General features: G+C 43.5%; 2 protein-coding genes across 2 annotated transcripts; one reads left to right on the forward strand and one right to left on the reverse strand.

Moving 5' to 3' along the window:
- The first annotated feature begins 832 nt into the window (after positions 1-832).
- On the forward strand, positions 833-99,905 carry MYO1D (myosin ID). The gene is made up of 22 exons (XM_088470686.1): positions 833-1,671; positions 51,972-52,180; positions 52,373-52,466; positions 53,532-53,697; positions 55,542-55,595; positions 59,468-59,563; positions 60,976-61,092; positions 61,585-61,788; positions 61,911-62,056; positions 63,571-63,685; positions 63,776-63,946; positions 69,063-69,133; positions 69,359-69,433; positions 71,451-71,583; positions 72,223-72,389; positions 79,211-79,418; positions 79,509-79,732; positions 79,817-79,961; positions 81,070-81,174; positions 83,563-83,676; positions 90,576-90,733; positions 99,493-99,905. Exons 1-22 carry the CDS (start codon positions 1,577-1,579, stop codon positions 99,647-99,649), a joined length of 3,024 nt encoding a protein of 1,007 aa, XP_088326812.1. The 5' UTR covers positions 833-1,576; the 3' UTR covers positions 99,650-99,905.
- Positions 99,906-100,192: 287 nt separating this feature from the next.
- On the reverse strand, positions 100,193-119,391 carry CDK5R1 (cyclin dependent kinase 5 regulatory subunit 1). Its single transcript, XM_088470687.1, has 2 exons — positions 118,940-119,391; positions 100,193-106,899 (listed from the first exon to the last, which is right to left on the reverse strand). The coding sequence occupies exon 2, from the start codon at positions 106,793-106,795 to the stop codon at positions 105,920-105,922; it is 876 nt and encodes a 291-aa protein (XP_088326813.1). The 5' UTR covers positions 106,796-106,899; positions 118,940-119,391; the 3' UTR covers positions 100,193-105,919.
- Positions 119,392-128,011: the final 8,620 nt, after the last annotated feature.

A 128,011-nucleotide genomic window follows, 5' to 3' on the forward strand; every position in this document is an offset into this window, starting at 1 on the left:
AATTCTGTGTATGTCCTATTTTATTTGGTCCTTTGGAACAAAGTATGTTGGATATATATATATATATATATATATATATATATTATTAAGACTGTTTCTTGGTTTATGTGCAGTAAATAATATATGATTTTAATATATATATTTCTGATGTTCATGTGTATGCTGGCTATAATTATAATGCGCACCCATTGTACATGATAGTTTCCTGCATATAGTATATTTTGCTACTAGTGTGGGAGTTAGGGGCATTTCATCATCAATAATGTAAATTTCTCACTTTATAATCGAGCCTGATAGTGCAGGGATTCTTTCCCCTTAACATAAATCCGACAGTTTAACAGAAAAATCTACAGACAATATGCTGCAGCTTCAATTCTGCTGTAAAACATGCAAATGCTGCCTGGGACTTGTAGTTCCACAGCAGAGGGAAAGCCACGTGGTGCTTATGCATGCTCTGCGCTTACCACTACGCCAGATGGTTTGAAAGACGCAAGTTTTCTGCACTCCTATGTAAAGAGTTGTGTCGCACACACCCGCTACTCTCTGGGGTGTGTTACATATACATATTAGTCAGACTGACAGCAAATGATTTGTCACCAATCCTGTCTCACCGCGGACAGCCCTCACCTGCTATTATGTCATTACATCCATCCACTATGCTAGGTTCCCATGCACGCCCTGTGTCACTGTGTCCCTCCTACTCACCCACTTTCCTGAGTGTCCTCCATAGTTCACTCCGCCTTTCCTCCTTCCCTCATTTCCCTCTCTTACCTACCCCCAGATCTCTCTGAATGGCCCCTGTCATATTCCCCGCCCCTCTGCCTCACCTTTCCTCTCTGTTACCCTCCCTCGCCTCCCAACGTCTCTTTACCTCTCCCTCCTCTGTCTCCCCTCCTCCCTCCTTCCCCCTCACCTCTCCAACACTCTTCCTGCTGCTGTCTGTATGGATGGACAGAAGTGTGAACCTTACACAGGGAAGGCTCATACACAAGAGACTGCTTTCCCCTATGAAACCTGACAGCGAGAATCAGTAAAATAGAGTCTCCCTCTTCTGAGAGATTTTCCTTGCACAGAGAGACTGAACCAGGCATCATCCTGCCTGAGGCATTGCTCCATAATGGGATCTCACATCTTGCACTGATACTTGTATGAAGGAGGTAACCCAGCTGGTACTATACACTAGACTTCCTGTGATCCTATGAACCCTTCCTTGTATGATTAATGAGAGATTCCTTCCTGCAGAAGTTCCTTTGAGTATCATTTTCCAGAGACTTTCATCAGTTGTAAGAAGTACACTTCTCGTAAGAGGAGACCTCTGGATCCCATAGGCATTGTGCTCTAAAAAATCACACACCTGGGAATGACCGAGTACCTGGAATCCACGAGAGAGCCACATACAGTCTGGGTGTGACAGAGACAGTCACTGTTCCTGCAGGCAGGGTGTAACTGTCATTCGTTGTGTAATTCAGCTGTCTGTTGTGTAGTTGTGCACTGACTGTGTATGCAGGTGTAACTTCCACAACTGAGTAGAAATCTGAATTGGTTGTGGCGTCACTAAGATCTCGGTGCCTCCATCATGGCAGTACAAGAGGGGTTGCAGTTTGGCAAAGCGGACTTTGTTCTTATGGACTCTGTCACATTACCAGAATTTATGGACAATCTGAAACTCAGGTAAGTGCCTGACACACTGTCTAAAGGTGCATACACACAAGGCGATTAAAGCGGACGACTGAACAATAACGATATCGTTATCGTTCAGTCGTCCACTTTATCGTCCATTTTTAACATCAGAACGATAACGACGACGCGCGTTCCCGCGGGTCGTTCGGCATTATCGTTCATCGAGTAAACATGCAGGCCTGCACGTTGGGGATGGGGGAGAGAGCCTGATGCTTAATGATATCGTTCAGCGGGTGTGCTCAATGTCATCAACGACATTGAGCACAGCCTGCCGGGGACACACTAGACGATATCGCTCAGGGAGCATATCGTCTAGTGTGTACGCTCCTTAACACTCAACAGCTCTCCTCTCTGTCACCTTCCTTCCTTCACACTGACACCTTCAGCCTGCCACTTCCATGAGTACAAATTTGTGTTCTATACCTTTCCTTATATCTGTTGTTGTCTTCAGCACATTGGGCTTTTATATTTATATGTGTGATCTGTTCTATGTTACTTTGTAATACACCTTCAGTATGGACTCACATAAACACCTGCAACACCTCGTTTCTGGGCTATCACACTGTTATCCCTAGTGGGAAGAAAATGCGTAGAACTAGTTTTTGAGTTTGGGTACCTAATCAGCCAGCGCCTTGCATGACTCTTGTGATAGGTTGGGTAAGTATGCTAAACCTCCCCCCCTTCTCCCCCTAACCCCTTCCCCCATTTTGGTGCTTAAATCTAACCCTCCCCCCTTAGTGCCTAACCCTGACCTCCAAGTGGTGCCTAAACCAAACCTCCCCCCGCGGCTAACAGCTAAGGTGCCCCACTATACTTACGATCGGGATGGCAGCTGTCTAGATTCCGGCGTCTGTACCTAAACTGGTGTTGGGATTTCAACGCTTATGGTTAGTCCCGGGTCGGGATTCCGACGCCGGGATTTCAACAGCCGGCATCCCGTCCGCTGGCAAACTGACTACATTCCATTTGTGATACCACAGGTGTATTAAGCATCCCACCTATTTGATGTTTGTTTGGGAACCCGTGTTAGTACTTGTTAATTATATAGACTCCACTTGATGATCCCCCACCTTATATGCCAGACAGGATTCAGAGTCTCATTCAGACCCGCTCGCGAGCGCAGGACGCTCGCAAGCGTGTCGATGGTACCCAAATGCGCGTGCGCACGACGGAGGGAGCTCCATCGTGTGCATGCGCGAGACCCGGCGAGCGACGGGGTAGCCGTCGCTCGGGGTCTCGCACCAAAGGAGGCGTGCTGTCGATGGTGAGTGACAGCACGCCCCCTTTGGTGGGCGTGCCGGGGGCGTGGCTGCCAGATGGAGGCGTTCCCATGGGAACGCCTACCGTCTGGGTCCGGCCCCACTGACATCACTAGTGATGTCAGTGGGAGTGATTTTGGCTCTGATAGAGCCAAAATCACTCCAGGGCTTGCGGCAGCGAGACCCTATCGCAGGGTCTCGTCGCAAGCCCGATGGTCGCGATGGTCTTGACCATCGAGACCATCATCATGGACGCTCGCTATAGCTGTGGGTGGTAACCCACAGCTATGCGAGCGTCCAAGAGGCTGCTCCAAGTTGAGGTAGGAGGGCCCTGATTCAGAGCGAGCGCTCTGGTCAGAGCGTCCGGCTCTGAATCAGGCCCTCAGTTCCCTCCAGCAGGATTGGCATAACCAAAATGATAGGAGAGTGGCATAATTGACTGTACTGCACAGGAGGACGTCCATTTATGATTCTCCCCATCTTGTAAATGGCTTCAGGTTGGACACTTAGGACCTGATTGAGTCACACACAGCAGTGTCTTTGGTGGCTTCCCATGTGGGGGCTTATGCAGATGTTGCTACAAACTCCTTCCCTTGTGTACACCTGTGTTGCCGAAAGTGCAAGGACTGAGACGCCCAAATTTAGCATCCGTACATGCTGTAATACCAATTGGTATGTCTGCTGAACGCCCCCATCGGTCACATCATCGAAACTTGCACAAACACTATGGCAAGTGCTGTTTCTTTGTCTGACCATGGCCTCCTATGCCTGTTTCTGTGAACACATTGATATGCCAGCGACACTCCCATAACACGCCCATTGAACAGACCATTTTTGAGTGCACTACCAGCCACCTCCCAGTCACCGCCCAATAACGCCAGTCAGTCTGTATAATGCATGTGCCGTATGGGGTTTTCAGACATTTTCGCACATGCCAGTTGTAAAAAATTGCCTGCTATGTGAACATCAGCATTGGTGAGACTCTGAATCTGGTTCTTAGCCCAGTTTTTAACCACTGAGTTTTTAGCAGTCCACACAGTAACTTGTATAATTGTTACTGTGTTGCTCCATAACTGTACACTACTTGGATTCCGTCTCTGTTTACTTTATTCCTGAATCTAGATTGGTGGCATCAAATCAGCCTATAATGCTGGGTACAAACTGCGCAATATATCGTTCGTATGGCCGACAAGCGATATATCGTATAGCACAGCAGATGCATCTGCCTGAGTGTACGAGTGACCGACTAACTGACACGTTCTTCTGGCAGCAGGAACCAGCGACAATTACATCGCAGCTGGGCTGGCAAATTTAAATGCCCACCAGTTGTGATGTCGGGTCAGACATATCGAATGGCCAATTGGGAAGCGTGATTGCTTACCAAATGGGTCACTGGGACGGTCGGCCGGTTGTTGTGTCAGTCAGGTGAGAACCTGCATAGTGTTTCTACCTAGACATCTGTGATTTGTCAGACAGCTTTGCCTATAGTTTTCCATTTATTATTTATTTATTTTTTTTGTATTTGTTTTGCTTTTTTGCAGAATTTAATCAGTGGCCACTGACCTGTACAGAGGTGTCCTCATACATCTAACCTCAATATGCCATGTGGTTCGAGATGCCTGGCGCGAATGAGTTGCCATGTTATGTGTGACTCCGCTAGCGCCGGGCGTATTTTTCACCCCAAAAAAGTGGCTTAGTCACAATGCGATGTACTAGGATGCACCAGAAGACTCTAGGGTTATGACATGCTTTCTGTATTTAACAAACAGCGGTAATCTAAGATTACCGCTGTTTGTCACTGCATCGTTGTCGCCATCTTTAGAGAACGGTCCCCATTGATGGCAATGGGGAACCGGCGCTGCTCTTCCGGCTTCAGCGAAGCCTTCCAGGCACTACCGGGTCCCCGTGTCACTTGCGCAGATGGACCATTGCGGATGCGCATTACACAAGACCCCGTCGTTGCCAGCAGCCCAGCGGAGGACCTCGCCAACGAGGAGGACTTCGCTGGACGGGTAAGTATTGATAAATACTAGTTTCATTTTAGTTTGTATTACAGTGATACTAAACGAAAAATGCCGCTGGTATTTATGTTCGTTTATAAATGGGGCCCTGAGTCTGTAAGTGAAGCACGACAGAACTTGGCATGGAAAAAAGCCACAGCCGCTGCATCGTAGCCCTTCATATTCAGAGACTCAGGCGCACACAGATATACAAGTGTTGCATATGAAATTAATCAGCGCACTCTCCTGGTGCTTCCAAGTCACATCACAGTTCTTTCCTATGATCTCTTATTCTATGCAAATGTGGCTTATAGCTTTATAATCCTGATTTATCTGTACTCACTATGCTGTTCTCAGTGGCGGATCCAAAGGGGGGCGATTGCCCCCGGTAACACACAGCCACTGTGTGCACAGTACTGGCAGCCTCCTTCAGCTATGGATTAAGTGATTTGCTCAGAGTTAGGTTACCTAATGCAGTGCATGCAGATCGGAGGAGCACGGGGAAATGCCGCACCATGCTGCAAAGAGGTTTTCTGTTTTGTTTTTGTGGGCATGGACACACCTCCCGTTATTAGGCCACACCCCTTCGCCTTGTCCCGAGCTGGCTTCCCACGGCCCTGGTATCAGGAACAAGTAAGTTGCTGAGGCATGTCTGTGTGGAAGGAGGGGCTGAGATAGATAGCCCAAGCGAGTGAGCCTCCCAGTGATTGGTGGAATACGGCATGCTGTCATTAAGGATATATATATTTATTTATTTACAGTGCCTTGCAAAAATATTCACCCCCCTTTGCATTTTTCTTGTATTGTTGCCTCGCAACCTGGAATTAAAATGGAATGTTTGAAGGTGTGTATCATTTCATTTACAGAACATGCCTGCAACTATGAAGTTGTTTTTTTTTATATTGTGAATCAAACAACATGTAGGACAACATAACAGAAGCTTCAGCATGCATAACTATTCACCCCCCTAAAGTCAGTACTTTGTCGAGCCACATTTTGCTGCAATTACAGCTGCAAGTCGCTTTGGATAACTCTCGATGAGCTTGCCACTTCTTGCCCCTGGGAGTTTTGCCCATTCCTCAAGGCAAAACTGCTCCAGCTCCTTCATGTTGGATGGTTTACGCTTGTGAACAGCAATTTTCAAGTCTGACCACAGATTCTCAATTGGATTGGGACTGGGCTTTGCCTAGGCCATTCCAACACATTTAAATGTTTCCCCTTAAACCACTTGAGTGTTGCTTTATCAGTAAGCTTCGGGTCATTGTCCTGCTGGAAGGTGAACCTCCGTCCCAGTCTCAAATCACAGGCAGACTGAAACAGGTTTTGCTCAAGAATATCCCTGTATTTAGCACCATCCATCTTTCCCTCGACTCAAATGGGTTTCCCAGTCCCTGCTGCTGACAAAACATCCCCACAGCATGATGCTGCCACCACCATATTTCACTGTAGGCAGTGGCGTATCTATAATGGGTTCAGTGTGTGCGGAGCACACGGGCCCCGCACCGCACACCCTGCATCCATATTCATTTAAACTCACCTGTCTGATGTCGGGTGTCTGTGCTGCTCAGAACACCGGAAAATGTCCGCCGCGGCCATTTTCCAGGTGTTCTGCGCATGCGCAGTAGACTCCGGGCACACTCTAGTGCCCGGAGTCTACTAATACTCCGGTGGCTGGCCAGCTGCCGGCCATTGGGGAGAGAGGAGGGGGCCCCGCACAGGGTGTGCACACGGGCCCCCTCCTCTCTTAAGGCACCCCTGAATGTGTGGATGGTGTTCTTGGGGTGATGGGATGTGTTGGGTTTGCGCCAGGCATAGCGTTTTCCTTGGTGGTCGAAAAGTTAAATTTTAGTCTTATCTGACCAGAGCACCTTCCTCCATACATTTGGGGAGTCGCCCACATGCCTTTTGGCAAACTCAAATCGTGTCTTCTTATTTTTATCACTAAGTAATGGCTTTTTTCTGCGCACTCTTCCATAAAGCCCAGCTCTATGGAGTGTATGGCTTATTGTGGTCACATGCACAGATACACCAGTCTTTGCTGTGGAACTCGGCAGCTCATTCAGGGTTACCTTTGGTCTCTGTGCTGCCACCCTGATTAATGCCCTCCTTGCCCGGTCTGTGAGTTTTGGTGGGCGGCCTTCTCTTGACAGGTTTGTTGTGGTACCATGTTCTTTCCATTTGATGATGATGGATTTGATGGTGCTCCGGGGGATCATTAAAGATTTGGATATTTTTTTTATATAACCAACCCAGAATTGTACTTCTCAACAAACTTGTCCCTGACTTGTTTGGCGAGTTCCTTGGTCTTCATGGTGTGATGCCTCTTGCTTAGTGGTGTTGCAGCCTCTGGGGCCTTTCAGAAAAGGTGTGTTTATACTGACAGATCATGTGACACTTAGATTTCACACAGGTGGACTTCACTAATTATGTGACTTCTGAAGGTAATTGGTTGCACCAGAACTTTTCAGGGGCTTCATAGCAAAGGGGGTGATTACATATGTACATGCCAATTTTCTGAATTTTATTTATAAAGATTCTTTTTTATATATATTTTTCTCATTTCACTTCACCAAATTAGACTACTTTGTGCAGATCCATCACATAAAATTCAGATTAAAAAAATAAATAAATTACAGGCTGTAATGTAACAAAAAAGGTAAAATGGCAAGGGGGGGGTAAATACTTTTGCAAGGCACTGTGTGTGTATGTATGTGTGTGTATAATATATATATATATATATTTCTCATACATGTATGTGTGTGTGTGTGTGTATATATATATATATATATATATAAATATATATAAAGTAGGTGTGTATGTAGTGTATATATACACCCCCCCTGCCTAAAGAAAGAGTCTAGATCTGCCCCTGGCTCTTCTCCAAATTTCTCTGGTGCAATAAAATACAAAGAATTACCATGAACAAGTTAGGAATCCCCCCCCGCAAAAGATGGTGGCATGGAAGTGCCCAACTTGTAGGCCATTTCTCATTCAGTATTTTTTAGATATAATGCCGACTGGTTCTTAGCTCGCGCGGTTTACAGAAGCTATTATATAGACAAGGCATTGTTTACCCCATATTCTCTGTGCGACCTTCTCCGTATGCCTAAAGCGCATCTCCCACCTCATTTATTTTTTAACCCCTTATTTCATGATCCTTATTTAACCTGGATCTCTATAAATCAAATATTACATAGAAACTAGAGATTCTCTGTTTATATTCCATTTTCTGGTAACCCTTCCTTTACACCTGCTTTTGATAACCCAATGTTTTCATCATGGAGTGTTAATGGCACCAGATTTCTATAGAACTATTTAATTTCGGTAGACCCTTCTAAATTGTGGAATCTCATTTTTCACAGTTGGTCACAAGAGAATACTGCCTTCCCTCCCCCAGGTGAGCTCTTCCTATAATTTGATTTGACCATGAAGTTCTTGCAACCTGCAAAACTTCAGGAGGTCCACTTTAAGGTATTAAATAGGTCCTATATATCCCAATACCAACGTAGACATATGGCTATCAATTAATTAGGTTGCTGTTCCAAATGTCGTCATGCAGCGGCTTCCTTTTTTCACCATTTCTGGGATTGTACCAAAATTTTACAGTTTTGGAACAAATTAGTTTCCTTTCTGAATCATTTATATTCATTGCAACTTACTCCTGATCAATTTGCTCTTTTATGTCTACATAATACGCCAGAGGTTCCCAAACGCGGTCCTCCGGGCTCCCCAATAGTCCAGGTTTTGGAGCTATCCATGGTTGAGCACAGGTGATTTAATTAGTACCTCAGTCAATTTGATTTAACCACCTTTGCTCAGCCATGGATATCTCTAAAACTTGAACTGTTGGGGAGCCTTGAGGACCGCATTTGGGAACCTCTGTAATACGCATTGGGACCTAGGGCCTCACCACAAAACTATTCTCCCACCACTCACTGTCATTCTTACTGTGGCCAAGAAATACATCCTCCTTCAATGGTCTAGAAAATCTCTACCATTCCTTTCAATGGTTAAACAAACACCATTGGAGCTACTGTATTTTGAAAGAAGGGCAAAGCTGCATGACATAGAAAAAGGGGTCAAAGTGGGGTCCTTTTATTGCCCAATTAGACACGCACACTCAATCAATCACATATACTGTACTTTGTTTATTTGAGTATACAGAGTTGTACTTATTACATCAAATTTCCATTTCGGCCTGATTTTATGCCACTAGTCTTCTACATCACCATATTTTGGGAAATTAAAAAAAAGTTTATTTCCCCAGACCCCTTTAGTCCTTCATGGTTTTTACCTGATTGTGTGTCCTTTTCTTAATATTTAATATTAGCCATTTGTTTATTTCCCCTCTTCTTCTATTCCCTTTTTCACATATCAAATTTCTGATTATAATATAGGTGGGATTATAGTCACCACAGCAGCCCAATTACATGTGAGCAGTATATGCTCAGTTACTCATTATATGCTCAGCTACTCATAGCACTGATAGAATTCATGTTTGGCTACTTCATTAATGTTATTGGCAATCTGTTCATAATTCAATGCCTGTTTATGTTGTATTGACGACACTTGTTTATATATATATATATATATATATATATATATATATATATATATATATATATATATATATATGGGAGAGAGAGGTATCTATATCTTTTTCTTCAATTCATTTGCTGTTCATTCTTGGCTCTTATATAAATACAATAAAACAGTTCTTTTAAAAAAAATGAATAAAAAAAGCTGCATTCTCTGGCTAAATAAAGACTCAAAAAACATGCCCGGCGCTAGCAGAGTCGCATCATACCTGGCGCGTCAAGAGGGGCTGTTTGGCACGACTGCAGCAAGAATGTATGAGGACACATCTGTAATCTTGTATTTATCTATATCATACATTTTGTGTTCACGCAGTTTTATATGCCAATTTTCTATCTAATTCCATCAGTTCTGCTGTAACACAACACAGTAAATATGTGCCATATTTTCAGGGACATTAAACTTTCCCCAATTCTGTTTTTCTTTTTAGTAGTTATCTGCAGAACTCCCTCCTCATTCTGTTAGACCACTCCATCCTCCTCCCTCTGCTCTGTCTTGGCACCAAGTCATAGGTGTACGCCAAGTGGCATTTCCTTGTGATTTAATGTCTGGGAGCTCAGGAAGAGGATAGGAAATGACGATGCCAGAAACAAACCTCATATTGTCACTGCAAAGCGTTCATTCTATTTTGTTTATTTTTGCACATTTAAAAGTGGAGTCGCTGCAAGACCCAAACTACAGTGTGGATCTTTTAAGTTTACTTAGTAAACTAGGCTAATTTGAAATAAGGTTGACTAATGTCAATGACATGTACAAGCGATCTGTCTCCAAAGTCCAAAGTGTAATGGCAGTGACATACTCACTCCATGCAATCGAGACTAGAACAAAGGAGGCACTTCAATGATCTTGTACATTGAATAAGCTGTAATTGTTTTGAAAACATCAGAAAATACTTAAGTTAGCAAAGTTCTTACATTTAGATATTGATGAAGGTCTCTAACCACTGAGGGCCTGAAACAGAGGTGGATGCAGTGTCTATGTTTGCGCAGTTGAGCGATTATTTGCTACTGCGCATGCATGAACAGTCAGAGAAACCGCTATGGAGCATGTACCATTGAGTGTACACAGAGATCGCTGTTGCTTGTAATAGTGTAATAGAGATGCCAGCGTACAGTCATGGGCGTTCCTGGGAGGCGTCTTGAAGTAAACAAAAAAAGGCCGTCTTTTGGGCGTGCTATGGGAGTCTCAACAGTGTGTCAGTGAACGCAACTGCGTTCTCAAACACAGTCGCAGCCACAAACTGCATGATTACAAAAAGTTCAGAAGGTGACACTGTGCCAGGCATAGGGCATCGTATGTGCACAATGGTCATCATTATGGTGCGCCAATGGTGGTACAGAATGGGAAGGCTGAGACTAGCTTTTCTCAAAGAAATCACAGCTGCGCATGCACTAGTGTCCACCTCTGATTCAGGCCCTTATTCTGCCCATTGTTCCTGCAATATGGAGATCTGTATTAAAAAAATCCCTTAAATTACCCAACATATGCATCAATTGTTGCAAACATTCTAAAACCATGTAGTCTACCCCAACTGGTCTTTTTTTCCCCATAAATTTCATCATCCAAGTTTGATCATTTTATAGGCCCATTACATTGTCTCACTTTGTTAGAGTGGGTACAGGGATGGAAGACCTACTGGCGGAGATGCACTAAACCTTGGAGAGGGATAAAGTACCACCCAATCAGTTCCTAACTGTCATTTTTCAAACAGCCTGTAAACTCAGGAGCTGATTGGTTGGTACTTTATCACTATCCAAGACTTAGTGCATCTCCCACTGATGTCTAGATAGACAGTCAATATGTCAACATGCAAATGGTCGACAGTTACAACTTCAGCATGGACCTAGGTCGACAGGTTCAAAAGGTTGGAATGATCAAAGTATAAAAGGTCAACATGGTTTTTTCGTGATTTTTAGGGTTAGGCACTAGAATTGGAGTTTAAAAAAAAAAGTAAACCAGTTCTATGTTGACAATTTGACCCTGTCGACCTTTTGACCCTGTCAACCTATTGCCTGTCGACTATTTTGTGTTGATCTATTGACTGTCTATCTAAATAATGTAGATCTTTCAATTCACACCCATTAGAGTGAGTGATCAAAGTTGAGCACAGTTTTTACTGTTCAGACTTTATAATCTTAACTTGGTTTTTTTTTTTTTTTTAGATTGTTCTGTTTGTGCAAAATGTAAAACTGTAGGATTTTTCATGAACTGGATTATTACATGTGTGGTATCATTAGATTTAGTTCTCTGGTGGAGTAATTGTGTTTGCACTTTTTAAATTGTTTGTGTTTTCTTGTGTTAAGCTGCAGTGCACCACATATGGATTTGGATGAAGAAAATGGGCAACCATTGCACCATGTGTACGTGCCTTTCTCACAGGCCAATAATGAATTTTACAGGGTAGCATATTGCTCAGTCCATGCTTTCCACCTGTGTATATGTCATGTCATTGACTGAGACAGAAATGAAGAGGAGTGCAAAGCGACCGTGTGTACACCGTAATCTGGTCACTTGACACAGTGGGCGTGATTCAGAGAAGTACGCTATTCTGATGTTTACACGGTTGAGCGATAATCGGCTATCTGCATGTGTCTGAGTCGCACGATGCATGCGTCACGGTACATTACCGTAGTGGCTCGCAGTGACTACTCAGTGTGATTGACCGGGCGCATTTGTGGGAGGTAACGTGGAGTGGCGGCAAAGAACGCAGTCATGTCATGACCATTTTCGGGGAGTGTCACATACCCTGACATGTGCATGGCTTCTGCAAGAGGGCCCCCACAAGAGAAAAAAAACATACATATAGGCTACCACATGAGGAAAAACATACATATAGGCTACCACATGAGAAAAAAACATACATATAGGCTACCACATGAGAAAAAAACATACATATAGGCTACCACATGAGGAAAAACATACATATAGGCTACCACATGAGGAAAAAACATACATATAGGCTACCACATGAGGAAAAAACATACATATAGGCTACCACATGAGGAAAAACATACATATAGGCTACCACATGAGAAAAAAACATACATATAGGCTACCACATGAGAAAAAAACATACATATAGGCTACCACATGAGAAAAAAAAACATACATATAGGCTTGAAAAAAAATCATATAAAAAATGTTAATATCAATGTCAATCGCACTTACGGTCAGCCTGATGATGTGAGCTTTTGGTGGGCTGCTGTGGTGTCCTCCATGTGGCTGTTTGGCATTGGTGGCTAGTGCAGACTCAGCGGGAAGCAGTGACAACAGTCCTCTCCTTGAATGTAGTGCACTCGCTGCCACAGTGCTGCCTCTGCCTTTCTCTACTCCAGAAAATGCCAAGCTTTTGACAGTGAGTCAGGCTGTCACTGTGTACGCGAGCGTGCGGCTGAAGCTTGTGCCTGCCCCCTTAGTCCTGTCCGCCTCTGAACAGCCGCAGCGGCAGGCTGTCAGACATAGAGGCAGGCATAGGCACAGGCAATAAGCGCCGCGGATCAGCCAGTGCCGCCGGCGGGTAGGGAGCGGCAATGGCGCGTAACTCCCGCTAACCCCGGCCTCTGTGCCCTGAGCTGCTGCTGCACTACGGGAGGAGAGGGGCGGGGCTGGGACTGTGTATTACGGGGGGCGATCGCCCTTATCGCGCCCCCCCCCTGGATCCGCCAGTGTCCAAAGGTTTTATTTATTGTGTGGTTTATAGACTGCAAACATTGCAAATGTTAAATTGCGACCCTAAGCACACAGCAAAGATATCAAAGGGGTGGCTTCAGGACAACTCTGTGAATGTCCTTGAGTGGCTCAGACTTGAATCCGATTGAACATCTTTGGAGAGATCTGAAAATGGCTGTGCACTGACGCTTCCCATCCAACCTGATGGTGAGAGGTGCTGCAAAGAGGAATGGGCAAAACTGCCCAAAGATAGGTGTGCCAAGCTTGTGGCATCATATTCAAAAAGACTTGAGGCTGTAATTGCTGCCAAAGGTGCATCAACAAAGTATTGAGCAAAGGCTGTGAATACTTGTGTACATGTGATTTCTTAGGGATTTTTATTTTTATTTTTATTACATTTGCAAAAATCTCAAAATAACTTTTTGCACGTTGTTATTATGGGGTATTGTGTGTAGAATTTTGAGGACAAAAATTAATTTTCCATTTTGGAATAAGGCTGTAACATAACAAAATGTGGAAAAACTGAAGTGCTGTGAATACTTTCTGGATGCATTGTACTGTATATAAATATATATTATATTACATTATTGTGTGTGTGTGTGTATATATATATATATATATATATATATATATATATATATATACACACACACACACACACACACACACACACACACACACACACACACACACACATATATATATATATATATATATATATATATATATATATATATATATATATGTGTGTGTGTGTATGTGTGTATATATATATATATATATATATATATATATATGCAACTGTTGTAACCGCAGAAAACTGCCAAGACATAGAGGGGAAGACTGGAATAATGTAGTGAAGAGGGAATTTAATTGCACCTGCGGCTCCCATCTAACGTGGCAGGCAAAATTCAATTGTTGGTGCCGCTGGCTGCAAGTGCCGCAGGTGCCCATTATTTATGCTTGTATCCTCCTAAGGTGGTGAGCTGAAATCCGCTCAAATTTGGGCTTCTGGGTGCCCAAACTGCCATTTTTAGTCAGGATTGCAGCTGCAATGGCATAAGCGTGCATCTCTGAAGCAGGCCCAGTGTTATGTATATGTATTGCCATATTGCTTTCAGAACAAAATATATAATCACCAAAAATGTTTATAAAAAAATGTAATCACCAACAAGTCATCTTTTGCTCCAACGTTTCAATCTCCAAACCAGAGATTTTCCTCAGGGACCATGGGGAAAATCTCTGGTTTGGAGATTGAAACGTTGGAGCAATTAAAGATGACCTGTTGGTGATTCAATTTTTTGCAAGTCCTGCAAGTGCCGCCTATTCTTCTGCCTGATATACGGAGAAAAACTGCTTCTGCCGGGGGAGGGCACCCAGGCAAGTACCTGTACATTACTAAAGTGGAGTGTCGGTCGACACAAAGTATATATATATATATTTATATTATATTATATTATTCAAAGCAGACCAGCATTCAGATTTCCCAATAGCAAGTAATGAATGCTCCGGTGCCTTCCAATGTAGGGTAATACAAATGTCAGTAGGGGCGGCACTCAACGGTCTTTACAGCAACAAAAAAACACTGCAGATACAGCGTAGTTGGTCTGACGTTTCAGATAGTTTATCTTTCTTCTGAGACCAAATTATATATACAGTTCTGTGCAAAAGTTCTGTTGTGACCACCCTTTGCATTCAAAACAGAATCAATTCTTCCACACTTGCACACAGTTTTTGAAGGAACTCGGCAGGGAGGTTGTCCCAAACATCTTGGAGAACTAACCACAGATCTTCTGTGGATCTAGGCTTACTCAAATCCTTCTGTCTCTTCATATAATCAGACAGACTCAATGATGTTGAGATCAGGGCTCTGTGGGGGCCATATCATCACTTCCAGGACTCCTTGTTTTCTTTAAGCTGAAGATAGTTCTTAATGACATTGGTTGTATGTTTGGGGTCATTTTCCTGCTGCAGAATAAATTTGGAGCCAATAGGAGCTGATGGTATTGCAGGATAGATAAGCACATGCCTGTATTTCTCAGCATTGAGGGCACCATTAATCCTGACCAAATCCCCAACTCCATTTGCTGAAATGCAGCCCCAAACTTGCAAGGAACATACACCATGCTTCACTGTCGCCTGCAGACAATCATTATTGTACCGCTCTCCAGCCCTTCGGCGAACATACTGGCTTCTGTTACAGCCAAATATTTCACATTTTGACTCATCAGTCCAGAGCACCTGCTGTCATTTTTCTGGACCCCAGTTTATTTGTTTTCGTGCATAGTTGAGTTGCTTGGCTTTGTTTCCACAACAAAGGTTTGGCTTTTTGGTTGCAATTCTTCCACGAAGACCACTTCTGGCCAAATTTCTCTGAACAGTGGATGGGTATACCTGGGTCCCAATGGTTTCTGCCAGTTCTGAGCTGATGGCACTGCCAGACATCTTCCGATTTCAAAGGGAAGTAAGCATGATGTCTCTTCCATCTGATGCACTGTTTCCTTGGCTGACCACTGCATCTACGGTCCTCAACGTTGACCATTTCTTTGTCTCTTCTTCAAAAGAGCTTGAACAGCACATCTTGGAACCCCAGTCTGCTTTAAAATCTGGGAGAGACCTTGCTGATGCAGTATAACTACCTTGAGTCCTGTTGATGTGATCTGTCTTGCCATGGTGTATGACATGTGACATGAAACGACCTTCCATAAAGTCACTTCTGTAGCAGAGTTTGGCTGTTCCTGACCCAGTTTTAAGCCTCATACACAGCTGTTTCTTTTTCAGTTAATGACTGCAGGAGCTGCACTCTAGTCTTTATTTATAACTCCATGTAAAGCCCAATACTGAGAATAAAAAGTAGATTTATATAGAAAGCATGTCAATAAAAATCCTGTTGTCCAGGAGCCAATTGCAGTCACATATTAAAGTGCATTAAAGTGCATTATTGCTGTGTTTACTCATCCCAGCTGCTTGTGTTGCTCTCTGGCACCAGGTATAAACAGCAATCAACCTTGGTAAATGGACAGCCCATTTACCAAGGTTGATTGCTGTTTATACCTGTGCCAGAGAGCGACACAAGCAGCTTGGATGAGTAAACACAGCAATAATGCACTTTAATGCACTTTAATATGTGACTGCAATTGGCTCCTGGACAACAGGATTTTTATTGACATGCTTTCTATATAAATCTACTTTTTATTCTCAGTATTATTTGGTGTGCTGTCTCTTCCTGTCCTGGATATCAATGTGTTAATACTTTATGATCAAGCACCCAGCTTTATATATATTTTTGAATTGAGGGTGCAATGCTCCTTTTTCGTGTGTGTATTGAATATCACCTGTCACTTTAAATGGGGGCTGCGTACGCAAAACAACAATTGAATTCCCCCCTAAGTGCTGCCTCCTGCACTTGCTTCTCATAAGTAATCTGAAAATAAAAAGATAAGCACCGCTGATATATAACTTAACCAAAATGTGTACATGGGTAGGACGTCGATATTCATGTACTGCACACAAGTAGACCATGCGCAGTTCATTTTTCCTTATCGCATGCCTAAAACTAATGCGATGTTATCACATTTCAGAGTTATTTTATATTTCTTATTCCTGACGAAATATAGTTGATATATGTGACGATGAACTTGACCAAAATAAGTCAAATTTTACACGATGTTTGACAGAATGCTTTTGTTTATTTACCTAATTTTTTTGTTACATCTGCCCCATTGTGTTGAATCGGACTCTCTCTGTGTAAGTCTTTATCTTCAGAAAGTCAAAAAAACTATAGAAAATGCAAAAACACCACAAAACTCTATCGCCTTTGCTTAATTGTAAATACAAAAACTATACATTAATTAAGGAGGGTAAAATATGTATATTCAAAACAGAAGCATGGACTTAAGACCGCAAATTCTAAAATACTAGTTGACTTATACAAAAATTTAAAAGTTTCAGGACTTTGCCAGAACTGAAGTTAAATGAGATAAAGATGTCATCATTGGGGGAAATAATTTTCCGCTGCACAGAATATTTCCTGCCTGTAATCCCAATAAGTCACTGGTCAACTACTTCCTGTGCTAAAAATACTGAGGGCCTGATTCAGACCCGCGAGCGAGCGCTATGCACTCACAAGCGGGTCGATGGTGGCCCAGTGCGCATGCTCACGACGGAGCCGGCTCCATCGTGCGCATGCGCGAGACCCGGATAGCGACGGGCAAACCGTCGCTCCGGGTCTCGTACCAAAGGGGGCGTGCTGTCGATGTTGAGTGACAGCACGCCCCCTTTGGTGGGCGGGCCCAGGGCGTGGCTGCCCAGACGGAGGCGTTCCCATGGGAACGCCTACCGTCTGGTGCCGGCCCCACTGACATCACAAGTAATGTCAGTGGGAGAGCTTTCGGTTCTGTTTGAGCTGAAAGCTCTCTGGGGCTTGCGGCAATGAGACCCTACCACAAGGGTCTCATCGCAAGCCCGATGGTCGCGATGGTCTTGCATCATCAGAGTGCACTTATCCTAGCTCTATTCTAGGTACAAAAGAGAAGTCTGAAAGAAAATGTACAGTATTGACGCCTCTGGTCAACTCTGCATAGTCCACAACTCTGTCAACACCCCCTCACTGAATATAGCCTATGTGGGAACGCCCTGTTACAGTCCAGATGCATCTGCAATGCCTACACCTCTGCATCATCCATATTTTCCGTATGTATGCTTGGTTCTGGAGTAGGCGCAGTCCCAAAAAAGGGTGTACGTTCAACTGTGCATCAGTCACCTTGTGTGTAAAGTTGTATTAACATATCAAAGCAAGAATATATTCATGGCCTTTGTTTATACATGAGATAAATGATTATTTTTTTTCTGTCCTCTAAGTTCTATCCCTGTGTTAGATGACCGGGGGCATCACCATCATGATTTCACTAGAACAGGAGAGGGAAATTACAACCAGAAGGCCGTATGCAGCCGGCTATGTGGCCTGTGAAAGGATTGCTAACAGTTTATTTTTGTAATGTACAAATCTGTAGACTACAGTCTGACTGGATCTCAGAGACTGCAGCTTTGCATGCTTGTTAAGTTTGTTGCCAGACAGGATCGGTAGAGTGAGCAGCGACAGAGAAGGAGGGATAGCAGTAGCACAGTGGAATGTACGGCTAATTTTTGGGTACAGTAACAGACTTGTGTGTAATGTGCTATATATATATATATATATATATATATATAATATTACAATGGTTATTGCTAGTTGCTGCTCTCTGTCTTGTTATTAATTTATTTATTACCAGTTATTTATATAGTGCGCACATATACTAGCTTTTCTCCTCTCATCCACTCTGAGGCTACTACACTTGTAGTAACATTGGACTGCTCACATCAATGCTATTTTTAAACACAGGGTAAAGCCAGCAAAGGCTAATATTTATTTGTACAGGTAGGATTTTCCTGTTACGACAGAGAAATGTAAAGGTGTTCTATATTATATAGCTAATGCCGGCAATAAAGAAAATACCACTCTCTGTAACTATTCAATTTCACCACCTCAGTTACTCTATCCTTGGTGTCCCCACTGTCTTTATACAGTATTGATACCAAGGGGTAGATTTACTAAAGCTTCTAAAACAGACAACTGATGATGTTGTCCATAGCAACTGATCAGTTTCTACAATTTCCTAGAGTGCAATAGAGAAATGATAGCTAGACTCTGACTGGTTGCTACGGGTAACACCACCACTTTTCATTTTTTTTAAGCTTTAGTAAATATACACCCAAATGTGTATGCAGGTTTTACTTAACAGAACAATTCTAGTCTCATTATTGTGCAGCATTGCACCCAATGAGTAAAATAATATAGCTGGTTCCAACCAATCAGCTCCTAACTGTCACTTTACAGGATGTTTGAAAAATTACAGTTAGGAGCTGATTGATTTGGTACGTTCTCTCTCCAAAGCTTGATACATCTCTCACCCATATTTTCAGGATATTTGTAATCTATAAGTGAAATATTTTGTATGCAGTTCTTGACCAATTACTAAAACTTTTTAAGTGCCTCTCCAGTTGAAATAATTGTCCACCCATGCTCTAGAAGACACTGTGACATGCTGAATACATTGATTGCAGATGATATGCAAACATAGAAGGTAAAAACAAAGGGCCTGATTCAGCTGTGCAATGCTGAACGCAGATTCCCGATGGTTAGGAATATGCACGGGGCCCCTCGCCTGTGCATGTGTAAGTATGCGTGATTGCACGCAGTCCAGCAGCAGACTGTCAGTGATTGACAGCCTGCAGCCATTTCTGGGCTGGAAGGGGGCGGAGAAGGCCTCCATTTCCCAAAATGGAGGCGTGTTGCTGCCATTGAGGGGCAGGGAAGAGGCCAGGATCTCCGTAGGCTGATGGAGATTTCCTGGCCTCTTTCCCTCATCTGCGACGGCCGGCTTACGTGAACCCATGGTCAGTCAGTCGGCCAACGATAATCAAGATGATCTGATGCTGTGTCCAAGGACGCAGCTTGGATTATTAATGCATTAACATAATAGCAAGGATGGAATTGCAAAGCTGCTTGTGTGCGGCTTTGCAAGTTCGTCCTATGCTGAATCACCCCTAAAGTTATCTGTAGCATGCACTACTGCTAACGGGTCATTTATTGACAAGTCTGAGGATATCTTTTATTCACTTCAAACATTGAAAGAATTGTGGTTTAAGCCATAAGTAAATGCTTACGGACACTTGCTGTGAATGCGGGGCCGCCATTTAACGAGGAAATGCTACATGTTGAATTTCTTCAAAAGGCAAAATTCTAGTTTAATAATAATAATAAATAGTTGGAGCCCCTATCTGATTTCCTTGCTGCTCCCCAGTAGTCTAGAACAGTTATTTGTTATACGGTGCACATAATAACCGCTGGAAAGAAAAAGTGGCAGATAGCATACTACCTTTATTACTGATCGATATTCTGTGTCATGGATCATGGGCACTAGTAGAACAAAATCATAAGTACTTCCTGTAGACTTATTAATGTGTAACTACACACACATTGTTGCATCTACAAGATGGGATCAGTAACATTTCTTATGCTGGGCATACACGGCCAGATAAAATGCCTGTCAGACCGACAGATATTTTATCTGGCCGGCTGCCAGCCGCAGATGTCGCCGGCATACACTGTGAGATTTCTCTCACAGTGTATTCAGCAGACATCTGCGCTCCGCCCCCGGGGGAGGAGACATTCCCCTGTTCCTTCCATAGGAAGGAACACAGGAAATGTCTGTCCGTGGGCCGCTGCTGGGCATACACTGCCCGAAGCGGCCGACAGTTTAACGGGAAATATCGCATCGGACGGGCATGCTGGACAATCCGGCATGCCCGACCGAGCAATATTTAACCCTCGGTCACCCCCCCACACGCGATACTATTTTCGGGGCGATCCACCGATATCAGGCGGATCGCCCCGATAATTGTAGCGTGTATGGCCAGCATTAGTTAGGAAGATTGCTCTGGTAGTATACAGGAGCACTAAAGTTTTACAGGTTTATTGTGATGCACTGGATATAAAATTTTGTTATTATCCTGAATGGTAATAAGAGCATTTTGTTCCTGGGGTAAGCGTCACGTTTGAGAGTCTGGATGAGCTTGCTTAACCACTTTACGGGCTAATATTTTTTTCCAAAAACTGCACAGAATTTTGTTTATGATTTAACTGGGACAAGAACACAGTGTACCATAACAATAGCAATATTTATCATATACAGTGCATGAACTTGAACTTTAAACATTTAAAACAAAAAAACTTTTATACTATTTAACAATCCCTAATTTGCAGTCCTGTATCGTTATTAATCGATATAGGATCACCATATTCAAAAGGACACACAGGATCAGGAATAATATTAACATCGACTTTCACAAATATATATTTAAGGGCTGCTGGATTTACCTTACCCTGATGGATGTTCCTCTTTGCAGCTGCCGGGTGGGAATGCAACTTGGCTGTCCAATCAGCAGTGATCGGTTGCACGGCAGACACTGGGGGAGGATCCAAGGAGACAGAGGGGCCAGGAGGTCTCTCTGAGATTGGCCACAGATGGAAGATTATCTTGAAGCAGCCGCCCAGTGGGTGTTTCTGACTGGTCGCATCAGGTGCAACTATTCAAGGGTGAAGCACAGCCTGGCATGGTTGCATCTGATGCGTCCAAACCTCCCATATCTAAATCTCTCTGCACACTTTTTACATCTGCCCACCCCGTGGGGTTTGGCACACAGGGAAGAGCTCTGTGTTTTACACCCAGAGCATTTAAATTATAAGGCATTTTCACCATGCGGTAAACCATCGCAATCGGTTAACGTACGCTCACCCATAGATTCCATGCAAAGTGCTGGAATCTATGTGTTTCCCTGCGCATTAAAATGCAGAATCGCTATTTTAATGCAGATTTTTCCTTGTTGCCCCTGAGGCTGCGAGGAAAAAATCCACCCTCTGGGGCTTAGTGCATGGGGTTCCCGCAGCTATTTGAGTCGGGTTGCGCATTCAGTTAACTGCAGGGGTAAACCCCATGCCTTAGGTGTCTAAAATCCAGCTACAACATCTAAAGTTAAACTATGTACTATAGCTGTTTAATTAAGATGCAGCATAGTACCAGCTGCACTCTGTATCTGCTAGTTGTTTTTATGATGTGTATTTAAAACTTTCTGATAGTGAAGTGTATTTTGTAACCATTGTATGTTCTTTCATCCCTAATCTTAAATTATGTATACATAGATTTATGTACTTTTACTACATAGAGCATGACTTCATTCCATTCACTCAACTCATGAACATATGACACGCATGTAACAACTTACTACAGCCGTGGCCAAAAGTTTTGAGAATGGCACAAGTATTGGTTTTCACAAAGTTTGCTGCTTCAGTATTTTTAGAACTTTTTGTCAGATGTTACTATGGTATACTGAAGTAAAATTACAAGCATTTCATAAGTGTCAAAGGTTTTTATTGACCATTACATTAAGTTTATGCATAGAGTCAATATTTGCAGTGTTGACCCTTCTTTTTCAAGACTTCTGCAATTCGCCCTGGCATGCTGTCAATCAACTTCTGGGCCACATACTGACTGATGGCCGCCCATTCTTGCCTAATCAATGCTTGGAGTTTGTCAGAATTTGTGGGTTTTTGTTTGTCCACCCGCCTCTTGAGGATTGACAACAAGTTCTCAATGGGATTAAGGTCTGGGGAGTTTCCTGGCCATGGACTCAAAATTTCGATGTTTTGTTCCCCAGAGCCACTTAGTTATCACTTTTGCCTTATGGCAAGGTGCTCCATCATGCTGGAAAAGGCATTGTTCGTCACCAGGGATCACTCACCATTTTGCCAAAGAACACAGTCATGAATAAAGAATGGTACCAAAACATCCTCCAAGAACAACTTCTCCCAACCATCCAAGAACAGTTTGGTGACGAACAATGCCTTTTCCAGCATGCTGGAGCACCTTGCCATAAGGCAAAAGTGATACCTAAGTGGCTCTGGGGAACAAAACATCGAAAATTTTAGTCCATGGCCAGGAAACTCACAAGACCTTAATCCCATTGAGAACCTGTGGTCAATCCTCAAGAGGTGGGTGGACAAACAAAAACCCACAAATTCTGACAAACTCCAAGCATTGATTAGGCAAGAATGGGCGGCCATCAGTCAGTATGTGGCCCAGAAGTTGATTGACAGCATGCCAGTGCGAATTGCAGAGGTCTTGAAAAAGAAGGGTCTACACTGCAAATATTGACTCTTTGCATAAACTTAATGTAATTGTCAAAAAGAGCCTTTGACACTTATGAAATGCTTGTAATTTTACTTCAGTATACCATAGTAACATCTGACAAATAGGTCTAAAAACACTGAAGCAGCAAATTTTGTGAAAACCAATACTTGTGTCATTCTAAAAACTTTTGGCCATGGCTGTATATAAAAGAAAGGTCCAACCAGTTTGTTATACTTACTTATGTTTGGTTCAGTTTGTCCATTACACAGTCCACTATTTAAAGAGTGTCATGGAAACATGAGTGCAATCCTTTTTTTTTTTTTCTTTTACCCTTTGATGAATCCTGACCCTCCAACACGACCCCTTTCAACAGGTACAAAGCGCTCTGCTCAAGAATTAACCACTTAATTTATTATTGCAGTTACCTGTAGCAAAATATTACATCGATGAAAACTCTGTAGTTGTGTTTTGTGTTTTTTAAGTATCAACTATTTCACCAGCGGTGACTGCACTATGCAATTAAGTGGAAAGGTCACAGGGACACATTGGGGAACATTGCCCTGAGCTTTGCAGCTGCTCTTGACTCTCTATAGAGACCCAGGGGACTACCTGTTGTTTTCATTTGAATCCCATGCAACTCTGGAAAGTTTGCAGGAACGGTTAGGAGTTAGTTAATGGATTGCAGCAATGGCAGAGCAGCGCCACTTACTACTACAGGTACTGTACAAGTAGAATGCAAGCGTTCTTACTCCTCTTATCTGACATCCACATAGAGGCAATCCCACCACCCTTCTATTGTGTATTCCGATACGGCATGGGCCTAGCAGTGAGTTTTAGAATGTGTAGATTATATTGTTTGGGGAGGTGGTTTTGGTTGTTGGGTCTTGCATACATTTGGTAACAACTCATTATAGGATTCTGGATTTTTCAGTGATGCTCTAGTTACTCCTGTTTTGGCTTTAACAGTTTGCTGACTTCTTGGACTTTATTGGTTTGGGAACGTCATACGTTTACTTGTGGGAAAGGGTTTGCCTAGTGTACCCCTCCCTCTGAGATACTGAACAACATAGGCTGGGCCATATGCTTAAATTATGTAGCTATTGTTCTGGTGCGACAGTCCTCATGCTTATGGTTTGGTTAGCAAGAGGTGAGATGCATACATGGGCCCTGATTCAGAGCCGCTCGTAAGCGGCCGCTCGTTCGTTCTGACCGATGTTCGCACTTCTGCGCATGCGTACTGATTTTAATACGCATGCGCGAACCAGTCAGTGCGGCCAAAAATCGTTTGTTCGCTATATAGCGAATGCCTGCTATTTTGAGTGACAGAAGGAGGCGTATGTGGGTGGTAACAGGGGAAGGTGCTTGAAAACGGGGGTGTGGAATTCGAACGCAGCCGTGCTTAAAGGTCAAAACGGGCATTTTAAGGGAGTGCATAATTAATACAGCAGCGTCATTGACCACGTCACTTGGTTTTTTTTTACTCAGAACTGCTCGCAAAATAGCGGTTGAAAAAACCAGCCACAAGAATAGCGAGCAGTTCATACGCTGTTCGATGTACTCGATTAATCTAATAAATAGCGGATATGACGTATGGTGCAAGCGGCAAGGGGGCGTATTTTTCAAAATTACAACCGCAAGTTTTGCTCGCTCGTTCAGACTTAGAGGCGTGAAAAGACCGCAATTAGCGAACGGTTCATTTGAATAGCCACCCCTTGTTTTAGAACGAACGACCGCAAATAGCGAGCGGCTCTGAATGAGGGCCATGGTCTGTAGTTGTAGAGAAAAGCATTGATGACTATTACCGTAAATAAATCCTTAATCTTCACCGCCTCTGTGTGATTGTCCACCATCAAATGATATTCATGTTTTGTTTGTACATGTCCTTCTGCAACTCTTACTAAATAAATATGTACATAGCTTTATATCTCCAATTTCCTTATGTGCTTTTCAGCCATGTATTTGTATTTTTAGGCAGAGCTTTCATTATTTATTTCACTAGTATACAACGCACGGCTCAGTTCTTCACATTGGAAGAAATGCTAAACAGAGAGCAGCTTTGTGTCTCCTTATTCCAGCGGCTAATCAATATATAACCATATATGATAATATAAAGATATGTCTGAAAAGGCCAGGAGGAAACTAGAAAGAAAAAGCAATGCATTCGGTAATGGTGTGTAGCAAGGCATCATGTACAATGTAATATAGTCATCTGAAGGCAGAATGCCATTGTACTAGCCCAGGGGTATTCAACTGTTATTTTGAGTGGTCCACTCTGAAAAGTTAGGGACATTTGGGGGGGGCCGAACATTCCGTTTTAGTATAAGAAAACATATCCCAGCATGCCCTTACAATAGGATTTTGAAGCACCAATAGATGAATCATATTAGGTGGCACAGAGGTAGTGTTCACACCAGCCTGAAATAGGAGGTAAATATCCTGTAATTGCTGTTATTTAGCGAACATTTTACCCTAAATGTTGTTATAACCAGGTTAGGGACAAACACCATTTGCCACAGCACCTAAACATGCAATACTGACATAACTGTTAAGCCTCTTTATCCAAAACAACTGTGTATACTGTATACATGCGTGTGTATGTACGTACGTACGTACGTACGTTTGTGCGTATATATGTGTGTGTGTGTGTGTGTATATATGTGGATATATATATATATGTGTGTGTGTATGTATATATATATATATATGTGTGTGTGTATATATATATATATATAGTATATATCCTAAAACTGTGCCCCATCTACATCTCCAAAATTTATTTAGGGGTTTATTTATTAATGACCATTTTATTTTATGCTGTTATCTTTTTTTTATTTTTTTATTCATTCCCCATGAGGGGTTCCGGGAGGCTTCCTTATTTCCCCTGACAGGGAAACAGACAAGACGTTGTTATGTAATGACATCCCTGCCCTACGTGCACATTTTTGTAGGGGTGGCCATCAGTGTGGTTACTATCGAGGACAATATAGCAAGTGGCCATTGATGGTTACCAACTATGCAATGGATAAGCATCGATGGTTTCACCAACCGATGGTCATCCCTTTTCTACGACTGACTTGCCTGTGGGCCAATCAGCACCTGGGGGCGGTGCTTCGCGGTGTCAGGGTCGGGTCTATGCTCAGTGTCCCGGCACTGTTTTAAAAAAACAAACAAAAAAAAAACAACTTTTGGTTATGCTGTGCCATCGATGGAGAGAAACCATCTGGTTCACCCCCATCCATGGTAACAGCATTCGACATTGGCCATAAACCATCGATGATTGTTAATTATCGATGGCCATCCCTACATTCTTGTCAGGTTGCAAAATAGCTGTGTGCAAGGAAGAAAACAAACATAGCAGAAAGAAACAAAAAAAAGGACTTAAATATCGGACACAGCATCCATGCCGGATTGCAGCAGTTGCGTGCCACCAGTGGAATAGAAATTTAGTAGCAAGTACAAAAAACTTACAAGCAGCAAATTGGGCACATTATCTTTCTAGCCAGGTCTTTGACATCATTTGTTCAGGGTCTGTGTTAGATATCAGTTCAAGTTAATGGGGGATGGATACAGAAGGAAATATTTTTATGTTTTTTTTTACTGTGCCCAAAGTCCAACCCCTTCACAATTCATCTGGTGTGCACCTTCTCTCCATTACTTGTTTATTACTGTAGTAAAAGGATTACAGCACTGTTCCTATATGGCATTAACCCTTTCAGCAGTATTATTAACTGCTGACAGAAGTAGCTTTGGGATAAAGGCAAAATTGTGTAGTGCTGCAGTTATTGGAGCTGTGTTCTATGAATTTGCATGTTTACACAGATAGGATGACAATACCTCTTGACAACTAATACAAAGAAGTATATGAAGCTTTTGTGAGCAGAGGCCCTGATTCAGAGCCGGACGCTCTGATAGAGCGCTCGCTCTGAATCAGGACCGTCCCTGCTCCTATAGCAAGCGGCCAAAATGATGGTCGCAATGGTCAAGACCATCGCGACCATTGGGCTTGCGACGAGACCCTGCAGTAGGGTCTCGCTGCCGCAAGCCCAGGAGTGCTTTTGGCTCTATCAGAGCCAAAAGCACTCCCACTGACATCACTAGTGATGTCAGTGGGGCCGGCCCCAGACGGTAGGCATTCCCATGGGAACGCCTCCGGCACGCCCACCAAAGGGGGCGTGCTGTCAGTCACCATCGACAGCACGCCCCCTTTGGTGCTTGGCCGTCGTTATTCGGGTCTCGCGCATGCGCATGACGGAGCCACCTCCGTCATATGCATGCGCACTTGGGCAACATCGACCCGCTTGCGAGCCCCCCTGATTGCACATGATCCCATTAAATTCTATAGTGGAGACTACTCACCTGATGTTCATGCAGGGAATACAATTATGGCACTATGCTCTGGAGGATGATCATCTTTACACAAAGCAATTAGAAATCACTTGTATAGCAAGATAGAAACTTTTCAACTTGGACAACTTCCGCCATACCTAAGAAGAGCCAACCAGGACTGTGGAGTCAGACAAAGTTGGATGGAGTATGTAACATAAGTTACAGAAGGAATGATCTCTGTTATAAGATTGATATTTTGAGATTACGCTACTAATTATCACTGTGCAACTTTGTCTTAAACTGTATTGATTTCTTATATGCTTAAGCAAACTTTTAAATTATAATGCAAATCATCATTGACTGACACCAACAAATAGAGCAAGTAAAATGGCACCCAAACACTAGTGACGGACGCTGCGTTCCGGAGATGCAGGGTTGGATCGGTGAAATCCAACATGTTGGATTTCACTGATCTGCCAAGTCACAATCAAAATATGATCGTGATTTGCAAATCGGAGAAATTTTAACATGTATAATTTCACCAATCCTCCCACAGATCGCGGGACATCGATGGCCACCGGTCGGCATTTCTGACCAGCAGATCGGCAATTCCGATCCCATCACAGGATCCGGCAATCCATCGGCTAGTGTATGGGAACCTTTAGATGTTAAAAGTGTTGCTAAAAGATGGCAATAAGGCAGGTCCATATTTACTGTTGATTCTCAGTTTACACATAGTGAGTGAATACACACTCCATTAATATTTTTGCATACCATGTGTTCACGCCCTTCCATCCACAACCCCTCTGCACCTATGATTATTTTTTTTTTTTATTGAAAAACAATGTTGCCTCTAGGCCTGTGCTGTCCTCATCTTGTGTCTGGTTTGCCAATATAATAAATAAAACCTTGCTGTTATCCTACAGAAGAGATTATAAAAACATTTGTATCTTTATTATGATGCCTATAGCGCACTGACAGTTTGTCCTGTACCTTGAATTGCTCAGTTATACTCATAGCTTCCCATGTAATGAAGGATAATTATGATATCCGCAGTGAGAAGTGCAAGGAGTTTGGACTGGCATCTTCCACTTCAAAGACCATCAGCTTGCTTCTGTGCAGTCATTGTTTGTATATAGAACAGTGTCTGGTATTGTGACCGCACACTTTGCCTGCAATTAGCTGAATACTAAAATAGACAGGGGTAACTATGCCCCAGGATGGGTGTGCCTGAGTAACTCTCTCTTCAGACTGGAAAATAACACATTACAGGTCTCGAACAAAGACCAGATGGTTCAGCATTTACTATCGAAAGTTTATCAAAACAAACTAGGACTGTGATCAGTACCAGCAGCTCCGAATTCCTATAAATAACCATTTTTTGTGATCCTGTTCCAAAACATTTCCATATTCCTGCTTGTCTAGCTCTGCCTGTCTTTTATTTTTCCTGTTAACTCTATGGCCTTCTCTAGTTAAAGGTGAACTAAGAAATTCATGTAGCAACTAGAGATCTGTATTAGAGCTAGGTTTATCAGAGCTACCTAGGATCTAGGGATATTACGTTGCTGTTTCATCATTAGAGAATAGAGACCAGTGTTGAAGCTAGGCTTAGCACATAAGGCTACACCCTAATGCTGGCCATACACTAGCGCGATTTCGGGCTGATTGCCCGATTTGCGACGCGTCATACGATGAATCGTGTCGAAATCCTGATGCATGCTCCCGCCACTCTTAAAACGTATTGTATGATCAGATGTGCAGCCCATCGTCTCTATCGTAATCGTAGGCAGATCGTATGTGTTTGAAAAGCACCAAATCGTGCCGTCGGGACTTCCGGGGAGTTCAAGGGAAAATGTACGATGAATCGCATCGTACTACATCGTACTAGTGTATGGCCAGCATATAAGGCTCAGGGATGTTTATTTGCTGGTGTTTTATTACTGCATAGAGACCAATGTTGGGGCTACTGCTAGCAGAAGAGGTAGCTGCCTAGGGTTCAGGCATGTACTGTATGTGTGAGCGAAGATTGTTATACATCTTTACCTTGATGATGGAAAAAACTAGTCCTGTTGTGTATATAGTCAGTGCGGGAGCTCATTATTAAGTTGTTGGCGTGCAAAGAAGGCCCTTTAATGATAAAGCATTATGTAAATGGAATGCTATTTTTAGATTCGTTAATAACAACGTATACAGTTGGGTATATAACTGCTTGGATATGTTTAATACAAGTGATAAATGTATAATATTATGCTGTCTCTATAAACGCTATGCCGGAAGTTTATACAAAACATTCACAGCTGTATTTGGAAAGTAAAACCACCTATTTGTTACTTTTCTCCTTTTGTGAACGAAGCTGAGAACCACATATAACACTGGATTGGTTCTCTTCAAACACCTTGAAAAGTAACATCTCCAGAACTTGGGAGAGGCTGTCATTACAATGGAGTTTGAAAATTAAGATACATTTTCCCCATGTAATAGCTCATTGAGATATAATAGTGCACATCACCTACAGACAGTGCAGGTGGGTATTTTGTAAGCTGAACCAATAGTTAACGTGTCCATTCACTACAGGAGTATTTTAGTTCACCAAATATGTCTATCATGCACTCTTTCATCTATGTCGGGTAATTTTAAGGTGGGAGGTCCTGCTGGTTACACCCCTATACAATCATCGGGCCGTTCATCCAATATCGAGAGAACGGCAATTGGATTGTATAGGTGTGTACCCTGTGCCGATGCAGGAGGGTTAGCCGATAAACGGTTTTTAAAGCCCCTGCAACGGTGGGGATCGGGAGGTAGCATCTTATGTACAGTTTAAGATTCGTCGGTTCGACCTCCCAATCCCATAGAAGCTTGTACACAATGGGGAAGATGTATGAAGCCCAGAAACGGTATCAGCGCACGTTATGTGCGCTGATACCGCTTCTCTCCGATGTATGATCGGGGGTCTGGGCGGTAAATGACAGGGGCGCTATGCGCCCATGTCATTATCGGCGCTGCTATCTACAAGATAGCAGCGCCAATAGCCTGGGCTATGTATGAACGGTCAGATCATCTGACCGTTCGGCCGGCTGTAGCTGTCATTATCGACAGCTACAGCCTGGCGTTAGCCTATCCCCACAGCAGGGACAGCGCTGTCCCTGCTGCTGCCGGCTCCAGGGCTCCACGCGGGGATCTCGCGATCCTTGTGAGATCCCGCGCATGCTCAGACCACCCACAGCTGTAGCGAGCGGCCAAAATGATGGTCGCGATGGTCAAGACCATCGGGCTTGCGACGAGACCCTGCGGTAGGGTCTCGCTGCCGCAAGCCCAGGAGTGCTTTTGGCTCTATCAGAGCCAAAAGCACTCCCACTGACATCACTAGTGATGTCAGTGGGGCCGGACCCAGACGGTAGGCGTTTCCATGGGTACGCCTCGGTCTGGAAAGCCACGCCCCCGGCACGCCCACCAAAGGGGGCGTGCTGTCAATCAACATCGACAGCACGCCTCCTTTGGTGCGAGATCCCCCCTTTGGTGCGAGATGCTTGGCCGTCGTTATTCGGGTCTCGCGCATGCACACGACGGAGGCGCCTCTGTCGTGCGCATGCGCACTTGGGCACCATCGACCCGCTTGCGAGCGCTCAGCGCTCGAGAGCGGGTCAGAATCAGGCCCAGACTGCACAGCTGATTGGGACAGTTTACCCGATCAGCCTGCAATCGTAAAAGTGTGTACTCAGCCTAGACAGGACATTTATTTTAGAATTTTATTGGGCCCCTACAAGCCTTAATTCGGCCCTGTTGCTAACTACCATGTTCATTAATTTTTGTGGTGGTTTTATCCTGGGGATTTTGATGAAACTACCATAAAACTGTTGCATTTGGCCAATCAGAAAGTGGTCACAAATACATAAACTGACAACGCCTGAAGATTCTGCGTACAGATATTGCCCACCAGTTACAATAGACATATGTAACAATAAGAACATTGGTTTTGAACCCTAAAACACGTACATCAACAACGCTTGAAAATCCTGCCTACAGTTATTACCCACCAGTTATAATAATCTTATTCAATAAACTAAATACTATTATAAGAAAAACATGTACACGATTAGAGAATACATCATATATTGTACTTATAAATTAGCACACATCTTTATACCATAGAGCGCTTACTCCATCCCCCTATTTTTTCTTTCTGAATACTTGAAAATGAGGCTGGAACACCTCATAGAGTAAGCAGCTAGTGGTATATTTAAAAGGTATCCTGAGAGCTCATACCGTCTACCATAAAATAGTGCAGATTGCAGAGTCCATACATGAACTTTGTTTATGAATAGTCTGTTTATGTATTAATAACTAGTCCTTCAGGCCTGTACCTTCTGTGAACTATGTTCCAGATCAAAAGTGCAATGATCCTTTTATGAAGCTATTTAAAGTGTACCTGTTGCTTACAGTGGAAGCCGCCATTTTATGGGCCAAATGTATGTTGGTAGGTTTGCAGCCTGTCAAATCGCTAGCATCTAGTGACATGACTGGGAGATATTTCACCTTCATCCACTAGGGGACACTGGAGTCTCAGGGTCTCATTCAGACCCGCTCGCGAGCGCTGTACGCTCGCAAGCGGGTCGATGTTACCCAAATACGCATGCACACGACGGAGGCGCCTCCGTCGTGCGCATGCGCGAGACCCGGCTAGCGATGGGGAAGCCGTCGCTCGGGGTCTCGCACCAAAGGGGGCGTGCTGTCGATGGTGATTGACAGCACGCCCCCTTTGGTGGGCGTGCCGGGGGCATGGCTGCCCAGACGGAGGCGTTCCCATGGGAACGCCTACAGTCTGGGTCCGGCCCCACTGACATCACTAGTGATGTCAGTGGGAGTGTTTTTGGCTCTGATAGAGCCAAAAGCACTCCGTGCTTGCGGCAGACGAGACCCTACCACAAGGGTCTCGTCGCAAGCCCGATGGTCGCGATGGTCTTGACCATCGCGACCATCTTTTTGGCCGCTCGCATAAGCTATGGGTGGTCACCCACAGCTATGCGAGCGGCCAGGAGGCCGCTCCAATTTTAGGTAGGCCGGCCCTGATTCAGAGCGAGGGCTCTGGTCAGAGCATCTGGCTCTGAATCAGGCCCTCAGTACAGTGGGGTATAGATGTGGGATAACCGGGAGCTGGCACTTTAATAAATCTGAATAGTAGCTAGCTCCTCCCCCTCTATAGCCCCATACAGATCAGTCTTTTGTGCCAAGGGAGCTGGTCACATACAAAGAGCTCTCTGCTAAAAATCAAGGATCCTCGATCAGCAAGAGGATCAGACAGGCAGCTCACTGCTCCTGCCTGTCTGCTTCGTTGGAGCTGCCGGGGAGACCTCACCGCCGCTGCTTGTGGCGTGCGCTGGGGTCTTCAGCTACAGAGACCACTGTCTCTGCGGGGTACCCAGACGCGATGCGTGCGGCGCTCATCGTGGTCCTCCATTATCTCAGACTGCCGCCAGCAGTATTTGGCAGCAAGAAGGTTAGTGACTCCTGGCACCCTGAGTAGCAGGGTGGCCAGGAGAAAATGACAGACGGGCATTAAAAAGCAGAAACTGTTACAGCACTGAAAGGCGCCTGAACGGAGGGGGCGGAGCCTAACACACAGTTCTGCTCCTGCCTCCCAGCTGCCCCAGCGCTCCCAGAAGGAGGCGGGTGGCCATTTTAGAAGCACAGGCTGCTGAACAATGCAGAAGGGAGACCTGTCTGCCCAGATTGTGACTGCACAGTAAGGTTAGACTTGTGAAGAGCAGGTTAGACTGTATTTACAGCACATTATATTGTGTTACACAGCACTGGTCTCTGCATCAGCGCTGGTTGGGCTGGGTTAATAGCATAATCTCCTTAATCTCTTCTTTCTAAACAGTTTCTCTGTATGTGTTTGTGTGTATCACTACCTATTCTGTGTGTGTGTGTGTGTGTGTGTGTGTGTGTGTGTGTGTGTGTGTGTGTGTGTGTGTGTGTGTGTGTGTGTGTGTGTGTGTGTGTGTGTGTGTGTGTGTGTGTGTGTGTGTGTGTGTGTGTGTGTGAACAGTAAATTGGTAACATGTCTTCAAAGGGGTCTAAGGTTGCACAAAAAGCTTTCTCCTGTAAGAATTGTGCAGAGAAGTTTACAGAGGGACTGCCATCCAGTTCCCTGTTGTGTGAGAAGTGTGTTTCAGAAACAGACTGCAGCATCCTCACAACACCCTATTTGGGCTGATCAAATTACATCAGTCATGTCTCAAATGTCTGCAGAGCTGGAAGCTTCTCGCAGGGAGAGAGAGGTTGAAAGATCTCAGAGGTCTGCCTTCTCTGAACCAGACTGGGCGCGGTCTTTAGCCAGGTCTGTAGAAGGGCTCACAAGGGTTATGTCAGCCCAGGTCTCGGGGCATCGTCCTCTAGTGTCCCTGCTAGGAGGCTAATACCGAATCCCCTTATGTGGGATGATCCGGAAGAGGACGACATACCTGATACAGAGGAAGGGGAGGTAGAGGATACTATAGAGGAACAGGAGCCAGAGGAAGCGGAGCCTGTATCTCAGGGTGTAGAGGTGCTTATTGCAGCTATATGCCAGGTGTTACATGTTGAGGACATGGACCTTGTGGAAGTTAGGCCGTCTATCTTTAATAAGAAACAAAGACTAGCAGCTTCCTTTCCAGTGTCTGAGGAATTGGACGAGATCCTTACCTCAGCATGGAAACACCCAGATAAAAAGTTTCAGATCTCACATAAACTTTTATCCTACTATCCCTTTCCTGCAGAGAGCAGGAAATTATGCGAAACACCTCCTTCAGTCGCCCCTTCAGTGTCCCGTCTGTCTAAAAAGATGGTGCACCCTGTTCCAGGAGCAGTTTCTTTAAAGGAGTCTTCTGACAGGAAGTTAGAAACTACCTTGAAGTGTATGTACACTGTAGCGGGGGTGTCCCTTCGACCCACATTAGTCAGCTGTTTGGTCAACAAGGCAGTGGAAGCATGGGCTACGCAGCTTGCTGAGGGCCTTAAGACTGGTGTTCTGGCGGAGGATCTGGTTCCTCTAACGGAACAGAGGGCCTAATTCAGACCCGCTCGCGAGCGATGAGCGCTTGCACGCGGGTCGATGTTGGCCAAGTGCGCATGTGCACGACGGAGGCGGCTCCAGGGCTTGCAGCAACGAGACCCTACCGCAAGGGTCTCGTTGCAAGCCCGATGGTCGCGATGGTCAAGATGGTCACCATCATTTTGGCCGCTCGCTATAGCTGTGGGTGGTCACCCACAGCTATGCGAGCGGCCAGGAGGCCGCTCTTAAATTCAGTGGGACGGCCCTGATTCAGAGCGAGCGCTCTGTCAGAGCGTCCGGCTCTGAATCAGGGCCAGATTGCAGAGTCTGCTTCTTTTCTTGGAGAGGCTTCAATAGATATTTGTAGTCTTTCCTCTAGATCCTCGGCTTTGGCTGTCTCAGCCTGCAGAACCCTGTGGCTGAGACAATGGCAGGCGAATGCGGAATCTAAGAGAGCCGTGGAAGGGCTTCCATTCACAGGGGAAGCTCTGTTTGGAAGGGAATTGGATAAGTGGATATCTCAAGCCACAGGTGGTAAGTCCACTTGTCTCCCATCTGTTGCTCCTCCTCCTAGGAAACACTTTGCTGGACCGTCCTTTCGTATCCCAGGGAGATTCAGTGGTCGTGGCAGAGGAGCTCCCACGATCTCCCGTGGTTCCAGAGGCAGGGGTAGAGCCACTGCATCCTCCTCCCAGGGTTCTCAGCGCTCTCCCACCCAGGATGAAAGCTCTGTGACGTCCCCACTGTACTGAGACTCCAGTGTTCCCTAGTGGATGAAGGAGAAAACAGGATTTTGGTACTTACCGTTAAATCCTTTTCTCCGATTCCACAGGGGACACTGGACGTCCACCCGACACTGTTCCACCTGCATTGGTTATTGTTCTTCCTGGTTTGGACAGTCATTTTTTTCTTCAAGGTCTGCTTGATTTGTTTGCATATTTGCTTGTTTGTTCATGTATGTTCTAGCTTCTCTTCTCCTCTATTATTCTGTTTTCCAGCTCTCCTCGGGCACAGTTTAAGACTGACCTGTAGAGGTGTATAGAGGGGAAGGAGCTAGCTACTATTCAGATTTATTAAAGTGCCAGCTCCCAGTTATCCCACATCTATACCCCATTGTACTGAGACTCCAGTGTCCCCTGTGGAATCTGAGCAAGGGATTTCACGGTAAGTACCAAAATCCTGTTTACTAATTCCTAAATTAGTTGGCTGAATATTTGTTCATCCCACAGAATATGTGCCTCCATTGTCTGTAGGTGGCAGTTGCCATGTAGTAATAATATAATCCATCATATTGTTTTGAATTATACTGATCACACTAGATGTTTCCATGGCAACAATTACACTTTTAACTGGCTTGAATAGTTAACCCTTGTGGCTGCTTTTGTGAAGGAGTTAAAAACTTACTGCCAAAATTCTGTACTGGAATTCTAGTCTCTTATGTTTTTTCCCCCCTCTGGAATAAGCCAACTTCACCACAAAAATGTCACTTCTAACTAAAAACACATTGCAGGATCAGACAGACCGGGTGGAGCTGTGCACGTGGATTTACATAAATAGATTTACACTTCTATAAAACCATGAAGAGTCTGGGATTGCTATTTATTATTTGAACTTTTTCACTTCCAGGTCATTTATTAATTGTATGTTAGAGGAATGAGGACATGCTGTTTATCTCTTAATGATCGACAGTGTTGCTCTATGCTGTTGTACGTAGATCATTTTATATTTATAATTTATTTTGGATGGTTTTTGTATAGGGCCATAACAAGGATTGTGCAACTCTGCCTCTCCGCAATCCATGATGCTATGGCACTTTTTGAGGTGTTATAACAACACTTTGGTATCATGTTCCCTGTATGTGAGTGGAGTGCTTTTTACGATAACACCCATTCAATGTTGCGTGCACCTGCCACTGGTACACTGGCACAGCATTGAAGGGGTGCCCATAGGCGGGGCACACCTCACTACTGTTGTGGAATCAGGACAAAACTCATGATCCAATTTCAGTCCCTTAAAATCTGGACATTTGGGTGATGTGGTCATTAAATGTAACGAAACGTGTATTTAAATTTACATGGTCTGACAAATTGGGCGTAATTTAGAGTTAGAAGCAGTGCCAGCTGTAGGATGCAAATGTACACGTTATGAGCATGTAATGGTTAGGTATCTTACACTACATTTAAGTTGAAAAAACATTTGGTTACTATTGCATGACAAGTTTGTCAGTGTATTTTGCACAGTACACTATTGCTTTAGAATAAATGCTGCAACAAGTTTCTATGCAATTTTGTATAAAGACACTGTTACGTATGTTACATGTCATGTCCTACCTGACAAAAGTAAGGATTTTGACCACTAGAGGGTCTGAACTGTCTGAAGGGTGTGTGTTTCCCTCGATATGTGACTTCACCTGTGGGTGTAATGCTCCACTGATTGCACTGTGTTTTGGGATTTCTATAGCTGTTCACATGTAACAATGGAGAGCACATTTTTGGGATTATTTTAAATTATTCTGAATTTTCAGGAAGCTGGTGAAACCTTCCTTATTGGCTCATTGACAGCAATGCAAGGTGTATTGCGCATGTGTACAGATTAATTTATTATATAAGGTATTACTGTCCCTTCTTTCAAACTTGGATGTTTCCCAATTGAGCACATGCTGTGATGTGTGAGATTGTGCATCTTTAGTGCCCTCTCCCATCCTCGACTCTACTAGTACTTCTGCAGTGTGGGTTGATATTGTCTGGACAGCACCAAACAAGAACAGCTAGAGGTTTCATTATTTGTAAGAGGGGTGTTCTCAGGTGATCACACATGATCAGCAGAGACTAACTTCTCAGGGGTTACATAATATGGGGACTCCCCTTTTTCAGACAAGGGCACTACTGACTTTTGATGCCAGTGGGGGGGAGATAGAGCACTTTTATTTCTCTCTGCTCTATTTGATGACTTGTAAAAATGTATGTTGTGTCTTACTTGGGAGGGGCTCAGCCTCCTCAAGTTCAAGGAATGATTACATCCTGAAGCCCCACACCGTCCTATGACCAAGTGACGGCAACGATTAGGGGTGGACTTTAATACCCCTTTCAAACATAAGCAAAATCCTGTGATTTTGCCGGGGCGTGGCGAAACCAACTACCCAGGTTCGACTTATGTCTGAAAGGGTCAAACCTGGGTTGACAGTCCCAGGTCTGTGCTCCTTCAATCTACCAGGGTTATTCCCGAGACTTGCAACCCGGGGTCAGTGCGTCGGATCTTGTCTGAAAGGTGCAATCTGGCTTTTTAGACCCGGGTCGCACCTAGAATGAGCTGATTGGCTGTTTGAGGCTGCCTGATGGAAACGGGGCTTCCTCACTACAATAGTTGTCACAGCCTCAGCCAATCAAAGGGTGAGGCCGCCAGAGAGAGGGAGAGAAAAAGAAAGTGCAGCCCTGAACTAGCAGCACTTCTCTCCCAGGCCAGTGACTCCCAGACCGCTCTTCTTCTCACCTGTATGGTGCTGCCCTGGGCACCTCTCCTCCCCAGCACCGTCTCACAGGCACCGCTCACATTGGGTGCTGAGCTGTGTACCGAGGTCTGGTAGCTTGAGAAGGAGTGTGTGATTGCTATATGTGTGTGTATGAGCAGTGTTTGCTGTATGTGTATATGATCAGTGATTGCTTTGTGTGTGTGTATGAGTGTGACATGAGAGCAGCCTGGCAACCCTGGCTTGTAAAATGCTTGGCAAATACACAGCTCCGCAGTGTGGTGTGAAAGGGGTTTTAGAGCTGAGACCCGGGTTACACCCATATTGAAAAAGCCATGTATTTGCCAGGGCGCAGTGGCGTCATGATGGGGGTGCGGGCTGGACCCGGGTGTCAAAATGCCGGCTCCTCTGCAGCGACAGGAGCCGGGATAGTGTGACATTCTCCTGCAGCACCCGGCTCCTCTCATAGAAGAGGAGCTGACAGCTCAGTCTCCAGGGGCAGCTCAGCATCACCCCGAAGGTGAAGTCATTGGGTTCCCCCGCGAGACCACGCCTCTTTACTTTAGGTCACGCTCCCTTTTTGGGAGCACATTCGGTGCGCAGGTTTAATCATAGTGCGCACCAGGTGTCATCAGACATTGGGTGTTGGATGCATTTCCACTACTGTTCAAACCCATGCAGTGCTTAGGGCGAGTCCAACTCGTCCTTAGCAGCGAAGAGGTTAGCTGTCGGAAGAACATCGCATAACACCACCATTCCCATGGATCGTGATGTTTTCAAATTTATTAAGCGCCAAAAAGGATTTAGGGGCATATGCATCAAAGCTTGATGTTGGATAAAATTATGAGATATATATCACCAATCAATCAGCTCCAAACTATTAATTTCTTAAAACAGCCTGCAAAATGTAAGTTAGAAGCTGATTGGTTGGTGATATATATCTCACAATAGTATCTCACATCAAGCTTTGATGCATATGCCCCTTAATCTCAGAGCTTCTATATCTAATGCCATCAGGTACTTTTACAGAAACTGCACAGGGGAGAATAATCTTTTATGATTTTTTCCCCTTTGTGTTTCCATATTTAAGGTAACTATACTTTATTTGAATAGAAAGGATCTTATCCCCCTTCCTTTACATTTCTGGTAATGCATTTTAATTCAATTAGCGTTGCAAGACAATCGAGAGTGAAGATGTAAATGTGCTGGTTAATGTCAGACGTTGGATAAAGACATTAAGTGGTGGATAATACTGACATTATCTTGGTTCAATGTAATTTTATAATACAAATCATTCATTTGACATATGTAACAAATCTCCCCAGAAATCCCATTAGTTTATCCCAGTTATCATCAGGATTGTTGTGTGATGTATTATGCAGACAGTAGCCAAAATGAACACTACTTATGGCTGCATATCGCAACTATTTGGATTTTTTTTTTGCTTTTGCAATTGTGCAGAGAGGGACAGCAGCAGATCTCGGAGTACACCTTGATACATTGGCTACATAGTAAAATGTTGTGAAAATCCTCTGAAAACTGACTTTTGAGTATTTACCGTAAAAACTTTTTAATTAATAGGCCCCGAAGAACTTAGTATTGCGTAAGGATTCTACACTATATGATACCTTAAGAAATACCATATCTTATGGGTAAATAAGAGTAATTACTGGGAGTGGTACAATTTACTGTAGCTCTATTAGGAGGTATTAAGAGACAGTTTGAGGAGTAACAACAGCGCAGTACAATGTGGGAACGGTTATATTAGCCAACACTAGTTACTAGTGTGAGTGTTTTATATCCTCTACAGATTACATGTCGAAGCACTTTAGTGTGTCTATAAATCGTAGCAATGGGAGGGACCCATTCCTCATTTGGCAAAAGAATTTCATGTATAAAATAAAGTATACCTGTCATCTATATACAATGGAGGTGGACATCTTGTGAGCTAAACCAATATTGGCAAATGGTGAGGTGACAGAGCTTCAAATTATAGAGATATCCTAATGTCCTGCTTGTGTGGGGGGGAAAGATTCAGCAGCTAAACAAGTTCCTTTGGTTCTTTTAAAAAGTGCAGTGTAGTAAATTTATGCCATAGCTGCAATTGACATATGACTATAAGAAGGCATCGTAGTTAATTCTTGCAGCCAATGCATGGTTGCAGATAATATTTTAAGAATTAGAGGAATATTAAATTATAGTGATTATATTGGGTATTATACAGTATGATTTTATAGATAGCCTGCAGAATTGTAGTTCTAATGGCTATATGGTCAATCAATGGGCATTCTTCACAATTATTTTGGAATGGAATTACTTTAATCTTTAAGGAGACACTGTCTTATTATTATTACTAGTGACCCGCCTAATTTCGCCAAAGCCCCCTGCATCTCATAACAACCTACGCCATGTCACCACAGACCCCTGCATCTCCCCACAATCCCCTGCTTCTCAATCCTGTCCCCTGCATCTCACCAGTATCACCACAACCCCCGCCCAGCCACAGGGATGTGCTTTGAAGGGCAGGAGGATCATGGATGAGAGATTTTTATTACATCTACTGAAAGCATTAACAGCAGCATGTCCCCAGGACTGGGGCACCTGTGCATATTTGTGTAGCCTCCATGCGCACCCTGCCCCAGCTCCCAAACATGGCCATGAGCAATGTCCTTTTTGAACAATGTACCTTGTATTTCCTGGGCTTCCTGTTGAGCTTTATCGCCATGGTGCCCTTGTCTTAGAAGTGCGCTGACTTCCATGAGCAGTGCCTCCTGTTTACCGAGGGCATGTGGCTGAGCGGGAACGTCACGCTGGAGAGGGAGCACTTTACAGTGGAGTTGTGGGCAGAGTCTGCCTGCAGGTTCATCGTAGGGGCGGAAATCGAGATCCAATGGTTACTAGCCATCAATTAGTTTGTTCCGATGGTAGTGTATTTACCATTTCATGGTGGCGGTCTAATGTTTCCCACAATTGAATGGACATCATTCCATGGTGTTCTGATGCTTTTTTTTTAATTTTTTTAATTCCTGATAGCTATGCCTCCCCCGGCTACTGTGTCTGCATCCGGGCATTTTCATGGTTTTGCTACAGGCTATCTCTCACTCTCTGTCTGCTGCATACGTGGCCCTGCTCAGTCCCTGAATCCTGCCCCTCTCTGGGCTGCTGCTATGCAACAGGGCACATTGTTTTTGATGATTGGCTCACTGTCTCTTGCTTTTTCAACACCATGGCCAACTCCTATACAGCAGCTTGGTGCAATATTTTTTTCTGTGACTTTGCTTCACTTCAGTTGTTACTGCTGGGCTCCCTTTTGTCACAGGTAAACGGATCATACACCTAAACCCTCCTCGGCCAATGCTATATAGAACAGTGACAACCCCATCAAAATATGTCCAGTGGTTCAAGAGATTATCCCGAACAAACAGACAGACCCTTGAACTGGGGACTTTATTAGTTATATATATATATATAAAATGTACAAGTGGCCCGGCACTCTGCTGACCCAAATATGGGTATATATACCTTGCTCCAGGTGCCCTCTGAAGGTGGAGATCACTCCCTTCTATACAAACGTGGCAGGAAAGTCAGCGGCACTCAGGAGACTTCTTATGAATGAAAAAAAGGTGTCTTTATTTCGACGTTTCGGGGCGACGTGACCCCGTCTTCAGGAACACACACAATGTGTTCCTGAAGACGGGGTCACGTCGCCCAGAAACGTCGAAATAAAGACACCTTTTTTTCATTCATAAGAAGCATGTGTTCCTGAAGACGGGGTCACGTCGCCCCGAAACGTCGAAATAAAGACACCTTTTTTTCATTCATAAGAAGCATGTGTTCCTGAAGACGGGGTCACGTCGCCCCGAAACGTCGAAATAAAGACACCTTTTTTTCATTCATAAGAAGCATGTGTTCCTGAAGACGGGGTCACGTCGCCCCGAAACGTCGAAATAAAGACACCTTTTTTTCATTCATAAGAAGCATGTGTTCCTGAAGACGGGGTCACGTCGCCCCGAAACGTCGAAATAAAGACACCTTTTTTTCATTCATAAGAAGTCTCCTGAGTGCCGCTGACTTTCCTGCCACGTGTATATATATATATATATATATGTATATATGAGAGAGATTATTATTATTATTAACTTTCTAAAGCCTGTTTGGAGTTGTAGTCTAATGTCAACTGTAGAGTGTATATGGAATATATGAAGGCTCTAAAAGTAGTTGTTAAGCTGGCCATTCACGTGCTGTTACTGGCGCTAAAGCTAAAGACCCAGCATTAGTAGTTTGAAGATTATTGGATATGTAGGTTGATGGAGGCCACCTGCAGTTGCTTTCCAAATGCGTGTACAAACTTGTCTGATCATTGTGTTAATTTCACTATCAGACATCCGGGTTATGTCTGAGCCATATAAGCTGCAACATAGGGCCCAGTGACCAAATATTATATCATGTTGTGTATGGCTAGCATTACTTAGGTAATGTATATAAATGTATTTTTAGAAATTATATGGACTAATGCAACTATATAAGGAGATATATGTGGGAGACAGGATATATGGCTTTGTGTAAGGTTTTTATTTTAATTTGCTTATAATAATTTATTTTGCATCATAATTATGTTTCTTGAATTTTGAATAGAATAACATGCAGTGGTTTGATTTTTTTTTTTTTTTTTATGTATACCTAAATTGTTATGGGAAGCTCAGTATCTGTAATCCCTTTCCAGTTACAGAATTAATATGCACATACTGGTGCAAGAACAGCCTCTCTGGGATTAGACTGGTGTCTTGAGAGAGTGGGCAGGGTATAACGCTTGTCTGGTCTTGTCACAGTGGAAAGTGACTTAGAATAAACACTCACAACACACTGTGACAACTAAGAGCCATCACTCTGATTGCAGGGTGCTTCTATATAGAAGGGTCACATTTGTGTTTTAATCTGTCAAAGTATAGAATAAATAAATCTAAAAAAAAGTACAAAGACTGACAAAAGACATTGCATGGCCATGACCAGTAGATCTATTCATTATATTTCATTTAGTTCATATCATTTGGATAAGATTATTGAATGTGGATATGATTAGGAATTAATATAAATATGGGTTCATGTGTCTGTCGCAAAATAAATAGTTGAAAAGTAGGTAAGAAAAGGAAACCAGAAGTGAGCCAGTATTGAAAATACTTTTTTTTTTTTAATGTACAGTGGATGGGAAACCAATACCCTATGAATAAAATAAATTACCTTTTTAGTTTAGAGCCTGATATCACTCATAATGCATAAATAAAGGGTTAGGAAACCCCCTTCTCTGGCCACATCACAATTGTTATTAACAATGTGATCAAGGTACTAGAGGATACCTTGCCAAAGAGGTCCTGGAACTGACAGCTAAAAAATAATTGAGTCTATTTGTATATCTGCTTGCAATATTTTGTATAATATATGTAATTGTTCAGGGGAGAATGGTGAGTGTGGCTTGTCTTAGGTGGGTACATAAAGAGTGCTTACTGTGCATAATTGTAATCCCACCAGACTAGATTGACGCTAATAAAGTAAGCAGATTGACCTTTTAAGTCCACTGTGATGTTTATTTTTAAAGTGCAAAATGTAACCCCTCTCCCCAGGGGCGGCTTAAAAGAGGAGGTGGCCATCTTTGTATGGCCCCACCTCGCTCGCCGGCACAGTTGCGGTCGCCGGCACAGTTGCGGAGTAGACTTTTGCTCCCATTGATTTATCTACTGTACAAGAACAAATCTTTAGGAAAATGGAGGCCACACCATTCTCCTGATTTCTGCGTTGCCAATGCCGGATAGGGTAATATAATTTATAAGTGTAGAATGTGCTGTGTGGGGCCCCCCTGGAACCAGGGGCCAGTGTGCACTTCACAGCTTGCACCTATTATTGATACACCTATGCCTCTCCCATGTATAATTGTTTGCTAAATACACGCTAACTCTATAATATTTTCATTTTCAGGGGTGTTAGGCATATGCAGTCTTTTGTCTACAGTTGGCTCCTCTACCGCATTGTCTAGTGACATCGGCGGTACTACAAAATGCTGTTCTCAGTCACAACTCCATGATGTGTTTGACTTGCCTGTAGGGGACTTATCATTTAATAGCTTAGTAGTGTGTAACAGCAGGGCTGTTACATCTATTTTACCTGATCCTATGACTACCCAACCTATTAGATCACACATTGCTACAGCCTGCACACACACAGCACACTCTGGGTTTGATTCAGAGCCGGACGCTATTTGCGCTCGCTCGTTCAGAAAAATGGGGTGGCTATTCAAATTAACCCTTTGCTCTTTGCGGTCTGTTGACGCCTCTATGTCTGAACGAGCGAACAAAACTTGCGGTCGTAATTTTGATAAAAATGCCCCCTGGCTGCTCGCATCATACGTCATGTCCGCTATTTATTAGCTTAATCGAGTACATCAAACGGCGTCTGAACTGCTCGCTATTCTTGTGGTTGGTTTTTCCTACCGCAATCTTGCGAGCAGTTCAGACTATAAAATAACCAAGTGACGTGGTCGATGACGCTGCTGTATTAATTATGCACACCCTTAAAACGCCCGTTTTGACCTTTAGGCACGCCTGCGTTCTGATCTCCACTCCCCGTTTTCAAGCACCTTCCCCTGTTACCACCCACATACGCTTCATTCTGTCACTCAAAATAGCAGGCATTCGCTATTTAGCGAGCACACGATTTTCGGCCACACTGACTGGTTCGCGCATGCGTATTACAATCCGTACGCATGCGCAGATGTGCGAACATCGCTCGGAACGTACAAGCGGCCGCTTACGAGCGGCTCTGAATGAAGCCCTCTATCCTTATCCAGGGAAGGTATTCAGGCACTGTACTGAAATGACCTCCCCCCTACCACACCTTAGTACAGAATGGGAGAGTCTCTAATTAGCAGTATCTGACACATATATGGTACTCTTCTCGTAGTCCTGTACGTTCAACCTTACACCACTTTGTTTTTTTGTCTGCTTTCTCAGCTCCTGCTCCAATGATGAGTGCTTATTTTTAGACACATTTTTGAATGGATGTGAATAGGCATCGGATAATGCCCCCCTCCCTCTCTCATTAGAATGATGTATCAAACCTTCAAGAGAGAGAAAATGTAGACGTTGCCCATAGCAACCAGTCAGCTTCTAAATGTAATTTTATAGACTGTGCTAGATAAATGACAGCTAGAAGCTCATTGGTTCTATAGTCAACTTTTTATCTCTCAAAGGTATGATACATTTCCCCAGTGTGGTTGCTGTCATGTAGAGTAATGGAGTGTTCCCTCTGGAGTTAATTTATTTTGGGACCGTTTATGCAAAATATGGTGGCGTCATTGGGAGATACTTGTGTATTTGCCTTAAGGTTCCCATACACGGTGCGATAAAGCAGCTGATCTGACGGATTGTACAATATCGTTGCTATATCGTACCATGTATGGGCATGATATCGGATAGTGTGCGCACCCGTGGGGTCATACATCGCACCTACAGATATTACTGCAGGTTCAGTTGATCTGGGGTGTGATGTGCGATCCCATGCAGGGCTGTGAGGGAGGTGTTGGGATAATGGGCGGTCGGCCACCCGATCGCACAGTGTGTTGGGACCGCCCGATATGACAGCCGTCAGATCCCCCGTCGCGTCGCAAGGTGCATATCCCACCGTGTATGGGCGGCTTATGAGATAATAGAAGTAGTTGGACAGAAGATGCCGATATTTTTGTAAATCAAAGGAAGAGTTAAACAAACAAAATTCATGATCAAGGAGCCACATACAGTAGCATTTGGCAAGTTCAGTCGGGCTGATTATTTTTGCCTAGCTGTAATTTAATTGACAAACTATTGTGCATTGATGCACATGCAATGTGTATAGCATACAAAGGTGCTCTCAGAAAACTCATTAAAACGAAAATATATGAAAACGTAATGAGAGGTTACATTTCTTCTCCTACTTAGCTACACAAAGTGAAAGCAGACATTTCAATTCTTTAGAAACTGATGACATAACGGCCAATCCGTCCATTAATAATTTTGGAATGCTCTTCTCAGGCTTGCTACATCTCACTTAAAGACACAAACTCTCAAAAATGACAAATGGGTCTATATAGTAAACGTAAAAATGGGTTTTCTCCAGCATTTTGATTGGTAAAATCCTAAAATATAGCCAAATATTTTATTATTTATATTTAATATAAAGTTGCAATGCAGGCGGCGCACAAATGCTATGTATAGGCTAGTGATGAGAGAAACGATGCTTCACTCGAAAACATAATACCATCTCTGGATGGAGTTATCTCTACGGTCGCTGGAGAAAAGCAGGGAAGAGACATTTCTCTTTCTGCTTTCATTGTTGGGACCCGTTCTGCACATGCACTGGGTACAGGCGACCCGCTCTGCGCATGTGCTGGGTACAGACTTATGTTGCAGTCTAGCCCAGTTTTCTCTTCCTACGACATGCCTTTATCGCATCGTTTTCATATGAATACAGCTAAATGAAATATGCGAGACAAGCAATAATTCTGAAGAGGCTTCAGCATATATTTCTAAGCAAATTATGTTAGTTTAAACAGAAATGAAAGATCCCCTATTATCATTATACAAGTGTGTTATTAGAGCTATGCCTATTCCAGGGAGACCAGAAGTGTGTTACTGCCCCCTTTAACTCTTTGATTGTTGCTGTCAGTAGTTCAGTTTAATGATGGCCATTAAAGGCTGTACCTTTGATGGTACAGTGTTGCACATGCGTATATCTTGGCCATCGGACTGGCGCTGCTGCTGTTTCCTCAGCATTGGGTGTCGCCACTGATGGTGCAGCATCGTTGCTACACCATCAATGGCAAAAGCCACATTGCCATCAGCCATTGACCATCAATGGCCATCCTTAGTTCACTATGCTCACTGTCTTCACCCCTCCTGCTGTATATGGCTGGGTCTCTCTTTGGATGTGCTACTGCTGACTTTGAGGTATAAAAATAAAAAGGCATTCTATAAAATTTGGAAAAGGAAGTACACAACCTATTTATAGCCTGTGCCTCAAATCCATTTACAGATTTCCTCTGCTTAACACTGAAGCAGCTTGTAACTTTAGACATTTCTTCATTATCCACATTGTCTTGTGAGCAGCTAGAATACTCTGTGTACAGAGTTATGTTTAAAGTATGTGTTTATATTGGATGCATGTGCTCCCTGGATAAAATTTAACACTAGTTATCCTGCCCTGAAAAAAGTCCCTGTTTAGTGCTTAATCCGGTAGCAACCATAAGCTCAATAATTAGTGATACATTCATTAGGGGTGTTATTTTCTTGAAATACACTAGATGTCCACACTGAGGAAGAAGTGTTAGCGCTTCATTCAAAAGTCCAATGTATTGAATCAAACTTAGCAATTACGAAGTCTGTAAATATGTAGACCAGTAGTTCCAAAACTGGGTCCCTCCGGGCACTTGCAGGGGTGCCTTGGCTTGGTGGTCCAGTGCCAAATAAAATGATTTTTAATCAGTGTGATAGGCATATCTAGTGCTAATGGCTGCCGATCAAGAAATATGTGGACAAAAAGAAGAGAAGCCCTGTCAACCACCCCATAACTGAACCTAAAGGTGCGTATCCACTACGCGATTAAACAGGGCGATTGAACGATAACGACATTGTTATCGTTCAATCGCTTCTTAATCATTTGCAAATTGGGCAGTTTAATGTAAAAAACCACCAGCGATGCGTGCGCCCGCTGGTCGTTTTTGACATCTATCATTGCCCGAACATGCTGGTCCACCTGACGATAACGTCAGGTTGAGCATGTTAAGGGATGATTAATGTGCCTACACTGAATGACTGATCGTTCAGTATAGGCACATCACAGTCTGTGAAATGACTGCACGATTACAATGTCGTCTTCGTGCACTCGTTTTACAGTCGTCAAATGGATACGCACCTTAAGGGTGACATATAAGTTCAATTTACGTAATTTTAATTTTTGATGAATTTCTCAATAAGAAACTTATGGCCCAGGGCTGCCGTGGAAAAAATGCTGATACTCCAAGGTGCGGTGATTTGAAAACGTTTGGGAACCAGTGATGTAGACACTTCTCATCAGGGACAGGCTGTATCAGTAGCAGCTCTGATATAGAGTACTGGCCAAATCCCAGCTATCGACACCACCACACAGATGCGCACAGTTAAAACTTCCAATACCAAATATTTCTTTTTTGGGCATTTTTTGTGAATTAAAGGAAAATCTATGAAATATATTTATATACTTAATACCATTGGCAAAACAAGTTTATATATATATATATATATATATATATATATATATATATATAATGTAAAAAAAACTCCAGCAGAAAGAACAGCACTCAGAGACTTAACACTTGCGAAGAAAGTCTCTGAGTGCCGTTCTTTCTGCTGGAGTTTTCATGTGATTACATTGTGGAACTGTGCACTGGAGCTATTTAACCCATTGAAGGGAGTGCCGGCAGTTGGTGGACTATATATATATATATATATATATATATATATATATATATATATATATATATATATATATATATAAGAACACAGCGCCAAAAGATAGCAGATATCCTCACTGAATTAAACAAGGAGAATTCCTTCTCTATAGAGACTATTCCGTTAGATAAACATATTTAGGTCACATTTGTTAAAAATATATACCTTTCTATATGTAAAAAGCATACAATTATAGCCCTCCCCTATAGTGTGGGTGTCAGCTCTAACAGAAGAATTACAACAGTGGTGATCTGTTGTTAAACTTGTGAAAAAATTAGATCTGTTAAAAGCGCCTATGTGCTAAACAAAGTGCTGTGCATAAATAATAATTGAGGTAGGTGGGGATTCCTTATGTAAATATAACAAGAAAGTGCATAGTGCAATCATGTAAACCTTAGTTAATAATAAAGTGCAAGTGATGTAGGAGTAAAAAACTTAACTCTGACTAAAACATATATATAAAATCACAATTTATTTAAAGCAATAAAAAATAGAATAAGAATATATTGAATAAATACTGCTGTGCAAAAATACTGTGCTGTGCACAACAATCACATATCTATTATATATACATATATTAGAGCATACACAAATAAACACTATAAAATTGACGTATAAGTTAATATATTTTTCTTAATAAAAAGAATTGTTGCGGCTTATCTGATAAAATAGTGAGTTCATGAAAGGTAAGAGGAGCATATATATATATATATATATATATATATATATATATATATATATATATATATATATATATATATGTGTGTGTGTGTTACTAATTTGCATATGAGCGCTAAGTAATAACATAGTGAAAGCACAAATATGAGACCCAAAATAAACTTACAGGATTTCACCCAGCATAAAATGTACACAGTATATAAAATGTAATTGCAGAAACACATGGCTTCCACTCATCTTCCATCTTGATGTAAATCAATGGGTAACAAAAATAAAATAAACTGCTCTTATTGGCTAGTTGTGTATAAACTCCTCATGTTGTATGAATTACTACTGTATCAGTGAAGTTAATTGACATTGATGCGCTGTTTTACATTGCTCTTAGAGGAGCAGGTGAGAAATGCATACCTCCTAACCGTCAGATTTTGGCTGGACAGTTCCTCTTCCTTGGCATTGCCCCACCACAGCTAAAAAGGTTAAGAGGTCACTGGATGCGCGTGGCATCTAAAAACTGTAGAAAGAGTTGATGCTAGAACCAAGTGGGCTAAAGGTCCTCTGTTGTCGCAACAAAGTGACCGGCGACGGAAGGGGGAGGGGCAAGGTCAGTGAGCTAGCAGTTTTACTGTACACATGGACATCTATTAGGAATAGTAATCTGTGGTGAGTGGAGCGTAGTGAGCCTGCGAGATGACACATTTTGACCCATGTTCTGAACTTGAGCCGACCTTGGTCCTCCCCCTGCCATCACGGTCCTTTAGATCACTTGAATTTAGACCTTACCTTAGGCGTGCGCACAGTGTCCTGATTTCCCACATCCCAATGCTGGGAGGTATGAGTAATGGGCTCTCTGCACTGAACACTGCCACCAAGATCTGTTTGATTAACAGGCAGTAGAAGGCTATACCATCAGTGGTTGATGGTTTTTCAAGCTTAGATGGTCAGCCATAGATGACTGAGTGCTACGCATATGCAGACTTCACAATATTGGGCGCCACCATCGACGGTGCAGCATCTATGCCACACCATCTATGTAAAAAAACACTTGCCATCCGTCATAGACCATCGATGATTGTGGACCATCAATAGTCACGGCCATCCCTAACTGGCAGCCGGTATTACACACACGTGTGTAATGATTATTTATCATTTGCACATCACACTGACCCCAGTGCTGGTTTTGTCAGGGGGATATGGGCGAATGTTTGTTTTTGTGAGCCCAATACCACTAATTCAGCCCTATGCTTCTTGGACTGAAAAACATTATCGCAAGGGAACCCAATGCTGTGGGTCTCCGCTAAGAGATGAACAGCTCGGTGCTGGTTGCTGATATTGTGGGGGGACCACACACTTTTTGTCCCCCACAATAGCAGTAACAAACAGTGGTGCTGGTTAATGTTTTAAGTGTGGGGTTGCTCTATACAGACATAGTACTTCTATTTTTTAGGAATATATCCTGTAGACAGCTCATAGTGACTAGGTCTAGTGTTTGATATTTGTATAGTGTGTAATGGAATTGTATAATGGTCATAGAAACATTCATGGCAGAAAAGAACCATTTAGCCCATCTAGTCTGCCCGTCATATTGGATAGATGTTATTCCTATGTCTGTATGCAGTGTAATAGGATTGTATTTTGTTTGCAATGTATGTAGTCAGCATCCTGGCGCACACAATGCCGGTGAACATAATACCGGTGCCGGAATCCCGACTGCTGTGATCTCGACAGTGAGGGTTAGGGCTAGGGGTTTAGCGTTAGGCACTAGGGGGGAGGGTTATGGTTAGGCTGTGGGAGGGGAGGGTTAGTGTTAGGCTGTGGGAGGGGAGGGTTATGGTTAGGCTGCGGGAATGTTGGGTTAAGGCATAGGGTTAGAATACCCTTACCTGCATGAATCGGGATTTCCGCTGTCGGGATTACGTTGCTGGAATTCTGACCGCAGGGATCGCGTGCCCAACCCATTTTGATCATGTGTGTAGGTATACTGCATACCTCCCTACTGTCCCATCAACGTGACCATAAAGACTATTTCTGATATGAGGTGTACCCCCCCTAATTTTGCCTCTCTACTTTTTCATTGGCATGATAGCGCACACTGTTCAATTTAGACAATTAGAAGGTATGGGGGCAGATGTATGAAGCTGTGGAAAGTGATAAAGTGCAGAGTGATAAATGACCAACCAATCCGCTCCCACCTCTCATTTTTCAATCCCAGCCTGTAACATGACAGTTGTGAGCTGATTGGTTGGTTGTTTATCACTCTGCACTTTATCACTTTCCAAAGCTTCATACATCTGCCCCAATGTCCTTTATCTGTATAGAGTGCAATATAATTGTATTAAGAACTTATACAGTGGTCAGATCATGCTCAATAAGTAATTATGTCTATATAGAGGGTGATATAATTATATTTTGATTATGCCCGGTAATAAAGATAACGTTTGTTAAGTGTAATGTTTTTATTTATATTGTAGAAGGGCTCCCTCTTTTGGTGACATGGCTCTCTACTGCATGTTCAGTTGCAGGGCTTTACAATGGACAACTAACTTCATGTTATCGTTACTGATTGACATGGTCATGGCACAATAAGGCGGATTCATGTATTCTCAGATGTTTAAGGCTTAGTAACATTGCTTTTTAATATTTCAATTTATGTACATTTTATTGATTGTTTAATGTTTATAAATGATGCAGTATTTTGCAAATATAAATATACATCCAGACAAACATGGAATTGAAAATATAAATTAAAAGAATAAAGTGCCATTATGTGGCTGAGCAAATGTTCATGACATTGCAGCCTATTCATTTAGGAACGAATGACAATAAGACATTGGTGAATTAACAGGGTGTATGCCAAATGATACTGTCATGGATACAGTCCATGAAATTGGATATAATAACTCCCTTCATCTCAAGAATATCTGTTACTGTCGCAGTTAATAAGTTGCCAAATGCCAGCTATTTGTGACTACTTAGTGTATAGTTCTATCTGACTCTAGCAACCATATTTCTTTTGTGTCTCTTGGTGCAGGTTTGAGAAAGGACGAATCTACACCTTTATCGGGGAGGTGGTGGTCTCCATTAACCCCTACAAGAGTCTCCCAATCTATGGGAAGGAGACGATAGAACAGTATAAAGGAAGGGAACTGTACGAGAGACCCCCACATCTGTTTTCCATTGCAGATGCTGCATACAAGGCCATGAAGAGACGTTGTAAAGACACGTGTATAATGATATCAGGTATTATTACATCTGTAGTCACCCCGATCATTCACCTTTCTTTTTACGTTGGCTTGTTTTTTAATCCACTCCAGTTTCCTGCTAACCCAATCCTTCTCTCACTTCACCGTCCCTCCTATGATTAGCTCTTTCTGTACTGGTTGTGCTATTACTATATCCTTGCAGATAATAATTTTGTTTTGTATATTACAGGGGAGAGTGGTGCTGGGAAGACTGAAGCCAGCAAATACATAATGCAGTACATAGCTGCCATCACAAACCCCAGCCAGAGAGCTGAGGTCGAGAGGTAAGTTTTGTCTAAAGTTATATTTTTGGGCCTATTCCATAAAAATGATAGTACTAAAAATATAAACTATATGCACTGCAGGGACTATTGACCCAGAAAAGTTGTTGGACCCAGTGAGCAGGAACCAATGTGAGCTTTGCCTAAAAGTGGACTTGAATGAATTGTGCACACAGTAGAGGCAGACATTTTGTTTGCAGCCTATCAATTTACAAGGAACCAGTGTCCCATAAATATTGGTTATGAAGTGTTTTACAGATTATTATTTATTTTTATTTATTACCAGTTATTTATATAGCGCACACATATTCCGCAGCGCTTTACAGATGTCACTAGTTTCTAATGAGCCTTATTCTCATAAATATTTTATTCAGTCCACACTATGGGCCTGATTCAGAGTTGGGAATAGAGAGAGATAGCACTTAACTGTGTACCTGGACAAACCATGTTGCAATGCAAGGGGTGTAAATACATAATTTATTTTTTTTGCATGTAGGGTAAATACTGGCTGCTTTTACATGTAGCCCACAAATACTGCACAGCTTTATTATTACTCTACAATTTAGATGTCAGTTTGGACACCTCCCTCCCAAATATAAAATCTCTCTGCACATTTTAAATCTGCCCCACCTGCAGTGCAACATGGTTTCACCAAGATGATCAGTTGAGAGAGAGATCTCTCTCTATTCCCAACTCTGAATCAGGCCCCATGGCTGCCTTCTCTGTCGTACGTGTATAGGCTATCAAACACATTTGTGAACCTCTGAATGACTTCAGGTGCCCACTATTCCTCTGTTAGACATACATAATACAGTTGTTTATGCCATGATCTGCCTTTGCTCATTTTCCTGCTCTACCATCTGACAGGAAAGATGTCAAAATTTGGTGAACTAATCACGTCTGGGGGCTCATTAGGTGATATGTGGCATCCCTGCTAAATGTTATCAATTTGACATAAAAAATAACGCCATTTGTTATTCACTTTCTGGTAAATTTTTTGTAGTTGTCCTTTGATTGATGTGACAGAGGTGCTGTCAGTGTGACATTGTCCCCCATACACTTTTACAGAGTAAAGAATATGCTCCTTAAGTCAAACTGTGTCTTGGAGGCATTTGGCAATGCCAAGACTAATAGGAATGACAACTCCAGCCGGTTTGGAAAATACATGGACATTAACTTTGACTTTAAAGGAGATCCCATTGGAGGGCACATCAGTAATTACCTATTGGAGAAGGTGAGAGTCACTGAATAAAGAAAGTAATTGATTATAATAATGGATAATTATCCAACACATTACGTGATTGAAGAACTACTTTCTCTAATGAGGCCAGTGTATCATTAATAGTTGTTTACAACCTAAGAGTGTATTTATGAATGCTTGGAGAGTGATAACATTGTGAAAGAAAATACCAACCGATCAGCTCCTAACTGTCATTTTTCAAACACTGCCTGTAAAGTGACAGGAGCTGATTGCTTGGTACTTTGGGGGTCTATTTGCTAAGCCTTGGATGGAAAAGTGTACGGAAATATTCTCGCAACCATCCAGATCCTAACTTTCATTTTTCAAACACAGTTAGGAGCTGATTAACTAGTACTTTATACTAGACCCCTTTATAAAATAGACCCCTTTACCTCTCAAAATGTTATCTCTGTCCAAGCTTTCATGAATACCCCTATATGCCTTTAAATGGTAATTGCACACTCAACTATTATTTACAATTCCCCCCTACTAACAGGATGGTGTAACTCCCATATCAGTGCAGGATTCTGGAGAACTCTACCCAGTGTTGAGCTACCTTGTGCTGACACCCCAGAATTAATCCAGTAACCTAACCATTCTAGTTAGATTCACACAGGCATTGGTTGATTAGACCTGCAGCTCATTATAGTCACTGTCTATAGGAGATACCAACATATCACTGTTTCACACCCTTTTTCTGTTTGCTGTCAGCAGTGCTGAATAATGGGATTGCCATACATTTTTGTAGTTTTAAGGGACTCCAACTGTTCTACTAGGTAGGGAGATGGAAGAAATTATTTAAAAAGATATATACATATTTTGTGTGTGTGGCATATCCCTTAAGATAAGTAGGTTATACAATGTAATTATTGTGCCATATGAGAAGCCTGTGTGTAACATTGACCTACATAGCTCCTTGACTCTTAATTGAATTGCTCAGTATGAAACAATAATACATAAAAAGTGCCAGAGCTTTAGCCTCCTGTTCTTAAATTGTACATTGTAGTCTTTGGCAATTTGTTTTTTTTTTTTTTTCATTTACGTGAACAGAATTTAAGCTTTTAATAGATGTTATTCTGGTATACGTTTATGAAGCCGGCAGATGGAATGCCGACCGCCGGCTTCTAGACTACTTAATCCCAGCGAGGGTTGTCATTTTACCGACGCTGGGAGACCGGCACCCGGAATCCCGATCAAAGGGATGTTGGGCCCAGTTTCGGATAGCCGCGGGGGGGAGGGTTGGGTTTAGGGCTCCCGGGGGGGGGGTGGGGGGGGGGGTTCACAGACATAGGGTTAGGCATCCCCCCCGGGAGGTTAGGGCTAGGCTAGGGGGAGGGAGTGTTTGGGTTAGGCACCCCCGGGGGCAGGTTAGGGCTAGGCACCCCCCTGGGGGGGTCTTAGGTTTAGGCGGAAAGAAAGGGGGGGTTAGGTTTAGACACTTAGAGGGGGGATTAGAGTTAGGCACAGGTGGTGAGGTTAGGGTTAGGCACCCTAAAGGAATGTTAGGGTTAGGGGGTAAAATTAGGTTAGTTTATACTTATCTGGGGATGATCTGGATTTCCTCCTCTGTCGGGCTGCCGCTGCCGAGATTTGAACCGCTGACCAAGCGGCCGACGGTGAATCATACCGATTCCGTTATTCTTTGTTCAGTTCTAATGTACTGCAGACCTACATAATCAAGAATATTGCTAAACAGTTTGACTTGTAACATTTTTATTTATTTTTTTCCCATAGAAAAATTTCTATATGTTGATAAAACTTTTACAGCAGTATTACACAAACAGGAGTGATTGCTACTACTGATTATTAGTGAATGTATTTTCTTTCTCTTTACCCAGTCTCGGGTCATTGTTCAGCAACTAGGAGAGAGGAATTTCCACTCCTTTTATCAGGTTAGTTTTGCCTGATGGATTTGAAGGAATACTTTATTTCCTATGCAGAAGTTAGTTTTTCATGTTCAGTCACCCTCCTTTAGGCACCAACTCTCTTTTTCTCAATCTTTAAATTGTTTTTATGCCTGTCCAAATACAAGATGATTACAGTATAAATGTTCCTTACACATCTGCAAGCTATAACTGGAAAAATAGTAAAAGCTGAGACATAGGGAAAGTTTAAATAAAAACACACACCGCCTTCTAATTTGGCTGCTGGCATTGGCCAATTGAAAGCCAGCAGCACATGCACTTGCGTCACATGAAGGTTATCCAAGGCAGAACACACTCAGCAGATTATGAGAGTACAGTGGCGAGTGTCCTAATGTGTTCTACTAGAGGGGCATAAGGGGAAATTATCTTGAAAGGGGTTTTTATTTTGAAGATACATTATTAAAACATGGCTACATGTGCGTGCCATGCATGAGCACGCAAACGTAATTACATCATTTAAATCACCCCCCGAATGTATAATAATAAATATATTACAGTTTTATTACTCCTGTTTGTGTCCAGGATTCTTATGGAGCTAAACAACAAGTATTAGTCAGTGCTTTTATATAAGCAGTGTTTTTATATAATCAGAATCAAATACAATATCCATTAATTGAACAAAATAAGGTTATACAAATACTTCATATAGCTTGTAATGAAAAAGCATAAAAATGAAAAGATCTCTCAAGTAAGCGCCCCCTCTGGGATTTAACCAGAGAGGTTTTTTAAATGGCAAGTATGAAATGTAGACCAGGACGTAACCACTGATACATCTGTTAGGAGGCATATCTATTGCATCTGATGATAGTTGTAGTAAACCAGGAGCATATGCTGCTGCTTTGACCACAGCTATGTGTTTGTGTGACAGTATGTTATTTTAAATATTATTTATGTATAACGTTTTAAAGTTTACACCCACAACAAGACAGTAAGCAATATAAGTAATGAACATGGCCAATGTACAGATATACAGAAATTAACACGTAACATTCTCATATCTGATACATATGAAAATAAGAGAACAAAAAAAGAAGGGTAAGAAACATGGCTGTTCGGAGAAAATCAAGACCTAGTAGATATGGCACAAAATGAGCGACTTAGCGGCAGACAGGAACTTAAAACATAGTATATCTGTGGGGTAACACAATATCAGTAACATTAAGAGAAAAAAGGAGACTGGGAAAATTATGCCAGAAATTAACAAATAAAAGCAGGCAGACAGTATGTAACATAATGCATAAAACTACATATACCTATACCCCATACAATATTGTAGTAGTGAACTGGGAACCCGAAGGGGCCGTTCAGGCCTACACAACACAAAACCAGCAGAATAGTGGGCATCAGTGTAATGAATATGAATGTAGCTCTGGAAAAAGGAGCAATGCAATGCATCTAGACTCAAATACCAGGCCAAGTCAAACTGCTTTTGCAAGGCAGACATATAGCAAACAATTAGTTTCTCTCTCGTGATCTGATATCAAAATACACACTGGCCATTATCTAAAAAACATGGACAGCAAAATATAGTATTTAACAACTACCTCCCAGTTCCCCCAACCTTGTATAACCATACTCCCGACTTTCAGTATACCTGAATATACCTTTTACTCCCCAAATACACCTACACTATATAACCTTCCCACTTCAAGACAGAAAATGCGGCAACTACAGCAGTGTACTTTTAGGCAGTGGCATCACTGGGGTCGGTGTCACCCAGCGCACCACTCTTGACTTTATGCAGGTGCTCGAAAAGGAGAGTGTTCTAGTGTCTGCAAGACCACACCCCCTGGCATACGATGTTCAGAGCCGTGAACGGGTGTCACGTATCTGTTCTCGTCACACTGGGGACTTGCCTAGAGCTCCGGGAGTTGCTGGACAGCACCTAACCTCCCCTGGCACAGTGTAACCACTGCTCTGTATCACTATCAGAAGGAGTGACGCCAAATAGCGGAGCAACTATGCTATTTTGGGGTGCCCCCCTCGGATAGTATCACTCAGTGCGATCCCCCTCCCCCCCCCCCCCCCCACCCCCCCACTCCAGTGGACGACACTGCCTTAATGCAAGGTATTTCCGGTCCTGGACAAAAAGGCCAGCAAAGATACACCCAAAGGTAATAACAATAACAGCCTAACCGAGTAGAAAAACTGAACAGACAAAAAACAAACATGAAAGAGAGGAAGATGCTGTGGATTGAACCCTCACAGCAATAAAATACCAACGAATGACATAAATACAAAATATATTCACAGGATATAAACAAATATCGAGGATAACACAAGTGCATTTAAGTCAGTCAGGTAGAGCCACCCCACACTGAGGCCTGTAATTGATATGTGTACATGCTTTCCAGTTGTAACAGCTTCAAAGTATTAATAAAGCAGAGTAAAGACTAAAACAAACAAAAAATTGAAGATACAGGTATGCTAAAAACAGTCAAGGAGGGTCATCTTGCCTTGAGGTCTGTAAGCTGAATCACCGGTCCATAAAATGCAGAGTTTTAGCAAAAAATGTCCATAGGGATCTCCCAACAGAGCCTGGGCACTAGCAAACTTGAAGGGTGAAGGTGTTTTGACCGAAAGCAGTCGTCAACCAGGATTTCAGGAACTGCTCAGAATTATCGACCACCGCTCTCAAGCAATGCAACCAGGTGAATATCATCACAGCGAAGGCGGCGTAGAAGCCTATACATCTATAAGCTTGGGCTGAGACATCGTCAACTGGGACTACAAGGAGATCAGCGATAAAACCACAGATAACATCCGCCATCTGAACCTCCATTCTTTTTCCTGAATCATTTACGGCTTTAAGAAGCTGTTCCAATAATGTTCACCAAATCTTAGACCGCAGACGAATTTCAGCAAGTTCCAAACAGGACAATAAAACTTGCATTGAACTGGAGATTAAAGGCACAGAGATAGCAGGAGAGCTGATAGAGTGAATGTAACTGTTCCAACACCTCCAGCAAAAGACAACCCGGTTTCAGCAAGTATCAGAAACAGGACTCCACATGAGACTGCATTAAGCAGATCGGCAAAGCAAGTAAGGGAGAAATGGTAGCTTAGCCATAGCAGATACCGAGAATCTCCTTGAATCCAGAGTCACAGGAGCATGGAAGGAGAGTAGCGCACTCAGTAATTGACCATCAGGGCCCCCCAGAAACAGACTCCCCTCTCTGCAGCCAGCTTCACTGACTCTCCATCATCCTCAAAATTGAGCTTAAACTCATCACTTTCATATATAAATCACCATCGACCTAATTCCACCCTCATCACGTTCTCTCACGCCCACCATGAAGATTTTACCTGTTGAGCATCACTCCTTTGGAACTCATTCCCTCGCCTAGTCAGACTCTCGACTAGTCTCCCCAACTTTTAGTATGCCCTTAAGAAACACCTTTTTTTTAAAGCTTATCTGCTCTACTCATAACTCAACACTCATCTCCTCAACCCATCTGCCATGTTTTCTCCCCAGTTCACCATTTAACTGTTTACCCCATCCCACTTAGTATGTAATGGGCAGGGCCTGCTTCGCTCTTGTCTTGACATGAAAAGGAGACTGGGAGCAGGCAACTAGGTGCCGGGCGCATCCTAAGATGCATAGATCGCCATGGCAAGAAAGTAATAATAATAAAAAGCCACAAAGACCTGAAATTTGTGAGCTCTTTCTCAAAAGAAAGAAAAACATGTAAAACGAAAATTGGGAAAGCTAACACGAATACTGTCCCTATCAGGAAATTGCTTTGGCAAGCTGTGTGGTCCAGTTCTGCAACTTCAGTTTAATGAAATTGAGATAAGTATGTTTTTTTGTGTAGCGAAATTCATTTCTTCTTTTCTAGTTAATCTTAGGAGCACCAGAGCAGACTCTACGTTCCCTTCACCTCCAGAAAGATATCTCTTCTTACACATATACCCGATCGCTGGCTTCGCTGAAGGTGAGAGCAATTAATAAAAACTATTCCACACAGACTTGTTTAGCACACTACACGCTATATTTACTGAAATGAGAGTTTTTATAGGTGGAGATGTTGCCCCTAACAACCAATCAGATTCTAGCTATTATCTTCTAGAACAGTGATTTTTCTCAAGCTTTATCAATTCGAGGCACACTACACAAGATCTTAAAATTCCCAAAGCACACTATACGGCGATGCAGCGTGCGTGACCAATGACAAAACATACACATTGGCTCCCACATAAAAAAATACACACTACATTGGCCTCACAGCAATAAAACTTATTACATTGGTCTCCACAGAAATAAAACACACTACAGTACAAGTGCGCTAAGCTGCCCGCCGCGGCACACTTGACAACCGCTCGCGGCACACTAGCGTGCCGCGGCACAGAGGTTGAAAATCGCTGTTCTAGAAGGTGCTAGTTAGATGTTAAGTAGAATTTGATTGGTTGCTATGGGCAACATCTCCATTTCTAAAAACAGTCACTTTAATAAATATACCCCTACATATCACATGTTCAGTCTTTGACCAATACATAATTTTACCTCTGCCTTTGTTCCCTCCCATCATTGGCCCTTATGCAGAGTTCAAAGTTAGAGCAAAAGAAGGATCAATTTGCTCCTAGAATAAACCATGTTGCAGAGCAAGGAGTACAAGTGCATTCATTTTTTTTACATGCAGAGAAAATACTGATTGCTTTTGCATGTAGCTGGGCATCTTTATGTTTACACTTAGAAATAGGCTAGGACAGTGGTTCCCAAACTTTTTTGAACCACGGCGCTGTAGAGTATCAGCATTGTTTTCACGGCACCCTTATGTTTAAGTTTGTTATTGAGAAATTCAGAAAAAAAATCGAGTAAAATAGGAAAGTGAAGTAAATTGTGCTTACCTGTCATCCTTAGGCTCAGGTATGTGGTGGTGGACAGGTTTGCACTTTTGTTTGTTCACATATTTACATTACATTGACCATAAATAATTTGATTTGATGCTGGACCACCAACCTGAGGCACCCCTGCAAGTGTCCCAAGGCACCCCAGGGTGCCACGGCGCACAGTTTGGGAACCACTGGGCTAGAACATTTCCTTCTCAACTAAGTACATATCCTTCCCAACTATACATCTCTGCATAATTGAAATATGCCACACCTCCAGTGCAAAATGGTTTTACCAAGGTGCAAATTGCTCCTCTTTTTGCTCTTACTCCTGTAACACTCATACAGCTGGTGGGCTTGACTCATCCATATAGAACTTTTTAGCAGTCCCAGTTATATAGAACATAGTATAGACTAGATGACATACATTTTTCAAATAGTATTTTTCCTGTGAACACACAGATATAAGAAATGCAGCAAACTCATGTCACCTCTTTAATGTTTCCCTGTTGTCCAGTCTTCCATTAATGATGCAGCTGAATTCAAAGAAGTTTCAGAGGCAATGAAGGTGATCGGATTTAAACAAGAGGAAATTCAGACGGTCTACAAAATCTTGGCTGCCATTCTGCATCTGGTGAGTAGGTTTGAGATGTATTGTGAATCATGCAAAAGTCCACAGGTCACTAACGTGTTATATATATATATATATATATATATATATAATTGCTTTGCTTCAGACACAGATTAAGCCCCAGTGTATCAAACTAGTACCTCTTACTACTCAGTCCAGATATTCCAGGAGCCCAGCAGTATGCAGCCCTCTGAACACACCTGGCCCCCTACCGCCGAATTACATGCCCACCATCAGCAGTTTGAAATCAAAGTAGCAAAAAGTGCTACAAACCCAATGGCATTGGACAAAACACATGAAAGCGGTTATTTTTGGAAAATGGATCCTTTAAATGTATCTGCACATTTAACCATAAAAATTGTTTGCAACAACATAAAATCTGCTCAACCTAATGCACCTGTGATTTGTACCTTACAGTGAAGTTTATAAGAATTTTGAAGCATGTGATCTCTATTTAATGTGTCCGTTATTACCTCCATGCTGTTCCTTTCTCAGGGGAACCTCAAGTTTATTGTGGATGGTGATACCCCCCTGATCGAGAACGGTAAAGTCGTTTCTGTAGTGGCCGACTTGCTGAGTTCTAAGTCTGAGCTTCTGGAGAAGGCCCTCCTGTTCAGGACTGTGGCCACTGGCAGAGATGTTATAGACAAGCAGCACACCGAAAAAGAGGCTAGCTACGGCAGGGACGCCTTTGCCAAGGTACTAGAGGGCTAATATATTGGATTGATGTACTGATAGATATGACAAGAAGTTTGTAAAAATATAATTTATGACAGTGTGATGGTTTCTAGACTATGCCCTATTTTCTCTCGATCACACAGGCCATTTATGAACGTCTGTTCTGCTGGATTGTGAGTCGTATTAATGATGTGATTGATGTTAAAAAACAAGACGCAGCTATTCATGGGAAAAACACGGTTATTGGAGTGCTGGATATATATGGATTTGAGATCTTTGACAGTAACAGGTGAGATGATTTTCTAATTCAGATCTTGTTAATGGGACATCTCATTGGTCAGCTGTTCATATCATCTTTGTTTTTTGTTACATTTGTATCATAATTTCTGAAAAGTGGTGCTTGAATGTATGAACTTTGGGCCTGATTCATTATTAAAAACACTTTTTTAGAAAGTGAAATTTCTAAATGCAGACAATTAATAGGATTTTTGGGTACTTACCGTTGAATCCTTTTGTCTAAGTCAGGCTGGGGGACACTGGACCATGGGTTGTAGGTGGGAAGGCGTGGATTTGGCACTAAAACTGAAATCTATAACTCCTCCCCTCTGCAAACCCTGGTTTCAGTACAACTTCAAAAATGCCTGGTAAGGAGAAACAATACACAGTGACACTGTCACTCCGAAAAATAAAAATGAAATTGACTGTCAATACGACCCAAAATCATAACTCATACTCAATAGCGCTGAGCGTGAGGGAGGGAACGCAGTGTCCCCCAGCCTGACTCAGAGAAAAGGATTCAACAGTAAGTACCCAAAAATCCTATTTTCTCTTTCGCCTGGTTTAAGTGGAAAGATTAAACCACTTTCGGTTGAAAAGAAGGAACCGTACTGAGCACAGCCCTATCATCATGGAAAACAAGAAAAGGTGGTTTGCAGGACAAGGCCCCCAACTCAGAGACCCGCCGAGGCAATGGCCATAAGAAAAAACACTTTCCACGTTACGAACCGAAGGTCCACGGATTCCAGAGGTTCAAACGGAGCCTGCTTAAAAGCCGACAGAACCAGGGGCAAATCCCATGGCGCTACTGGTGGTTGAACCGGAGGCTGTATTCGCAAGACCCCCTGTAAAAAAAAAGTCTGCACCTCTGGGAGGAGAGCCAGAAGCTGCTGAAAGTAAATGGAAAGAGCCGAAATCTGTACCTTCAAAGATTGAGGCCGTAAGCCGGCCTTCAGACCGCCCTGCAGAAATGCTAAAGACCTTGGCAGGCGGAACTGGGCAGTATGTACTCTCCGCTGCTCACACCACACAATATAGGTTTTCCAGACGCAGCAAGATGGCGCCCACCATCCAGGACCACGCTGACTGCCTGCACCTCTACCAGGTAACAGCAGCGCGCTATCCCCGGGCCCAGATGGTCTCTTCAGAGACCAGAGTGTGTGAAATGGGGGAAGCGCTCATCCCCTCATTAGATGCGGTTCTCCCCGCCGCTTTACACTCCAGCTGTGTGCTGCTATAAGCAGCGCATAGTACCTATAGTAAAAAATAAACATAACATTAAAAATAAAGGAAAAAATCCCTAAGCTAAACCAGGGTTGCAAAGCAGCCCTGAAAAAACGTGCCTCTCTCCACAGGCACTAAACTACATTGAAGTCAGGGGTTGCAGAGGGGAGGAGTTATAGATTTCAGTGTTGGTGCCAAATCCACGCCTTCCCACCTACAACACATGGTCCCCCAGCCCAGACAAAAGAGAAATAGCGTTTGCTCTGTCTGATGAAATCCTCATGATTTATCAATGTTTTCCAGCTTTGAACAGTTCTGCATTAATTATTGTAATGAGAAACTACAACAGCTGTTCATTCAACTTGTCTTGACTCAAGAGCAAGAGGAATATCAGAGGGAGGGAATTCCCTGGAAGCATGTGAGTAATGTCAGACTGTACAGCAGTTACACATACAGCCCCGTCATCAGTAGTTTTCCTCCTCTGACTACTGTTTTCTTCATTCCACAGATAGATTATTTTAATAACCAGATCATCGTGGATCTCGTTGAGCAGCAACACCGTGGGATCATTGCACTGCTGGATGATGCTTGCATGAATGTTGGGAAAGTGACAGATCCCATGTTCCTTGATGCACTAAACAAGCAGCTGGGGAAACATGCTCACTACTCCAGCAGGAAGGTAATGGTGGTGGATTAGGAAGAGCGAATTGGGTACACCGTTTCATAGGCATATCTATAATGGGTATGTGGTGCGCACTGAATAACCGTTGAATGACACTTTGTACTCATAGACTATACTTATCTCACCGCTGGGGGGCGCAGAAATCACCAGGAAAATGGCGCAAGTATAATTTTCTTGGGGTTATGTACATGTGCAGTAGAGAAATCACCGAATGACGCTGACCCCATTTTACCAGATATCTCTGCCAGTGTCTACCACTGCTCTGTACCAGAGTCTGCTCTGTGTATGCACCAACAAGAGAGGGGGTGGCACGCGCAGAGACTGCACACGGACCACCTCCTCTCTTAAACTGTCCCTGCATAGTTTGCTTGCTCCTTTGCCTCCTATAGAGTGTAGGTGAGTTACACTAGGCCCATTGTCATGGTTGTGCAAAGCATGGGACTTGCTGGAAGTTGCCTTTTCACAACCAATTTTATCTTGTTTTTTGGAATATATAAGGCCGCCTGTTGAGAGAGATTTTTTTATTTTATACCATTTGCTAGGTAAAATCACTTGAAAAGCACAAAAAGTCATCCACCCTTTCCCTGTTGTTCAGGGTTTGATTTTCTCTAACCTACCAGTGAAATCCTATCATGACACTGATGAATGACCGTGTGCCCATCTCTTGTAGATCATGGTGATGTCCTCATGATCCAAAGCTGAGACGTAGTGGGTGCTGCCATGTACCAGTGTACACTATTACCTCTTGAAGAAATAGGTCTCCAAGCTGTGGTGTATTTATAATGGGTGCAGGGTGTACAGTGCACAGGAGCCCATGACCCACACCCCACACTCTGCACCCATTGCTTTACTTGCACAGCACAGATCTCTGGCACGCGTTTTGGAAATATGGCAGCAGCGATGCCATATTTTTGAAGCAATCAGCAGAAAGATGAATGGACATTTCACACTGCTAATTCAGTGTGCTTTGTCCTGGAGGTAGATGTGTTTGTTTACTGGGGTTGAAAAGGAAGTAAAGCAGAACTATGCATTAATTAAAACAACCAGTCTGTATCCAGGTTGGTTTCTGTATGTAATCACCCACTCTTATGTAACCTTCCTGGAAAAACTAAGCCATGTATTTGCATCTATTTATTATTGATATCATCATAGTACTTTTCTAGCACTGCAGCCAAATTATAGCTACAATGCAAATCATCCCTAAATGAACTGAAATGAATGTACTTTGAAATGCCTTTGTAGCATTACACAAGGTGGTTTTGCACTACAGATCTTGTGTTGGCCATAGACTGCACGGTGACCCAAATGATGCACTGAAATGGAAGAGCTGGGCGACTGAATGATAATTGCTGTGCCTCCATACACTGCCTGATATATGGGCACAATCTTCCCTTCACTATATGGAATCTGCTGAAGAACAGTCATGATCGAACATGTTTTATAATAAATTAAATTGTCCCGACTGTTTTTCAGCCATTTCTTTTTATTATTATCCTTATCTTTTTATATGATTCCACAAGGGTTCTGCAGCTCCTTACAAAGTACATAAGCATAATGTGAAAGGAGAAATGCAGCAACTAAAGTGTACAGTGATTTGCCTATACTTTCAAGAGTGAACCCAAGCAGGACTTTGAGGCCCTGAATGAGTTGTGCTTATATGAAATGCATTGTATGGTGCTAATTTGCCCCTATTGCTTTTATTATTTTTTGCTATTGTGCACAAACATGGCGCTTTGAAAAACCGATGCTCTTATGCCTTTGCATATGTGATGTGTTGTTACTTCCAGCAGAGGGAGCCAAATTCCCTGCTGACTCTCTCACGGGGCCTTTGCACAGAGTGAGCCTTAAGAGGTGATGTCATGTCTAGTCACTGGACAGGAGGCCGCTTTCTTGTGACTTGCACAGTCTGAAGGCCTATTTGGTATTCTAGACTAGGTAGCCTCAGCAGTGAAGGATTTGAATTTTTTGTTATTTTAACAAAACTCAAAATTGCTCTATGTAGCTTTTGTAATGATATTTTTGCCATTTAGGATTTTCCTGTGTTCTTGAGGCTATGGATATAAATGAATTGCCTCATGATAATATTTCAGAAATTATGCAGTTTGTGTCTGTTGGTTTTGTCTCTACCTTGGCAAAAGCCAGTTTAGTTAACCACTTAAGCAACTTTTCTTACAAAGAAAAAATTTAGTTTTTTTATTATTATTAGGTTTGGAATATATTTTGAAAAATATATTTAATATTGTATTTAAAAAACATACCTAGGGATTGTTTTGCAACCTCATGTGTCCAAAGGCCACCATTGTAAACTCACCTCCCATCACCCATCAGAAAATGACCCCCTATAGTGGTAAAGGATCCCCAGCATGGTCCCCACCCGGCACAATAGTGGTAATAAATCCCAATGGCAGAGCTCCCAGGCTTGTCCCTATTGTCACTGTACCCCCACTTTAATAGTGCCCCCCTCCCCATGTGTCACCCTTTCCCCTGTTTGTGGGGCATTACCCCCTCGTGCCAAAAGTTGACCCTCCCCCCATTACTCATGCAGAGATCAGTATATATGTGTTCCCCTCCTCCACTTTTGCTACAGCACATGCGCCCCAGAGTGGTGTTCGCTCAGCATTCTGGGGCCCGATTTCAGGAGCGCTGTTGGCAGTCACAGACCGCAACATCACTCCCAGGGGGCCGTAGCAGGAGGAGGAGATTGGTTCATACAGACGGGGATGCAGCGGGCCGGCACGGACACACGGGATGTGGTAGTGTCAGGTAAAGTACTTCTGACTGCGGACATATTCCATGCGTTTGTGCCAGACAAGTGGTTTACACACCATGCATACATAAAAATCAGTATAAATATAGACCTAACAGTTTCTCCCTGAGCAGGTTATGGAGCGTACACACGGTCAGATTTGTCAGACTTGTCAGATTTGTCAGATGAACGATTGAACGATTAAACGATTTGAACGATTGAACGATTTTTGACTGCATTAAAATGAATGGAATCGTCCAAGTCTGACTGCAAACCCATCAGATGCCAGATATCGTTATCTGAAAACGGGAACGCGCATCGTTGATCGTCCATCGTTCAGGCATGTCAGATATGAACAATTTTCCTTCAGATATGAACGACTGAACGATTTTTAAATCGTTATCGTCCATATCTGAAGAAAAAATCTGATCGTGTGTATGCACCATTAAGGTGAAAAGTTGTGATAGTGAATGCTGCTTAGTGTTCCCTTTGCGTAATAATAAGTGGAGGAAATAGAACACAGAGGATCCATAACATGTTTGCCTATGCCTTGATGAGGCATTGGTATTTATATTTCATGAGTAGTGTGTTATTAACATGTGCTGATGTAGTTATCTCATCACAACTATATATAAGACCCTTCATGCCTTGACCCATGTGATGGTTGCCCATATGTGTGTCAGTCTGGTTGGGAATATATATATATATATATATATATATATATATATATATATACAATATAAAATGCATACACTCAGTATTCCCTAGTGGCAGTGGCCTCTTTCAGGCCGTTGCCATGAAGCGATGTTTTTGGTTTACAACAATCTTTTAGGTAGGTGGCATGTGTCAAAGTAACATCCATTTGAATGCAAGTTCCAAGGTTTCCCAACAGAACATTGCCCAGAGCATCACACTGTCCCAGTCAGCTTGTCCCATAGTGTATCTTGGTGCCATTTTCTTCTTGATGCACATGCACCTGGCCGCCCGCATGAACGTGATTCATCAGACCAGGCCACCTTCTTCCATTGCTCAATGGTACAGTTTGGGTGCTCACATGCCCATTGTAGAAGCTTTAAGTGGTGGACAGGGACAAGCATGGGCACTATGACCGGTCTGCGTCTACGCAACCCCATACTCTGCAAACTGCGATGCACGTTGTGTTCTGACACCATCATAGCCCGCAATTTCTTTTTTAACAATTTGTGCTACAGTAGTTACTCTTGTGGGATAGGACCAGACAGGCTAGCCTTCACATCCTCACTCACATCAATGAGCATTAGGTGCCCATGACCCTGTAGCTGGTTCACCGGTTGTCTTTTCTTGGGTTATTTTTGGTAGGTACTAACTACTGTATACTGGGAATGCCCCATAAGACCTGCCAGTTTGGAGATGCTCTGACCCAGTCGTCTAGCCATCATATTTGGCCCTTGTCACAGTTACTCAGATCCTTACGCTTGCCTATTTTTCCTGCTACCAGCACATCAACTTCAAAAACTGACTGTTCACTTGCTGCCTAATATATCCCAAACTGTGATAGGTAAAATTGCAACTAGGTAATTAAACTTATGCTCTCGTCACCTGTCAACGGGTGTAATGTTACAGCTGATTTTATATATATATATATATATATATATATATATATATATTATAATACATACACAGACCTAGCTCTCCAAACTGTATACAACTATAGCGTTACGGGTATGAGGTAAATAGCAAGCAATCGTGCAGCACTCTCGGGGTATATTTTCTAAAGTGCAGGTTTTTAGAAGTGGAGTTGTTGCCCATAGTAACCAATCAGATTCTAGCTATTATCTTCTAGAAGGTGCTAGATAAATGTTAAGTTGAATCTGATTGGTTGCTATGGGCAACAACTCCACTTGTAAAAACCTGCACTTTAGTAAATATAACCCTCAGATGCTGACATATTATTATATATTTTTACAGGCACTGGCAAGGGGAAATATAGTTACTTGCAAAAAAAATTATTTTTCTGTGTGTTGCCCAAGGTTTTATAACGTTAAAAGATGGATATTTGCATTTGATGGTACAGGTCATAGGGTCAGGAACTAACCGAGGCAATTACTATCTCCAACGCTGGACCAATTAGCAGTTAGTCATTATCAGTCAAGATTTGGAGATGGACATTAGGACAGGACCGTGCCACTTTCGGAATAACATTTATAAACCTTGCATTGCACTAAGGAGACAGACAACAAGTGTATTTTAGTCCTAAAGAGATCTACAAATGTTATATTTAGTCATTTCCCTGTTTGCTACCATTTGGACAGGTTATGATTTCTATTTGTTCTGACAAATTAAAAAAAGAATTTAGTGTAAAAGTTTCATGTTTTCTCCCTCCTTTAGGTCTGTCCAACGGATAAAGCTCTGGAATATGACCGAGATTTCCGAATTCGTCATTATGCTGGAGATGTTCTGTGAGTATCTGACCCCTGTCAGACACAGACAAGGTCTCGGTAATATTTTCTCTCTACCTGAGATTGTCCAATAAAATTCAAATAATATCATATTGTGACATACAATTATGATACATGGGTGACCATTTCTTAGCTATGGGGCACGTTAATGCGTTTGGTTATTTCAAATGGGGTTAAATTATGTTGCCCGAATTTTGACTGTGTGTCTCTTTTTTTTGTGAACAGTTACTCAGTAGTGGGATTTATTGATAAGAACAAAGATACATTATTCCAGGACTTCAAGAGACTGATGTATAACAGGTGAGACTAATCACAGGTCTTTGATTTAAGTAGATTTTTAAATCTTAGAGCATTATTACCCCCCATTATATAGAAGGTATAGACTAATATATATTTTGGAGCTGGTATATGGTTTTGCAGAGAAATTTGTTATTGAAAATCCATTGTTGGAGTTAGTTTATGGTCTTGCAGTATAAATGGCACTGCTTCTATTAGTACTGTTTGAGGATGGACATGCCTATGTCTCATGAGGTAAGTAATATGAAAGTTGATATCCATATTTCTAGATACAGATCTATATGGGAAATATTCCATCTTATTGAATAAAGTGGTGCAATAATCCATACAACCAGTCAGCTGCCAGCTTTTATTAGCCTGTTGTATAGGGAAAAAGAGGAAATCTGTTGCACAGGAAATACTGTTAGCCGAGTGCTTGTCATGTCTAAATAATTCAATGAATCTGGTTAATGTTATGATGCAACTAGTATAGATAGGATCATCTCTTTTCCTCTATATGCCGCGGATTGATAACTGGAGACCCGATCCCCACATGCATGTTATATAGGAATAAGGACATAGCGGTAGTAACAGCAACCACAGCGGCATAACACACATATGATAAGGAAGAGTGACCCACTAAGTGTTTAATACTGATAACAGTGATATACCGCAGATATGTATTAATACTGATTTACTGATGTAGTGTCACTGCAATTATTGGAATTAATTGAACACATTGATATTTCAGATTAAAAATCTACTTATTAGGAGAACATTCACTGCTTTATTTACTAAAATAAAGTGACAAATGTTCTATACTAGACCAATTATCTGGTAATGAATACTAGCTGACATAGTACTATTACCATACAATTCCCATTCTTGTATACTAAATATGATATTTCATCACTCAAGATCATAATACAAATCACTATTCTATCCTCATGAGATTGCATGAATTGCAATCCTGTATATTCTGTATGTTAAATATCTGATATGCTACTGTTGAAGATTACTATATAAATGACTACACTATATATAAATCTCAACTATATGCATCAAATACCTGATGCACTATTATTAAAAACCCACTGAGTAAAGAGTTGCATGATATTCATGTAGTGGGGAATGTAATAGCTGGAATAACTGTGCCAGGAGTAACTGTATCCTTTTCAATGAAGTTACAATTGTATCTGGAACATGCAGTGAACAACTGTTTCAATATAACACACCAGTATAAGAGATACATAGTTACTCTAACTATGGGCAATATTTTCAACTAGCTGGAGTCAATCTGACATATGTTTTGGGAATAGCAGTTAAATATGTGTATGATCTTACCAGTATATAGGATAATAAATAAATATATATATATATATATAATATAGCAATAATATATATAGCAATTAAGAATTGGATGGGCACTCACCATTCAGTAAGAAGATGATGTATTTACTCACAAGTACATAGCTGTATAGTCGACGTTTCAGACCGCATGGGTCCTTTATCAAGACAGCACAACCACCACAAAGCTACCACCAGGAGAACCCATAACACACACTTGCAGCCGACTGAAATAGCCATATCAATTAGTGGAACCACTCCCACCAGGTGTAAACACCGGAAATCCCCCTAAGGAGTAATGCACAACATCGTACAATATACAAACCTAAAAGGCATCAATAAATCCATAAGCCATACCAACCAGCCCCTAAGTCACAAGCCCCAGAGAACAGCGAGCACCGTCTGCATGCGTGCACATCGCGCCGACCGAAGTGCCATGTGTTTTTTTTTTTTATTTGTTTATGTTTTAGATATGTGTGGGATTTTGTTGACATGTATACACTGTGGGTGTTTTTCTATTGTAACCGACTGCACTAGTCACTTTAGCTTCAATTAATAAGCTGTTTGATCTATTTAACAAATTTATATCTGGTCCTTCTCTATTGGAATATTTCTCCATTCCTTCCTGTTCCCCGATCACTATATAATCTCTTCATTTGTTCTATACTATGTCTTGTTTCTCCTCACAATCCAGCTCTAACCCTGTGCTGAAGAATATGTGGCCTGAGGGGAAGCTGAGTATCACGGAAGTCACCAAACGCCCACTGACTGCAGCCACACTCTTCAAAAACTCCATGATTGCCCTTGTGGACAACCTGGCATCTAAGGTACAAACATTTGGTGCCCTGAGACATATAATCGAGTGATGGGCAACAAGCGGTCCTCTGTGCCTTCAACCACAGCCCCAGCACATTCCTGGTTTATGTCTCAGTGGTCCTTTTCTCTCTGCTTTATGTCCCATTGCTCCAACTTATTCTTTATGCCATGCTGAGTTTTACCCATGGGCATAGCTCTTATTAAATAAGAGCCACAGCCTCGGGTGAAGCTTGGTGTATAATTAAACTGAGAATAAGACTAAATTTGATTATTCTCTGCCCTTATTGCATAACCTCTTCCAGTCTACACATGGAGGTCATGGGGTACCAGCAGCACATCAGAGATCAGAAGGTGCGTCTGCAGCACATGATATCCTTCCTTCCCCCGCAGGATTCCTGATTATGTCCTGTGTTAGGCAGGTCCTGTTATACACAAATATGCTGCAAAGTTGTTTCCTATTTTTCTTTCTACAGACCTCCACAGACAGGTACAGCAAGATGATAGATGGAAGCCAGCGTGTAGAATTGCATTATCTTCTCTCATTGCCCACATTCTTTAATTTAATTTCTGTATTTATTGTTCTACCAAGTTATCTTCACCTGTCCTGTCTTTCCATTGCCTAACCCTGTGTCCATCTGTTGACCTCTCAGGAGCCATATTATGTCCGCTGCATTAAACCAAATGACAAGAAATCACCATCTCTGTTCGATGAGGAGCGCTGCCGGCACCAAGTGGAGTATTTGGGGTTACTGGAAAATGTCCGTGTCCGGCGAGCCGGTTTCGCGTATCGGCAGGTATATGAGCGATTTCTACACAGGTAAGGGCATTTGTTCTCTTCTACTGTATGATGCTGTTAGTTTACAGCACTATGACCAGAATGACATCTTCTTGTTACTGATCAGCCTCATCAGTGGTCTGTGTTGTAGGATAAATGAGAATTTAAGGTTTGAAGTTTTCATTGTTGATAACCAGGACTGTACCGGTAAAACTGAAGCACACTTCAGGCTTCATGTGTCACAGCAGTCTGACAACTACCTAGCCCTGCTGCAGAATGCTAATGCTATAGATTTTGGCTTTAATTTCTACTTCAGGGTCCATAGGGTATCCACAGGATACCTTGGGGTATAGGTGTGACGTCAGTCGCTGGGCACCATAGAGTTAAGCTTTTCAGCCTCCCAGGATGCACTAGGGTCCCCCTCCTATACCCCGCCCCCGAGCCAAGGCACCTCAGTTTAGTTTGGTGCCCGGCCGGCGTCGGGTGCACCTGTCGGAGTGGGGGCTAGAAGAGCCCCTGAAGCTTTCTTCAGTGCAGCTGTGGCTGCACATCTGGATGTACAGCATGGACAGTCAGTCCTGACGTCCATGCTGTCTTCCCTACACCCCCGCCGGTACCAGAACGCCGGTACCGATCCGGGGATGCTGGTGAGCATCTGGGGTCACAGCTAGCGGTGACCCCAGATGTTCCGGACCATGGCCGGATCCAAGGGGGACAAAGGTAAGCAGCGGGATCCCGCGGTGGGTCCCCGCTGGTCACATGGTCCTAAGTCCCCAGGCAGGGGGCTCCCTGGGGACTGGCTGCAGCGTGGAGCCAGGCGACCAACCTGCGCTTTCCACTACCCCCTGGGACAGTGGACCGCAGCAGAGCGGTAGCGCTGCGGCGTCCCAGGGGTTAAATGCATGCCAGGGGAGCGCGCCTTCCCTGTCTAACAGCCGGCGCCTCCCCCGCTGCACACAGCCCTCTCTGCATGCTGCCGACTGGTCCTGTGGCAGCGCTCCTCCCCCAGGCCAGCCTCCTCTCTGCTCCTCGGCGGCCATCTTCTCCAGAACGCATGGTGAAGGCTGCTGGAAGCGCTGGACGGAAGCATCGTGGTCTGGGTCCCCCCGCATACCTCTCCTCCGCTGTGGCTCAGGTCTGTGTATGCAGCGCTGTGTCCTACCAGGCCCTGTGTCTGTGTAGTTGAGTGATCAGCGCTGTTAGTGCAGGAATTGTTATTTCTCTGCATTGTATGTGACTGTGCTAGCGCTGCCTGTAACTTTTCTTCTCTAAACTGTCAACTTTATTACTGTCCCTGTTCTTTCTGCTAAAGCCCTTGCGGTGCGGTGCTGCAGGGTGGTCTCTCGCCTATTTAATACTTAATTGGTGAGAAAGGTCACATACGTGGTGCCATCATGTCTGAAAGTGATTTTCCCCTCCGGTTACAGTGTACCACGTGCAAAGTACCGTTAGCGGAGGGGGAGGGTAGCGCGGAGGGCCTTTGCCGGCAGTGTTTGTCCATGGCGCGACCTATTACGGTTACAGCACCGGTACAGGAGCCGCCCTGGGCTTGTTTCGCTCAGGCGTTAACAGCTTTAGTGGGCCAGTTAGCTCCGCAGCCCGCGTTTACTCCGATGGGTTTGTCCCAGCAGTCTGTGGTGTCGTCACCCATGCAGGGGTTCCCACGACAATTGGTGGTACCCCACAGTCTCCCTATTTCCCCGCTCCCGGGTTCTCAGGAGCCAGCGTGGGTTAACTCCCTGACGAGTTCTGTACAGCACTTGTCGGATGTGTTGCAAGGGGAGTCTGTGATGCGGCCTCATAAAAGGCCGGTGGCGTCTCTGTCCGCTCCTTATGAGGATGACGAAGGGACGTCTGATGATGGGGAGATTCTGGATCCTTACGATCAGGAACCTCTCCATACTAAGGACGCTGATGCTAAGTCCAAAGTATATATTCCTGGACTTATTCGGGCGGTCCGCACAGCCTTGGTGATTGAGGACGAAGTTCCCCCAGCGGCTAAATCTAAGTATGCCTTTTTCAAAGATGTGAAGGGCGATGCCACAGTCTTTCCTCTTTCGGGTCAGTTGGTGGACCATTTAGAGGAGGCGTGGAAACAGCCTGGCAAGCGATACCAGCCGCAGAGACGCCTGGCGGTGGCTTATCCGTTCGCGGATAATTATTTTGCTAAGTGGGAATCCCCTCCACAGGTGGATTCTCACGTGACCCGTCTTGTTCGTAGTGCCACATTGCCGATGCCATCCATGTCCTCCCTTAAGGATGCTACGGACCGCAAGGTAGAAATCTGCCTGAAGTCCGCTTATTCCCTTGCAGGGGGGGCAGCACTGCCGGCTATGGCCATTTGCTGGGTTGCCAGAGCGATGGAGCGCTGGGCGGATTCATTAGAGGCTTCTTTTGAATCCGACTGTCCGGCCGAACAGGCGGAGTTGATTGGCAATCTCCGTGATTCGGCCACCTACATCAACGAGGCGGCTCTAGACATTAGTACTCTGGTGTCTAGAATTTCTTCAGCAGCGGTAGCTGCTCGTCGCACCTTGTGGCTGCGATCCTGGAAGGCGGACGCAGATTCCAAGAAAGGTCTGGAAGCGTTGCCGTTTACCGGAGAAGTTCTCTTCGGTCCGGATCTGGATAAGATTGTGGCCACGCTGGCGGCAGCCAAATCTGCTTGTCTCCCGTCGGCCGCTGCTCCTTCTGGTTCTGGACCATCGTCCTTTCGGTCATCTAGGGCCCAGGGCAGGCCCAAACCACAGTCGTTTCCTCGACAGGCTGGCCCTAAGAAATCGGTCAAGCCCCGGAAGCAGGCATGGAGTACCAGACGTCCGGCCCCCAAGCCAGATGACAAGCCTGCGGCCTGACGGTCCGGGCCTCCCTTTGGGGGATCCCAGGGTGGGAGGCCGCCTGCTACAGTTCGCCCAGTGTTGGGCGACCACTACGACAGACACTTGGGTTCTGGAGGTGGTTTCCCACGGATACGCCCTCTCCTTCCGGCACAGATCCCCGGCTCGCTTCTTCACCACGGGTCTACCATCAGACCGGAACAAGGCTACGGAGCTGCGGAAGGTATTGCACACTATGCTCCAGGCTGGAGTTATAGTGCCTGTTCCATTCTCCCAGAGGGGCCAGGGTTTCTATTCAAATCTATTTTTGGTACAGAAACCCAATGGGTCATATCGTCCGACTCTCAACCTCAAAGCACTCAACAAGTCTTTGCGGGCCCCGAAGTTTCGGATGGAGACCCTACGGTCCATCATTCTGGCGCTGGAACCTGGGGACTACATGGTGTCATTGGACATACAGGACGCTTACCTGCATGTCCCTATTCTTTTGCGCCATCAACAGTTCCTCAGGTTTGCAAACCGCAGCGACCACTTCCAGTTTCGGGCGTTACCTTTTGGCCTGGCAACAGCACCACGTGTTTTCACCAAGGTGATGGCGGTCATGGCGGCTTCTCTGTGGCTGCAGGGAGTCCGCATGTTGCCGTATTTGGACGACCTGTTATTGGTGGCAGGATCTCCAGAGCTCCTGTTACGCCACTTGGACCTGACCATTGCACTGCTGCAACGGCACGGCTGGTTAATCAACTGGCAGAAGTCCACTCTAATCCCGTCTCGGAGGATTCTGCATCTTGGAGCCTTATTGGACTCGGGACAGCAAAGGATCTTCGTGACGGAGGACAAGATCTCTGCTTTACAGTCAAGGGTGCGCAGTTGTCTGCACAGCCGCCGGGTGTCCTTACACTCGGCGATGAGGTTACTGGGCTCCATGGTGTCGGTGTTCGACATGGTGGAATACGCCCAGTTTCACTCCAGACCTCTGCAGCACCTGATCCTGTCCAAGTGGAACGGGCTGCCTCAGTCTCTGAAGTCCCAGACGATTGTGCTCACCCCGGAGGTTCGCCTGTCCCTTGCGTGGTGGTTACAGACGATCCACCTCAACAAGGGACGTCCGTTCTGGGTTCCAAATTGGGTCCTGTTGACAACGGACGCCAGTCTTCGGGGCTGGGGAGCAGTTTCGGGTCCACACTTGTTCCAGGGCAGGTGGACGCCGACAGAAGCGGAGCTTCCAATAAATATCTTGGAACTCTGTGCGGTCTTCAATGCTCTCCAGCAGGCACAGCGGTTTCTCCAGGGTCGCCCGGTGCAGGTCCAGTCGGACAACGCTACCACCGTGGCCTACATAAACAGGCAAGGAGGAACTCGCAGTCGGGCGGCTCTCGTAGAGGTCTCTCGGATCCTGGTTTGGGCGGAGCGCAATCTTCCGGCCATATCAGCGGTCTTCATCCCGGGAGTGCTCAATTGGGAGGCGGACTTTCTAAGTCGCCAAGACGTTCATACGGGGGAATGGTCCCTGCACCCGGACGTTTTTCAACTACTGGTGGACAGGTGGGGTCTTCCAGAAATCGACCTCATGGCGTGCCGGCACAACAACAAGTTGCCGGTGTACGGGTCTCGCACAAGAGACGAAGGGGCGTCTCTGGTGGATGCTCTGTCCGTCCGGTGGACGTTCCGGTTCGCATACCTGTTCCCTCCGGTCTCCCTTCTTCCACGGGTAATCCGGAAATTCAAACAGGAAGGAGGGACGCTCCTGTTGATAGCTCCCGCGTGGCCCAGACGGCACTGGTTCTCAGACCTTCAGGGTCTGTCCGTGGACAGTCCTCTGCGGTTGCCGCTACGACCGGACCTTCTGTCTCAGGGTCCTTGCCTTCACCCGGACCTGACTCGGCTGTCTTTGACGGCGTGGCTGTTGAGACGGCCATGCTGAGGTCCCGGGGGTTTTCCAGCTCTGTGGTGCGTACCATGTTACGAGCTCGGAAACCGTCTTCCGCGAGGATATACCATCGCGTGTGGCATACGTTCTTCCAGTGGTGTCGACCGAGAGGTTATGCACCGCGGGAGTTTCGTCTGTCTCGGATTCTCGCCTTCCTGCAAGCGGGACTAGATCATGGGCTTCGCCTTGCTTCTTTGAAGGTACAGGTTTCGGCCCTATCTGTCTGGTTTCACCGTAGGATTGCTACAATCCCGGATGTGCGCACCTTTATGCAGGGTGTTCTCCGCATTCAGCCGCCCTTTGTTCCACCTGTGGCGCCTTGGGATTTGGCTGTGGTCCTGAGGGGTCTCCAAGGACCGCCGTTTGAACCACTGGGCTCAGTGGATCTTAAATGGCTAACAGCTAAGACTGTTTTCCTTCTGGCCATTGCTTCGGCCAGACGTGTTTCTGAGTTAGGGGCTCTTTCTTGTAGACCCCCTTTCTTGGTTTTTCATGGGAACAGGGCAGTGCTCCGCACTCGGCCCGAGTTTCTTCCCAAAATTGTTTCCCAGTTTCATGTTAACGAGGAAATAGTTGTTCCGGCCTTTAACTCACCGGGTCTTTCCGTGGGTGAGGCCTCTTTGGATGTTGTGCGGGCCTTAAGGACTTATGTTGACCGCACTTCTTCGTTTAGGAAGTCGGACGCTTTGTTTGTCCTCTATGGCTTCCATAAAAAGGGTTGGCCTGCTTCAAAGCAAACTTTGGCAGCCTGGATCCGTATGGCTATTTCTGAAGCTTATCTTCATGAAGGCCTACCGGTCCCACCTTCTCTGAAGGCTCATTCCACTAGGTCTGTGGGTCCTTCGTGGGCAGCTCGACGTGGTGCCTCGGCAGTTCAGATCTGCAAGGCTGCTACTTGGTCCTCTGTCCATACCTTCGTGAGGTATTACAGGTTTGACACCTTCGCCTCTCAGGATGCTTCCTTCGGGCGGCGGATTCTCCTTTCTGCACAGGAGCATCCCCACCCTTAAAGGATTCTGCTTTGGGACATCCCCAAGGTATCCTGTGGATACCCTATGGACCCTGAAGTAGAAAATATGAGATATGGTAAGAACTTACCCATGTTATCTCTATTTCTACGAAGACCATAGGGTTCCACAGGACTCCCGCCCTGTCGCACCTGTGCTGCAGATGGGCTTTGCTCTGGTCACCGGTTTTCCGTCTCCCTCTGGTGAGAATGTGATTCTTGTATGTGTCCAGATCTTTTTTTCTCTCTCTTCCTTCTCCTCCTCCGGCCTATGGCTTGATAACTAACTGAGGTGCCTTGGCTCGGGGGCGGGGTATAGGAGGGGGACCCTAGTGCATCCTGGGAGGCTGAAAAGCTTAACTCTATGGTGCCCAGCGACTGACGTCACACCTATACCCCAAGGTATCCTGTGGAACCCTATGGACTTCGTAGAAATAGAGATAACAAGGGTAAGTTCTTACCATATCTCATATTATTGCTAATCTCAGTTGCCAGTTATCCCATTTAAATCTGTGTTATGAGGCATGTGGCTAGACAAGCGATGTTGGACTACATTTTGTGCAAAATAGGTTCCAGTTGTAGATCAGCTCAGTGTACCAGTACATACCTCCAGTTCTAAAATCTGCTCCACAATTGAGCAGACCTTGAACTATGTAATATGTAATATGACAGTGAGTATCTGGCTCTCTTCCTTTCAAAACAGCAGCACATTATACTTATTTTCAGGAATAGATGAATACAATACATTTATTCAAAGCAAAACAGCAGGCATATTCAGCAAGTGTTACAAGGTATAACAACCAATAAAACAAAAAGAGTTGTGGCAATAGTTAAAGGTTCGAAGGACTGAATTTGGCCCTATTGTCACCTGTTGTGAATCATTGTGCTACATTATGACATACTAGGGAACCTTTTGTGATCTTGTCCCTAACAAATGAAAGGATCACTTAATACAAACCAGGATTCTCATTCTCATCTCTTGGCAGCGTAACTATTGTACTTTTTATTGTGTAGTCTTGTTCAATTTCGTGAGTGACATCCAGTCACGTTAATTGCTTTCGCCATCCTTCCCTCTCTGCCACCTGTCCAGGTACAAGATGATATCCCAGTTGACCTGGCCTAACCATGACTTGCCATCAGACAGAGCTGCAGTGCAGAAACTCATGGAGCAGTCCGGCTTTCACCAGGATGCTGCCTACGGCAAAACCAAGGTGTTCATACGCACCCCACGCACCCTGTTCTCCCTGGAGGAGAAGCGAAGTGAGATGCTGCTAAGAATCATTCTCTTCCTGCAGAAGGTGAGATGAGGAGAAATGGAACATTGCTTATTCTTTTTATATGCTAGGTCTGGAACCCGTTCGCATTCTGCTTTTGTATTTATATTTCAGATTTGGAGGGGCACATTGGCCCGCTGGAGATACAAGAAAATAAAGGCAGTTCACACAATTATGCGCCATTATAGGCACTACAAAGTGAAGTCTTACATCCATGATGTGGTCCGCAAATTCAATGGAGTGCGAAACAGCAGGGATTATGGGAAGAACATAAAATGGCCATCACCTCCTAAAGTGCTCCGTCGGTTTCAGGAATTTCTGCAGAACATCTTCCATAGGTACATGAGCAGTGGCATTAGATCATAGTCAAACAACCTTATCATGGGGTCATTGCCAAACCAACAAAGCTTCTATCTTTACAGATGGAGAGCATACCAACTAATAAAGGGCATCCCTCCCGCTGACATACCAAAAGTCAAGATTAAAGTTGCTGCTTTTGAGAACCTTAAAGGCCACCGAGCTGATATGGGTCTTCAGAGGAGCTGGGAAGGAAATTACCTAGCATTGGTAGGTGCTTTGGGAAAAAGGTAGGGAGATGCATCTGTTAAACGGTCTGTCACTAATGTACAAAAAAAGGTTTCCCTTTTTAAAGCATGGGCCCCATTTAACAACAATCCTTATTACTAGCAGCATATTTAGATTAGTATTGCAATGGGCTGCTCTGCCATGCACATGCGTGATAGCCAGTCTGCCCATGTGCATTATACTTTCACTCAGCAGGGACTTGGCCATTGCTTTGCTGCAGCCAGAAAGGCTGTTGCTGGGTCCCCATTGCCAGCAATTGGGGCCTCATCGCTCTCATCATCTATAGATGGAGTAAGCAGTACAGGACAAGCTTACCGCTGTTTGTTAAATACTGAGAGGAGGACATAACCCCTTTAACAAGTGCTAAACGGGTTATATCTCATTGTTAAATGGTGCCCCATATTTTGCAAATCACAATGCTAGAACCTCAAGTATAAGGTCTTTCCTGACATTGTCCTGGTCTGCATGCTTATCCCAGGCTGTCACTTAAATGTCAAAGTCTCCCCCAGAATTTCCAGTTTTCACTGCTCTTTCTCGAATACCCCTTTTCCATCCAAAATCCCGGGTCTGACCCGGGATTTGGAACATGGTTCCAAGCTGGGTCAGTCCCGGGCTTTACTCCATATACACTGTGGCGCCGACCCAGGAATATCTCGGGTCGATGCCGTTCACACTGACGTCATCACCAAGCGCAGGAAACTCCAGCTCTCCCCTGAACGCCAGACCGGAGCATACCGGTGACCAGGGGAGTGGGTCCTTCCCGGGGTGGTGGAGGGTTCATTCGAGGGTTGTCACCGGGGAGGGAGACAGCTGTAATCTCTCCCGGGTTGCCCGTTTCCACTGAGCCTGACCAGGGTTTTACCCGCTTAAAACCCTGCTCGAGACCCGGGAAGAACCGTGATTTTATCCTAGGACCCTTTTCCACTGAGCCGCTACCCAGGTTGACACGGCAATAACCCGGGTATTTTGGCCAGTGGAAAAGTTCACTATGGTACAAAGTGATTTGCATAAAGCTGTGGACATCAACCATGTTATAATCCTAGCACAAAAGTCTGATCCTAAAGGTGTAATTGAGTTATTTCATTTTCAGAAACAGGAGAACAGCCAGGATTCAGGATTGTTTGTATCTCGTGCCAACGAGCTGCAGCGAAAAGACAAGTTCATGCAGTCTCTTTTCTCCTGTAACGTGCGCAAGGTACGCATCTGTGTCATTAATTGTGACGTTTGTGTGCAAGAAAAAATGTGGGCTACAAATGACTCCTTGCCTCATTTCCGGTGTCTAGTGGTTGGGGATGCTTCAATTTTTCTCATCCAACTTAAATCTGTTTCTTATTTGTATAACTTACTAGACTACTTTACAATTTTAATAACAGTGTTGATCGTAGAGATGTGAACGAACCCCTGGGTTTTGCTTTTGGCAAAACCACCCTCAAGTATTTTGGTTTCAGCAAAACCACCCTCAAGGGTACTGGTTCGGTTTTGGTGTTGGATTTCTTTAAGAATTGATAAAAACAGCTAGAATCATGTAATGTGGACCTGTTTTTGTCCCTATAATATTATTAACATCAGTAACATTAATTTCCAGTCATTTCCAGTCAATTTTGGCCACCTCACAGCACATGAAATCATGAGGGAGGGACTTAAATGCAATTCAAAATACGCAAGATCTTACCTCTAGAGGGGACCTTTGCTCTGCTCTACTTTGCAATTTCTGCCGAGAGTCAAGAAATTTAAATTGGAGCCACATAATAATGTCTCACATGCATGGTATTCTGGAGCTCCAATTCCTTGCGTGATGCAGTTTATAGACTGGCTGACAAAATGCTGCCGGTCTATATACCAACAGGAGAAGCCCGACGGGGGTTTAAGATAGGCGTCGAAATACAGACACCTATCTTAATCCCGACGCCAGAACGCTGATGGACGACTGCCCGAATGAGGTAAGGCAGGGGCGTCCATAGCCATGGGGGGGGGAGGGTTAGGTTTAGGGAGTGTAGTGGTGTTAGGTTTTTTTTTTTCTTTAGAGTTAGACACTCCTAGGGGGGAGGGTTAGGAATAGGTACTCCTGCGGTAGGTTAGGGTTAGGCATGCCCCCGGGAGGGTTAGGTTTAGGGTGCAGGAAGGGGGGGTTAGGCTTAGGCACCCCTAAAGGAGGGTTAGGGGGGGAGAGGGGAGGGCTATGGTACTTACCAGCCGGCGTCGGGATATCCTCCTTTCGGGATTTGAACCAGCTGCTAAACAGCCGCCGGTATTTGATACCGATCCCATTCCTTGCAAAGTTTGCAATCACACAGCAGTTGCATAGGACCCTAGTGGTTAAGATGCACCTAATGCACTGGATGGTATCTAGTCAGGAAGCCGGTGGTCGAAATGCCGACTGCTTCCCGACTATGAAATCCCAGCATGGGACTCCTGATAGGCGTCTAAATACCGATGCTTATCATCAGGCCCATGCCGAAATCCCGACACCCGGCATACCGAACGTAGGTAAGCCGGGTGCCGGGACCTGTTAGCCGGGATGGGGGGGGGGGGTGTTAGGTTTTGGGGTCAGGCACCCCCCCGGGAGGGTTAGGATTAGGCTAAGGGTTGAGGGGGTTAGCGTCAGGCACCCCTGGGGGTGGTTAGGGTTAGGCACCTCACCCCCCCGGGAGGGTTAGGTTTAGGGAGCGGGGAGGGAGGGTTAGGTTTAGGCACCCCTGGGGGAGGGTTAGGCACTAGGGGGGGAGGCTGGGGTTAGGCACCCCTAAGGGAGGGTTGGGGGGGGGGGGGAGAGGGGACGGTTAGGATACTTACCAGGCGCCATTGGGATCTTCATCTGCCGGACTTCCGGCATCGGTATTTCATCCGCCGGGCTTAGGTCCAGCGGTATGTCATACCGATTCCGCACTGGATAAGTGCTTGGCGCTGACATGGAGGAGCAGAAGCTGGCAGCTTGAAACTTGGGGAGGGGTTTGGAACATAGGACCTGATTCAGAAGTGAATGCAATGCCGATGTTTGCGCAGTACACTGATTATTTTGTATAACTCGAACTGTGCATGCACCAAGTTTCTTTATCGATGGCGTTTGCAGTGTGGACTTGGACAATGTGATTGACAGAGAAAGAGCATTTGTAGGAGGTAATGGGGTGGCGACTCAAACGCAGGTATGTCGCAACCATTTCGGGGGCATGTCTGCGACTAGTTAAGGCTCCGGCAGCTTAATTACAACGGACATTAGGGTTGCTCAGAACATCGATGGTGCATCTGTGTAAGTAAGCAGCCGGACATCTGGCGCCATTAGTGGGCGCCTCAATACAAATCCCAATGGCTGCGACATTTGCATATTTTCACACAAGCATTGCGTACTCGATCGCGTACATTAGCGTCCACCTCTGAATCACACCCATATAGCTCACATTGTTCCTGTTGCTACCTCAAGGTTACAACCAATGCTGCAGTAAAGAAGCACTTGTCCTGCATGAAGTCATCCAGTTAAATCCAGCATACCTTTAGCCCTGTCTCTTCATGGTGTCATGCTATATATTTCTTTCTGTCTCTGATGTACCAGTCTGTGTCTGACTCTCTCCACTATATCCTAACACAGGTAAACCGATTTAACAAAGTAGAAGATCGTGCCATCTTTTTAACAGACCGACATCTGTATAAAATGGATCCCAGCAAGCAGTATAAAGTTATGAGCAGTACTCCACTTTATAACGTAAGAAATGTCTTATCTTGTACTTATCATGTGGAGTACTATGTCTAAATTGCTGAAAAAACTTAAATGGGATGTCCATACATTAAATACTTGTTATTGAAACAATTATATATATCAAGCACTTTGCATATTGAAGGACCCCAGGTATCTGTCTGTAGTACCTCTGGGTATAGACTTATTACACATCTAACCGACTACAGTACAGAGTGTACAAGATAAATTTACTGTAGGTTACATCAGCTAGGTATTAATGAGCCAATCATATAGACATCACTTCTGACAATATCCATAGATTCAGGTCAGCTCATGGGGAATTTACATTTTTACAAATAGGTTTTCTTTTGTATTTTCCACAACGAAACATAATGATACATAGCAGTCTGCACAGCAAACCTTATTTATAATAAATTCATGCTTGCCGACATTCTGGCAGCCCCTTCCGGGAGTGAGCAGCCAGCTCGGTATAGCAGGGGGACACGGCCGGCATGGGGTGTGCGGCAAGACAGGTTACATATGTGGGCGGAGTGGGGGCGTGGCCACGTGATCGCATCATTTTGGCCCCTGTCAATGCCGGCATTATGAAGCAGGGGCGGGGCCAAAATGATGTCACTGACCCCCTTCCCCCCCCCCCTCCCTGCGCGTGCTTCACAGGTTTTTCTTGTCACCACGGGGGTATGTTGGCGGGGGGCTTGCCTGCCTTTCCAAGAGGCCAGGAGCTGCACCCAATTTTTGGGAGTCTCTCGGCCAATCTGGGAGGGTAGGCAAGTATAGTTTGCTAGTTCAGCAGTGGTAAAGCTATATAAAATCTATAGACTAATGGAACAGTGAACCTGGTGACATATTGATGCAATTATTTATTATAAGACCTATGTTTCTCTGATGGGAAAATAGTCAAGCTCATTTTATAGTGAAATATCAGTGTATTTTGATGACAAAAATTATATTCTTTTTTTATTTCTTTAAATGTATTTATTTAAAAAAAGTCACATTTAAATTCTATATATGTGTATATAATATATATTGTACAGCACATACTTATATAATGTAGAGAACATAAATAAGTGTTCTAACCAGCAACATTAAAATGTAGCAAATAAAAGTAATATAAAATGAAATATAAATAATAGTACGGGAAGTGGAATTAAAAATAGCCACATGGGGTCATAAAACACAGGTAAAGATTATACAATAAAACATTGAAAATCTGTCATTGGCAAGACACTGTTGAAATCTGAGGCAGTATAATAGGATATTATTTTATAAGAATTATTATATTCTTAATTCATATAAACACATCGGTAGCCTCTGTTATATAGATTATTTTGCAAGGATTGTCTTTTACGAACTGCCTTCCAATAAAAATTGGGAAGGAAAGCATCTAGCTCATAGGGGGTAAAGTAATAGCCTGCGAGATGCAGACATCAGTGAGACTCCTTCAATTCTGCCTTATTTTTCAAAGAAGCAATCATTTTAAAGGCCAAACCAACCTGGTGATTGAGGCTTTAAAACATCGGGCAAACTTACCAGAATTGCGCCAATACATTTACCTCATAGTGTGACTTGGATTTCAGATGATTGAATTCTAGAATGTGGCCACAAACAAGTGTAAAAAAAAAAAATGTCTGATCTGTATGTTTGGGGTGTGGGTGGCCGTCTGCCCACCAGCATTCTTCCAAGCTCACCCCCTATGTCATGCAACCATGCAAACCTTTTTGGAGGCTGACTGGCAGAACCATGTTGACCAAATGTTACAACCACCACCACTGTGGAAGTAAAATGAGTTTTCCCATCATACGGGTCTAGATCACACACAGTTAATGAGCTAAATTGATGCTCTCCTTTTCTGACCTTAGGGCTAATATTTGGCTAGTATGTGGTCTAGTATTTTTTACTGTCTTGATGTACCTCCAATTTTGTCATAGTATATTTGACCCAATTATTTTTTGTATGTGCATTTATCTACAATCTTTGTGATATTACAACTCAGTTGGTACCAGTGCTCAGGATTTCCCCACTCCCCTTCCTCCGTTTATCCCAATAAGTATGTGATCAAGATGCTAGATCTATTTGGATCCACACACAAAAAAGCTATTTCACGTGGATAAATTACATGACCTATTCCCTTTGTCTTTATCCATCAGTAGACTATAAACCTCGACCTTCTGAATATGAAAGAGAAATAGTTGTTAAGCATTTATTTTCATGGGTCACATTATGTGTATTGTGTTTTCTATACCCAGGCATAAGTGAGATCTTACACCAGATTCTAAAAGTCTTTACGACATAACAATGTACTAATATTATTTTAACTTAACTAGAATAAGCAGTTGTATGCTGTGCTTTCTTTTGTAATAAAATGTTTTAATAGTCTTTCTAAATTGTCATCATGTTCTACTATATCTAAAATAGAACACTGGTGGAGTTGGGGAAAAATATGTGAAAACCATTTACATATTACCCTGGACTGACTAGTGCCAACATAAGTTGCTGAGAGATGGATTCAAAACCCCCAACTTGTGACAACACAGCAATGAAGTCACCAATTTGCCCTTCTGCTCCAGGGGAGACTTTTCTGTCCTCCCTGAGCTCGCCTTAGGACACCTGCGTTACGGTTTGACAGGTGTACCGCCCCAGTCAAACTCCCCACCTGCTACTGCCCCCGTATAAATATAATCCATACTAATATGATGTCAATTTAAAATACTAATATTTTAAGAATGTGTCTATCTGTACCAAGTTGTCGCAAAAACTACTGAAATAATTTTCATGAAAACTGCATCACTTTGTAGTGGAAACTCCTAAAAATAACCTGCACTTTGTTTCATCTCGATCCGACAAGATAAAGCTGAGCAATAGCAAAAAACTAAATTTATTGACATCAATGTAAGAGATAGGTGCGGACTATGTGCATGGCCCGTGAGGGGTGGGAGGAGAAGTGCTTTAGGCCTGCGTTCATTTGAATAGCATAGCCTACAAAGCAGTCTGTGTACAGGGCACACAGTGACATTGGTGTGACTGATGGATGAAGGCGCTGCTGCCACTAGTCTTGTATAGCGCTGCTTGTTGCTTGGGGCCACTATGCAAAGCGATACAGCTAGAACACCTCAAATAAAATAAAAATGTTGACAAAAGCGATTTCATCATGGGCGAAGTCACGGGCAACAGCTAGTCAAGAATAATTTTTGTCCCATTCACTAAACTACAGCCTGTTTTCATTGATTAATATAAGAAGTGTCGTAAAATAATGTCAAATATGGAGTACATTTTCTAGCATCATGTCTATCCCTTCTTTTATGGAATATGCCTCTGTGTGCGCGATCAGTCTACCATTATAACAGCTGACAGTCTGGTTCCTTGACTAATATATTCCCCAAACAATCCCAGTTTTTACCTATGACAACCATGGATTAATAAATAAATATACATTTTGCTGGAGTATATTTCTGTTCCTGTTCTGATATCTGTGGACTAAAAATAGAAATCAAACCATGTGACAACATTTACATAGAAAGCAGAAGATATGTTAAAAGGGTTCTTTGTTCTTTGTGCTCATTCATAAAACTGTGTTGGCCGCTAGTAGTGTGCTCAATATAAATAAATATTTGTAATGTGTAAAATGGGTTTGGATAGCAATAATTCACCCTTTAGAGTGCTGTAAGCATAGTGCATACTGATTCTGATGACCTATTTACAGAGAGTGCATCTGTATGGCATTGTGTGGTGTGTTGTGTGTGCAGTTATCACCAAATGAATTGTACATTTGCACATTATTTTGCTTTTTTGTCTGTAGTCATTTTAAAGGTAGAGCCTATTTGTTTTTCCTACCGTGATCATTTTGATTTCTCCAGTTTATTATTCAGGTTTTTAGTTTGCACTGATTGAAAAGCTGGAGGCCTATGTTTCAAAAAGGCATGGTTCAGGAGAGAATTGTAAAGGAATAGTGGAAACGGGGAAAAGATCAGAGGGGACTGACTGAAATGAGAGGGGAAGGAATGGAGGCATTGTGAAGGAAAACAAGGACAATAAGAGGGGCTACATTCAGCCACATTGAATGCTGCAGACAGCAGCAGTTGACATCTCTGCATCCAAAACCATCCTATCACCATGACAACCACTTGGGGGATGTGGTTACCATGGAGATCTCTATGGAGATAGATCAGCCGATGTCTGGTCCAGGGTTGGCTTCATTCAGCTCCGGTGCTTGGCCTGCTGAGATTATTTTGTTGCCTCTCTCTGCTCTTGTTTGTTATCTTAAAAGTCTGCATTTTTATACGGGTCTGATTTATTTTTTTTCTTTAATATTTTTAATCTACTCCTGTGTTTCAAATAATATTATTTATTTAGTCACCTCTTCCTAATACACCAAATTCAACAAACATTTAATGGCCAAAATCTGCAGTAAAACATGCCTATTTATTATACATAAGAGGAAATGTATCAAGTCTTGGCGATGGATAAAGTGGACTAGTTGCCCAAAGCAACCAATCAGCTTCTAACTGTCATTTCAAAGACTGTGCTAGATAAATGACAGAGGCTGATTGGTTGCTTTAGGTATCTTCTCCACGTTATCTCTCTCCAATTTTTGATACATCACTCTATTCGTCAAAAGGTTACATAAAGTGTACCTGGCAGCTAACTAAAGTGGAGGAAGCCATTAGACATAACAAATATTTAGTCTATAAATACTTTAGGAGGAGCTAGAAACCTTGCTTTGTGCCTCATGCCTCAATGCTCTCATTAGTTTTTATATAACTGATAGCATCATGTTACTGTACAGAATACTGGTTCATTCCACAACATGGTTGCCGCCACTCTGTGGTGGAAATGTATCAAACCTTGGAGAGTGATAAACTGGAGAAGTTACCCATATCAACCAAATCAGCTTCTAATTGTGGATAAACACTAGACGATTATATGAGCTATTTGCCCGTTTCCGATCGTCGTGCAGTGCGCACTCCTGTGGGGTCGTCAGCCGCATCGTCAGGACGGCCCTACATGCAGATCAACTTGACGATGAGGCTGACGACCCCATGCAGCGGGATGCGGCAGAGTCTGACATATCGGGCAATCGGGCACCGGATCGTCTGTGTACCGGCCTCCTGATATGTCGGCCCGATATGTCGGCCCATCGGCTGAAGCACCAGTCGCATTGCTGGGTACACAGGTCGTTTAGTGTGTACCCAGCTTTACTGTCATTGTTATAAACTGTGCTAGATTAAACGACAGTTAGAAGCTGATTGAATGCTTCTTCACTTTATCTGTTTCGAAGGTTTGATACATCTCCCCTTGTGTAGGTAATAGATACACTGTAAAATTGGGTAGTGGGCAGAAATCATACTTGTACCATGAGAGCTTGAGGCTGAGACAAGAGTGGGTGACGGCGAGGGTGTAGGAAATCTGGACAGTGGGAGTGGAGTTAAGTGTAAAGACTGGTAGACTTTGAACTGGTGGGTTTTTAAAGAGCATTTAAACATTGGAGTCTGGAGCAGCACAGGAGAAGTTTTGGATGCGGAATTGTAATGTGGTTTGCTGCGAGAAGTTGAGGCTTTGGTCAGATCAGAGGGGAAGGTAGCATGGAGTGAAATGAGCACAGAGATAGAGGCCCAATTTGAGGAGGTTTCTGTAGCTGAATTTGAGGGCAATGAAATAGTGGATAAATGTCTTGACAGCTTCATGGGTGAGGGAGGGCGTAACCCTGGCAATGTTTTTAAGGTACTAGGAACAAACTTGATGGAGTTACTGTATAGGGGGAGTGAATGATAGGGAAGATTTGGGGATGACACACAGGCAGCAGAAATGATAAACAGAGGAGAGTTATTTGCCCCCAGAGAGGAGAAGGTTTTGAGACACTAGGCTATTTTAGATATGCTGAACTTAAGGTAACTTTGGGACATCCATGAGGAGATAGAAGAGAGACAACTGAACACATGAGAGAGGAAAGAAGGGGAGAGGTTGTGGGAGAAGTGGTAGATTTGGGTTCCAACAGCATAGAGGTGGTGCTGGAGTCTGAAAGTTCACCATGTAGGAGGTGTACCGGAGAGGGCTGAGGATGGAGTCTTGTGTGACCACAACATGTAGAGGGAGAACAGGAAGTGCCGAAGGTACATATAGTCAATGAGCGTGTGGACAGAAGATAATTTGACTCTGTGCAGTGGATGGGACAGAAGCCAGATTAGAGTGGGTCATGGAGGTGGTGAGGTGGCTTAGGAGGTGAATATAGACCAGTAATTTGAAGGCAAATGGGTGGAGAGTAATTGGTTGGCACTTAGATAGGGAGGCAGGGGAGGTACATCAGATTCAGGAAGGGTTTAACAGAATACAGATTTATTTCATAAAACATTTGGATAAATACTGAACTAAATTCAAGTTGTATGTAATGTGCACACATCTCCAGCTGCCCGCTGCAAACAGAATGCCAATGAATTTGCAAACAGAATGCTAATGCAATTATGCGCATGTCCTAATGCGATTGCACCGTCCCACCAGAAATGTCGCAACTGTCGAAACTTACTTCTATCCCATGCTAAAGTAGGTGCAGGGGGCCTGAATTTGGTATCCAGAATGTATACGCATGACTCAGAATAGTGAGCAACTGTGGCTGCATCCACACCACACACACCCACAAGAGGGTTTTACTTGTGTGCATCCTTATTGTTGGCGCCTGATTACCACCGAGAAGCGCTTATTTAGTGGTCACAGAGAAACAGCTGAGATGTGTATGGCTCTGAATCAAGTAGACATTAAGAAGGATGCATATGCAGCTTGCGATGCATGCGCAGTATGAGAAAAATCGCTAGATGCAGCCACATACGAAGTTGCATGCAACTTAGAACTAGGGCCTGAGAGTTTAACAGGTCTCTGCCTATATGATCTATCTCTCTCCTTTTTTATTCCATAAGGTAACTGGCATCAGTGTGACCGATGGGAAAGACCAGCTGATTGTTTTTCACACAAAGGACCACAAAGACCTCATTGTGTGTCTGCGGTTTGCTGGGCAGTCCCCACAAGAGAGCCGTGTGGGGGAACTTGTCGGGGTCTTAGCCAACCATTTTAAGAGGTGAGTGAGTGAGTGGTAGTAGTTTCTCTTACTTATCTCTAAAATTCTAAGCATATCACCAGTGAGTGGGCAAAGTATTAGTAGTATAAAGTTAAACAAGTGGTGTTAAAGGTGCAATTCACTTTCACACAACTCATCACTATGGGGCAGATGTACTAAGCTCTGGAAAGTGATAAATTGGAGAGTGATAAAGTGCCAATCAATCAGCTACTAACTGTCATTTTTCAAACACAGCCTGTAACATGACAGGAATAGAGTGGCTGGTAGATTATCACTTTCCAATTTATCACTTTCCAGAGCTTAGGAAACATATGGTGAAATGTACTATCTACCCTTATCCATGCAATAAGTGAGGTCGGGGGTTAGTCACTTGTGGATGACATGTGCCTTTTTACGCTGTGAGGGAAGAGGGAAGTATGCCTTTGCTTCTGCAATGAGACTGAATAGAGCTCTCCCCGTGTTGCAAGCTTGGGTTTGCACACATAAGGGGGCAGCAGATAGGATAGGGGCGAGTTGTCCAAAACTGAACTTAAAGTGTACAGGTTTCCTCCAGTGACACTAAAATATACTGCTTGTATCTCTATTATTTTGTTTATAAATGTTTGCCTTAAATATATTGACTATGGAACTAAAGGGGGGCGGATTTAGTATTTGTTACAGGAGGTGATTACTGTACTCTGTCTGTACTACTTCCTGTTTCAGTAGTTTTACTGATTGGCTTTAAGGTTCCAACACCATAACTGACCAATCCTACTTGTGCTACTAGGCCACCAGATGTTCACATGCTGCAAGTGCCAACTGCACACTCGTTGTAGGAAAGACGTTGCTGCCACCACCAGGCACCTGGAACAGCCTACTTCTGGGAGTTTTGTATAGCTGTTGTGGCACCTCTCTGCTGGCGTATGTGGCTGGTTCCTTCTGACAGTTTATTTAGGATCAAGACTGCAAGGCAGCAGGCAGAGCAAGGGCACTAGGTTCTACACAGGACAGCCAGGGAACAGATTACAGGGTAGATGACAGGAATACAGCAGATAGCGTCATGCAGGATCTTGTAGAAAGGATTGTGATTATTGTTGTAGGGATGATGATATATACCCACTTGGAATACAAGAAAGTATACAGCAACATTTGCTCTGGTTATAGAGTCAAATTGAGTCTTTATCTCTGCCATAAGATCAGATAGGCAATTGAAGTACTGCACTCATGCTAGTAATGTCTGAGCAGGGTGGCCAATTTGGGAGAGGAGTTAGATTTTGACTGGGCCAATGGACAAGATGTTATGCTTGTGTGAATTTCATTTCTTCCCTGGGCTTACAAAAGGGCATATAACCGCTTGCAAACAAGGAAAACTGTGAATACGGGAATTTCTTCTTCAGGGTCCATAGGGGATCCACAGGGATACCATGGGGTGTGTGTAGTTGGAGTGATCCGGGCACCAAACAGTTAAAGCTTTAGCTCCCAGGATTCCCCGGGCCTCCTCCACATATACACCTGCCCCCAGCCATAGGCAGACAGTTTTTCAATTGGTGCTGGACAGATCGCACCTTTAGAACCAGGGGACTGCTTAGGCAAGCATTAGTTTTATGAGTTTTGTTTTATTATTATTATGAACAAGCAGCAAGGTGTCCTTAAGGGGCGTCTGTGCGGCTGCTCCAGCTACCTCCGCCGGCGCCGCAACACTGGTGAGTGGTCCGGTAATTACGGCGGGTGCCAGCGGGGCTCTGCTAGCTGCTCCAGGAGTTCAGCCGGGCAGACTGAGAGGTACAGGTAAGGCGATTTCCCGCTTGCCTACTATTTCGGTACCCCCTATGCATTCTTCTTGGATGGATGTTTATGCCCACTCAGTTCAGAATATGGCTCATACGTCGGCCGCCTCTCAGCAAAAGTTACAGGCGGACAGACCATTAGCCACCAAAGCACATAAGTGGACTGTATTATCCTCTCAGTCTACCCAGATTTCGGATTCAGACGCATCATCTGAGGAGGCAGATGATGCACAAGGTTCTGTCTCCGAGTCGCACTCGAGCAAGGAGCACCGTCATTCAACAGAGGATGTTCCTGCTTTAGTGAGGGCGGTAAATCAATCCTGAATATAGAGGATGATGAACCCTAAGCCTAAAACCCCGATGTTTAAACGTCAAAAGGTGGTTATGGCTGAATTCCCTGAGTTGAAACAACTCACTGAGCTCATGGGAGAAACTTGGGGTACTCCTGGCAAACAGTTCCAGGTCCCAAAAAGACTAGCATTTTTTTTACCCTCTCCCTATTGGGAGTGTACTAAGTGGGAAGTCCCTCCCACTGTTGATTCACATGTGGCACGCTTAATCAGAAGATCTACGCTGCCTTTACCTACTACATGATCCCTTAAGGATGCCACGGATAGAAGACTAGAAACTTATCTCAAATCAGTCTACTCACTTTCTGACGCTATCACTAGGCCAGCTATGGCTACGGCCTAGGTGGCTAAGGCTACCGTGGAAACCTCAAAATCTGCCTTTCTGTCATCAGCAGCTGCCCCTAAGCTGTCCTCTTCTAGATCCTTTTGCCCCCAGGGTAAGGCAAGAGGACAGTCCTTTCCTAGGCAGTCTAGTTCGCATGAGACCACCAAGCTGCGAGTCAAGCAGTCTTGGTCAGCCAGACGTCTGACTTCCAAATCGGACAAACCCTCCGCCTGATGGGGCGGGCCTCTTCCTGGGGGATCCTAGGGTGGGGGGGCCGACTTCTTTGATTTGCCGACTCTTGGTGTCAAACAACAAGAGACGCCTGGGTTCGAGAAGTGGTCTCTCAGGGGTACGCTCTCACCTTTCTGAGGCGTCCTCCACAGCAGTTTTTTTTTGTACAAGTCCCCCATCAGAGCCTGGGGATTTCATGGTTTCTCTGGATATTCAGGATGCATACCTTCATGTACCTATTACTCCAACCCATCAGCAGTTCTTACGGTTTGCTGTTCTGCAGCAACATTAACAGTTTCGAGCACTGCCCTTTGGTCCATCAACAGTCTCTCAGGTCTTTACCAAGATAATGGCAGTTATGGCGCCCACCTCAGGCACCATTGAGTCAGAATCCTGCCATACCTAAATGACTCTTAATCTTGGCACATTCACCGCTTGTGTTACAACGCCATCTCCAGCTGACCGTGGACTGCCTGCAAACACACGGCTGACTCATCAATTGGAAAAAGTCCTCCCTATCTCCGACATAGCGGATGATACCTCTGGGGGCACTACTAGATTCTCGAATACAGAGGATCTTTCTGCCAGCGGATAAGATTTTGACACTACACTTGCGTGTGCGCAACTTGTTCCACAATCGGAGGGTATCCATTCACTCAGCAATGCAGGTCCTGGGGTCCATGGTATCCACCTTCGATATTGTGGAATACGCCCAGTTCCACTCCAGGCCCCTTCAACAACTGATTCTCTCCTGGTGGAATGGGCAGTATCATCTGATCCGGTCCCAAATGATCCTCCTCTCTCCAGAGGTTCAGCTTTCCCTCTCATGGTGGCTGCAGATGTCCCATCTGGATAAGGGTCACCCCTTCTGGATTCCAAACTGGGAGTTTCTCACTGCAGATGCTAGTCTTTGCGGATGGGGCATGGTATCCGGTAATCATACCTTTCATGGATGTGGGAGAACCCATGAGAGTCGTCTGCCCATAAACATTCTGGAGCTTCGAGCAGTATACAGAGCACTCACTCAAGCGCAGGATCTCCTTCAGGGCAGGGCGATCCAGATCCAATCAGACAACTGGGCTGCGGTAGCCTACCTCAACCATCAGGGAGGCACGCGAAGTCGGGCAGCCATGTGGGACATGGCAATCAATCTGGTCTGCGCTGAAGGTCATTTCCTGGCAATATCGGCAGTGTTCATTGCCGGAGTCCTCAACTGGGAAGCAGACTTCCCAAGGCTTCAGGACATACATGCCAGAGAATAGGCTCTCCCCCCGGATGTCTTTCAACTCCTGGTGGACAAATGGGGTTTGCCAGATGTAGACCTCATGACCTCATGTCATAACCACATGGTCCCCAGGTACGGGTCCAGGACCAGAGAACCCCAGCCGCCCTCATGGATGCTCTGGTGCTCCCCCAGAGGCTATGTTTTTAGGGTCTCCCGGGCGCTTGCCTTTTTCCAGGCTGGGTTAGACCTTGGCTAACACCTGCCATCCTTTAGAGTTCAGGTTTCTGCTCTGTCAGTCTGGTTCCAGCGAAGGATTGCTCCCCTGTCTGATGTTAGAACATTCTTTCAGGGTGTCCTCTGCATTCAACCTCCTTTTGTCCCTCCGGTGGCTCCATGGGACTTGTCCTTAACTCTACATACTCTTTCTCCTTGCTATCTCCTCTGCCCGCAGGGTTTCTGATTTTGGCAGTTCTCTCCTGTCGCTCCCCATTTTTGATCTTTCATCCGGACAGAGCTGTCCTCCATACCAGGACTGGGTACCTCCCTAAAGTGGTATCCCGGTTCCATTTTAAAGAAGAGATTGTGGTTCCAGCCTTCCAGTCCTTGGATCTTTCTGCAGGTGCTGCTTCCTTGGATGTGGTCAGTGCTCTTTGTATTTACGTGGATCGTACAAATTCCTTGAGGAAATCAGATTCTCTTTTTGCGTTGTATGGCTTTCACAAGCGAGGCTGGCCAGCTAACAAACAAAAACTCTGGCTCGTTGGCTCCGCATGACAATCTCTCAGGCCTACACGCAAGCTAGTCTTCCTGTTCCAAACAGGGTTACAGCACATTCTACTCATCTGTGGGACCTTCCTGGGCAGTTCGATGTGGTGCTTCTGCTGAACAACTGTGCAAGGCGACCACGTAGTCTTCCATCCACAACTTTCTCAGGTTCTATGCCTTTGATACCTTTGCCTCTCAGGATGCTTCCTTTGGGCATCGGATTCTCTTTTCTGCTCAGGAGCATCCCCACCCTTAATGGAAACTGCTATGGGACATCCCCAAGGTATCCCTGTGGATCCCCTATGGACCCTGAAGAAGAAATTAAGAGTTATGGTAGACTTGCCTTTGTTAACTCTATTTCTTCAAAGTCCACAGTATCCACAGGGCGCCCACCCTGACGCACCTGGCCTCATTGGGTATTTTCTCTCTTGATCACGGATTCCTTCATCTTCTGGGAGAAATGTTCTTCCTTCTCATCTTTTATTGCTCCTGCTTTGGGCTTGTTTACAAAACTGTCTGCCTATGGCTGGGAGCGGAGTATATGTGGAGGAGGTCCGGAGCATCCTGGGAGCTAAAGCTTTAACTGTTTTTTTGCCCGGATCACTCCAACCACACACACCCCATGTTATCCCTGTGGACCCTATGGACTTAAAAAAAATAGAGTTAACAAAAAGCTAAGTCTACCATAACTTAATATCACATTGTAATGTTTACAAACAGACAACTGATCTAGGCACAGGAAACGAGGCTAAATCATTTAATTTGAATATAAACACAATTTAGTTTCTGTTTGTATTACACAACATGCTGCAAAAAAAATGACAGCACCTAAAATGCACGAATTGCATTTACAATAATATACACCAGGTGCGCTATAATAATGATATTAGAAATAAATTCATAAAATAAATGATCTCCAATTTTCGTTTTTTTGGGACAGTGGGTCCAGTCGTAGTACAAATTCATAGGAACTACCATGATGCTCACAATGCAGGAAGCCATTTTGTGGGCTGAGCCATCAATGAATACATCCTATTAATTAATTGGGAACTGCTGTAGTGGCATTGCTGAGGCATAAGGAGCATGCTAGTTTGTGGTGAAACTGGTAGGCTACAATTAAATATGAAATATTGGTTCAGGCTCTCTCCACTGTGTCATCAAAAAACCATGGCGCCACTAGTGCTTAAGAAATTGATAGGCTGCATTCCTATAGCTATTGGCTCAGCCCACAAATGGCTGCTTCCATTGTGTGCTGTGAATAGAACAGCTGTCGGCTTATGCTAATAACACTGTGTATCCTTGTGACACACTTTGGGCACTGTGATTGTTTTAGTAATAGCAAAGAATGTTTCCAGATAAAGCTAATAATTTAACCTAGGATAATATACTGTAATTTCTTCCCACTGTCACTAATTTCTTCATTTATCCACTGTCACACTGAGCTTCCCTCATCCCCTTTATAGCAGCTACCAGGAAGTATTAGGAGTGACACATACAGCTGGAGGGGGAGTTCCCAGAGTCCTCCTGTCACATGAAAGCATTCATACATTGTCTTCAGCTGTTTTTGTTAGATCCTTGTGTTACCCTTTGAGTTTATCTCAATTCCTTCACCAGGATCTCTTTTCTTCTGAGGTTTTCCTTCACATTTACCCCTCCTAATTCTACACTCCCCAAATCTCCTTCTAGGATTAAATTACATTTAATAGACCGCAGGTTACATGTGTAATGTCATTGTGCCTTCCCTAACCGTTTCTGTGCTGCTTTCTCCATTTACTTTTACACTGTTCATGTTGCTTTTAACAATGAGGAGTTAAACTTGGGGGGTTGAATTATTTCCATGGCAACAGCATCAGTATCTGAATAGATCTGTGATGAGGATGGAGGGCTTAATGAGTTCCATCAAAGAAAAATCCCTGGTCAGCACCAGGCAACCATCCAAGCTCTTTTTAGCTGAACTCCCCCACCCCTATTTGCGCCTCCATAACTCCCCTTCTGCCTTCTTTTCATCCTGAGCCGCCTCCTTCCTCCTCTCACGTTCTCTCTTTCGCTCCTCTCTGACTGACCAGGCAGTTTCTCTGGGGGATATCATGGAGGAATTTCACAGAATTCTGACAGAAGAATTGTATCTGTTATTCCACAAACCGGGTTCTCTCAGCCGTATGTGCTGCACAGGCTGCTAACACAGTATTGTCCACATATTTACCATTGGAAAATCAGCAGCACATCCTGTGGGTCTTCTCGCAAGGGGCAATACCTTCTCTTTTTTCTTTTTCTTCTTCCCCATTTTACATTACAGTCTTTCAGTTATAACTTGGTATAACAGCAGAGTAGTCTCATATCTGACCATGAATAAATATGTTCTCTTTGGCCATGCTTTCCAGTTAGGCTTTTCCATTGTACAGACTTCAAGTACAGTAACTAATATAATTTGTATACCTGAATTAGAAAATGAATTTAATAACACAAACAAAAAAAACCATACAAAATATTTTCAGTGATTGAAGTACTTCAGTTAGTTGTAAGCAATCTATACATAATGACCTGTAAGCATTTTTTACAGAGATACTGCCAATTATAATGCCAATTAAACATAAAAATAATTTACTAATGTATAGGTCACTGTGTCAGTCTGATTCATAGGAAACCGTATGATAACTAGGTCTGCTTGTTTGGTGAGATTTATCACATGTCCACACTGCATCGTGTGTGCAGTACACAGGAGTCTATGTACTAAGCTTTGGAGAGAGAGATATATAGGATGGGGGTAAAGTACCAACCTATCAACTCCTAACTGTGACTTTACAAGCTGTGGGGTCTATTTACTAAGCCTTGGACAGTTGAGTCAGAGGCAGATTGGTGAAAGTGATAAGCCTGAGTCAAAATGTTGTACTGGAGAGGAGGGTGTAGGTGTTGTGCAAAACTAGCATCCAGGTGCCAGCTGTCATTTATCTAGTGCGTTCAATAAAATGATAGCTGAAATCTGATTGGTTGCTATTAGCAGGTCCACCACTTGTCCTCTTTAGAAAGTTTGCTAATTCTCCTTGATGTTCTGTTACTACTAGATCACTCTACACTTGCAGTAACAGGATGTTGAACGGTCTTTCAAAACTTCCTTTATATATTACTGTGTGTCATTAGTCAGTAGCATAGAACCTGTAAGGAACATTGTGTGGGTCAAAGACTGTGGTGTCATCCTGGGTGTGTGACTAATAAACATTGTGCAACCCCTTTTTCCTAATTGCAAAGTGGAGCAAATGGTGTAGTTAGTGAAGTTCATGTAACTGCTTCTTCTATAGCATATAGCGGAAGCTGCTATTTGTGAGATGGACCAATAAATGCAGCATGTAACTCAGAAGAATCATCACTGAGGCATGAGGCATTTCCTAGTGAAAAGATGTGCTATTTATTCTTTCAGCCCAGAAAAAATGTCTCTCTGCTGTTTTTAGGTGACTTGTACACGAATACCCTCATATAAAACTGTTGTAAGAAATGTAACAGCTGATGTGAGCTGAACTTATCTATGTCATGATATATTCAATGTACCCCCTAAGGGCAGAACTGAAACAACGGGCCATTGTGGCTCAGAGTGGGGATTGGCATGGCAGCGAGGGTGTACTAGTGTGGGTAGAGTAGGCTCCAGTAAAGAGATGGCTTGTCAGAGATTTTAGTATGAAGTGAGGTCGAGAGTCCTGTATGTGGGAGTAAGAGGTGGTTATCAGAGGAAGTGAGGCACAGGTGAGAGGTAGGTCAAAGAGGACGTGGATGATAGTATTTCCAGCAGAGGTTTGAGATCTATGAAGGGGTGGTGTGGGTCAGGAATTTGTGTGTGAGGGTAATTACATTTACCTGGCTTCTGGAAAAAAGGGAGAATGTGTGCAGGTATTTGCAGATGGGGTGCTGTAAGAAAGGATGATCAGTCTTGCCACGATGCAGTAAATATGAATGTCTTAAGTTTATAATTTGAGTATGAGTATATTGCATTTTAGATACACAATTACATTTGGATCATTGAGACGCTGTATAGATGAATTGAAATAAAATGATGAGGAGTTATGTATTAAGTGTTACATTAATGTCTAATTCCTATGTCCTGACAGTGAGAAGAGGCGCCTACAGATCACAGTGTCACACCCAGTTCAGTGCAGCCAGCACGGCAAGTCCTGTTCCATTAGCGTGGAAACCAAGATCAACCAATCACAGCCTCACTTCAACAAGAGCCGAAACGGCTTCAATTTGAGTGTACCAGCCAATTAACTTGTGTGTGCCTTAACCATACAGCAATCCTGAGTACCTCAGCACTATGCCTTTAAAAAGACAATCAAATACCCAGGTGTCCTTTGTGGGGACTGGCTCCCCCAAAATTCTCTTAAACCCTTGAGAGGGTTACATTTAAATCATACAACTTTGCTATATAATTTTATCCCAGGTTTTCCAGCCTGTAACTGTCTTTTAGAATTATCTATAAAATTGTGTTATCAATTTGACTGATAATAAAAAAGAATATATATAATTGTATAGATTGTAGTTAAATCATCTGTAACATTGCATTGTGTGTCCTATGGTCTTATTGAATCAGTAAGTAGGGGAAGCAAGTGTAAATGGACCCTTCCATTGCTGAACAATACCTAATTAAATTCTTGCAATAGTAAAAAGTTGCAGTCTTTGGAAACCACAGATTTAAAGTTTTAATGATTTTCACAGGTAGGTAGATTGATCGATCATTTGGTAGGTGCACGCTAAAGTTATGTTATTTTATTTTTCTTTCAAATGAATTTCCAGTTGTTGGATTGGTCTCACCATAACATGATCGCTGTAACACCGCCCCCAAAAATAACACACACATGACACAGAGTGAGACTTTATTTCATCCTCACAGTACAAAATTAAATAAAAATACAGTTAGACACAAGCATTAGTGTCATTCACACAAACTACTCGATAACTTCATGTAAACCGGAAGATGCTACAAGTACGATAACCTGACTCCCACACACATGTACTCATGTTCATGCCCAAATACCTGTACAGGAACATGCTTACCCTGTGTACATGTGTGGGCTACGAGGTGTCATGCACTCAGTCACACAAATACATATTTATATACATGTACATATATTACACAGGCAGATCATAGGTAACATGCCAGGTCACACAGCCTGCCCACAAAAAGCAAGTGTTTACTGACACACCCACTCCTCACCATGTAATATTCACATATCAGCAGTAATTCATTTTTTTTTTTACATGTACCAAAATTCATTACGTGAAGCCATTGCCAAGACACAGTAGAGGCTGCTGGCATTTTGAGGCTGAATTCTAATACTGTCAATGCATGTGGCACAGTGTGCAGTAGGTGACAGGAATACTTTGTGCCACAAGTGCTTTCAGTGGTTCATAGTTAAATGAGAAGATTGCATTCTTACACCATAGCAGCCTTCACTGTATACGTGACTGATACAAGAAATACAAAAGCACCTGGAACAGTTTTGGAAATGTTTTTTTCCTATGGGTGTGTTATAAAGTGGGTCACACACACCCTAATAAATGATGATACACATTATAAATAGTTTCCTAGGCTAGGAACCAATTTAAGTTCTTGTTCTAAATTGAGTGAACTGGTGAGAACTGGGATAAGGGCTCGGGGTAATACCTGTAGAGGCGTTTTGTAAAATGCCATATATGGCACCACCTCATGATCAGATCCCTTACAGCCTGGTACCTAATATCCATAATAAGCTACCAAACATTCCTGCAATATACCAGTACATCTGCTATAAACACTGCTACGGGGTCAGCAGAGACCTAGACAATGGTGTCACCTATATGCAGTTTAGTAACTGTAAATTGGATTTCAGGAGTCCAGACATTAAAGCTGAGGCACTCTTATGGAAGCTAAAGTATTTGGGGTGAGAATTTTGGAATAAGCCGTTTAAAATTATTGTATCGTTTTGCAAATAAATTATTGTGGACTGTGCCAATATCAATGTACATAGTCATTCACCAGGAGCCAGTGTGGTCAGTTTGTTCCTAGTGAATTTGATCAGCTGCAGTCTCACAAACATTGGCCCAACCCATACATTCTATTTCACCAACCTTATTACTTTGCTTGTTGTGTGCATATAGCCAACAGCCAACAAGCTACTGTAATGATCTTTCTTTGAAGGCTGAGATTTCAAATGGATAGTGTAAAATAACGAAGTACAAAATAGTGCCGGTACTCACCTTTAGTTACAAGTTGCTGCAAGATTTATATTAGCTTCCATGCTGTGGATGCTTCTTTTATTCATTTCTAAAATGATTTAATTGAATTCTGTTGTACCCCCCAGGAAAAAGTACTCTCTCTGTATCACATGCCCCATAAGCATACATGCCGACTTCCTAGCTGCAGCCAGGTAGGCGTTGCAGGGGGCGTGGCAGCGGCAATGGTGGGTGGTGCGATAGCGTCATCGCGGCCCCATCCCCAGCATATAATGTTGAGAGATTCAGCATTGTAAAGCAGAGGCGGGGCTATGGTAACACGATTCAGCGCGAATCGCATCATTGCCCCCCATCCCCCTAGACTGCCCACTATCACTCTTAACTGGACGGCTGTCGGGAGTTTCCTCCGGTGACCCCCCCTAACTGGGAGACTTGCCCTCTCTTGCGGGGGGGGGGGGGGGGGCAGGTGCGCCACCTGATTTTCGGGAGCCTCCTGGCCATTGCGGGAGAGTCAGCAAGTCTGCATAAGTGATGCTAAACACAAAACAATTTTTTTAGGTAATGCAGTGACTTCAAGTAAAATGGTACAGATCAAAATGTAGGTTTAAACAACAGACACCTATAAATAGCACATGCTGCTGGCCTTGAGCTACAGTAGTTAAGATGTGTAACAGCAGTAGCCATCCAGCTTATGTACATATTTTATATGCATCCAGTTATACAATAAACTGTATCCTAACCCCAAACACAGCTTGGCATTAGTGCATTTGGCTAATACTGGCTGGACACCTTGAAAATAAATATCACCATCACATACCAACTTTTCTGCAAAATGTCAACATGAGCCGGCTAATGTTAACTTTTGTTCCTCCTTCAGTTATGGTAAACAGTAGATGCACTTTTTATGTGTCCTTTATGAAAAGAGAAATCGAATCACTTTATCCTGCAGGACAAACAAAATATAACCCCAATTGTGCACCTACAACCTAACTATAAAGAAAATATGAATTTAGAAGATACCACAATTTTTCTCTAACACTGTACATGTAACATACACATGGGGGAATGGGGTAACAAACTCCTTGCTTACTAATCTGCAACAGTATGATAACAAGAAGTTAGTGGCACATCTCGTTGTAATGATAATTATCAAAGCAGTCTATTTGACAACAGATGTCCCTTAAACCGCAGAAGTGTCAGGGGTCAAGGCAGGCATATGCAAGTCTAGTTTTGACTGTCCACTCTTTCCACGCATTTGCAAATCTGGCTGAGAATACAGTTCCTTATGCAGATTTCTCGCTAGCACAAAAAAAAGTGCCAGGACGTCAAATCATGTTTTTGAATTCTGCATTAGATAAGGTTCTACAATTTTAGCATTCCAGCAATGTGTAATCTGAGGCAGAACTCTCATCCAGCTTCTGTGGTTGTAATTCAACAAGAGTTGATCAGTTTGACTTCCAACCAAACTTATTTGCTTGGCCTTTTGCTTATTTCCAATTATACGCTATATTTTAGGGAAAATCTAGCATTTGCATAAATCTTGGCTCAGTTAGCTACATTAGTTCAGGTTTCGACTTTAAAGTGTACCTGTCGCCCACAAGTAGAGGGAGGCAGTCATATTGTGGGCAAGATTACAGCCTATGCATTTACTGGGAAGTAATGTGTCATTCATCAATTATGTCAGTAGTCCCTAGTGGCATCATCGATTACATATTCATCCAGCAGACATAATTGCTGCCTATGCTGTGTAAGTGATGGGTACACTTTAAAGCTGCATGCACACACAACGATTTTGTACCAACGATTTTCTGAACGATTTTCTGTCAGATTATCTGTCAGATTTTTTTAAAGTGTAATGAACGATTTTTTTGAACTACAAACGTTTTTTGCATATTTCCTTAATGAAAATTGTTGAGTTGACAAGTCTGACTAAACTACAAACATGAACGATTATCGTTCATCGTTTGAAAAAATTGTTCACTTTCTGAGTCAAACGATTATCATTAAACGATATCGTTTAATGATAATCGTTCAAAAAATCGTTGTTTGTGCATGCAGCTTTAGACAGAGACCAGAAGGGCAGTGTGGAGAATATGTGCCCTTATGTTATGTCAAAACTATCAACCTGAATTGTTTCACAGTGATGCAAATCTATTCATGTTTTGTTTTTTTTAATATATATTTTTAAAATAAAATGACCCATACTTTGAGTTAAATCACATTATATGGATATGAAGCACTTAAGCTATAAAATAAATAATAGTAGGCGCTAGTCATGATGGATATTGGGATTATGTCACATTGAGACACTCAACCTACCACCATCCAGCCAACGCACACTTGTCCCTCACTGAACCAGAATTCATAAGAAGGCATAGTATCAATTCACTAGGAACCAATGACCTCACTGAGATGCCTACTGGGCAAATATTCAGGAGACACTAGTAGTTCTGTGAATGGATTGGCTGCATTTTCTTGGTTCATAATGGGATATCCTTAAAGTGCAGCAGTGTCTGCACACAGTAAAATATAGTTATTAAAGGGACTATAACAATTTTTTTTTTTAAATGTTGCCTATTGTTTCACTATGAACACTACTCTACCTAACACCTCAGCAAGGTCACTAGTTCCTAGTGCAAACATTGGTTCAGTTCACAAAATGACTGCATCCACTGTGTATAGGTGACACGTGCACTAATGCTGCCAAATGCCTTGGGATTGGTCAGGTGTTTGTAGCTGTGAACTTGAATGGACAGAAATGGGTTAACTAATATCTAGTTATTCATAGCATAGCAACAAACCTTTTTTTTTTTTTTTTTGCTATGCAAATACCTTGTTTCATATGCTACAAGCGAATCATTTAGGCAAATAACATAAAAGCAGCAGGTTAGCACCCGGTGTTTTAGGGCAACAGGAGCTGGAAAAGCCACCTACTGTATTACCACCAGCTCTCTTTCATAGTATTCCAAATATTACATAAATATTAATGAGGACATCTGGCTTTACAGTGTCCTTTAGTGAGTATTAATACCTACTATTATCTGTACTTGCCCTCTCCACTTCTAAGATTGGGGTTTTCTGACTATGAAGTAGACATGTGCAGCAGGACATGGCTCCCAGATCTGTCTAGTAACCCATTTGTGTCGGGCAGTGTTAGTAAGAGAAGCTCATCGGTTGACAGTTATTTCCACTTCCATCAACATTCCACATTCAGAGATTGTACAACATGATTATTTTACAGTGAACTTGCCTCCCGCCATATAAGCAGATCATTGTCTTTACAACCAAAAAGAGAATTTGGGAGAGATTCAATTAACCATGGGTTGAATCTCCCCCATTGTATTGTTGACATGCCATAATCTAGGCCACGGGTTCTCAAACTCGGTCCTCAGGACCACAAACAGTGCATGTTTTTCAGGTCTCCTCACAGAATCACTAGTGAAATAATTAGCTCCACCTGTGGATCTTTTAAAATGTGTCTGTGTGTAACGAATACACCTGTGCACCCGCCAGAAGATCTGGAAAATATGACCTGTGTGGGGTCCTGAGGACCGAATTAGAGAACCACTGATCTAGACAAAGCAATTTTTCATTTATCTCCCCAAAACCACAGTGGGGTAGGAGAGAGGTGCCCTTTACCATATGTTCTAAGTATTTGCATTAAGGGGAAGGCCTTAGGATGGAAAGGGCAAAATCAGAGGTTAACACATTTCTGTCTGAGAGCCAAGTAGTCAAGTGCTATTTTTGATACACATGGTAATCCTACCATAGCAGTACACCAGTTAATCTGACGGTTTTATGCCAGAGGGGTTAATTAGAGTTCACATTTATAATCAGGTTAATTAAGGTAATATCTGGACATTTAGCAAGATGGATGTAAACAAGAACAATGGGAGGGAAATCTGGTGGATTACCAAGGCAAGAACAAATTATTTCTGGGACAATATCAGCCTTTATATTCCACCAGACCTCTGAACAACAGTTCTAAACACACTTTTCTTTCAGAGTTCTGCAGAGAATTGTTACAGTGGGAGAATTTCAAAACATTGCATTGTTTAAGCCTATGTTGAGTCCTGTCAAGTTCTATGGTATGACCATCCATTTTCAAGTAAAGCCCTGAAGAACATTGTATTGGAAATCCAAACAGCATGTTCAGTTCTTAAATTCTGCTGAGGGACACCATTTGCTTGCCAAATTCCAGCTCAGAAATGTCATGTACCATCTTTCCATTCAAAAGCCAATACAAATAACCTCTTTTCTATTAGACACCAGCAACGCAGTCTTATCTTCACAGTTAATTCGCACATGCCTAACATATCCTATATTTTACCGATCCAACCCTATCATGAGCCATTTTTTGTCCTCCTGTCCACCCTCAGCTTTAAGATCAGCAAAGATTTGAGTGAAATATTTGGGGTCCGCATTGATGCGCAGCATCTTTGGGCTCATTAATGCAATAACCGAGAGGCAACGGTCCCAAAAGGCCTCCTTCGAGCTCTCTACAAGAAAGGGTTTCAGTGGATAAGAAATCTCATTGCCCATATAGGAGTATGACAAGTACACACAGGTTAACAAGGACGCCTGTAGTTCCTGTTCACTGGCCAGTTCTGAAGAGATGACATCTCGGCACAGCATGTAGAGAAAGACCACATTGGCCGGGGTGATGAACCCTTGGTCCTGCCATCCTTGAAGAAGGAGAGACCTGTCAACACTTCTAAGCCATAAAACAGGGTCTGTGGGTGAAAGATGCTTCAACTTGTAACACCTACGGCAGAGGAACTCCCCTAAACATTTCAGTAGCTCGCTGGTGGATGCCTGCACCACCACACGTTTTGGAGAAGAGCGCACTTGCTGCTCTTGAGCTGACTTACTGACAGTAGACACAGGGTCCTTAGTAAGATTATCTTGTGAGTCCTGTGTAAAACTTGATAAATTAGCACAGGATAGAGACTTCTTCAGGTTCTCACTGTTGAGTTGGGTAACATTGTTCTGGTAACCGTTGTTGGTTTGACTCTTTTTGGGTTGTCTCTTTTTCGAAGATACAGCCACAAGTCGCTTCCAGGGCAAGATGAATGAATGTCTCTTCAGAGATTTTCCATTCTTGCTGTTCTGGACAGCAGTGTAATGGGCCACACTTGATGAGCTTCCTTCAAACAGACCCGCCTTGCGGTAGCTCGGCGATAAAGAGAGAACAGTCCCCATGATTAGAATCTGGTGTTGGAACTTTACCTTTAAGGGAGAGCCTCTCAATAGGCAAATCAAATTGCGTATATCATTTCAAGTCTTTTCAGCTGAAATTTGTGAGTCTGTAAAATAAAATAAACAGTATATGCTTATTTCTAACTAATCAAACAAGAAATTGATTACTAAAAATCACCAATCACTTAATGTGAAAGGTATAAGCACACATCATATAAAGAACACTATGAAAGTGGTAATACCCAGTAGCAGCTTCAGAGTTGGGGCTGCAGGTGATGCGGTCATAATACTGACACTCGGTATGGCGGCACCAGCATTCCGACCGACAGGATCCCGGTGGTAAGTACTGGAGTTAGAGTTAGGCACTTGGGGGAGGGTTAGGGTCTGGCTGGGGTGGAAGTTTTAGGCAACGCGGAGGGAGGGTTAGGGAGAAGGGGAGGGTTAGGATACTAACCAATATTTGTTGGGATTCTGAACACCGGGATCCCGAGCACCGGCATCCCGTACCCAACCTGTCCGCAGCGCAGTCCAAAAATTCAATTAGGGGAGCCACAACAACTGACCTTCCAAATACTGTCAAACAACGGTATGCAGTTATGAGACCAGCGGACGCATGCCGACAGCATAATACCGGCAAGGGATCTAACACAGGCGTCAAAATGTTGACGCCTATGTTAATGCCGACGCCGGACCGATCGTCCAACGCCGTGGCTAAGTATGTAGCCGGGGATGGGGGGGTTAGGTTTAGGGCACCCCGGGGGGACTTAGGGTTAGCCACCCCCCCTGGGGAGGGTTAGGCTAGGGGAAGGGGAGGTGCCTAACTCCTGGGGGGGTTAGGGTTAGGCACCCCTAAAGGAGGGTTAGGGGGGGAGAGAGGGTTAGGAATACTTAACTTACCTCCGCTGTCAGGATTTTGTGCATCTAGCTGCCGGCGTCGGGATTTGAACCGTCGGCTGACGTCCGGCGGTCAAACATACCCATTCCCAAAAAACACGTCCGGGACTCACTGGCAGTTGGTGTGGCTCCCCTATTTCAATTTTGGACTGCGCTGCAGCTCCACCTCTGGAGTCGCCACTGGTAATATCCTATCAGAGAATGCAAATCCCATGGTTGCTATCACTGTAAGCATTTCATACACTGTCAACCCAACTGTCTATGAGAAGGTAAACATTTTACAACAAAACTACAATAATAAAGCAAGCTAAACAGTCTAAAAATATTTTCATTTCTTATAAAGTTTTAAGAATGTTTTAATAGTATATACATCTGTTCTTAGCACAAAAATATATATCAATTGTGTAACTTACTTACTGTACTAAGCCTACTAATAGTGCTTTTTTACCTAAATTCCAGGTCTGACCCGAAGGTTGGAACAGGGTTCCAATCCAGATCAGACCCGGAACGTTCCCGGTGCCTACCCAGGAAATTCCAGAGTCGGCGCCATTCCCACCGGTGCCAGGTCTGCAGTGACCCGGCTCTTCTGGCATCATCTCCAAGCGCCACTGAAGCCGGCCAAATTCACTAAATATTGTGTACCCACGGGATCCATCAATTACAAAAAATGCAGTCCTGTACAAACCGCCAGCTGTATCCCTACTGCTGGTCTGACTGGCATGGGATTCAGTACTGACTGAACTGATTAGTTTACAGCACTGTTCGGTAAGTACTTTGACAGCACTGCATTAGAGTGCCTCGAATATGTTTTACCTCTATAATAATTATTTTAACTAAAAATGATGTAGGAGTCTATGGAAGATGCCAGGGACTGGTGGGGGAACCACTGGAGGACTGCACGTTATATAGACCTGCAAAGTATACTGAAGTATTCAGATCAGTTTTCCACTCTGTGTGTAGCCACTGAATCATATAGAATAAATATCCAGTAGGTGTATAATTACATGAGAATCTCCTCTCTTTAGTTATTGTCTGTGTCTGTCTGCAACTCTGTCTGTCAATCAATGAGATCTATATATCTATCATGGGACTGAAAACAACAATGACTCAGTTGCAGACTGCTATTGTCAGCACTGTCCCAGATACAGGTTTGTCATCTTGCTGCTCTGACCTGGGCGCAGCCGACTGTTTTATATTTATAGCTGCCAGAGTTTGGATGGAAACTGACAATTCACTTCTGCATAAATTGCAATCATCACCTTCTTAATTAAGGAGAACACTGTTTCTAATACAATACAAAAATGTGATTGCACTGATCTTATTTTTGTATTGTATTAAAAACAGTGTTCTCCTTAATTAAGAAGGTGATGATTGTAATATATTCTTATCTGAGTAATTGTTACAGATGAAATTAAAACTATTAGGCATTAAATCAATTATAACTTTTGTATAATCCAATGCTAGTATAATTGATTTTGTTTGTGCAAAGAACCTATGAGCATGGACATACCTATAGTGAGTGCAAGGGGTGCCATTGCTAAGGGACTCAGAAGTTTAGGGGGCCCCGGACCCAGCTCATGTAGTGGTCTACCAAATTCTCAAAATTGCCCGCTGACTGGCCAATTGTATGGACCTGAAAAGGGGGACTCATCAGTGACAATCTCTTTCTCTCCCTCTCAGTAATGCTCCACACTGATGTGATCCATCTAACACACTTCTGTTTCACACTCACAGGCACAGCTGAGCTAATCAGTAAGCACAATAATCGGCCGCCCAAAGCCCTGCCCACTACGAACCCTGCTGGGACATCTCCACAAACACACCCATGCCGCCCATACAGGCTGGGTGTCAGTTACAAATGGCAGTGCAGTGGAAGGCTTTATAAGTCCTCCCTGTGCTGCCTAGTGTTACAGTGTCTCCCCCACGCTGTGTGCCCCGGTGATGGAGGGGGGAGCTGGACAGAAGGTAGCTGCAGCTGGGTGATCATTTAAAATGAAGGGTGATGATGAATCATCATCACCCTTCAGGAACGCCGCTCACACACTATTATTAAGGCATTGAAGGGAGCCGGGAGGAGGGAGGCGGAGATGTGCCCGATGTGCCGTCTAGTCAGGCATTCTTCTGGTGAGGAGCCTGACTGGAACCAGGGCTCAGCGCTCGCTAAACACCAGTGGTGTGTGAGGCAAGTGACTGACCAGAGACCACCAGGGTCGTAGAGAGATATCCCGGGCCCCCGTTATAGTCGGGGGGCGTGACCTAACCACGGGAGGCATGGCCATGCACCCCCTTAGAAAAAATATTGGCAGCACACTAAAGCAACGTTGCATGCTGACGAGGGAGGTAAGAGGAAGGGGGGCAGCTAAAGAACCTTGGTCCCTCCAACAAGCCCGGGTCCAGGTAATTAGTACCCGCTACCCCCTCCCGGAGCCCCTGGAGACCACTGGCACCTTGTATGCACAACTACATTTTAATGTAATGAAAGATTAAATATCTGAAACGTTGGAAAATTTGGAACACGGCCATTGTGTATTGAGTAGTTATTTAAAGCTCCTGGAGTGCCTATGTCTTGTGTGGGACTTATTTTATTTTTTACGTAAGAGAACCTGGGCACGGAATATTTGTGAAGAGGAATGCCATCCCTTTGTGTGTGTGTTTATTATATATATATGCAAATAAGGATGGCACTCCCAGGGCTGTAATTTTATAAAAAAGACACTAAGGACAGCCAAATACCTCCGACATTTCGGGTCTTTAATCACCCGTTTTCAAGGAATCAACAGTACATAAAAAAATCAGTTTACCTTAAATGCACCCAGAGTAATCTGCGTGTCCAGCTGCCCACAGCCCCAGTTGGCGGTGCCCGCCCTGCTTCCAGAGAGACCCGACCGGAAGCATGCAGCACGTGACACGCCTCTGTTGCCGGCAACCAGACAACGCTGTATGGTGATGTCACTTGTATAGCGTTGTCTAGTCGCCAGGCAACAGCGGCGTGTCACGTGCTGCAAATGCCCAGATCCGCATCAGTTGTAATCTGAGATCTCGTGAGTCAGTTTCAACACCGGCTAGGCTGCTCACGGCAAGGCAAATTATCGGCGTTCGAATGGGGCATGATAGTGGGTGCCTAACGGGTGGGACATTCTATGTCCGAAGTTGTGAGGACAATCAACATTCCTCAATCTACGGTGTCACGTGGAAAACCTTATGGAAGGCATTACCACCCACCGTGGACAGCGCAGTGGCTGACCATGGGTGCTTAATGATCGTGACCAGCGGCATCTGGCCTGAATTTTTCGTGGTAACAGACTGGCTCAAATCAAACCCACATTCAATGCAGGAGGTACCAGAGGCATATCCAGCAGGTCAGTGCAGCGTGGACCAGCCCCCATGAGGTCATGGACCCCAGTTGTCAACAAGGGACTGTGCAGGCTGGTGGTGGTTTCTTAATGGTGTGGGGTGTGTTCAAGTGGAATGGGTTGGGTCCGCTGGTCCATCTGAACATGTAATTGACCGGTAACCGCTACGTTGCATTGCTTGATGACCGTTTTCAGCCCTTTATGGGCTTCATGTACCCCCACAACAATGGAATATTTCAGCAGGATAATTCATTGTCCTCTGAAGAGTTCTGACAAATACATGTTCGCTCGACATGAACACAATCGAACATTTATGGAACTGGTGGAGAGGTCCATTCGTACCCAAGATCCTGCACCTATAAATATCAGGGAGCTGTGGGAAGCTATTCAGATGGCATGGGTCAACATCTCTCCAGAGGTCTTCTGTCCACTTGTGGAATAGATGCCATGTCAAGTTGCCAGGCTAGAGGGTCCTACACAATACTAGTCATCTATCCCATGACTTTTGGCACTTCAGTGTATGGAGGTCACAGATGCTTTCTGTATTATATGGCAGCCCCTGTGATGTTCTCTGCATTATATTGCGGTCATTGCAATGCTCTATTTAATGCAGGGCCATATTAACGTATGGGCATACTGGCCAGCTACCCAAGGCCCCACGATTCTAGGGGCCTTCGAGCAGGATCGGGCTGGGCTGGGAGTGGATTCTACATGGAGTGTGTGGCTGCAGGCAGATAAAGATGCTCCCCAGCCACTCTGATTGTTAATTACACACTATCAGAGTGGCCAGACAGCATTCTCTACCTGCCTCACAGCCTGCATCCACAAAGCTGTATTAAAGCACATCCCCAGGGCCCCCTCTCTCAGGGCCCCCCCATACTTTAATCACAGCTGCAGTGCAGAGCAGGAACTGGAGAAGAGGGAGGTGGAGTCTGAGTAGGGAGTGGGGCTACACTGCACTGTGCCAGCATGGAAGAGAAGAGGTGGAGCAGCTGCAGGCTAGGGATGCCCATTGGTGTGGCCTCCAATGACGGTTGCCATCGATGGTGACACAGACCATCAATGGTAAGTAACTATTCTGTGTGGTACCATTGATGGTTTTTCCATCACGGTTTTCACGCATGTGCGGCAGTTGGAGCTGTTCATGCCGATGGTTTCAAATCATCGATGGTCAATGGCCATCCTTAGTGCAGACTCAGCTATCAGAGTGAAAAACAATATCCATCAGCCAGCTTATAAGGTAAGAGGGACTCAGGGAGGGGGCACTGTCTATATGTAAGTGTATGATTATGTATGCATGCATGTGTGTGTGACTGTATGTATGTAAGTGTGTAAGTATGTGACTATGTGTGTGTGACTGCAATTGACTATGTATGTGTATATGTGTAACCGTATATAAACCTTATGGTTTGCATACATCTCCGATATTGGGGTCTGTGCATGTGCAGAACTGGTCCTGTGATCTCGGCGGATCGGGGGCATGGCTGGGCAGTGTTCCCTGAAACGTGGGTGTGAGGCCGGGAGGGATGAGGCCAGGATCTGCATCAGTGGACACAAATTTCCTGGCCTCGCAAGCTGCCAGGAACTAGCAAGGCTGCGTAACTTTCAGCTTACGCAGCCTGGCCAAAAGATCAACTCCGGGGCTGCGTCTAAGGATGTTGCACTTGGATTGCAGATGCATGCAGGAGGCATCTACATTATATGCTATAGACACCTCCTGCTGCATTTGCATTTGAGTTAAATGGTATTGCACAGCCACTTCCTTGCAGCTGTGCAATACCGTCCATCTCTGATCAGGCCCTTTGGCAATAAAGCAGCCCCCATAGTTACCTATGGGGGCTCTTTTTACGATCAAAAATGGTAGACTGCAGCAGATATGTCTGATATCTACTACGGACCCCTGTAGATACATTTGAGGGATACTCTCTCCTTCTCTTTTGTTGATTTATATAAAATAACAGGTGGTGCATGCTTCATATGAGTGAAGAGGGAAGGGAGATTAAGGTGGTTGATGGTAAGTGGTAGATATGTTCATCCTTGTTACTAGCCACACCCCATGGCACAGGCCACACGCCAAACATTACTAGTCACATCTCTGCAGCATTGGACACACCCACTGCAGAGGCACACAAAAAGCCCTTCATAAATTTCAGGCCCATGTGGACCTTAATCTGGCACTGACTAGAAGCATTGGGGAGTAGCCCTTTCAAAATGTTACTATTGGGCCTACAAAGTTCTGGTTACGCCTATGAGTGAATTAAGAGTATAACTACCTTTGTACAATTTATTTTGGTTTGGTTTGCATACTTGTCTATGCATCAGTAAAGATGCATGAAAAAGTAATCAATTGGGGAGATAAATCAGAGACATCCCACAGCGGGGTGGTTTGGGCTGAAGAAGGCAAGGCACCACTTAGCTGAAATACTTCCCCCTGTGCAAATTCAGTAATGTGTCTGGGGGAGGAGGTGACAGAGAATTTATTCTTCAGCCCCTGTTGAGGGTTTCAAGCTATGGCCCTCATTCAGAGCCACTCGCTATTTGCGGTCGTTCGTTCTAAAACAAGGGGTGGCTATTCAAATGAACCGTTCGCTGTTTGCGGTCTGTTCACGCCTCTATGTCTGAATGAGCGAACAAAACTTGCGTTCGTTTTTTGGAAAGATACGCCCCCTGGCCGCTCGCATCCTACGTCATGTCCGCTATTTATTAGATTAATCGAGTACATCGACATGGGTATGAACTGCTCGCTATTCTTGGGGTTGGTGTTTTCTACCACAATTTTGCGAGCAGTTCTGACTATAAAATAACCCAGTGACGTGGTCAATGACGCTGCTGTTTTAAATATGCACACCCATAAAACGCCCGTTTTGACCTTTAAGCACGCATGCGTTGATTTCCACTCCCCATTTTCAAGCACCTTCCCCTGTTACCACCCACATACGCCTCTTTCTGTCACTCAAAATAGCAGGCATTCGCTATTTTGTGAGCACATGAATTTCGGCCGCACTGACTGGTTAGCGCATGCGTATAACGATCCGTACGCATGCGCAGTTGGCCAAACATCGCTCGGAGCGAACGAACTGCCGCTTACGAGTGGCTCTGAATCAGGCCCAATGTCCATTATCTCACAATAGAGAGTGGAAAAAAAGGTACGAAAGCAACATCTGATTGGGCAAATGCCACGTTTAACGTGCATTACCCAGTGACAGCTATTACTGTTAGCAGTTGCTCCACTTATTCCATACCATTGGAGGACATAAAATGGCGTCCTTTGCAGTTTTCCAGTGGCAATGTTGACGGAGTGACCCCACCGCACTTCCAGGTCTTCAATATTATAATTTCCTTTGACCACAAATGTTATGCTTTTTACAATTAGTAACAATTGGTTTTAAATGTCTGTGTAAAACAAAATATAAGTATAAACATGAAAGTAAGAGTGTGCGTACGTGTGCAGGAGGGAAGGCGTTTGATTAAATAACACATATTGCCATTGACCATGGTTGTGTCTTGTCTTAAGGTGCATACACACGAGACGATATCTTTGAATGTTCAACGATATGTCATTCCATGTGAATGCAATGAACGACCAACGATGTGCGCTCTCGCTGGACGATAACGATATCTTTGGTCGTCCGTACATGCAGGCCACTTTAGACGATATCATCAAGAATTGCCTGTTCAGAGATGGGGCAGGATGACTTCACTGAAAGATAACTATCATAGATATCTGTCAGTGGGTACACCCAATATCGTTTCTCCTGCACTACAGGGAAATCGTTCAGCAATATCGCTGGTTGTGCAGATCGTCCCGTGTGTACCCAACACAGTTTGTTCGAGTGTGGTCTATACATTATGTACTCTATAGAAACATGATAAATACAGTAAGGTAACATGTTGTTGCAAGGAGATATAGGCCCTGATTCAGAAGTGGATGCAGAAGTGCCTGCAGCTGTGTCTATTGGCGATTGTCCGTCTACGACTTTATACAAATGCCGCTACAAAGTCCTTCTCTGGTGTACATCTGTGCATCTGAATGTGCAAAGACTGAGACGCCCACTTTGTGTCTGTACAGATTAGCGCCCCTTTACATGTCACCATCAGTCCCACCATCGAAACTTGCACCAGCCTTATGGCAGGTGCAATTTCTCCTTCCATGTATGGCCTCCTATATGGGCAGTCGAGCATCTGTGTACACAAAAATTTACGCTGACACACCTGCGACACTCTCATTACATGCCCGTAAGACGGACCATCTCTATGTGTGCGCTAAGCCACATCCCTCTTACCGCCCAGGAAAACCCACACTACATTATCAATACACTTCTCCCTGTGTGTGCCTGAAACTAGAGCTGTGACTCTGCATGAACACAATCAGGATGCATGTGTGGTGCGACTTAGATGTGTATGCAGTAGCCAAAAATCGCTCCACTACGTCCGACATCGGCTGTGTGTCCACCTCAGGCCTATAGTCATCTCTGCCTTACTGGAGCAAACATTCCATCCTGTATAATAAAGATTTTGTCACTGCACACTGTATATTTTCTTTTCCTATTGAGGTCTAGCCAGCTAAGCATTACAATCTAGTCCTAGTTTACATAATAAGCTTTTGCATTTACTGGTGTGAACCAGCAACAACAACATATATCTTATATGTTGTTGTTGCTGGCACACACCAAGAATTGGACACAACTGCATATCTGCAATGTTGAGAATATTTATAGACTCCGGAAATACCCATGAACCAAGATGTCTCTTTGTAACAGTCAAGCAAAAGAGACTCATTATCCTGCTATGGTTTGGAAGATTCAAACAGACAGAATTATCAATGGTTCTCATTGGTGGGTTTAACTGTTACAAAAATAGCAAATTAGCAGAGGAAATGCTTTGACTTTTTTGGTCTGAAAAAGGCCTCCCAAACGATGATCTCTTGCAGGGCCGTAGCTAGGGTAGTGCGGCCAGTGCCATCGCACAGGGCACCACAGGACGGGGGGCGCTGTTTGGGCCTGTCAAATTTCTGTTTATTATAATTCTTGCTTGTAGCATCCTCTTATTTCATCCCCAGCATCTCCTGACCTCTCTTATCTCTTCCATTGCCCTTCCCCATGAGACCATGGCCCATTTTTGGGTGCATTATGTCTCTTTGAAAAAGGAGGGGGGCGCCAATGCTCTTTCTGGCACAGGGCACCAAAAAGTCTAGTTACGGCTCTGATCTCTTGCACTGGAGAGTTACTGCACGGCAGAAAATACTTTAGGTTCAAGTTCTGAACATGGGGTACACTGGCTTTCCATGGTGCCTGCACGTTCCCTGACTAACTGGAGGTACTGCACACCTTTTTTCAGCCAGAGCCAAATCAGACAGTCCGCACGGCTGCAGGAGATTGATGACATGGGTCACAGGAGCTGCAGAGGTGAACGCCGCCGCCACTGGTGCTGTGCCAGCCAGCCAGCCTAGGGTACTGCCAGAGAGGACAGACTGCCAGTGGGGGTGTTGCCAATGAATCTGAACAGGAGCTGGAGCCATTGAAGAGGAGCCTGGAGAAGGATGACATGGATCACAGGTGCCGGGAGCTGCAGAGTGGACCGCCGATGCTGATGCTGTGCCAGCCCACAGTGATACTGCTAGAGAGGACGGCCAGCCAATGGGGGTGCTGCTAGTGAAGCCAGACAGGAACCGGTGAAGTCAGTGTACCCCATGTTCTGAACTTGAACCAACAGTTTATATGTTATCCTACTTCATTTTACCCAATACCAAATTTTTACTTTGATCCAAGTGGCATTATCCTGAAGGAAAAACAAGGGCTTATGCGGGATTGCTTGTTGTTGCTGTTGTGGGCCAGTGCTTGTTCTATCACACCTTTTACCTTACCACCATTGCATTGTTACCTTCTGTATTAAATAAATAGGAACACCATTAATACATAAATAATATTGCCATATTATAAGGGCTGAGGCACAAATGAAAGTAAATTTGAGTAGTGGGTTGGGTATGAAATCCCAGCTGTCAGGATGCTGCTGGTCAGAATCCCGACACCCATAGGGAAGACAGGTAAGTATTTTTCTAATCCCTACCCTAACCTCCCCCTCCTCGCACCCTAATAATCCCTACCCGGTGCCTAACCCTAACCCTGCTACCTAACCCTAACCTCTCCCTAACACCCCGATACTTACCTTCGGGATGCCAGCGGTCGGGTTACTGGAGCCGGTATTGATACCTGACGGGATTTCGGCGCCAGTATTCAGACAGTCGGCATCCCGACTACATCCCCGTGTAGCTTATCTTGCATGAATTCGCATTGCGGATGGTCAGAAAACAGGCGCAGACATATATGGCTATGCACAGACAGATGCAATTTGATTCGTACGACCAAAAGCGGCAGAACTGGGGTGTGAAAGACAAATGGCAGACATGCAGATTTATTTGCAAACAGGCCTATTCAGGGGATCTTTTGTGCCTGTTTTTGGGAGGTGCAAGTCTGCGATGAAATAGCCGAATAGGCTGCCTATGCAGTGGCATATACAATGCAGGTATATATTATGTGCAGAATACACTTACATTTCCTTTGACTCATTTACTACCATTTTACTTCAAACTCAGCATTGGCTCCTAAATATATTATAAACCCATCACATGCTGTATATTGTTTCGATAATGGCATGGACTCTCAGCCACCTTATTGCTGGAGTAGTACAGGGTTTTGTGGCCTTTCTATAAATCTGGATTGGCGACATAGAATTGGGTTTTTAGATGTTACGTTACAATTAATAAGCAGACATGGTACAAAGCTATATCATGTATGTGTCTGGTTGATGTGCGTTGGAAAGAAAGGTGAAAGCTGGCATCATGCTGTACCTATCTGAGAGAAACTACTGTTAGATAGAGGATGTCAGTATGAAACAGACACTGCAGTATATGCAGAGCTGCATGGCACACATACATACTGCAAGCTTCCAGCCAAGACTGCCAGTTGCCATACCAGCTCAGCTACATCATGTCACCTCTGGCTCTCTCCTGTTATGTTGGAGGGGAGATAATGTAATGTAATGTATGTGTAAGTGTGGGGGGTGGGGGTTTTCCTGGAGAGCAAAGAAGTGATATTGATCTTATAAATGTTAATGTGGAGAGAATACTGGTGTGTTTATGAGCAAAGGATATGTAATGCGCACATACAGTGCGAATGTTATTTAAAAATAGTAATGGCATTTATGCTGTAAATAATATGCACATTATATTATATAGTGGTGTATGGAAGCAGAAATTATTGCTGTGGTTTAGAATAGCTTTACAATAATTTTTTCAAACCATCCTATGTTTCTGGTATGTATCCTTGCATGCAAACACATACATTATCTACAATTCACATGTAGACAGCATACAGATTGTCTTGTTGTGAAGAGGTTTGCAGATCACAAAGGGTCGCTGCATTGGGAATCACCCACCTCATTGTCAGACAGGACAGATACGACCTGGTATTATTACTGAATGGTATCTATAATCTTCATTTTAGCCCATCTATCGTGGTCCTATGCTCCATAAAAAGAGGAAAGGGGGATCCCTCTGTTAATATAGATCTAATAGGAACGAATATACTGCTGTCACACACATTTGTCCATAGAGGATACATTGAGATGAATGACTTTATTGACTGTCACTGTCCAGCAGATGAAGCTCCAGTTAGATTATTATCAGCAGCCAGAGTAGATTCCTATTGTCCTTCCCTCCCACTAACATGGATTCTACGGTAATGTGAAGTTAATTATTTTACAGACATATAGAGGGAGGAGGACAGTAAAATGCCCCGGGGTATCACAGGAGCTTTCTGGACATATATGTTAATGTAAATGGTTGGCTATCCCCTTAGTCCTCTAATAATAATAGCAACCCGCAAGATTACCTAGCACCTACCTCTAGATGTCACTGGTTCTGTCCAAGGTCCTGTTTTTGATCTTGGAGGCCGGCAAGCAAAATGTCTGCAGGATTCAAACTCGGATTATCTAAATAACATCAGGCTGCAGAGGGCTCTGCAATCAGCTGGGCAGGTTCAGTTTGCAGCACGTTGTGATTGCAGCAGGCTCTAATCAGAAGGGTTCTGCTTACAATGGGTTTTGCAATACTTACATTCCAAACTCGCAGTTTGGAATAAGGGGGTCCGGCAGAAACCTGAAGCTTGTGATGACCTGAAGCTGGGCTCTGAGACTTCATACTCTGAATGCCGAACTGGATCGCCTGACCTAAGCAGATCAGCTAGGTCCGGTTTGATTTTTGACCATGTCATATGCGAATAAATCCATCTATACACACACTACAGCAGCTGTACTTGTGTATTGCAGAATGTATGGGAATAGTACAGAAGACGATCTTCCCCTTCCTCAGACAGTATTAAACAATGTGTGCTGTGAGCATCTGTGCCTGAGTGACAGATTCAGCACAAGGCTCCAGCTCCTCCCATATGAATGATCTTCTCAGTAAACAGCTGCAGCTCTGAGCTCTGCCCATCGCTAGCCTCTCATACAGCAGGCCCGGGAAGCAGGGAAATGGGGACCTAGTGCTGCTATTCACTGAATGCAGCTGGGATGAAAGGGTATTTTTTTTTTTTCATTTATTATTTTTTATTTTATTTTATAGGACTACAGGCAAGAAAAGGAATATATATATATATATATATATATATATATATATATATATATATATATATTATATATATATATGTCTTGCATAAATTTAGAGCTTTTTGAGGCAATATACAGATTAAAGACTTTCATTCAAATATGCTTTGTACAGAATTGACATACAAGCTGCTGCCCATGGCTTCACCCACGATGAAAACACTTCTGCTAACCTTTATTTTTATTTGAGGGGTTCTAGTTGTACAGCTTTGCATAGTGGACATCGCAGGCGTGCCCATGTGACCAGCAGCGCTATACAGACTGGTGGCAGCAACACCTTCACCCACACCAATGTCACTGTGCGCACTATGCATAGACTGCTATTGGAGCCGATCCTATACAAGTAAATGAAGGCCTAGAGCACCTCTCTCTCACCCCTTATTAGCCACACGCATGGTGCCACATCGATCTCTTACATTGATGAGATAATAAAAAAATACATATATATGTTTTTGATCAGCTTTTACGGACGGATCGAGATGATACAAAGTGCAGTTTTTTTTCTAGGAGTTTCCACTACAAAATGATGCCGTTTGCATGAAAATTGGTTCAGTAGTTAAAATCAGCAGATGCAATTTGACAGTTAAAATAATAAATTAATATACAAATGATCCCAGTGGGGCATTCACTTTACTAAATGTTTATTTTTAATTAGCAGTAGAGCTAGGTAGGTAGGTAAGGTAAACTCTGCTGTGAAGAAGCTTCTGCTTTGATTTGTAGGAAACCGCTTTAATGTACAGAACATTAGCTCAATTTGAATATAATATAAAAAAAAAGATGCAGACTCCCATTAATCAGTTGCATTAGTTTTGTATACTATAGAAAATTACACCTTTTTTTGGCATTTTAATAAACTTCAAGGCTTAACAGAATATTAAAAACAACCCCCCTAATGTATAAATGGATCATGCTTTGTTTTAGAACATCTGCTCTCTTAATGATTTAAAGCTGTCAGCCATACAATAGGCTCTTGGGTGAGATTTGTCATCATGTGTTATTTCTGATCACCGAGTAGGACAGCAATGAGAATGATGATTCAGGGCGATTTATGAAGATTGTTGTTGGGACAGTGACCATGATAAGAGCCTATCCCAGTGAAGAGTAATATGTAAAGTAATAGGATAGCTATCACCTTAGTGCCAAGTTTGGGCCCAGCTTGCCTAATGTGCAGTTATCAGGTGGCACATAATGGTGTCAGCTATCAGATCAAGGTCCCGAAATGCTTAGTAAATTGAGCATTTGCATAGTACCCATTGAAAACGTAATCGGTATGAAACACCACCGGCAGCCCGACACTGGAACAGATCCCAGCAGCGGCAGCCCGACAGCGCTGGAAATTCCGCTCGTCCTAACCCCCCTAACCCTCCTTAGGGGTGCCTAACCCTCCCTCCCCCTAGCCTAAGCCTGACCCTATGTCCCCCCCCCGCGGCGCCTGGCATCCCTTTGAACAGGATGCCGGGCGCCGGTCTCCCGTCGTCAGTGAAATGAGCGGTGTCTACATCTAGACACCGGGCATTTCACCCTCGCCGGGATATGACGGTCGGGAAGCCGGCTATCGGTATAATGTCAGCCGGCTTCCTGATTGCGTCCCTTGAAAACTATGGGGACTGCTGCTGTGATCAGAAACAGAGAACAGCCACAAATATCTCATACTTACATTTTGCAGATATCTCCCACCAATTACTTCTCACACCCATATCTAAAGCTATTTTCTAAAAGTCAACAACTTATTAAAATTTGGAAAGTAATAAAGTACTAAACATTTAGCTTCTGTCATTTTACAGGCTGTGCTAGACAAATGACAGTTAGAAACTGACTGGTTGCTATGAGCAACTTCTACACTTTCTCTCTCCAAGATTTGATTAATCTCCCCCCTTTAAAGGGATATGTATCAAACCTCAAAGAGAGACAAAGTACCAATCAATGTCTATCATTTTTCAATAAGAGCCTGTAAAATAAGTTAGTAGCTGATTGGTTGGTACTTTCTCTCTCCAAAGTTTGATACAAATCATCCAGGGGGTATTCAATAAAATCAGCAATCATCATGGATTTATTTTTTTTTTTTCAGCCAGCCAGTAAAAAAAAAAAAAAAATCCCCAATAATGGCCCCATTTTTTTTGTTCACGAATATACACAGAATCCGTGATAAATTCACAGACCTGTGTCTTTTCGGGCGAATACCGTTTTTTATTTTTTCGCACAAAAAAAAAAATAGGATGTAATTGAATTGTACTGAAAAAAATATGACAAACTCCAGTTTTTCATGTGTGAAAAATTAACGAGGCTAACGCAATTCCCACCTACATGTGATATTATTCTATTACACAAGGAAGAGCTAAAAATATTCATTGTGGTAAATAAAAAAAGAAAAAAACCCACAAAGGAAAAGTGTCTGTGAGACAAATATGCAGCTGTATGCATTAATATCCATCATAAACATAAGACAAGGAAGGAAACCAAAAAAATACTAAAATAATTAAAATTTCCCCTTAAAAAGTAAAGGTGAGCAATTTTTATGTTGCAGAACAGGATCGTCCGGTTTGTAAAAGTTTCCTTTTAAAGAAGCGAAACACTCGTGAATATAAAACTACTGTAGTCTCCAACACATCACAGAAGAGCAGACAATATGTGGTAGAACCTCTGCCATGGAATATCTAGTACTTCACCAAATTCCTTACCCTTAATCTAACTAGTTATTCTGCCAATTCCCAGAATTCTGGAAAAATGTTTGTTTTACAGCGGATAGTTTGTGCACTAAAAAGAAGGGGGGGGGGCCAGTTATTACTTTTTGTTTACACATCAGTTACCTACAAAATCAATCAAACTGTCAGTCTGATCAACAAAGTGGCCGTCTTCACTGTATGTCAGTGACGGATGCCCTTTCATTGTTCCCCTAAACAGAGCATTCATGCAGGCCTGTGGCTAGAATTAGCTAGGCTGAGTGCAAAAAAACATGCCAGGAATTTTATGCTTCAGCAAGATTAAATTTAATTGATTTAAATTATCTGTTATTAGCAAGCATGGCCTGACTTATGGTGGGTACACACTAGATGATATGCTCCCGGAGCGATATCGTGTAGTGTTGTCCCCGGCAGGCTGTGCTCAATGTCGTTCATGACATTGAGCACAGCCGCTGAACGATATCATTAACGATATCGTTCATCGCCGGGCTCTCTCCCCCATTCCCTGACATGCAGCAACCTGACGAGATCGTCAGGTTGGCCTACATGTCAGCCCGATGAACGATGATGACGAACGACCCGCGGGGACGCGCGTCGTTGTCATCGTTCATCTTTTTGGGGTTAAAAATGGACGATAAAGTGGACGACTGAACGATAACGTTCAGTCGTATACTTTATCGCCCAGTGTGTACGCACCATTACTGAACAACACTGTACGGGGCATCTACCAGCACCTACAACTGACAGGTATGCAATAGCTTGGACTGCACAGTAAATATTACACTGGGAACAAAACAATATATATTTTTATTTTCTTGCCAAGGATTTAAGATCGGTTTGAGAGTACTCGCAGGTCCTATTTTCGCATTAGTTCTTCGCTATTGGTTCCAGTTTTCAAATTAAGTGAAAAGTTAAATTATTTTCTCAATTTGAAGTACCTTACTAGTCTAGGCCTGCTTCACTTAAAAAAGCAAAACTAAGTCGACTCTGTTAACAACTACCCGCCTTCAACAATAACAAGAATTTGTTTTATTTGTGATAACGTAGCTGTAGTCACGTTTGAGACACAGAACACATTCAAATCCTCACTAATGCTGGGAGGAGGCGTGGCAGTGCACTGCGGAGCCTGCTGGGACATCCTCAGACCACAGCCACGCCTCCTCCCAGCATACAGAGAGGAGCAACACAACACATTCATATCTCCTCACTAATGCTGGGAGGAGGCGTGGCAGTGCACTGCGGAGCCTGCTGGGACATCCTCAGACCACAGCCACGCCTCCTCCCAGCATACAGAGAGGAGCAACACAACACATTCATATCTCCTCACTAATGCTGGGAGGAGGCATGGCAGTGCACTGCGGAGCCTGCTGGGACATCCTCCGACCACAGCCACGCCTCCTCCCAGCATACAGAGAGGAGCAACACAACACATTCATATCTCCTCACTAATGCTGGGAGGAGGCATGGCAGTGCACTGCTGAGCCTGCTAGGACATCCTCAGACCACAGCCACGCCTCCTCCCAGCATACAGAGAGGAGCAACACAACACATTCATATCTCCTCACTAATGCTGGGAGGAGGCGTGGCAGTGCACTGCTGAGCCTGCTGGGACATCCTCAGACCACAGCCACGCCTCCTCCTAGCATACAGAGAGGAGCAATGGAGAGGACCGAGTGACGCAGTTAGCACACCTCCTGTTCCTTTGTTCTGCCCTCTCTCTGTCCCACCACAACCAATATCCCACTGGTTGGGCTTGTTTTGTTCAGTAAGTCCTCAGCTTTTGTTGGGAGTTAGCACTGAATTTGTAAAACAAAACGTTTTCGCCGTGAAAATTAGTTCTTCTCGGAGACGGTGTACTAACAACCCCGATGTTTTTGTTATATTTGTGCCAAATATAGGGTTGCAAAACAAAAAATATAACTGTATTCGTAAAACAAGCATATCAGGCTTATTTTGGATGTCTCATAAGCCAGCAAGACAAGATTTGGTGCCTCACAAAGTTGGTAAAACCTGCGTGGAATCATTCTGCAATTGGACTAAAAGTGATTGAAAAGGACTTCATTTCAGCATACCTATGATGTGGTGTGAGACAAAAGGTCACTTGAGTGACAGCTATTTTTGTGCTGTAAATGTGAAGGGTATGAATCGATTTAAGAAACGCAAATGGGAATACCCAAGTATGAATTCTGCAAACAACCGATACCACATAGCGAAGATTTACCTGTGCCATAATCCAGTTCTTTGTGCAAAGTTGAATGTGATGTGGAAATGTTAATTTCATCCAGTGCAAGTGACAACACAGATGAAAGTGAGTTTGAAGAAAGTTCCTCTACTCCAAACAATTTTTTTCAAAAGGAACTAAACGATTTAATTTGTGACTTGAATTTATTAAAAAAAAAAAAAAAGAGCTGAGCTTTTAGCATCGACTTCAAGAAAAGCACTGTCTTGAGCCAAATGTTACTATGACGCTGTATCGAGATAGAGACCATACCATACTGCCATTGTTTAGCAAAGATAACAATCTTGTGTATTGCAACAATATTCCAGAACTTCTCCAGATGATGGGTTACCAGAATATCGAGCAGAAGACTGGCGGCTCTTTTTGGATAGTTCTAAAGGGAGCTTAAAATGCATATTCCTGCACAATGGGAATAAATTTGCATCAATTCCTATCGGTCATTTAACAAAACTTAAAGAACAGTATGAAAAAAATCAAGTTAGTCTTAGAAAAAATTGCTTATTCTCAGCATCAGTGGTCTGTTTGTGTCAATTTAAAAATGGTAAACTTTCTTCTTGTGCAGCAAAGTGGATATACTAAGGATCCTTGTCACATACGCTTATGGAATAGTCATGCAAAACAAAAGCACTGGCAGCAAACCGTATGGCCCACAAGAGAAGTTATAACTGTAAGAGAAGCCAATATCATTCATGAGCCCTTAATTGACAGGAAAAAAAAAATCATACTGCCTCCTTACCATATCTGGGTTTAATAAAAACAATTTGTAAAAGCATTGGAAAAGTCAGGCGATTGTTTCACGTATATCTGTCAAATATTTCCATTTCTTAGTATTGAAAAATTAAAGGCAGGAATTTTTGACGGCCCTATGATACGGAAACTGGTGAAGGATCCAAATTTTACATCTATGACTGAACCGAATCTGAAGCATGGCTGAGTTATGTGTCTGTCATTCAAAATTTTTTAGGCAATCACAAGGCAGACAACTATCATGAATTAGTCCACAACATGCTAAAATGTTTTGAGAAAGTAGGGGCCAACATGAGCATTAAAGTACAGTTTTTGTGCAGCCATTTAGATCACTTCCTGTCCAATCTAGGAAATGTAAAAGAAAAACCGGGTGAAGGGATATTCAGGCAATGGAAGAAAGATATCAAGGAAGGTGGGCTCGTCATATGATGGACGATTACTGTTGGAGTCTGCAGAGGGACTGCCCGCAACAAGACTACAAAAGAAAACCTACAAAAAAAACCCCCTGTTCTCATAGCTTCCGAACACTTATGTAATTATCCTGTGTCTTTTTATAACATTGTACGAATCAAATTAAATCAGAATAAAAAAAAAAAATTACCTATTTTTAACATTGTTTAATTTAATTATTCATAAATATTAAAGACATATGCATATCTCAAAAACTAGAGCCAATTGAAAAATAAGCATGGCTAATTCATGATCAGGAGCACAAAATTAATTGAAATCAACTCTTAAATCCTGGCAACAGATAGACTGTTCCCCAGTGTTGTGTGTTAAACTACAACTGAACACCAAAACTGCAGATTTACACATAAGAAAATGTTAATCTGACTTTCTGCTACAGCTGGTATAAGGACCCCAAAGAGTGCATGTTTTCCATGTCTCCTCCCAGAACAAGTGAAATAATTAGCTCCACCTGTGGATCTTTTAAAATGTGTCAGTGAGTAATGAATACACCTGTGCACCTGCTGGGTGACGTGACCTGTGTAGGGTCCTGAGGACAGAGTTTGAAAACCACTGGAATAGAATGATTAGATCTCATAGAAGTAAAAATGCTGGCATATTAGCCGATGTGATAGCACTGGCACTTCCATCATAAATGAGGCAATCAAACTAGAAAATGTAATTCAATACAAGACTGTCACTCACACTGCCTCCTCAATTAAAACAGCAGCTTCCTTCTAAACTGTCAACCTGCTATAAGAGTAAAGCTGGCCACACATCTAAAGATTATCTGTCCAACCAGCCAACTAGTTGATTGGTTGGAATGAAAATCTGGTAAGGAATACAATCAGCAATTTGCTCCCAAACACTGGAAAATGGACCAAAACTGTTGTTTGAACAAATAGTTTAGATCAACCATTTAACAAACTTGTTTGAATTACCATTTTCATCTGTTTTCTGGCATTTAGGAGCAAATTGCTGATCATTATTTACTCCCATACGTTACCAGATTTTCATTCCAACCAATCAACAAGTTGGCTGGTTGGATGTAAGTTGGTCTAGTGTGTGGCCAGCTTAACACATTTAGTTGGTTGTATTATGTATATTATTTCGCTCAGTCATTAATATGAAAGTGAAACAGTTGTTTTACTTCTTTAACATTTGGTAATGTATATATTTTGTTTGATAATGTTATCTCTTATATTTAACAGTGTTCCATTCATTAATTATTTACATTTCAATGTTTCCCAAAAGGTCCTCTAACAATCCAGGTTTTAATTAAATCCATGCTTGAGCATAAATTACATAATTAGTACTTTTGATTTTGGCAACTGTGCTCAAGCATAGCCTTAAAACCTTGCCAGTTGGTGTGCCTTGAGGCGGCATTTGGGAAACACTGCGTCTAAATCTACCATGTCTATAAATATGTAAGATATACCGGAGGCCAAGAATTTAATTGCACTGAGTGAATGCAAACCTCCAAAGAGACTCAACCATCATTTCTTGCTTTATATTCTCTCAGGTTACTATTGCTTACACATAATAAAGATAGAATATCTAACAGTCTTTTTAATACAGCTTTTTTTACAATATTGCATACTAGGGGACTAAAGAAAAAATGTATTTTAGAAAATTATATAAACTATCAACTCATACAAATATGAAGGAGCCCATATTACTATGTTTTATTCCCTGATGTCAATTAAATCCCAGCAACTGGATGAAGGACACCAATGTTGTTCCCTGTTTATATCTGACATTTTTTTTGACAGATGTCAACTAGGGCAGTTCAGATGTAAACAGCATTGGTATTTGTATTTAAAAGTAATAAATAAAAAAAAAAAACAATATTACAATAGCATTTAATTCTGACCAGGACTCTTCAGATGTCAACTGGGACATAACAATCATATCTGACAGTGAATGCAGTCATCGTGATGAGTACAGACACCCTCTGCTAGCGCCCAAAATGGCTCATGTGGGAACAACTTTCAGTGGCATAACTCATGTACAATGTAAACGGTGTGTAGGTGGGTGGATAGAATTCGTGAATGTTACAAAATTACCTTTTGTTAGTAGATCAACTTGCATATGCAAATCAAAGCGACTAGTACTTCACAAACTGCATTATGTCAACCATTACTGTAGAGCGGTTAAGTTTGTCATTAACCTTCAACAATTTAGGACAGGACCCATG

The sequence above is a fragment of the Taudactylus pleione genome, unplaced genomic scaffold, assembly GCF_031769625.1.
Source record: "Taudactylus pleione unplaced genomic scaffold, aTauple2 ptg000102l, whole genome shotgun sequence".
In the NCBI taxonomy this organism is placed as follows: Eukaryota; Metazoa; Chordata; class Amphibia; order Anura; family Myobatrachidae; genus Taudactylus; species Taudactylus pleione.

Excerpts from the sequence above, each read along its gene's own strand:
- MYO1D (XM_088470686.1), top strand. The coding sequence starts at position 1,577 with ATGGCAGTACAAGAGGGGTTGCAGTTTGGCAAAGCGGACTTTGTTCTT. Across the intron at positions 61,093-61,584 it reads TGGCTGCCATTCTGCATCTG|GGGAACCTCAAGTTTATTGT; the intron begins GTGAGTAGGTTT and ends TTCCTTTCTCAG. Across the intron at positions 69,134-69,358 it reads CATTATGCTGGAGATGTTCT|TTACTCAGTAGTGGGATTTA; the intron begins GTGAGTATCTGA and ends TTTTGTGAACAG.
- CDK5R1 (XM_088470687.1), bottom strand. The coding sequence starts at position 106,795 with ATGGGGACTGTTCTCTCTTTATCGCCGAGCTACCGCAAGGCGGGTCTG.